General features: G+C 35.7%; 1 protein-coding gene across 6 annotated transcripts; it reads right to left on the reverse strand.

Annotated features, from left to right (window-relative positions):
* Positions 1–1,517: 1,517 nt before the first annotated feature.
* On the reverse strand, positions 1,518–113,319 carry GABRG2 (gamma-aminobutyric acid type A receptor subunit gamma2). 6 transcript variants are annotated; one of them, XM_042992923.1, is made up of 12 exons: positions 113,213–113,319; positions 79,932–80,083; positions 78,316–78,383; positions 75,765–75,985; positions 72,661–72,743; positions 69,070–69,207; positions 51,048–51,078; positions 50,563–50,570; positions 19,113–19,265; positions 5,834–6,039; positions 3,833–3,856; positions 1,518–2,426 (listed from the first exon to the last, which is right to left on the reverse strand). In XM_042992923.1, exons 1-12 carry the CDS (start codon positions 113,317–113,319, stop codon positions 2,151–2,153), a joined length of 1,467 nt encoding a protein of 488 aa, XP_042848857.1. In that variant the 3' UTR covers positions 1,518–2,150. The 6 variants fall into 6 exon arrangements, with proteins under 6 accessions (XP_042848857.1, XP_042848873.1, XP_042848865.1 ...); XM_042992939.1 differs by lacking the exons at positions 50,563–50,570; positions 51,048–51,078 and having other exon boundaries at positions 79,932–80,074; XM_042992931.1 differs by lacking the exons at positions 50,563–50,570; positions 51,048–51,078 and having other exon boundaries at positions 19,113–19,262.
* Positions 113,320–144,179: the final 30,860 nt, after the last annotated feature.

Consider the following 144,179-nt stretch of genomic DNA (forward strand, 5'->3'; position numbering starts at 1 on the left):
GCAATTCCCTTTGTGAAAAGGTTTTGAAATACACAGATGGGGAGCAGCTAATAATTAAGATTATATATAACATATATTCATACTGCCAGTACTATGCATACATTGGAAAGCTAGCTTTTTTTTTTTTTTGCGTGTCCCCATTACAGAATACATTTCAAGTTGACAATAATGTGTTTCTCACCATTGAAAATTTGCCGACAACTCTCCTAAAGAGTCAACATTAAATTGTTAACAATTCAAAACATGAAAATAATTAATTCTATTTACATGTCTTTGAGGTTATATATGAGAGTACTGATATATTAAAGATTTGTAAAATTGGCAGCTAAATGTGTTTCAAGATTCATCCAGATGACTCAATGAGGACTTCACATAGCTTTATAACAAAGCCACTCTTTCTTTTCTACTATTTTTAGATTATCTATCAAGTTATACTGGCTATGATTGAATTCTGACTTTAAGAAATGGTTGCTATAAAGAAGAACTGACAAAGGGTGTTATTTTAGAAAAAAGGGGATTCAGGATGAGTACTTAAAGGTGGAGCTCAACTCATCATGTTTGAAGTCTGGGACAACCACTTCATGTGATTATCATTTAGTTGAAAGAAGCCACAGTCATAGGTTTAACCTCCATGTAAGTCATTCATTTCTTGTTTTATTTTTAGAAGTTAATTTTCAGTGCATTTTTTTTTTTTTTACAGACCATAGAAAACAACATTCTGAACACTAGTCAGGTATGAATCCTGCTCTTGCCTGTCCTATGTCTTCAAGTGGAATTGTGGATGGGTCAAAGCTAACTCATCCCCAAACCTGGAAAAAAATATACAAACTCTAATTATGCCCTAGTAGACTCATTTTTTTTTTTTTTGCATAAACATATGACTTAAGTATTATTTGAAAAGGAGTATGAACTTTGGCTATTATTGTTCATTATCAAAAATTTATTTTAGGCAAAGTTCTTTGGATCCTTTTGTTCATTTTCACAAGATCAAGTATCACTTGACCATGCCTATGTTCAAACAATGAGTCACTGGTTCCAGGCCAGCTCAGAGAGATTCACAGAAGCATATGAAGCCAATTTACTTCAAACCCTATCTGTTGAGCACCAACTATGTGCCAGGCACTATATAAGGTGCTGAGGACCCAAAGAGGAAATGACAAGGATTCTGCCCACAAGGCACTCACAATCACTAGAAGCAGATCTTGAGATGGAGAATAAGTTCTGTTATAATCTATCAACCTAAAAGGAAGAAAAAATAGCGGCAAGCACATACAATTACTTTATACTCTATGAAATTGGGCATATTTAGAAGTGGCAAATGTCAGTTATTCAGTCTATATTTTACTTAAAGTGTTCTAATATGTCCTACAAGGAAAAGAAAAAAAAAAAAGCTGTTTGAATCTTCATGCGTGAGGGAGAAGGTAGAGAAAATTCCTCCCTCCAATTCCAAACCCAAACCCTTATCATTACATTCATGGTTCTTTTATTGCCCAAAGACACAGAATAAAAGACAATGCTTTGTGATGTTAACTTCATTCCATTTATTTTGGCTCTAAAGAGATGCATGCATTAAACTTGAAGCATTCTACGTTATTGAAATATTTACATCATTGTACATGTGATGTGGAGGAAAATTTCTTCCTATCTTGGGATAGAGGTGTAATAGATTTCTAGTCTAGGCTCTTATATTTAAAGTGACTTGTGATTTTTCTCAAATGAGGGAGATATTCTACTGGGATCAAATTTACCACAACCTGCCCCCAAATGAACATAGGGTACAGTTTTGGACATTTTGCATCTAATTGTATTTTGAATTGATTAAGGACACCACCACTGTAAACAGTCATGGCTTTCACTATTTCAGTTGTTGTAGCTGAAAGGTATCTTGTTGATTTCAGTGTTCTTGCTCTAATTTCACTCTGCCTTGCAGGTTTGAAACACAGCAAACATTAGAGTTCAAATTACACTTACCACAGGAGAGTTGGGCGCAAACAATATGACATTAATACAATTTAGCAGGTTAGAACATAGAAACAAATTCAAATTATCATAAACCACACAGGGGATTATTTAAGTGGACTTTAGAAAGGACATCTCCTCTCCATGAGATTTAGTGAATAAGACCCACATCAATAAAACCCATACCTCTTTCACAGGTAAAGGTAGGAAACCCAATAAACCAGATTGAACAAGCAGAAGGCAGTGGGGAAGAAGATCCGTGCATATGAGTCCATTTTGGCGATACGGATATGTATCCTCCCATGTCTCCAAGCTCCTGTTCGGCAATCTTCAAAACAGCAGAAAAAACTGGCACAGTCCTTGCCATCGAGACACTCATACCCATATTCTTCATCTCTCTCTTGAAGGTGAGTGGCATTGTTCATTTGAATGGTTGCTGATCTTGGGCGGATATCAATGGTAGGAGCCTGAGACAAGGGTAGGGAAGAAGAATTAGATATACTTGATAAATCCTAGATTAAGTCTCCACAATGTCACCAATGTGAATGATGAATCTGAAAATGAGTACTCAGGAAATTGCTATGACATCGTGATCTACAATGGTAAAATTGAACTTAGAAGGATAGCACATTTGCAGATTTCAAATTTTGAGCTTAAGCAGTGCAGCTGAAAATAATACCATCAAGCTAATAGCTATAGCAAGAAGATTGAACACCAAAAGAACTCAAAGTTTAAAGATTTAAATCAAACAACTACATGGAATCTTAGTCTAGTAAATATTAGATGTGAGATTGGTTACATGAAGGCATTTAATGGTGTTGCATGTGAGTAGAACAGAGAAATAAAATGCATTAATTTTGAACTCAAATTTTGTGTCATGCTTACCTATAGGCAAATGGTAAACCCCATTACACTGAGCAAAGTATAATGTACTAAATGCTATTAAAAGAAAATGTTAAAATATATACAAATGGAGGAGTTTCCTAAGTATAGGCCACAAATGGTATGGCTTATGTTTTAAAGACATATAGTGCTTTGTCTAACATTTACCATCTAGAAGCTTTAGAACATCAGCAATGTTTACCTATATGTGAGTCAACATTCAGAAAAAAAAAATGCTACCACCTTTTTAGCATTTGAGAAGAAACTAATATCAATAAACTGAATGATAATTTGATCTTTGCTATCATATTAATTATGAAATAACTATAAATCTCAATGATTAATTTAATTTGGAGGAGTTTGTTTTGGATATTATAAACACAAATCCCAGTGTCTCTGAGAAAATTATCAGAATTCAACTGGGAAAAGAAATATCATTGCAGTATTGCATGATAGAGCCAAAAGGCCCCTGGATTATTCTAGAGGAAAGGGATGGATATTTTAACTTAAAGTATTTCACAGAGTATTATTTTTATAAAACTGACAGGTAGGGTTCAGACCAATGGAGATTATTAAATTTACTTAACAAAAAACAAATCTTATTTTGAATTCAGATTTACAGAGTTACATTTTAAGAACATATATAGTATATATGTTAGGTGCTGTCAATGAAATTGGATCCTATTTTTATCTGGGAAGAGAGGATAAGTTTTGGTTTTGATGTTTAAAGAGGCCCTCTTTTCTAAGGACATCTCATAGAGTTTGCAGCTTTTGAGCTTCATATAGGGTCAACACTTCTGTGAATTAGTGTAGGGTTGATGACTCAACTCTGGAAATCTATAAAGCTTTCTTCATCTCAAAGCTCTTATCTTTAGTAGAATGCTTAAAGGTCTACTCACTAAAAAACAAAAGAAGTCGAAACACCATGTAAGCGTTAATAATTAAATTCAGCAGTTGCATGCAGTGAATTTTCATTCCAAAAACATTATACCTTGAAGGAAAACATCCGAAGAAGCTTTAGGTTTGTAGACAGAAAAGAGAATTGCATTTTTTTTTAATTAAAAGAAGGAAAAAAGAAAAGAAAAAGACAAAATAAGACAAATTAAAAATACATTTTAAAAACATAGTAAGTAAAATGAACTGAAATTATAAACACAGAAGGACAATTCTGAACTTGGAATAAAGTATATGCCTAACGTTGGAAAATGGAATTTGGGGATTTTAATAAATTAATCCACAATTACTTAACTATAAAAGCCAGTGTTGTCCACTCGTGAGGAAGCTTTCCATAGCCTGGCTTCCCTGCATAGAAGTATTGTGATTTTTATTTTCTAATTATTGTCAAAGAAGCCTTAATAGGTAAGTCTTAATAGAATGAACCAAAGAGCATATTAAATGGAAAAATAAGGTTTCAGCTTTTCCTTCACAGCTTGGTCTCTTTCCTGTTTTGATAAATCACTTGATTGTCTTAAAATAGGGAAGTCCATGAAATTCTCAGATAATTTAATTTTTTTTCAGTTTCTTTAATCTCCTCTGCAATCATATAGCTGTTAGGGCATAAAGGCTTTTTCCGAAGGACTCTTGTTTAAAAGCACACCCTCACATCCTTATTAATGCTGGAAGGTAATAATGCTGAATGGTATAGAACTTTATTCTTGGGAAAAATAATGGAAAGTGAAGAATAGGGAGAAATAATAATTTTAAAAATACAACAACAAAAATAAAATAAGGTTAGAAAAAATGCAAAGACAAGCAAAACAGAAAGGGAAGGAAAGGACTGCATAAAGCATAGTGAATAGTTGGGAAATTAAGGATAAGCATTTCTGTTTTAATTACCAAGAATAATGATGATTTTTTTCTTTACCTGTTGCAAATTGTTACATTCAAGTAAATATATGCCATTTGTAGAATCTCACCAGGTTTCCTGGAGATCCATCAGGATACAACCTAGAATCAGCTATATTTCCTCATTATAATTTAGTTCCCCCTAAGTTGGTGGGCCAGATAACTAGCCACTATCAAGGCCCTCATGGCCCTTACAGCAGACAAGGAAGGGCTATAAACTGAGGAGGCTAGGGTGACTTCCTTTGCCCCTGACTTAGAAGGGAATGGACCTTAACTTCCACAGGGCTTCCTATGAGCCAGCCGGCCACATTCAGGTGCATAAATGGGTATACTTGCTCTCTTCAACATCCATATTAAAAGATAATTGCTTTAGGCTTGTTTATCTGTGCCTTTTTATTTAAAGTTTGATGGCAAGGTGAAGTCATCCTACCTTTTTCCAAATCATTGAAATCAATCCTTGTCGGTTAGTGTATAAATCATCAACATCAACCATCATCATCATCAACTATTAAAGGTAAGGACTTCCATTTGTAAGGTACCATGTAATGCTTTTTACCTTCATTGTCACAGTAGCCCTTTGAGGTAATTATTTTAAAAAAATACATATTTTGTATATGAGTAAACAAAGACACTCAGAGGCTAAGTAACTTGCCCAAACAATAGAGTATCATTTCATTTAAAAACAAAATGATATACATTTTGGTTTGAAACCAATAGTAGTACTCTGGTGGTAACATGCACAGAGACAATTACTTGCAAAAATGTGATCTTTGAAGTTTCAAGAACATTATGGCTTCCTAGTGGAAAGCCTTGAATGAAAATGTTATTTTAAAATAACAATAACTTAAGAATGTTATTGTAAGGAGCAGAAAGGTGACAATCAATAGAAAATAAATGCAGGTGTCAGAATATTTATAATTCCCATGAAATGAAGAGTGGGAGTCTTCCTTCATGAATCAGGTCTCTCCCAAATAACTAATGACCAAAATGAATTCTTATGTCCTAGCCAAACTCATACATTCTGTTTTCATTTTGGAACCCAAATCACTGAGGTTTAGTCTGCAGACAGACTAAGACCCAACAAAAACAAAACCAGGTGGGCTTCTACATAAAAATCTCCATGATCCCAATGGGAAATGATACATACAGGGTTTTTCTTCTTTTTGTCTTTATCCTTGCTTGGTTTCCGGTTGCTGACAAAATAATGCAGGGTGCCATACTCCACCAAAGCAGAGAAGACAAAGATGAAGCAAACAGATACAAAGAGATCCATTGCTGTGACATAGGAGACCTTGGGGAGTGACTTCCGGGCAATAGTGCTGAGGGTGGTCATTGTCAGGACAGTGGTGATACCTGAAGAAAGGTACAGTAAAACAGACCATGTGACCTTATCAGCAAGTTGGGTAACTGAGTCACTACTGAAACAAAATTTATTTTGTGACTGCTGAAAAGCAACCTCAATAAGGGAAAGGAGGCACAGGTGTAATCCATTCGCTCTGCCCACAAATATTTATTGCCTGCCTACCATGTATCAGTTACTATGACAAGCACTGAGTATATGCTGAAAAATAAGATGAACATGTTCCCTGAGCTTATGTACCTTACATTTTAGTGACAAAGAACACTATAAATCAAGTGAGCAAAGAAAAGTATAATTACAAATTATGGTTCATGCCATGGATAACAGCATAGGTGTTGAAAACCTAGTTCGATGGAATGCTAAGGAAAGGCATCTTTGAAGAGGTGATAGTTAAGGAGCTTAAAAAGTTAGAAGACACCAACTTTTAGCTAATTGCAGAGTAAAAGGAAGATATTGAGGAAGGGACACTATGTCTTTTTTTAAAAAAAAATAGAATACCTAGCATCTGGGGAGAGGTAGGGGTGTCAAGGTGATACTGGGATAACAGAAGTTGTATCATGCATAGCATGCAAAGGAGTTTTCATTTCACTTAAAATACAAGGGATCCATTAAATGCTGTTAAATAGAGGAGATGTGCTAAGTGACACATTCTGATTAATGAGTTTTTTAAAGGCTATGATATAGAAAGAAGATGGTGGAGTAGAAGAATCATGAGTTCACCAACCTCACAGATATACCAAAGTGTAACAACTACCTATATTGCAACTCACTCTGAAAATGACCTGAAGATTGGCAGAACAGATCTTCTCTAACAGCTAAAGTAATAAAAAGAAGGCTACATCAAGAAGGGTAGAGGAACAGAGATATGTTGAGGAACTTAACTGCTGCAGCTACCAACAAGTAGGAGGGATATCAGAAGCATGGAGGAGCAATGGGATCAAGCCCCATACTGGGCCCCCCAGCCCTGGGCTCCTACACTTGAGATGAGTCACTATGTCTGGTTTTAAAAATCAGCAGGGCTTGGGGCAGCTGGGTGGCTCAGTCAGTTAAGTGTCTGACTCTTGATTTTGGCTCAGGTCATGATCTCACAATTGTGAGATAAGAGACCCATGTTGGGCTCCATGCTGAGCATATAGCCTACTTGGGATTTCTCTCTCTCTCTCTCTGCTCCTGCCCCACTTGTGAACACTCTCTCTCAAAATAAAAATAAATAAACATTTTTAAAAAAAAATCAGCATGGCTTAACTCCAGGAGAGCCAGAAGGTTATAGGACACCAAGTCTTGACTTTTAAAGAGCCAGCACTGAAGAAGCAGTAAGAAAAGTGCCAACTTTTCAAACACAGAAGAACCAGTTTGAAAAGGATATTTATGACTGATTTTCAAATAGTTCCAGAGGGTCAGAAATCTGCAGAAGCTTTCTCCAAGAAAAGAGGTAATGACAGGTGCCATTTTTCTTGGCATGCTTCAGCCTAGATGTCTGGATGCTTGCAAGGACCATTTCTGAAATTCTCTTCTTTGTGAGCAGCACTTGCACCACCCCCTCATTTCTCAATAGGTCCATCCCACATAATCCACCCTCCTCAGCAGGCACCCCTCCAAAGTGACTGCTGTCCTAACATAACCGGCCAGGTAGCCTAAGTTGGGACCAGTGACCCCTCAAAGAGTCTATTGCCCCTATAAATAGGCCTCTCTGCTAGCTGTGTGAGGGGCAGACCCCACCCACCAATGTGCCCACAGCAGTACAGCCACAACAGGAAGATGCACAGACAGGGGATATCTCTGGGGCACCTGGCTCTGGAAACAAAGGTATATTATGCTGTGGGGCACCACGGGATGCCTTCACCATAAAGCCACTAATTTCAAGATCAGATATAGCTGACCTACCTGATACATAAAAACAAACACAGAGAATTACACAAAATGAGGGGACAGAGGAGTATGTTCCAAACAAACAAACAAAAAAGACAAAACCACAGAAAAAGAGCTAAACAAAATGGAGATAAGCAAAATCCCTGGAAAAGAGTTCAAAGTAATGGTCACATGACTTGAGAGGTGGGTGAGTGAACACAATGAGAACAACAACAAAAAAATAGAAAACATAATGGACTAGTCAGAGCATATAATATCTGGAATTAAAAATGCACTAGAAGGAATCAACAGAAGATTTGAGGGTGCAGAAGAACGGATGAGTGAGTTGGGAGACAGGGTAATGGAAAGCACCCAAGCTGAACAGCAAAAAGAAAAAGGAATTTGAAAAAATGAGAATAGGTTAAGGGATCTCTGAGACAACACAAGCATACTAACATTTGCATTATAGAGTTCCCAGAGGAGAAGAGAGAACGAAGGGAATAGAAACTTATTTGAAGAAATGACAGCTAAAAACGTCCCTCATCTGGGAAAGAAAAATGACATCCAGGTCCAGGAAGTCCCAAGCAAATCCAAGGAGGTCCACACCATGACACATAATTAAAATGGCAGAATTTAAGATAAGAAAACAGCAAGAGCAGGGCAAACAGTTACCTAACAGGCAAAACCCTCTAAAGGCATCAGCTAATTTTTTCAGCTGAGACTTTGCAGGCCAGAAGGGAGTAGCATGATACTCAAAGTGCTGAAAGGAAAAACAAACCTATAAACAACAATACTCCACCAGAAAAGGCTATTATGTAGAAGGAAAGAGAGTTTCCTAGACAAATGAAAGTTACAGGATTTCATCACCACTAAACTGGCCTTACAGGAAATGTAAAAGGAACTTCTTAAGTGGAAAATAAAAGGCTATACCTAGAGGAAAATTATGAAAGAAAGAAAAATCTCAATGGCAAAAGCAAATATACATTAAAGTTAGCAAATTAATCATTGAGCTAGTATGAAGGTTAAAATGCAAAATTAGTATAATCAGCTCTATCTACAAAAATTAGTCAAGGAATACATAAAATAAAAAGATGTTAAATATGACATACATAAACATGGAGAGTAAAAATGTAGTGTTTCAGAATGTATTTGGACTTAAGCAGCCACCAACTTAATACAGACTACTATATACTTAGGATGTTATATATGGACCTCATGGTAATCACAAACTAAAAACTTAAAATAGATGCACCCTCAAAAAATAAAGAGAAAATAATTGAAACATAACACTAAAGAAGGTCATCAAACTATGAGGGAAGACAACAAAAGAAGATAGAAGTATAGGGGCACCTGGGTGGCTCAGTTGGTAAGCATCTGACTTCAGCACAGGTCATGATCTCACAGTTCATGGGTTCAAGCACTATGTCTAGCTCTGTACTGACAGCTCAGAGCCTGGAGCCTTTTTCGGATTCTGTGTCTCCCTCTCTCTCTCTTCCCTGCTCATGCTCTGTCTCTCTCAAAAATAAACATTTAAAAATATTATTACTTAAAATTTTTTTAATGTTTATTTTTGAGAGAGAGAGTGGGTGATGGCAGAGAGAAAGACACACACACAAAACAAAGCAGGCTCCAGGCTCCCGGGTATCAGCACAGAGCCCAACATGGAGCCCAAACTCACAAGCCATGAGATCATGACCTGAGCCAAAGTAAGATGCTTAACCAACAGAGCCACACAGGCGTCCCTAAAACAAAATTAAAACAAAACAAAACTATAAAACAATGAGAAGACAATAATTAAAAATGGCAATAAATACATACCTACTGATAATTACTTTAAATGTAAATGAACTAAATGCTTCAATCAAAAGACAGAGTGACTGAATGTATTAAAACAAAAAACAAAAAACAAGACCCATCTTTATGCTGCCTAAAAGAGACTCACTTCAGACCTAAAGACACATACAGACTGAAAGTGAAGGGATAGAAAAAGATATTTCATGAAAAGGAAAGTAGGAAAAACTGGGATGGCAATACTTTTTTTTCAGACAAAATAGACTTTAAGGCAAAGGCTGTAACAAGACAAAGAAGGGCATTACATATAATAAGACCAATGCAACAAGAGGGCATAACACTTGTAAATATCTACACACACCCAACATAGGAGCACCTAAACATATAAATATTAACAGACATAAAGGGGAGAAATTGTCAGTAATACAATAATAATAGGGGACTTTAAAAGCCCATTTACATCAATGGATAGATCATTCAGATGGAAATCATTAGAGGAACAGTGGCTTTAAATGACATATTAGACCAAATGGACTTAATAGATATACACAGAAAAATCCATCCCAAAACAGCAGAATACACATCCTTTTCAAGTGCACATGGAACATTCTCTAGGGATAGAACACACATTGTACCACAAAACAAGTCTTAATAAATTTAAGAAGCACAATTATATGAAAGTAGAGATTGGGACACCTGGGTGGCTCAGTTGGTTAAGCATCCAACTTGGGCTCAGGTCATAATCTCACAGTTTGTGAATTTGAGCCCTGCATGAAACTCTCAGCTGTCAGCACAAAGCCTGCTTGGGTCCTCTGTCCCGCTCTCTCTCCCTCTCTCTGTCCCTCCCCTGCTAGTTCTCTCTTTCTCAAAAATAAACAAACTTAAAAAAATACTTTATAAAAAATAAAGTAGAAATCAGTTATAAGAAAAGAACTGGAAGAAACACAAAGCCTACTGCTAAAGAACAAATGAGTCAAGAAAGAAATCAAAGAGGAAATAAAAAAATACCTAGAGACAAATGAAAATAGAAATAATATGGTTCAGAATCTTTGGGAAACAGCAAAAGCAGTTCTGTGAGGGAAGTTTATAGCAATACAGGCCTACATCAAGAAACAAGAAAAATCTCAAGTAAAAATCTCAAATCTAGCTTTACACCTCAAGGAATTAGAAACAGAAGAAGGAAGCCTAAGGTTAGTAGAAGGGAGGAAATGATAAAGATCAGAGTAGAAATAAATGAAATAGCGACTAAAAAGGAAAAGAAACTAAAACTTGTTCTTTTAAAAGATAAAATTGAGAAATCTTTAGTTAAGACTAATCAAGAAAAAAAGAGAAAGGACTCAAACTCAGAACTGAAAGAGAAGTTATAACTGATAAGACAGAGATATAAAAAATAACAGACTATTTTGAAAAATGTGTGCCAAAAAAATGGATAGCTTAGAAGAAATGGATAAATTCCCAGAAATTTACAATCATCTAAGACTGACTCAGGACGAAATTTTTAAAAAAATGAGCAGGCTAATGGGGCACCTGGGTGGCTCAGTTGATTAAGCATCCTACTTTGGCTCACATCATGATCTCACAGTTCGTGAGTTTGAGCCCTGTGTCAGGCTCTGTGCTGACAGCTCAGAGCCTGGAGCCTGCTTCAGATTCTGTGTCTCCCTCTCTCTCTGCCCCTCCCCAGCTCACACTCTCTCTCCCTCTCTCAAAAATAAACATTAATTTTTTTTTTTTAATTTGAAAAATGAACAGGCTAATTACTAGTAATGAAATTGATTTGGTATTCAAAAAAACTCGAACAAACAAAAGTCTGAGACTAGATGGCTTCACAGATGAATTCTACCAAACACCTGAAGATGACTTCATGCCTATTCCTCTCAAACTATTCAAAAAATGGAAGAGAAGAGAATGCTCCAAATTCATTTTATAAGGCCAGCATTACCCTCATAACAAAACCAGAAAAGACACTACAAAAGAGAGAGAGAAAGAAAATTGCAGACCAATATTCCTGATAAATATAGATGCAAAAATTCTCAACAAAATGTTAGCAAACTGAGTTTAACAATACATTAAAAGGATCATTCAATACTATTAAGTGATATTTATTCCAGGGATGTGAAGATGGTTCAGTATGTGCAAATCAATCAATGTGATGCACTACATTAACAAAATGAAAGATAAAAATCATTTTAAAAAATCATATCATCTCAATAGATGCAGAAAGGCATTTGACAAAATTCAACATCCATTCATGATAAAAACTCTCAACCAAATGTGTATAGAAGGAATGTACCTCAACATAATAAAGGCCATATATGAAAAACCCACAGCCAACACCATAATGGTGAAAAGCTGAAGAATAAGACAAGGATGTCCACTCTTACCATGTTTTTTTAACATAGTATCAGAAGTCCTAGCTATAGCAATCAGATAAGAAAAAGAAAGAAATGGGGGCGCCTGGGTGGCTTAGTTGGTTAAGCATCTGACTTCAGCTCAGGTCATGATCTCACAGTCCGTGAGTTTGAGCCCCGTGTTGGGCTCTGTGCTGACAGCCTAGAGCCTGCAGTCTGCTTCAGATTCTGTGCCTTCCTCTCTCTCTGACCCTCCCCTGCTCACGCTCTCCTTCTCTCTCTCAAAAATAAACATTAAAAAAAAAAATGATTAAAAAAATTTTTAAAAAAGAAAAAGAAATAAATGGTATCTGAATTGGTAAGGAATAGGTAAAACTGTTACCTATTTGCAGATGGTATGATACTACATACAAAAAACCCTAAAGACTCCACCACAAATCCTTTTAATTGCATCAAAAATAATAAAATACTTAGGAATAAATTTAACCAAGGAAGTGAAAGACCTGACTCTGAAAATGATTATAAATTGAAGACAGCACAAATAAGTGGATAGAACATGCTCATGATATTGAAGATCTAATATTGTTAAAATGTCCCTATTACCCAAAGCAATCTACAGATTCAGTGCAATTTCTGTCAAAGTAACAAAAGCATTTTTCCCAATCCTACAATTTGTGTGGAGCCATACAACATCTTTCATAGCCAAAGCAATCTTGATGAAAGGCAAAGTTGGAGGTATCACAATCCCAGATTTGAAACAATACCATGAAGCTGTAGTAGTCAAGAGTATGGTACTGGCAAAAACAGACACATAGACAAATGGATCAGAAGAAAAGAGCCCAGAAATGAATCCATGCATATATGGCCAATTAATCTACAGGAAAAGAGGCAAGAATATGCAATGAGAAAAAGAAAATCTCTTTGATAAATGGTGTTGGGAAAACTGGACAGCTATGTGAAAAATAATGCAACTGGATCACTTTCCCGCATCATCTACGAAAATAGACTCAAAATGGATGAAAGATCTAATGTAAGACCTGAACCCATAAAACTCCTAAAAGAAAACATAGCTGGTAAACTCATGGACCTCAGCCTTTGCAATATTTTTTTTCTGAATATGTCTCTCCAGGCAGGGAAAACAAAAGAAACAATAAACAATTGGGACTATATCTAACTAAAAACCTTTGGCATAGCAAAGGAAACCATCAAGAAAACAAAAAGGCAACCTACAGAATGGAAGAAGATATTTGCAAATGGTATCTCTGATAAGGGGTTAATATCCAAAATATATTAAGAACTCCTACAACTCAACACTAAAAAAGTAAAGAATCCAATTAAAATGATCAGATGATGTGAATAGGCATTTTTCCAAAGATGACTCACAGAAATGGCCGAGATACTCATGAAAATATGCTCAGCATCACTAGTTATTAGGGGAATGGAAATCAAAATTACAGTAAGATATTACCTCACACCTGTCAGAATGGCTAGTATCAAAAAGACAAGAAATAACAGTCTTGGCAGGGATGTGGAGGAAAAGGAACCATTGCACACTGTTGTTAAAGATGTAAATTGGTGTAGCCACTCTGGAAAACAGTATGGAAGTTCTTCAAAAAACTAAAAATAGAAGTACTACATTATCCAGTAATTGCACTTCTGGGCATTTACCTGAAAAAAATGAAAACCCTAATTCAAAAAGATATGTGCACCCTTATGGTTATTGCGGTGGCATTTAGAATAGCCAAGACATGGAAGAAACCCAAGTATCCACTGATAGATGGATGGATAAAGATAACATGGTATGTACACACCATGGACTATTCCTCAGCTACAAGAAAAATAAAATCTTTCCTTTTGTGACAACATGTATGACCCTAGAGGGTATTATGCTTAGTGAAATAAATCAGGCAAAGACAAATGCCATATGATTTCACTTATATGTGAAATCTAAAGACAAATGTACAAATGAGCAAACAACAACAAGAATAAAAACAGACTCATGAGAACAAACTGGTGTTTGTCAGAGGGGAGGTGGGGAGGGATATAGGCAAAATAGGTGAAGGGGATTAAGAAGTACAAACTTCCACTTATAGAATAAATAAGTCACGAGAACCATGTGGCTCTCTTGGGCCATTATGTCTTAGTTAAAATCAAGTTTCCTCTGATTTTCTGTTATGAAATTCTCAAGAGGGGAAAGATCTGTGCTGGCTGAAATCACTTCACAGAAAAGAGTAGCCTTTCACAGAGAGGGAGGAACGATCAGGGAACTGCAGTTATAAATCCTATCCTCTTTCCTATATTATTATTATGGAATAACCCATCTCCCTTCCTAGTCTGTATACTCTGAGACAACAGAAAAGACCTCTATCTTAATGTCCTTTGTAATTTTATGGACAAGTGTAGTTCTTGGACTCAATATCTTTTGAGTTCATAAATGAAGCAATCAATGAATAGTGTATACATGAAAGGACAGAGACAGTTACCCTACATTTGAAAATAGGATTTCATATTGATGACTTGGAGGAGAGAGTTTTAACTGCACATAAAAGCAGCTAACATTTATGGATCTCCTTCTTTGGCCAGGTACTGTGTCAGGCACTTGATGTATTATCCTCACAATGAGGATTATCACTGTTATCCCTTTTTTTTTGCAGGTGAAAAAAAAGCACCGAAAAAATAAGAAATTTGTCCAAGGTAGTAAGTGACAGAGATGAGATGAGATGCAAGCCTGTGGAATCTGATTTAAAGCGCAATGCTCTGGGGCACCTGGGTGGCTCAGTAGGTTAAGCATCTGAGTTCGGCTCAGATCATGATCTCGTGGTCCATGGGTTTGAGTCCTGTGTCAGGCTTTGTGCTGACAGCTCAAAGTCTGGAGTCTGCTTTGAATTCTGTGTCTCACTCTTCTCTCTGCCCCTCCCCACTCATGCTCGCTCAGTCTCGCTCTCAAAAAAAAAAAAAAAAAAAAAGTAAAAAAAAAAATAAATAAAATGCTATGTTCCGACCCACATTGTTATATTCTTTCGTTCTCTACAAATATGTATCTAATATGCAGCATGAAGCCCCAGACACTTGGAAGCTAGTGTATATTCCTAATCTGGGATGATGTGGACTGTGGGTCTTCCATATTGCCATGGTAGAACTTCAGCAATGGCCAAATTTCTCCTCTACAAACTGGGATGGTGTGGAGAGGGGCAGACCCCACACTATTCTCATGAAGATTAAGTAATGTTCATTAACTGTCAATTCCTAGTAAGATATCAGTAAATGTAAGATATTTATTTTAGAGAAGAATAGTCTGCTTCTCAAACTGAAAAAGCTTCACTTTAGTTGTCTATGCATTAATTCATGTAGAAGTTCTTGACTACTTAATTACAGTTGATATTTGGGGGAGGAGAATTTAAAAACTAAATTGGGACCTGACCTTCCCTTCACATTCAGGCCTCAAGCCACACTTGACCTATGGAGGAGTGAAAATGTCAGTATTTATAGTAGATACCATAGATAAATTCACTTCAGAAAATCTGACAGATCTGACATGTAAGTTAAACACTTATCAAGCAAGTTGAGAAAATGTTATTTAGGCTACTTGGAAGTTCATCACAGCCATTTAAAAGAAGAACCTTAAGGAAACTGTTCCATGATATTTTCAAGTTTCTGCTGGGAGCCTCAGGAAAGAGAACAATGAGTGGCAGACAAGTGTAGTTTTAACTCATTCACCAACCAACAAGATAGCTGGGGGTGGTTTTTAAGCACAGTTTTGCCAAGCAAAGAATTAGACTTCTCTTACCTGGGATGGATGAAAAATATCCACAAGTTTTATCAATTCCTCCAGTCTTGGCATCAAGTAAGCTCTCAGACATGTTACCTCACATTACTTAGGTGAAAAATAGGTACTTAAGTAGCTCAGGTTACTTAGGTGAAAAATACCAACTGGTATTTTTACCATTTCATCCATCGTCATTAAATCATGATTAAGGTTTACCAGCTACCGCCTGCATACCAAACTACATTCAAGTGTACAAGCTCCAAAATAACTGCTCCCCCCATGCCCTTGTGGTCTGAGCTCAGAAAGCAGCCAGAATCTGAGCCACACAGGTATATTTATCTCACTTACTAAACAACTTGCCTATCACTATTCTGCAGCAAGAAACTTATGATCCACAGGGGTTTAGAGTCATCTGGTTTAACTCTAGGTTATAAACACCGGAAAAGGTAATATGATCACACATTTGAATCACCTGCAAAATTGCTTTTTAATCCTGACACCCAGGCCATGATTTCAAAAATGAAATCGACATGTCCTGTGATTGGACTGAGGCAGCTGTACTTTTAATGGCACTCTGGTGATTTAAATGCACAGTTAAATTTAAGAAGTTCTACATCAGGAGAAGACAGCAAAGTTAATGCAGAGAAACTGTGTCAGTTCAGCTGGCCCACCTTTCCCCACTACAGCCTTCAACAAGGCCTCACACACAGAGCAAATATAAGTCCCATTATCCAAGGTGCAGATAGATGTACTATCTGCTGGTCCCGTGACTTTGTTAATGTCATTTAACATTGCAGCCCTCTGCTTACCCCTAAAATATGTGATAATAATTTTTATTGTCATTTCAACTTCTATATGCACTTGTAAAGAGCAGAAAGGGCACAGGTGCTATATTAAACATGCAGGACTTGTAGTCAAAGATTAACAAATAGGAACACCTACCTGCTATTTGTTCAGGGGCCTCTCCCTCATTCCTTAGCTCACTCACCTAGATCCCTTCTCCTACCATGGTGCTTTGCCAATGAGCATTCACTTAATGGGTGGTCGAAATGAATGACCAAATGGTCTTAAGAGGGGTTTTGACCAGTGGAAGTCTGAATTTCAAGAGAAGAGATTGATTTAAAAGCTTTTCCTTAAAATATCTTTGATAGGGGTAGATTGAAATGCATTAATGCATTTGTTCCATCCATTCTTAAGAGCATACATTACTTGAATAATCACTGAGGTACCAGCTATGCACCAGGCACTATACTGGGAATGAAAAAAACATTTACATTCTGTTGTGAGAGACAGACATGTGAGCATGTAATGCAATGCATTCTAATCACAGTGACATAATGGTCCTAAAGTAATAGTCTCAACATATTTTGGATTTGTTTCAGCTTAAAGTATCAGACAAGATCTCATAACTTTTGAATAGGACTTGTAATAAAGTACTCCATATAACAGAAAAATCAAAATAAAATTATTTTGAAACAGATGGGAAAATAAATTAGGTTTAGAAGAGGATAAACATGCAAATGATGTCTTCTTCCCATAATATCTTTTGCCCTCAGTTTTAATAACCTGGTACAGGTCATTTTGTCTGAAAATGACTATCTAGTTGACCCTTGAACTACATGGGTCCACTCTATTCAGATTTTTTTCAATAAAAACAGCACAGTACTGTATTTTCTTTTCCTTACGATTTTCTTAGCATTTGCTTTTCTCTACCTTACTTTACTATAAGATCATACAGTACATAGATCATGTAGCATACAATGTGTGTGTTAGTGGTAAGACTTCCAGTCAACAATAGGCTATTAGTACTTAAGTTTTGGGAGAGTTAGAAGTTATCCATTGATTTTTGCACAGGTGGAGTCAAAGCCCTTAATCCTCACATTATTCAAGGGTCACCTGTAGTTGCTAACATTTCTAAGGCCTTACTATATTTCATATGTGTTACATAGAATACTTTATGTAACCTAATAAAACCCTACAAGTTAGGTACAGAAAATGATATATGTTCTCCATTTGAAGAAACTGTGATTTATACAAATTAAAGAGCATTTTCAAGGTTATATTATACATGTGGGTTGAAATCCAGATTTATTGGATTTTAAAACCCAAGCTCCTGACTATTGCAATTGTATTGACTCTCTAGCCAAAGACTGAGCAAGAGATGTGGTTCTCGTTTTCACAGAGCTGATGAAAGAGGATTGTGATTTTATAATTCATCTTTCGACAGCTCTATTCTTAGTTATCTAAGGGATTTTATGTAGTATGAAAATATCATTCATGGACCTAGACTGTAATGTCCCTGTGAGTCTGTGGCTTTGTAATAATCTATGTGAACCTTCTTCCTCACATGAGGAAAGATGTATGAAAATCCAAGGTAATATCACATATACAATACATCAAGCAACCTCAAATAATCTTAAAAGTATGTGTGTGTGTGTGTGTGTGTGTGTGTGTGTGTGTGTGTGGTGGGGGGTGAATGGTGGTGTTCCAAAAATGTTACAGGTATTTTTTCAAAAATGGCATTTTAAATGTGTTCTTCTACACAGAGCCAATGGCTGTGTATATGTCTTCAAATGTCATAATAATTGTGGATGTTGGAATTAATAGACATCAGTTATGCACTGGTAAATGTGTGACAATTTACTGGGGAAAAAAAGGCAGTCCTGATTTTTAGTGTTTGCCTATTTCCATGATGTTAATACTCTCACCTTGGCTGACTTCAGTCTACCAATGTGACATCTCTCAATACAACGTTTGGAAAGAATAAACACAATGAGCTCTTATGAGCTTGTGTGAGCAGCTCCAAAATATAGCTGCCCAGAGACCAAAACAAAAATCTGTTGAAATTAGAAGTTTGATTTTTTTCCTAGTTAATTGAAATTTATTAAGAAAATTTACCAAAGAAAGCAAATGAAGGTAATTAAGGAAAACTAGAACTAGAAAACTTTTAAACACTTTTTTTAATGCTAGTTTTCTTGAAAATGAAATAGTAGGGGCACCTAGGTATCTCAGTTGGGTGTCTGATACTTGATTTCACTCGGATCATGATATCAGGGTCATGAGATTGGGCCCTGTGTCAGGCTCTGCACTGAGTGAGGAGTCTGCTTAAGATTCCTTCTCTCCATCTCCTGCTCGCTGTCTCTCTCTATCTCTCTGCCTCTCTCTCAACATGACATAACATGACATAACACAGCATAACATAACAGCATTTCTATGTAATTGCTGACTGAGGTAAAAGCAAATCAACTTAGGGGAATGAAGATTATTGATATTGGGTACTTGAAACACTAAAACACAAAGGAATGTGTCTCACCTAAAGAAGTCCTGGCTGGAACAGCGTCCTTATTGATCCAGAAAGATACCCAGGATAGGACAACGATGAGTGTGCAGGGGATGTAGGTCTGGATGGTGAAGTATCCCATTCTTCTGCTCAGGTCAAAGTAGACAGACATGACCACATAATCTCCTGGAACAGAACAAAGATAGCACCATGCAAACCCTTATCAAAACTGAAAAGCATTTGGAATAGGAAGCCCAGCAATAAACCCATGCTGATATGGTCAATTAGTCAATGACAAAGGAGGCAAAAATGTACAATGAGTCTCCAATGAATAGTTTTGGAAAAATTGGAGCTACATGCAAACGAATGACACTGGATGAATACCTTACACTATATGCAAAAATAAATTCAAAATGGGTTAAAAACTTGAATGTAAGACCTGAAACCACAAAAATCCTAGAAGAAAACATAAGCAGTAAGCTCTTCAACATCAGTCTTAAACATATTTTTGGACCAGTCTCAGGCAAGCACAACAAAAGCTAAAATAAACAAGATTACTTCAAACTGAAAAGCTTTTCAGTGGTGAAAGAAAGCATCAGCAAAATGAAAAGACAACCTACTGAATGGAAGAAGATATTTTCAAGTGATATATTTGATAAGAGGTTAATATCCAAAATATATAAAGCATTTACATAACTTAATATAAAAAATCCAATGAAAAAAATGGGTGGTACTTAAGACATTTTTTCCAAAGAAGACCTATAAATGCCAAGAGGCACAAGAAAAGATGTTCAACATCACTAATCATCAGGGAAATGCAAATCAAAACCTCAGTGATATATCACTTCATACCTGTCAGATTTGCTATTATCAAAAAGACAAGAAAAAAATAGCAAGTTATTGGAAAGGATGTGGAGAAAAGTCAACCACCCTTGTGTGCTGTTGCTGAGAAAATAATTTGGTGCAGCCAATATGGGAAGCAGTATGGAGGTTCCTCAAAAAATCAATAATAGAAATACCATACAATCTAACAATTCTACTTTTGGCTGTTTACCAAAAGAAAACAAAAACACCAATTTGAGGAGAAATATTCATTTCTATATTCATTGCCGCATTATTTACAATAGCGAAGATATAGAAGCAACCTAAGTGTCCATCCATAGATAAACTGATGAAGATGTAATATATGTACAATGGAATATTACTACACCATAAAAAATTAAATCTTGCCATTTGTAGTAGCATGGATGAACCTAGAGGGTATGATGCTAAGTAAAATAGAAAAAGACAAATTTCACTTATACGTGCAAACTAAAAACAGAACAGAAACAGATTCATAGATATAGGAAACAAACTGATTACCAGAGTGGGGAGGGGTTGGGTGTAGGTGAAATAGGTAAAGGTGATTAAGAGTTACAAACTTCTAGTTATAAAACATAAGCCGTAAGGATATAGCCAATAATATTGTAGTAATTTTATATGGTAACAGATGTTAACTAGATGTATCATGGAGATCGTTTTGTAATGTATAAAAATACCGAATCACCATGAGGTATACCTAAAGCCAGTAGGTTATTTTATGTCGATTATACTTCAGTAAAAAACTGCAAAGCATTTGAAAATAAGCATATATTGAATTCTCATGTTCACACATTTGAGAGTTCTGTACAAGGGGTATGTTGAAAACTATCTTTTGCCCATTTGGGTTAAAAAAAAAAACAGATTAAACTGACTTCTGATCCTTTCATAAGTAATGCGACCACTAGATGAAAGGAAACCTTTCGAGCATATTGATAATATTTCTTTCTTTGAGGTGTTTTTTGATGGTGCCTTGGATGCCTACTTAAATATATACAATATAAAACTTTTTGCTTCCTGGGTAGGGAAGGAAACAGTGCCTATAATGAACCCTAAGATTTGTAACAATGTCCTCTTATTCTCAGGACCTTTCTCTATGCAAGCCACAGAACAATATGCTGATGACTGACACCAGTAAGTACCTATTTTACCCGGTTTATAACCAAATTTCTATGCTGAGACATTTTTCTCATGTTTCATTGAATCTTATGGCTTTCCTTCATAACACTGCAATTCTTAGTTTCTCATTCATATGTGTGGCTATTTTTATAAATATCTGTCCTATTAGAATTTATTGCACGAGTTCACAGTGTCTCTTTTAGCATACCGTTGCACTATCAGTACCTAGCATCCTAATTGACTCCAAATAGGTATTCAGTAACATTTGTTGAATGAATGATCAAAAGAAAGAATCATGTCTTGCATTTTGTATGATTCCAAGTGAAATTTTAGGGAATTACATTTTTTAACTGGATAATATGCTATGGAGACACATTTCAGTTACTATACATTTATATTTTCTTTACACTCTTAGAGAATATTAGTTTCAAAGACTATGTCTGCTCTTGCAATGGGAGATGAACCTGAGACCACTTCTCAAATCTTGTTTCTTTTCTTTACTAAATTATAATTTGTCATAGAATACATAAAGAAAAAAATACAAATCCTGTGTTTTGGTTTAATTATTTGGCTTTGTGCCTATGTTTCTCTACTTATTTAGGAGATTTAGATTCGATTTGAAAATCAAGTACTTTAGAAGCCTCAGGCAGAGATGACTGACTTAGCAGAATGAGTTATGACTCCTCAGTCCAGGTCTTCCTTCCCACTTGCAAGTGTCATTCCACACCCTTCCAAGCTGATGAGACAGGAAACCCCCTTGGTTACTCCTCCAAGGAGTAATGACTTTCCTCTAATCCTGCAGTTTCCTAAGTGGCGTTATGAAACCTCCTAACACTGCCTTTTGGTGGATTAATGTACTGTCATTTGTCCAAGTCAGGCTTGGTTAAGTCAGTGACAGTGACCCAGACACTAACTGGGAAATTCAGCTTCCATTTGACCACAAGTTCCCTCTCAGAGATCAATGAGTAGCCATTACTTAGCAACTATTCCTGAAGACATAAAGGTAGGAATTTCTCACTGATAGTAAGTAGGTCTTGATTAGTTTATGCTTCTCTCTTGTCGATTTATCTGAACTTAAGCTCTGTAAAGTCATGGCATTTCATAAATTAGTTTGGTCTCTGCTTTTCTTCTAATTTAGAATATAACAGACACGGGCTATGATCGTGGAGTAAAAACATTTCATTTGAGATTATCCCTAGGAATGTCTGTCTTTTTCTTTCCTGTTTCTTTGATCAGAATACCAAAGGCAAATTCAAGTTCTCATATGCTAGATAGGAAAAACAAGGCAAGGTTTTCTTTTTAAATAATTAATATTCAGTGGCACTTTTTCTCCCTATTTTCAGAGTCCTTGAGAGTTTTCTGCACATTTTAAACACGTGTTTAAGTGAGACTTTACAAATTAAAATATTTTAAATAAATCTACACAATATTAGTAACTTCGTTTTACTTCGTATCATGTAAGTGAATGAGAATCTATACTTTGGCATTAATGATCTGATTCTCCTAAAGGTGAACTTTAATTTTGTCTGAAGTTAACAAGATAATTATCTAATTCAATTCTCCACTTCCTTTCAGGTCAGAATCTAAACTTCCATAGCTTATTTATCTATCAATTTCTATTTTAAGGTAATAGCTTCTGAGCATCTTTCATCTTTGCCAGAAAATCCAAAGCTTTTCCACCACTAGATTATGAATTCAAACTTGGGAACAGGCCATTTAAAAGCAAAGCAGCTTCACAGTGACAGCCTGATGCCTGTCTTATCTCTAAGGCCACATCCCTTTTTGTATTTTTAAAAACTCTGGGCCAAGAAGCCTATAAAATCAAATCCTCTGAAAGTGCCACATCAGTGATTCCTAAGCCCAAAAGGTTTAAATGCCAACCAAGTCAAAAGTGGTTATTTCACCCACTTCAAATATATTTCATCTATTTATTTATTCTAACATATGATATTTAAGGTCATAGCATTTTATAAATTAGTTTAGTCCCTGTTTGTGTCCTAATTTAGCATATAATAGACACAAGCTATAACTGAAAAGAGAGGAAAGAATTTGAATGACACCCACTAAGGTCCATTCTTTATTGTTTTATAAGCTTCTTATGTCTGGTTTTATGAAGAGACCATCAATGTCAATTAATAATGAATTTCATTTTTTAAGCTATGTTGTTAATCATATTAAACCTTTAAAATTCAGCGTTTATTACGGTGTTTAGTATTTTATTTCATATATAAAACTATTTCCTAAAAACTTAAAGATTCCACAGTAGAAAAGTCTTCCACCCCAATGAACATCTGAAATAATGAAAACAAGTATTTTCTGGTTACCTACCATATAGTAACAAGGACCTACTGTGTACAGACACTGGGGCTGAATGATTTGCGTATATTATCTCAACATCATCAATACTTTGTCAGGACGGTGAGTAAAACAAATACTTCACTTTGTTCCTCACTCATGACTCTTATTCCACTTAAATATCATTGAATAGAGTATATATTATTCTACTAGATTGACTTGAAGGCATTATTAGTACTATGCTTTTCTTTACATTTTTTTTTCATAGTCTCTTCTTTATTTAAATCAACAAACATTTTTGAATCACTGCTATGCATAGAGCATTCTATTAGGGAATATGGAGATTAAGACCAATGGAATCTCACAAGTTATTCTAAATTAAATAGATTAAATGGGGAAAAGATAATTTTCTTTTGACTATAATTAAGATAGAGACATGTATTGAGACAATGCATTAGATCTAATTTTATCACCCCTTATTAAATACTTGAATCTGTGGTATCCTTCTCTGAGGTTGCTTTTGGCCATAGGAAAGCAGGAGAGTTGATTGGCCACATTTTCCTTTGGGGAGTTTGTTTTTAAATTAGATCTGTAAATCACCTCACAAAAATAAATTTAAAATGGACTGAAGATCCAAGCGTGATCCTACACAAGGAAAACTACAAGAGATATAAATCCTACACAAGGCAAAACTATAAGAGAATATCTTTATAATCTTACTGTAAAAAGGCATAAAACATAAAAAGCATAATGGAAAAAAATTTACATCTTTAGCATGTAAAAGAACTCATGGGGCACCTGGGTGGCTCAGTTGGTTAAGCATCTGACTTTGACTCAGGTCCTGATCTCACAGTTGGTGGGTTCAAGCTGTGCATGGGGCTCTGTGCTGACAGCCCAGAGTCAGATTCTGTGTCTCCCTCTCCATCTGCCCCTTCCCCGCTCATGCTCTGTCTCTCTCTCTCTGTGTCAAAACTAAAACAAAACATTAAAATTTTTTTTTAAAAGGTACAACTCCCATATTATAAAGAATGGTTTAGGGGTGCTTGGCTGACTCAGTTGGTAGAGCAATGTGACTCTCAATCTTGGGGATGTGAGTTAGTCCCAGGTTGGGGAGAGAGTTTACTTACCTAGATAGACAGACAGACGGATGACAACTTAAAAAAATTTTTTTAAAGAATGCTTTAGGCAATTTTAAAAGGCAAAATACCACAACCGAATAATCTATCTCCAAAATAAGAAGTCAAAGGCTAATATCACTGATACATAAACAATTCCCATTAATCATTGAGAAAAGAAACCCAAATTTTTAACTAGGTTAAACAAAATGAATGGCAAATGAATGGATAAATGAAGAGTCTCAACTTTGGTAGTGATCAGTGAAAGGCCAAGTGAAAGTATTTCATTTTCAGCCTATTACATTGGGGGACAAATAATTTACAGTACAGACAACATGTAAACAAAGAGCTGCACACTCTAGGTGGGGGTATACTTCACTTTTTGAAAGGTAATATGGAAATAGCTTTTTCAAAAACATATTTAACTTCAAGATATCTAGAATAAATACTTTTTCCCCAAAAAATGCTTTGTAAATATTGCCTTTCAAGTGGCATGAAGTTTTTCTCCAGGTTTGTTGTGTGCTCAAAAGAATGAGTAGCACACCTTGGGCAGAATCACAGTCCCTGAGCTTATGGAGTCTAGAGTATTATGGGGAAGTAATGACTTCAAAATTTAAATGGTAAATGGCTGCTAACTTCTATACAAGCTGTTCCCATGTGTTTCTGTGTCCATCACCTGCCCACCATTCCCAATGATGCTCAGAGTCCTATTAACTTTTCTGGAATTACATTCAACATTCTTTCAGTAACTAGATCCTGTGAAGTCAGGGTAAGGGAAACACGACTAAACTGTAATCCTTGCCATCAAAGACTCCTCAGGCTAAGAAAGACCTAGGGATATGGCATCACTACTCGATGGCAAAGGGTCTATCAAAACATATACATGATAACATGCCATGTTTTTTTTTAAGTTTATTTATTTATTTTGCAAGAGTGCACCTTCCTGTGGGGGAGGGTCAGAGAGAGAAAGAGAGAGATAATCCCAAGCAGGCTCTGTGCTGTCAGTGTGGAGCCCCACATGGGACTCCATCCCATCATCCGTGAGATCATGACCTGAGCCCAAATCAAGAGTTGGATGCCCAACTGATTGAGCTAGTCAGGTGCTCAGTACCGTAATTAAGTTTCTGGCAAGAAACATTTCTGAAATTTCTGCATAAATATTCCAATCTTTGAGAGCCTTAAAGAGATCCATGTTCCTCCTCACAGTCCAGACCCCTTAGTCTGGCATGAGAGGCTGTCTATAATCTGAATTTAACCTAAACCTCACTGTTTCCTTCATGTTCTTTAAGCCCTAGACAAAGTAAATTAAATCTTTTTCATTTTACACTTCTATGATCTTTCTGTCAGGAAGATCTGACCTCCTCTGTCTCTCTCAGATTCCTAGCTCATCTCCTTGCTCCTTTTCCTCATTCCAATTTCCCAATGTCCCAACACCACCACACTACCATACACACGTGCTCTGTACTATGACTAGACTTGTGCTAAGATGGTAGTTACCTTAAGTAAAATATAGAATTAAACAAAATTCAAAAATCTATTCCTCCAGTTCATCAAGGGCATTTCAAATGCTCAGTAACTATACACAGTTTGTAAGTACTATATTGCGGTAGTACAGATTTTAGAAAAGCTACTTCATCTTGGAAAACTCAGTTGGACAGTGCTAGTTTAGACCAATCTTTCTAAAATGCATTTCTGCTCATGCCATTCCCTTCATGTTTCTCAGTATACAATCCATACTGCTTAACATATGCTTCTGGTCCATTTTACCTTGATCCATACTGAACGATCCCAGCTGTATCTCACACCATTTATCATCTCTCCATTTAATGCCCACCCAACCTGATTTACTTTCTACTCTGCCAAGGGGTATTGCTCATTCTTATGTCTTCATTTCCCTGTTACCTCCAATTTCTGGAATACCCCCTGCTCCTTTGATCATGTCACACACATATACATTCCTCTAAACCCTTCAATAAGGATCCAATGATATCGGTACACACTAAAATCCTTTAACTTGCCCTTTAAGACTTTGTATGGTCTTTCCCCTGACTCTAGCCTCTAACCTCATCTTAAATAGTATTCCCTGCACTCCAACTGGGGTTCTTGTGATTCCTTAAATGGCCCTGCTACTTCTTGCCTTCGGATCTTTTCATATGCTGATTGTCTTGGCTAAAATTCTAATATCCCTATTTTATTTAATTAACTCCATTCTGCCTTCAGATGTCCATTAATTTATCCCATCATCAAAGAAATCAATAGATCTAATGTCTTCAGTAAAACCTCACAGTAGGTATGACTATTAGAGAACTGATCACAATTCAAAGTCTATGATTGGTGTGAATGTTGGATTACAATCTATAATTAGTTCACGAGTTCCACGAGGGAAATAGCCATACCTATCCATCTATTTTAGTCACAGCATCTAGTACAGTGCCTGGTACACAGAATGAGTTCAACAATTATTTGTTAAATGAATAAATGTTTTAGCTTAGAAAGTCATGCAGAAAATCTTGGGTGAGCTCTATATCAAAAACATTTAAGAACAAGGCAGAGATCACCATGAGCTTTAAAAATATTAAGCTTCACTTTAGAAATTATTGCTTCTGGAAATATTTTTAGTGGACACCTTGCTGAACTTAATCCCTGGAGATGTGAATATAAGGTCACAGTGAGCTGTTAGCAATCTTAACCACTTGCCAAGAAGAAAAAAGGGATAGGAAATCAGTTATATCAGAGTGACTGCATTACGCTTATTAAAAAATCAATTGGTGATTTGAGTTTCTCAGCCAGATTCAATTAATGAGAGAAGAAAACAAAGGGGCTTGGCTGCTGAAACAGATCAATCAGTCTTCTCCATTAAGTCTAATAGTGTGTTTTCATTTCAAAACGTCGCCATTTTTATTCCATCTATTATTTCTTTAAACTCATATATGGAAAAATAATAACAATTTGAAAAATTAAAATGGAAAATTAAAGTATAATTTATAATTTTTAAATTTTTTTCTAGGCTAAATCTATCTTTTAAAGTCTCCCTCTGACTTCTCCACTGAGCAAAGAGAGGATAGGATTCTGAAGACATCTGCTTCAAGTTATATTCCCTAGAATCAGAGGTGGAGTCAAGAATTCCTGCTGGGTTGAGTTACTTGTGGGTTTAAGCTTTCAGAAGAAGGGGAGTGAGAGAAGGAAGCAAGAACTGGCAGTGGGAAAAACTGCTAAGCATTGATTTGCTTCACCCTAAGGAGGAAAGCTTCTAGGAGATTCTGGAACCAAGTACACCACAGAGTTAGTGCCACCTGGAGGCAAGAGCAGCAGCCACGTGTACTCTGCAGGCTAAAGTGTAATGGTCTTAATCTCCTTGTTGAGATGGTTCTGTCTTGGTCAAAGGCAATTCTGGAGAGAAGGAACAGTGGTGAGCTGTCAGCAGTCACCCCTTACAACACCTGGAGGATGGATACACCAGCTCAGAGAAGATGGGAAGGAGGGTACATCAAAAACATCTGCTCTAAGGACTGTGATGTCAGACTGGCTTGGTTCAAAAGTCCTAGTCCTGTCACTAACTGGTTGTGCGATTTGGGGAAAGTGCCTTAACTCTCTGAGTCTCAAGTTCCTTACGTGTTAAGTAGGGATACTAAGAAAACTCACCTCATAGGGTTATTTTGAACCTGAAATGAGTGAATGTATGTAAAGTGTCTGGTATAATTCATGGCACATAATAAAGAGCCCATTAATGTAATTTATTAGTACAAACTAGCATAATCTATGTAATATTATTAACACCATTCTGGCACATACAAGCATGGAGGAAATAGTACTCCAAAAGAGAACTGGTGAGAAAGGGTCTGAGAATTTATCTATCTCAACCTATTCTATCCTCTTAAAGATAGAGGGGCAGTTGAGATCCATCAAAGAAGTTTGGTGTTTTATCTAAGAACCCAGAGCTATCTTGTGGCAGACTCCAAACTTCTGCCTCCCAAAGCAACACTATTTTTATAGTAAACAGCTTGTTCATTTAAAAAAAAAAAAAGCTTCATTTTTGAGAGAGAGACAGAGTGTGAGCAGGGGTGGGGCAGAGATCAAGGGAGACATGGAATCTGAAGGAGGCTCCAGGCTGTGAGCTGTCAGCACAGAGCCTGACACGGAGCTCAAACTCACAAGCTGTGAGATCATGACCTGAGCCGAAGTCAGATACTTAACTGACTGAGTCACCCAGGTGCCCCACAGCCTGTTTATTTTGAGCCAATGGCTAGGATCATGGAAAAAAAGCAAAATGCAAACACACAAATAGAAAGTCAAGCAATTATTGAATATAGTTAATACAGAAAGCTGGTTTGGATAACTGGGGGCTCAAACCACAAAGAGAAAAATTCTTTTCGTTTGCTCTTGAACCTTTTATGATAGGCAAATTACTTTTAGGAGAATGGAAACTTAACCATACTAGAGATTTCCTCCTGGAGAATAGCTTCACATAGAAGGAAGCTTAATATTTGTAAAGATTCCAGAGATGAGTGGTTTTCTCTAGATTCGTGCAGTGAACCTAAGTGTTTGCTAATAACTCAGTTCTCTGTATTTCTGTCCTAGAAAATTCTCTTTACTAGTGTAAATCACTTCTCTTTCTCACCCTCTGAAGAAGCCACCACAATTTCTTAGCTCAGTGTGACCTTTTGTAATACAATTCATTGTTTTGGGTCCATTGTCAAATTCCAACAATGTAGCAAATAAATTCACCTCGGGATTTATATAAATAAAACAACTCTGGCTCAGAAGTCTAAAGCTGAAGATACAAATGAATGTGTTTGCCACTTTGATCCATCCAAAAAGAATGCAATTTCTCAGCATAATTGAATCTAACTCCTACAAACTTCTGACTAGATACTAAAACATGTTTTATGTAAATTCAGAGTAGGTTGTAGTAGCAGGAAATATACTGAATCCAGTTCCAGAATTCAAGTTACTCCTAATGACATTAACAAGGTTCAGAGACAAGGGCAAGTTGTTTACATTCTCCCAGTAAAATAGAGATAATCATACCTATTGCTAAGGCTGTTGTGAAAACCACATTTGCTAATTGTAGAAAAAGTGCTTTGTAAAATTCAGAGACGATGATACAGTTGTTTTGCAAAATAATCTCTATGGCATTGGTAAGTGAGCTTCCTCCTGAGGTGATATCTATATATTTTTTATCCTTTGTTAAAAGGCTACCTGCAACCATCAGGAATAATAGTAAAGCGTTCAGTCTTGTTCTTGTTTGTATGAACATCAGTGTGTCCATGAAAATCATTAATACCATCATTTGAGCATAGTTCACAGATTTGTGTCATAAAAATCATCTGTTCAATGATTCACTGTTCAATATGTAACTGAAGTATGGACTAGTTATATATCAATAGCTTGGTAGTCAAAGGTGACAAAATATCCTTTTATGTATGTACTGTGACACCACCAGATCTCCTAATTTCTCTCTTTGAGAAGTCCCATTGTAGGGGAGATTTTAAAATTTGAATTCATATTCCACTCAGCTCTCATGGCTCTAAGTTGCTGACTGGAAATATTGTCAATGGCTCAGGAGAGAGATACCCATAAGAAGCACACACCATAGCATAGTTAAATCTGTCAACTTGAACAAGAAAATTAAACTGGCTTAATAGAGGTATCACTGGATATTTGAGAAATCCTAAGAAAAGCAGCAGTTGTTTACTTCCAGCCAACCACAGGTAAGTGCTCGATGAGGAAGGACTTCATGCTCCTTGTAATTAGAGGTTATAACTGATTTGTCACAGTTGTGATCCCAGGGCCACAGCAAATGGGTCAATATGTTATATTTTTCCATCCTGACATGTACATGATGAGACTGCACTTCACAGAGGAAAAGTACAGAAATTCTACTTGTGACCTGCAGAAAGAAACAAGATTTCCCAATATGAAAGGCATGGTCCACAGGTCTGTTCATGAAGAATGGAGTCTTTAGCCATGGGCAGCCAGTTTCCTCTATTTTCCCTCACCTATTAAACAGGAATTTCCACACTTTTGGAAAATACTGGAAAGTAAAGATTCCACTCTTTCTTCTGCTTCATTCGTTCTGTTGTCTGATAGGCAAAATTGAGACACATGCCCACTTAGGTGTTTCCTTACTGGATAGATCTAATAATTTCTTGCATCTGTTCTCCATTTGGTAAGGTCTCCTGAGTCAAGCCAAGGACTAATTTTTAGAGGCTAATCTAGAAGTTTGTCCTACTCAGTCCCTACTTTAGGTACTGAATTGTTCTCAGCCAGCTATTCTAAGCGAGTAATTGGTCTTGTACACCAACTTCTCCTCTGAGTTGGGTGATGCCAAAAGTTAGATATGCATGATAAATTAGTAAGAATCCCGACTGTGATTACAAATGTATCTTCCAAATCAATGCTACCAGCAATAAAGATGATATTAGAATTCTATCTGTTGGATTTATAGATGTATGCCACAAATGGTTTCAAAATCAGGAGGCAAAGAGCAAAAGGTTGTTAATGACTTTAATTCAAACCCAGAAAACTGTTCTGGAGAAATAACCATGTCAGTAGAAATATTGTAATTTCTTGTTTTTATTTATTTGATGGGCCCGGCATAATTTTGTGTTTGAAGCCAGACCTGATTAATCTAACCCAGGCACTGACATTTTCTTAAAGAAAAGACTCCACAGCAGTTGAGAAACCTAATGTTATCAGAACACCAAGCTTTCTAAAACAGCTTTGAAAGCAGCTGGAAAAAGAACATCCAAATTCAGGCAACTGCAGGCAATAGTTGCAAAAGGTCAAATCACAAAATGTTCCCCAAGATGTCAAATCACTCCTGGGGATACTCTGCAAAACTGTAAGCTTAAAAACTTGACCTCACTTGCTCTTTGTTCAATGCCCAAGCAGTCAATTTTAAAGCTTCCCACCCCCATCCTCCACTGGAATTCTCTCACCCTGGAAGTTTTACATTTTGTGATATTCAAGATAACTTTTAGGATGTCTGGTAAAAATCATTACTAATATAGTTTTTAAAACTCTGTAAATCATATAAAACTACATAGAGTTCTAAAACACTCAACTTCTCTGAGAAAGGAAGCTTTATTTTGGTAGGGAAAGCATTAGACTCAAAGTCAGCAGACCTATGCTCTAATTCCTGCCTGTTTATGATCTTGTTGTGTGATCTTGGGTAAATCCATTTTCCTTTCTGTTTTTTTTTTTTTTTTGTCTTTTTTATAAGATAAAACTAAATCAGTTAGATAATGAATCTTGTGGAGACCCTACATAAAATGTTAATTATTCTTTTAATATTAAATTTATTATTAGGGATGTTTAAAGCTACATATTGAAACATATATTCAAATTTCACCAACAGGAGTTCTAAAATCTATGAAAAATGAAGAAATATTTGACAAAAAGTAAAATAAAAACTGGCTATTTCTTAGTTTGGCATTAATTTGCTCGACAACCTTAAGCAGGTTTCTTAACTTGTCTGGTCTCAGCTTCAGCACATGGAAAAATAGGGATAATAGTCATCCGTACCTACTAGAATTCTAGTGAAGGTTAAGGGGAATGATTGCTGTAGAGTGTTTGGAACAGGGACTGAGGCATCCTAGGTCTTAATAAATGTTACTGACCTTTATTACTGTTTTTTTTTTTTTCCTTTTACTAATGTTTTCACTGAACTGAGAGGGTCTTATGACCTTGAAAAACTAGTTTAGATCAGAGCTGTTGGTTTTGATTTGTATCTACAGTAAACATTCAATTTTCTCCACCATCAGGAAGTCAAATCTTAGTCTCATTCCTTCCTTCTCTGATTTTAAATGTAAGAATTGTATAGCTGTACATCTGACAGAACCTCTTTTCTTGCACTGTAATGGCCTTGGAGTCAAAGACAAGAGAGCAGAACAACCTATCATCTTCCTTCCCCTGAAAAGACTCCATTGCAGACATAACAACTTAAGAAGCCACAGTGTAGCCAGGATATAAGAATGCCCCTAGTAGGGGTCAGCAGGCCTTGTACTCAATACCTGACACTATCTACTCAAGACTCCACCCCAGGGCTGATGAGATGACATGCGTCTTCTACTCAACCATGAGACAGAGTCATCTCCTTTTATCCACCAAAAAGCCCTTGTTGTGACTTGATTAATAAAAGAAAGTAATATAAAGAGTTGAGAAAAGCATGCAACCACATCCATTTTCTGATTATACTGATTCACATCTCAAGGCTTTTTGCTTCGTATGTCAGAGAATGAATTCTAGCATCGACCTGTTTGCCACATGGAATGTTGTGTCTCTTTCACTTTATGAAGGATAGTCTAGATTAGGGGGTTGATGCTCAGCATTCTCTGTCCACAGGGAAGATAAAGAATTGTGTTTTTGAACAAAATGGGCTTCTGGGAGCAAATGTTCTAGGAGAGAAATTATGTGAACCAATGTATGTAGGTATCTACCTCATATTTGGCTTCTGCTATTGCAGGATTGATATAAGAGATTATTAAAGGCCCTCCAAGTCTTTTCTTTTTTTTTTTTTTTTTTGAGTTGGCACTTGTTTTATTTTCACAGATGGTATTCCATGTCTAATTAGCATCAAGAACAATGGTGTAATGCTCTGCTCACCAAAAACTGAAAGTGTCTTTGGCCTCATTATATAGAGGGTTTTCACTACTTTCATTGCCGAATTAGAATTTGGATTTGATCCTAGGGTGTCAAAGCTGAAAGAGAATTTAGAGATCAGGCCAGTTCCTTCATTTTCCAGATGAGAAAGTAAACCTCTGAGGAATACCAGAGCTTGCCAAAGGTCACACCACAGAACTTTCACCAGAAGCTAGGTCTCTCAATTTACCTCCGAGAGCTTTCTTATTTTCATTAATACTGTCATTTGAATAACTAAATTGTGAGTTGTAAAATTGAAGTATGGTTTTATGCATTAAACATTTAATTAGATGTTCTCTCTCCTTTCCCATGCTTGAGTTCCTAAATAAACTTCAGAGTTAACCAATTCTTTCTGTGGAGTAACCATTTTTATGGTTTGCAAATAAGAAGGAAAAAATATTAATTGTAGAGAGCTGTTATTTGCCAAGAAATATTGTTCTCTCAGCATTGAGGCAAGAACTTCTTGTCAGCTGATCCCAAGAGATCTCTCAAGGAGGATTTGATGTTGACATTCATAAAATTGTAGCCTATTTGGAATTTGGTATTTAAATAATGGCAAATTGAAGTCCCTTGCTTCCCTTCTATAACCTTCTTGGAAGGAAGAAAAAAATGCCACTCTTTGTTTTCAATCAGTTTCTAAAGGATGTGTGATTTGTAGAATTTATTAACACTAATCTATAGCTCCTTTGGCCCAACCAATTCTTTGACAACATATTAGATTTGATGGCATGAAGAAGTAATTGGAACAATTCACAAAACCTAGTTTTCAAGCTATAGGATATTAAAGAATTGAAAATAGCTGCTTTAAATTAAATATTACTATATTTAATCTTCATATTGGTAGGGAAGATACTCCTGGCCATGTTTTAAGACTTCCGCTCTGCAAAAAGAGAAGATCTCTCTCTCTTTTATTGTTTGCCATGTATGTTTTGGTGAACAATCTGCAATCTGCCACAATGTCAAATTCACCAAGCTTACATGCAGCTCATCTTGTTTTCAAGCTATAAGATTTTAATTTCATTAGTAACTAAGGGTACACTACAATGTGTATCTCAAATAAACTGAATTATGGAAGACAGACTCTTATAGTAGTCATACAATGAAGAGAGAGGGAATAGGAACCAGCCTGCTGGAATAAGACATCTGTATTACACATCAATATCAATGGCAAATATTTCTCCGATTCTTCTTAAGAGATAAATACCAGGCAAGTTAGAAGCGGAAAAGTTTTGTTAAACAAACAAAAACAACAACACCTATAGGCACAGAAAAAACTTAGACCCTCAAAAAACAGATAAAAATTGGCCAAGTAAAACAAATAAGAAAAACTGGTTAAACTTCTCAGGCATACTAAATTTTATCAAATATATTATACTAAGGCATTTTAGCAAAATAAAGTATTAAACTATACTTAGTAGACATATACATCTATTTTCATAACTATTTCATTACAGATTGATTGACTTTAATGTACTTGAATAAAGAATTATCTGAGATCAGTGCTGACTAAACATAAAGTAAGGAAGGCAGACATCCCCAGCCATTCTTTGCATGAACATGAATTCTACCATTTAATGCAGACTCAAGGCCAAAAATTATTGGGGTAGGTTTTACTTCCAATATAGATTCTTTTCATGTAAGATCATAAAAATACAACACAAGGCAATGTGCCCAATTTAGAAATTACGTGAGGCAGCCACTATTAACACAGTTCCTAATAAGGGACAAGAAAAGCTAAATCTGATATACCAGCGCTTATCATGGGAGCAGAATAATCAAGTACAAGGAACTAGAACAGTCTGAAAATAGGAAACATCATGCCCTAACAGTCATTCAATCAAGGTTGATTTGATTGTTTTGATGACTAAAATAATCCACGTGAGAAATCCAAAATGAGTGTGAAGAATTCAGTGTCCTGTACACACATACACACACAGTGCTCAAAGCTTAGTTAGAGCCATCTCTACAAAAGCTGAAGAAAACATTGCTTGAAATGAAACAGGGGCAGATGTGTTTTCAAAAAACAATGGTTACTTTTAAAGGAACTGTTGACATTTAACTTTCAAATCTGAAATTAAAAATGAAGTAGAACCCGGTGCAGGATATGTCTGAAGTGAATTAGAGCCTTGATTTCCCAGTGGCATAACTGAGACAGTGTTTGAATTTAAAAACTGTTCCATATTTTATGAGCACCCTAAAATTTTGATATAGAATAGCAATCCTAAAATGACTTTGGCCAAAATGAACTACCAAAGACCTGCACTGAGAGAGACCCCAGTTGCCAGGAGTGGATATGCAGATGGCAGGGGGGCTCACTAACTGCCCAAAGACCCCTACTGCCCTTTGACCTCACTATGCAATGAACCTAGAACACTTTTAGTAGGGAAGTCTTTTATAAAAGGCTTTTAATTATTGGGCAATACTGAGACAAAGTGAAAACTTTTTGAGGACTACATTTTTACCATATTTTAGGCATTTTAGGGCTATTCTTTTACTTATTTTTGGCTGTTACCAAATTGAAATCTCTGAAAGAAAAGAACAGCTTACCACAGGGTTCAAAGGGTATCCTTCTTCTATAGCTCATCTTTGGAGAAAGACATAAAAAATGTGGTGACATAAACATTCCCTGCAACCCCTCATGGCTCCTCTATAGAGTTTGACCATTGTTCTTGTTAAGAAAAGACACTGATAAAGAATAGAATACAGACAGATTCTCTTTGTTCCTAGTTCTAGAGTAATTCCTTTAAACAACTATTGCTTTAGAGTTAAGTGAAAGATGTACTAATAGAAAAAGAGAATGCATGTAGCTTAGACTTTAGAATTAGAAGACATCTCAAGGATCATCTAATCCAGCTGTAAGTGAAGCCCAGGGTTAAAATGATACATCCAGGACCACACAATTAGTTAGCATCAGATCTAAAATATGGAATTCCAGGAGGCTGATTCTCAATTTCCATGCTGAATTTCCATTAAAAGTGTTGCACATATTTTTTTGCTGCATGCACTGACAAAATAACACAATAACCAAAATGACAGAAATATGCAATTCTAGATATCAACTTGTTCAATAGCTGCATCTTAGAAATGAAGAGAGGGAAGCCCTCACTCCTTAACCTTCCTCCCAGAGAACTGGAAGCTATCAGTGATCCTCTGTCATAGGTTACTATGTGTAATGTGGCGTAAGAGGGAGAGGAGAGAAGAGAAAGGAACTTGGCATTGGAGAAAATTGATTATCTGCCTGCTGGGAGCTGAGCTTGGAGCAACAGCATTTTGCAAGTACTTACGTTTCCTCATTACATGTCACAGGAAGGGAAACCGGTGCAGTTTCTAGCATTGTTCCTTGAAGAGCTGTGACATGCCATTATGTAAAACAAACCCAGACAAGGGGAAGGATGCCAACAGTCTCTCCACACTTAGTCAACTGTCCTCCAGGGAGGGACTGACTGTCTCTCTGCCTGCAGAAGTAAAATAATGCCACTTGCAGAATGTAGGTTGAATGACCAAGATGAAAATCTGAGCTGAAATCAATCCACCTCCTCACCTGTATCTCAGCCAGGGAAGAGAACTCGGGATAGCTAAGCAGGAGAGAGAACATGGCTTGGCATGTAGCCATGTTCTCTAATCCCCAGGAAAGGAAGAGCATTCAGAAGGTTGGACCAGTAGTTACAAGAAAACATGGTTTTCCCTTTTTTTGGTTAATTCTGAGGATCTAAGAAAAAACATGATAAAGGCTGAAATTGTATATTATGTTTTCCATTTCTCTGGTCTTTTCCTCCTGATGCTCTCTGTCCTGTGTGGCCAAAGATCTCCTTTCTGCCCCCTGCCCTACTTCATACAGGACCTTGTCTTACCTGCTTGCCTTGAGCAACCTCTACATTCTAGTCAAGTTTATGCAATGAAAACAGTGTGGGCTTTGAGATCAACTCTGGATATACACCTTAACTCTAGTTCTTAATAGATATACAACTTAAGATAAGTTGCTTAACTCCATGGAACACGTTTCTTCACATCTACACTCAACTCTTTTCTGTGTCACATGCCCTCCCTTTTGACTTATCTAGTAGAAAGGAAGACAATATGATAGACCAGGGGTCTAAATGATTATCTTTCCTAGCAGCATTGCATTTTATAGGGGATTCCTGTAGACACAATGCTTTAACTCAGTTGACAAGATTTTCAAAATTGGGATCTCTGGGATTCATGAGTCCAGCCTCATATCCAGAGCCACTGAAACTAAACTGAGAAGGCTGACAGCCTAAACCACCATAAAGTCAAAACTTAGTACTGCTCACATCTGGAGATATGAGCTTCCAGTGATGGTTGGATTACATGATGAATAAGAATAGTCCCAATTCTAGTATCTTATACAAATCTTAGATTTAGTTGTAAATCCTAAACAGATTACATAGATGATTAGAGAGAAAATACAGACTAAAACATTCTAATACGAACCTAGAATAATCTTAATTTTTTTGAGCACAGTTTTAATTTTGAAGGAAAATCCATTTACTCCAAATATCTAAGGTGTATGCAATAGTGAAGATTTTCCTGTGAAGAAAAATGACATTTATGTTCAAAACACACTCTTTGTCAGTGTGTGGAGATTTGATAACTTTGCTAAAAACAATCCTTAACATGAATCATGGAGCTTCAGGCAATCATGGTCTCTTAAATTTCTATTACTTATGTGTTTGTACTTACTTGTTTTCCTCTCTTATCATCTCTTAATAGTGCGACTGTTGAATTCTAATAATGATAGGTTTGCAGAGGTAATGATGCCTGGGAATTACCTCTGAAATTTTGGAATTGTAAGTTTTAAAAAGTTAAGGAATATTTATTACTATTGGAAATTAAATATATTTATAGTAACCAATGTTTATTGATCATCTGCTATAAGCCACTCCCAGTGGGAGGAACTGAAAATACATGGGTGAATGAGAACTTCTCAGCTCACAAAGTGCCACTCATGTACAATGAGACGTAAACAGGTAATCCATAACACTGTTACAAGTGCCACAAAAGAAGAGAATGAAGGAAGAGAGGTGTAAACATTGTCAGGGGTTGCTTCATCTCAGCTGAATCATGAAGGACAGAAAGAGTTGTCAGGTGAAGAATCCAAGAAAATGCTATGTAGAAGAAAACAGCAAGTGCAAATTCCCTGAGGCATGTGAGAGCCTGAAATATTTGGGAAACTACAAACAGTTCTGTGGGTATCAGGTAGAGCTTCAGGATAGTGAAGAAGGCAGAGAGAGAATGCTTGGAGAAGCAGATATTGAGGCTTACATATATTATGCTAAGGAATTTGGAATTCGACCTGAGAGCAATGCCCAGCATTCCCTAAGCCTTCTGCCACATTATCACGGTGAATAGGGAAACCTCATGATAACGTTTGCCTTCTTCTAAAGTTTCAACTCTATTTAAAGCTTTCAGGTAGAGTCTCACACTTGGTATAAGCTCATTCACCCACAACTGAGGTCAAGAGTGAATCCACATAGTAGTGTAAGACTGTGATTTCCCTAGCCTTTTCCAATTGTCACGGATCAGTTGGGGAGAGGCCAGGATCACATACTGGCATAAACACAATTTTCCAGAATGCCTTTCCTCATCTGTAAGGTTGAAGGAGGAGACACAGATAACTTCTCCCTAGCCATACCCTCAACAACACTCCCAGCAGTAGCCACCTTGAGTGTTCCATATCTAATCAATATGCTCAGATCATTTCCCACTTATTAAAGATTTTTAACTCTTGGCTCACTATCGCACTCTCTGACATCCTTTATGTAAATTCTGAGTTGTCAAAGATCACTGTATGATCTTTATAAAACTCTTTGAGTTCCTTAAATTCCTCTAGTCTGCTGATATAATGACAGTGACCTCAGTGCCACTTTATTCACCCACTTGTGTGGCACTGCAACACCACTTTATTTTTTTTTTAATTTTTTTAATGTTTATTTTTGAGAGAAAGAGAGAGAGCAGGGAAGGGACAGAGAGGGAGACACAGAATCTGAAGCAGGCTCCAGGCTCTGAGCTGTCAGCACAGAACCCGATGTGGGGTTCAAACCCATGAACTGTGAGATCATGACCTCAGCCGAAGTCAGATGCTCAACTGACTGAGTCACTCAGGCACCTCTGCAACACCACTTTTTAAAAATTAACTGCAACTATTCCATAATCTCTACTTTTTGAATCCTACTATGTGACTAAAATCTCTTGTTTCTAGTTAACTTTCTCTGGTACTCTGGTCTCCAAAATCTTTTGACCCAACAGGGACCTTCAATCCATAGTTTCTATAAGCTTTTTATTCTCCCTTGTCTCCTCAGTATCCTCTCCTCCCTTACTCTTTGTAAATTCTTTGATCATTACACCATCCCCTTATACTCACTCAACTTTGTTGCCATTCATCACATGCATCTGTGAAAACCACCACCTTGGTTAAAGTAAAATTCCTTGCACTAGATGCCTATTTCTAGTCTTGCTGATCTTCTTGATGTTCCTGAGACAGCCCAAGAATCCTTTTGCCTTAGGAACTTCGCAGTAATTAACAAGTAGTATCTAGAAATCTGAGAATCTTAACTCCAAAATGGTGTATAGGACCCCAATAAACCTTATATATCAGACCTTAAAGTATAACTACTATGTTACAATGAGGCCTCCTTAGTGCCCATGTTACCCACAACCTTGGTTGGAAATGGTTTGGTCAGTAGAACCCAAATGCCTATTATTTTACTCTCCTAACAAAATTTAAAATTATTCATAAAAACAAAAATTAATGCTAGACAGGATACATGAGGAAATAGTGAGATAATATTGAATATCCAGAGAATTTAAAAGGACTCTAGCACCAAACATAGTTGGCCCAAAGATTCAACTGGAAACAAATAAATATAAATTCTAGGAATTAAAACATATGTATCTAGGCCATAAATTTTTCTAGTTGTTTCTCTACCAGAAAGTGAAAATCTTAGGATATAGAATATTTATCCCAAGGCCTTTTGTTTTCAGACTTAATTATTTGAACTACTGAACACATAGGAGGTACACTTGGAAAGATACCATGATGCGATCTGAGAAACCCTGTCTGGCATTCAGTTTTTCAATATGCTTAGGTGCAAACATGTCCCTCTATTCCAAAAGGAACTGAGAACAGTGTACCTTATTTAAAGGCATTTTAAAGGCACTTAAAAAATGCTCTTTCTGGATGACTTATGAGATCCCTTGAGCTATTTTGTATGGCAGTATTTCAGTTCTGTTTCATGGCTTTTGGAAATATTTAAGGCAAGCTAGGAATGAAGGGCTGGATCTCTAGCATTATGTGCCAAGTAGAAAATTAAGAAAGGGAGTCAATTTTTATGATTTTTATGTATAGATTTTCAAGTTAGACCAAGTTGAAAGTATGCTTCATCTCCACTCCCAATGTTTTCCACCCTGTGAAAGAACTTCATTAGAATAACACTACTATCCACTCTATAGAATTTAAATCCATCCCAGGGAAGATGGAATTGTTTAGGTGAGTGGTGAGCTTTAGAAGAAGCTGGACAGTCATTGCTCAGTGCCTTCCTGTTCCTCCTTCTTGGCAGTGAGTGCCTAAAGGACAACCTGTTTCACTCGTTATCCAGGTATGGGTAATCTTAGTTCTTCTGGATGGGTAATTCTAGTTCTGGGGTTTAGTATTGTCAAGCTCACGCTCACATAGGTATATGTGAGATTTTTCAAAATCAAATTCTCTCCCTCTCTCTCTGACCTTCCACTGCATGCACTCTCTTTCTCAAAATAAATAAATAAACTTTAAACAAACAAACAAACAAGATCAGCTTTGCCAGTAATGAAGAAAACACTTTGGTCGCTTTCCATTTACTTGTTTACTTTTTCAATTGTTTTAGAACAGGAGAGGCAAAAATGTCATGTTACTAATTGGATTCCTTAAACACTCAACATTCACAATTGTTTGAATAAGCTTGGTCCTTCATACATCTGAGCTCTTATCCTTGGTTAAATGCTTCTCCTCACTCCTCAGCCTAACAAAATCTCACATTAAAACCCCATTCAAGCATGCAATCTTCTAGGGAGCCTGTTCTGGTTTATTTTGCATCTCTAAGCCTATACTGAGCATTGCTTTAACTCTAATTTACTGTCCTAATCTCGACTTGTTGCTTACTGCCCTGGTTTGATATGTGAACATAAGGGATTGACTTTCCTCATAGATTTTGTGCTGATTTATAATTTAAAGATGGTGCCCCTCTAGTGGGAGTTATTTTAAATGTTTTACACACAAATGAAAGTGTTAACACAATGATTATTTAAGTACATTCTTTGGAGTCAGAAGGGCCTGTTTTCAAGTCTTGGCTTTGCCACATACTAAGTGACACGAGGCAAGCTTCTTAACTTCTCCAAATCTCAGTTTGTCATCTGCAGAATACTAATAATTCAGTTCCTCATAATTACTTTTTCTCAAATATCTAATGATTATCATGTTTAATATGTTCTAAAGTGCTTTAATTAATATTAAATGTTAATATTGGTGATTTCTTGGCTGTATGTATCAGAATCTACTTATCTTACAGGTATTGCAAAATAACATAGATTTTAAAAGGTGTCTTAGGGGCGCCTGGGTGGCTCAGTCGGTTAAGCGTCTGACTTCGGCTCAGGTCATGATCTCCCGGTCTGTGAGTTCAAGCCCTGCATCGGGCTGTGTGCTGATAGCTCTGAGCCTGGAGCCTGTTTCAGATTCTGTGTCTCCCTCTCTCTGACCCTCCCCCATTCATGCTCTGTCTCTCTGTCTCAAAAATAAATGTTAAAAAAAATTTTTTAAAAATAAAAGGTGTCTTAATTTTAGAGATACTAAGATATAAAATGAATATGCACTGTAGAATCAGAGAGTAAGTTAATTTTTCAGAAAGATTTATTGAGAATATATGGCAGATTCTATGTGAGGGTATAAAACACAGACCGAGAGACAATGTTCCTACCTTAATGAACACCAACAAAAATTATAAGGGAAATGTATGAAAAATAATAAAGTTAGGGATTAAAAGCATCAAAAACTGAAGACAAATTTTTATTCAAAGGTAATTTTGACTTAACTACAATTGACTAAAAAATCAAAAATAAACTTTTAAAGGATGTTAGTAATGGTAAGACCAAGAAAAAAATAATCGTACAGATGTCCATTTTAAACTGTAAAAAAAGAACCTATATCACACCAAACCTCCTGATGAGACAAAAGTATAAATATATTTTTAAAAATAAAATGGATAAAGTTTTTTGACAAGAAATGAAAGCACATAGTTTCAAGGCATCAGGTAACAAAGGAGGCATCCAGGACCTCTCTCAAAATTCTAGAAAAAAGAAAACTACAGTCACTTATATTTGTTGATTCAGCACTTTCATGTTGCTAGGACAGTAAAAAAATGGAGTTTCAGGACAGACCAGAAAGGGGAATCTGGAAAACAACCTAGGCTTTCAGTTGAGTTTCTAATTATTATTTCTAATATAGAGAAATAATAGTGATTTTTCTGTTGGCATTGATTTAGTGATTTTACTGAGTTTTTATTCCGGAGAGAATCTTTCAATATTTCACCTCTGAATGTTTGCCTTAGTTTTTTTTTTTTTTTCTTTTCTTTTTTAAATGCTGTTTATTGTATTGGGGACATTCCTTTTTATTCTTAGTTTACTAGTAATTTTTATTATTAACGTTAAGTCTTCTAAATGAATGTTTTTGCATCCAGAGATAGAATCATATATATATCCTTTTTTATTTTAGGACTGTGATAAACTTAGCATGTAATTATTGATTTTATAATATTAAGCCAGTTCTGCATTCTAAGAATAAACTTGACTTGGTCATGAAATAATATTCTTCTTAAATAACACTGGAGTAGATGTGTCAACACCTTCATTACAATTTTACCTCCAAGTTCATGAGCAACATTGGTCTGAGTTTATTTGTATGTGTTCTTTTTTCTTGCTCTTTTTGTTTTTGCTTTTGTTTTTCTTATTATTCTTGTCCTTCCTTCTTGTTCTCCTCCTCTTCTCCCTTCTTTTCTTTCTCCTTCTTGGGCTTTTTCTATTTGTCTTATAATGCGCTTTTTATGATGTGTAATGAAAAACGTGCAGGACTTATACATGCATGCATGCACATGCACACACACAGACATCCACACAAAAGGTATGATTAAGTAACAGATTAAGAAGATCTAAATAAAAGGAGACATATACTTTGTTCATAGAAGGTTGATACTATAAAGATGCCAGCTGTCCATAAAAGATTTATAGAATCAATACAGCATCAATTATAATTTCAGGTATTTTTAAAGTTGATAATATTGCTTTAAAATTTATAGAAAAACATAATGATATTTTTTCTATATGGTAACCAAAAAAATCAATCTGAGGAATTATTAGATAATTAGATTAGGTAACAAGATGTTTACAAACTAGAGTCATTCAGACAATGTGACACTGGCACAAAGGTAGAAAATCATACTACATTTACTCTAAGAAACATATATATGGTCACTTAACCCATTATACAATTGCCACTAACCTGCATCTGGAAAAGACAGTCTTTTAAAAAAAAATGCTGATAACATCATTGAATATACATTTGGTTAAGTATGTTGCTTGATTGCTACATGACACCTTACACAAAAACAATTCCAGATGGATCATGGATGTAAATATGAAAGGTCTAACAATAAAATGTAAATTCTAGAACATAGAAAAATTTCTTCTTGACATTGGGATAGGCAGAGAGATCTTCAACATGACACAAAAGGCAGTTAACCATAAGAATAAAATTGTGTTACATTAAAGTTAAGAACTACTATTGATGAGAAAGCATCACGGAGAAATTAAATGGCAAGTCAGAGAATGGGAGAAGACACATATCTATCTGTCAAAAGCCTTGTATCCATATATTCAAGAATTCCCACAAACAAGTAAGAAAAACAAAGACAAAAAAGTTGGATAGTCTTGAGCAGGCACTTTGCAAGGAGAAATAAGCAAATGACCAATAAGCGTATTTCAGAAGCCATTATGGAAATCAAAGTTGAATCTACAAAGTGATGCCACCATTCATCCATCAGATTGGCTAAAAATTAAAATTAAAACTTAAAACAGTAACTTTTCATGGAAATCCCAAGACTTGGCTAGAATGTAGAGTATCTAAAACTTATACCGAAAGTGTAAAGTGATAGAATCACTTGGGAAACTAGCAGTTTCTACAAAAGCTGAACATCTGCTTTCTTTATGGCCCAGAAATTTCACTCTTGGTTATATATCCAAAAGTAATGCATAAATGCACCAAAAGATATGCATATCAATGCTTATAGCAATGTTATTTATAGTAGTCAAAAGTAAAACAATCAAAATGTTCATCATGCATAAAATAAGTTGTGGTATATTAATGAAATTGCATATTACATATCAATGAAATGATTTATTGCTGCTCAGAACATGGAAGAATGTATTGAATCTAAGATACTAGATGAAAAAGTTTGCATACCATATTATACCATTCATGTAAACATCAAACTGATAAAACGTCATGTAAATTTCAAAACCTGATAAAAAACATAGCTCAGAAAATAAAAAACCAGAATAGGGATTGAGGTAGTGGTAGGTAGGTATTACCAAGAAGGTGTATTAGGAAGGCTTCTGTGGTGTTAGTATTATTCTATATTTTTATTTGGGTGGTGAAAACATGAGTGTGTTTGTTTTGTAAAAATTCATCAAGCTGAAAACATTGTTTTTGCACTTTACTCTATGTGCTTTATTCTTTAATAATTACATTGGCCCAGAGATAGACACAAGGATCAATCGAACAGAATAAAGGAGCCCAGAAATAAATCTACACATATATGGTCAATTAATCTGCAACAAAGGAGGGAAGAATATACAATGTGGAAAGGATCCTCTTCAGTAAGTGGTGCAAGGACAACTGGACAGGTAGATGCAAAAGATTGAAACTGGATCCTTCTTATACCATACATAAAAATAAACTCAAAATGGAATAAAAACCTAAATATAAGATCTGAAACCATAAAATTCCTAAAGATAACATAGACCATAATCTCTTGGACATTAACCTTAGACAAGGGAAACAAAAGGTAAAATAAACTATTGGGACTATATCAAACTAAAAAGATTTTTCATAGCAAAGGAGCCATCAACAAAACTAAAACTTACTGAATGGAAGAAGCTATTTCCAAATGATATATCCAATAAGGGGTTAATATGGAAAATATATATTTTTTAAACTCATAGAACTCAACACCAAGGAAACCCCACAAATAATCCTATTAAAAATGGGCAGGCAATATAAGCACTTTTCCAAAGATACACAGATAGTCAAGAAACACATGAAAGGATGTTCAACATCACTAATTTTCAGGAAAGTATAAATCAAAATCACTATGAGATAACACCTCACACCAGTCAGAATGGCTAGTATCAAAAAGATAAGAAATAACAAGTGTTGGGGAGGATGTAGAGAAAAGCGAACCTCGTGCACTATTGGTGGGCATATAAATTGGTGCAGCCACTATGAAAAACAGTATGAAGTTTCTGCAGAAAACTAAAAATAGAATTACCATATGACCCAGTAATTCCACTACTGGTATTTACCTGAAGAAAACAAAAACACTCATTTGTAAAGATACATACACCCCTAAGTTTATTGCAGCATTATTTACAATAGCCAAGATATGGAAGCAACCTAAGAGTCCATCAACAGATGAATTGATAAAGATGTGGTACACACACACACACACACACACACACACACACACACACGAGTACAGACACACAGGCATGGTGGAATATTACTCATCCATAAGAAGAATAAAATCTTGCCATTCACAAAAACATGGATGGACCTAGAAGGCATTATACTAAGTGAAACAAGTCAAACAAATACCATAATATTTTGCTATATATGCAATATAAAAAACAAAACAGGGGCATCTGGGTGGCTCAGTTGGTTAAGTGTCCAACTCTTGACTCTGGCTTAGGTCATGATCTTACAGTTCATGAGATCAAGCCCCGCATTGGGTTCTGTGCTGACAGCACGAAGCATATTTGGGATTCCCTCTCTCCCTCTCTCTCTACCCCTCCTCTCTCTCTCTCTCTTTCAATAAATAAATGTTTAAAAGTGAACAAAAAACAGAAATAGACTCATAAATACAGAGAACAAACTGGTGATTGTGGGAGGATGGGCAAAACAGGTGAAGGGGATTAAGAGGCATAAACTTCTAGTTATAGAATAAATAAGCCACAGGGATGAAAAGTACAGCATAGGGTGTATAGTTAATAATATTGTAATAATTTAACATGGTGATGGATGGTAACTACACTTCATATGGTGAGTATTTCATAATGTATATAATTGTCAAATCACTGTGTTGTACACCTAAAACTAATATTTTATGTCAACTATACTTCAATAAAAAGCATTCATAAAAAAGCAGAATATTGTTGCAGGTGTAAAAGCCATAGTAAGCAAAGTTTTAGGTGGTATATGTTGTCTAGAAATATCTATTTAATTGTTATTTGGCTTATATGATTTATATTTTAAGAGATAATAAAATGTCAGTCATTAACAGGTCATTTCCATCTCATGGAATTTCACAGACCCCATAATAAAATTTCAGGATTTTTTCTCAGTTTCATTGGTGGGGCCTGTAATGCCACTACTGGAAATGAGGCTTAAAATATAAGATCATGAACTGCAGATGGGAAAGCAAAGAATAAACTCATAAAATATTTTAAGTCTGTACATTTATGGTGCAGGTATCATCAAGTGATGTGGTTCCTGTAGTGAATAAAACACTAGATACAACAATAAAAGCATGGTGTTTTAACCCTAGCTCTGTCACAATTTAACCCAGTGTTCATTAGGCCTCAACTTCTCCATTTCCAATGAACAGATTGGGCTTGAAGTCTAAGAATTCAATATATGTACATAAAGTGATTAAGAATGTTAAGACAAAGACACAAATGAGCAACTTTTGAAATTGGACCCTTCAGAATTTCTTTTACAAGATTCCTGTCTTCTATTTCTTAGCTTATACATTTATATTTTATCATTCATGCTATTGCTTTCAACAGAGTTTACAAATAACCAGTTGGATAAACAGTTTTATTCCTCTTTAGCCCACACTCACCTCCACTCCACCTTTCATGTTGTCACTGACACTCACAGAGGTTACTCATAAATTGCTCAACAGTTTCACTTCCTTGGGGTAGAAACTTGCACTTGAGCTGTGTATGATAATGCTCATAAGTGTATCCTGATTTCTTATCTGTAGATATTTTCCTAAGAAAATAATCCAATTCTAGAATGGATTGAAGATAGTGTTCTGTTAAATAAAATACAAAACACCAAACTATATTTTGCCCTGTATATTATCCATTTAATCCAACTAAACTTTGAAGTAAATACTGTTTTTTCCATTTTACAAAGAAATGGCCATTTAAAATAGACCACATGAGTGACTCACTAAACTGACCAGTTGTGGGTTTGTGGTTTAAACCTCAACTTTTCCTACTATTGAACCCATATTTTCCCAATGCTTGTTTAAAGAACCAGGGCCAGCTGGAAGTTAATAATTCTAAGTTAAATCAGTGTCTTCCTAGATGCCTGCCTTTTGAAATATTAGAATCTTTACAGTATTATTTGACCATTGAGACTCCCACATCACCACATAGCTCTTAGTCACTTTGGTCGGATGTTGTAGTAAGAAAGAAGCCATACCTTTTGTTACATTCCTATCATACTACAAAGAGAACAAGAGTTTCCCTGTATCTTTGCCATGTCTGGATTAATTTTCTGAAGAAGGTCAATGTACTCTCCTTTCCTAGGAGCTATTCCAAGACCTCTACTTAGAAAGCACTGGTGGTAATCATAGGCAATAAAAAATGTACAACTAAATATGCCAGGGGACTAAAAGGCATATAAAATACAATAGGAGGGACTTCAAATGATAGCAAATAGAAGACAGGAATACAGGATGCATTACACAATATAATATGGGAAGAAACTTATTAGGGATGGACTGAATCACTTATGCAATAGGAAATAAAAAGGCCAGCTTATCCTTAGCATCTGAGGCAGCACTTCTAAAACTTTATTATGCCTAAGAATCACCTTGGGATCCTGTTTACAATGCTGAGTCTAGGGCTGCACATCTTGGGATTCTAATTCTACAGATATGAGGAGGGGTCTAGAAGTCTGTATTTTGAGTAAGTAGCAGGAGCAATGCTGGAGTACCCATAATGTCTTCTGAGAATAAACACTCTAAAAATATCAAAGGAGTAAAGGAAAAATTAACAAGGTGATTCTACTTTGTTTTATTTCAGAGCCCTCACATTGCTATAAAAGAGGAAAGAACCAATTGTCTTTTTAAGTCATTTTAATGCCCTGCATGGGTGAGAAACACAATCATTTGGATCAACTGCAGAGATTGAAGTAAAGACATAAAATCCTTTCCCCCACTCGTCTTGGGGATAAATGTGTTCTGAAGCCATTTTCTAAAAAGATTTTACAAAATGAACACTATGCATATGACATGGATTATGGAACAATTCAGAAGAGTCTGGAGCAGTAGCCATAATCAAGCATATTTGTGTTACGATAATATTCATACTAAATGGGACATAATCTATAACAAGCCTCATGTCTTTATAAGTAAGTTCTTTCAACCAAATTAGTTGAGATCAAGTTGTATTACTTTTATGATGAAATAAAAACTACAACTGTCAAATTAACACTTTTACTTGAAATTAATTACTGTGAATAAGACACTGAGGCCTTTAACAGCTATACTTTATTAAACACTTAATATTTGCCTGGCATTGTATTTAGTGTATTACATATGATCTTGTTGTTGTTTTCACTATATTCCTATGAAAAACATCTTTGTGGTCTTATTGTAAAGGTGAGGAAACTGAGGCCCAGAGGGTTAAAGTGACTGGTTCAAAGACAGGCTAGTGAGTGGCAAAGCCAGGATAGGAGCATGGCTGAGACTCTAACGATAGTCTTCTTTATACTGTGCTATACTGCTTTGCTCAAAAATTCTCTTGTTCACCACTAAGTTAAAAAAGAAAAATGTGCTTCAGTGGCCATATAACTACAACTTTGAAATCTTTTTTTTTGTTAATTCCTAAAATGTTTTACTAAGTGTCTGTAGAATGCTTATGCAGTTTACAAATATTCTTTCTGGACCAGGGTAGAAAACCATTCACCCCCTTTGAAGTTAGACATGGCCATGTGATTGCTACTGTAGTATAATCTAATCTCTTTGGATTGAGACAGCACTCATAATCTGCTCTTAACTGTTTTATATTATTGGCTTCACTTTCATTCCTAGTTTATACAGTGACCGAAGTAAACATTAATAATGTGTAAATTTTGCTACTGACAATACCACTCTTTCCTACCTTGGACCATTTCCACCAATAATGCATTTTTTAAAGAATACAAGAAAATATGTTCTGTTTAAGCTCTGATACCAAATATTTTTTTTTTAACCTCTAGGTTTTACATTAAATGAGAAGTGGTAAATTTGATACTGATATATTTTTAACTGATTTTTCTTTTTACCTATTTATTTTTCTTGGTACTAGGATTTTATTCAAATATTCTCAAGGTTTAAGAAAATGAGTATCATTATAATTTACTTACTATCTCCTCCCACCCTCTTTGACTCAAGTACCTTACTTTCTTACCTTTGGGTATTTACTCTTCTTTCTCAGCCACTAAATTTGGGAAGTACTCATCCCACTCCATATCCTATGGAGAGGATTATTGGGACAATCCTATCCTCATGGCTAGAACAATTGGTTCAGGAATGTGAAACTGACCAAATTTAAAGTTAATAGGGGGCGACTGGGTGGCTCAGTTGGTTAGGCGTTCAACTGTGGTTCAGGTCATGATCTCATAATCCATGAGTTTGAGTCCCATGTTAGGCTCTGTGCTAACAGCTCGGAGCCTGGAGCCTGCTTTGTATTCTGTGTCTCCCTCTCTCTCTGCCCCTTCCCTGCTCATGCTCTGTCTCTCTGTCAAAATAATAAATAAACATTAAAAAAAAATAAAGTTAATAGTAGATAAATACCAGGAATTCCAAGGAGAGATTTTGTCTTTGACAATGTTGGGGAGATATGAAGTCTGTTGCACTGTAGCCATTTACTACCAAAAGGTGAGGAGTCAGATGTTTCCTCTAGCTGTCTTCCTTCAGTTGTACAATAGACATTTATGGAACATTCTCTTTGTCAGGTCCTGTGCTAGTTGCTAAGGAGATAACAATGAAGATGGACTTCCGTAACAATACTTTCAGTCTTATAAAGGAGAAGCCCTCTCCTCAAATACAAAGAGCTTGTGGTAGGCTGTCTTTAGGTGCATTTTAACCTAAAAATTTACAAAAAGTATACTTTATCCACCACTTAAAAAAATATACCCAAGACTCTTTCTTTGGAGAAGATTCTACCAATTGTTTATCAGTGTTACCTTCCCCACATAAATAGGTCCTAAAATTATAGACCATAAATCGAGATTCATCTACTTTAAAAATTTGAAGTATAACATTTGTTTTAATATCTATTATTTTGATAATCACTCACAATTAACCCACACCCAAATATATGACTTCATGTAATGTCTAGTGTGTCATTAAAATAGTTTGCCATTCATAAACATATTTGGGCAAAAATAGAACTCTGGATAAATAGTAAATTCAGCAGAATTACATAGACATGTAATAGAGTCAACCATGAGCCTCAAATGTTCAAATTACCAAGGGCATCAGTCAATACTTTTAGTTGAGGGAATGGAAAAAATAGCTATGTAGACTAGTTTGAGTTGAATTAAACAAGGAGAGTAAAGAGTTTCTCTCCTCTACAGTTTTATAATTATTTCAATGAATAACTAGGTTTTAAGCTTGACAGAGAGATTGATACCTCATGTAACTTTGAACCTAGTATCATGTTTTAAATAAACATTTTCTTTACCAAATGTGCTCTGGAATTACCAAATGAATAATGGACAAAATAACTAACTGAACTTATATAACACTATACAAATGGTCCTGTGGAGGTATGTAGTGCTTTGCAATTACAAAGCCAATTTCATATACTTTAATCTCATTTAATTATTAGAGATATTCTCTATGGTTGACTAAATACGATATTTTGGTTTTATTTATAGGCATGGAAACTGTGGCTAAAATAGGCTAGAAACTTGCCAAAGTCCATGCAGCTTACAGAGATGGCCCCAGAGCTCAGGTTACCTGACTCCTCTTCCAGAATTTACCCAAGAGGCTAGAAAGATTGATTATTCAAGTGAAACCTACAGGCTGGAGTGCTGACTGTAATTTCCCACTATCACCACTATACAGAGAATTCTAGTAGATATAATGTCATGTTTAGACACGAAATTGCAATGCTAGAGCTATAGGTCTCAAAGAGAACTTGGTACTCTTTTTTTTTTTTTTCTCCTGATACCCTTCTTGCTATGACCTATTACAAAATGGATTCCTGAGGGACTGAGCATGGATTGAAAGGTTGGATGAAACATTAAATGACTATCAAATCTGGAACTACAGACAGATCAGATTTTTCTGGACACAAGGCTCATGCCTGGTACTTACATGGGCCAAATTGAATGAAAGGGAAATCAACTAGAAAACGTTCAGAATTTTACTCATCATTAAGCCAGCATAGGTATAGAAATGCCATACTGGCTGGTATGTTAGCAAATGCTCCCCAAATTGGTTCTCAGAGTGCTGGACTGGCAGTTGGTTTCTGCAGACACCTCTCCCACCAGCTTCTGTCTGGGAGGCATTGAGCATCATAGGTACAGGGGCAAGCATCCCAACTGCCAGAATGAGGGGTGGATGGAAGTAGGCAACTCACTAAATGAAGCCCCTAGAGCAGTCACAATTAAGAACTACAATGTCTCTTAAACAAGATAATGAGCATACTTGTACTTTCAAATTATGTTGCAAATGTATACTAATGTATTTTAAGAACTTGAGATGTTTTTAGAACAATAGTTTCTTCATTCAGGGGGAAAAAAGAGTGAGGATGGCATGCTATTGAAGCATGTATGCATTAACATGCTCTGGTTTAGTGAAAAGTATGGGTTTTTGTGTGTGATACTTCATCAGTCTTGTCACATAGAGATTCATGTAAAAGTTATTTAAAATTCAGTTAGATGCAGGTCATTGTCAATCCATTGGACTGTGGGCTGCTCAAGGGCAAGGACTATGGTTAATTTATTGTCTTGAACCCTATTAATGGTGCTTAGAACATAGGAGGTCCTGCACAAATAAGCAATAAACGGAACTTAGGTGACCTCAAAGAGGTCAGAGCTTTCAGCCACTCTTGGTAGAGTTCAGCAGCATTGCATAGATATACAGAGGGAGGCTTTGTGGTCTCAATGGAGTCTGAATCCCAGCTCTTCTGCTCACTAGCTGTATGACCTTGGGTAAGGTACTTATCCTTTCTGAGCATCGATTTTTCCATCTGTAAAGGGGCTGTACTGGGGCGCCTGGGTGGCTCAGTCGGTTAAGCATCCAACTTCGGCTCAGGTCATGAACTCACTTTTGTGAGTTTGAGCCCTCCATCAGCTGTGCTGACAGCTCAGAACCTGGAGCCTGCTTCGGTTTCTGTGTCTCCCTCTCTCTCGGCCTCTCCTCTGCTCACGCTCCATCTCTCTCTCTCTCTCAAAAATAAATAAAGATTAAAAAAAATTTTAAGTGGCTGTACTAATTTACCCACTGCATGGGGTAATTGAGAGAATTAAATAACACTGGTAGTAGGGATCAATCATTCCAATAGCAAAAAAAAATCTTTTTTAGATTTTTTAAACATTTCCTAAAAAGGTACAGTTTCCGTAAAGGATTGAAAATCCTGGGCCAGTTAAAACAAAACAGTGGAGAAACCATCTTTCTATGCAGTATGTTTTGAGCGGGTTTACCCACTAATTTTCATGAATCCCTCATCTACACTGACTTTCTGACTATTCTTAGAGTTGGTGAAATTCACCAGTACATAGCATTTAAGAAATAAAAAAGCTGACCCATTCAGGGACATGGCAGGTGACCTTGACCATTTTTTCTTTTAATTATTTAACACAGTGTGAGGGAATACTACAGAGAAATGAAGCACAATGTTGAACCTGCCTTTGGCAAAATCTACTACCATCTCTAGCAAGTGTTCTGGCCATGCTGGTCTCAATTTCCAGTGATTTCTCAAGTAAATTTTAACTACAGAATTATTTTCCCTCTTCCTCTTCATCCCCTGTCCCTCACCAAAAACATCCTCCTAAGGAAGTCTACTAAGTAGAATGTTTAAGAACCTGGGATATGTGACCTGTTCAATCTGATTTCAAATCCTCTATTTCTCTTACTGCTTGGGAGGGCTTGGACAAGTTACCTAATTTCCTTGAGTTACAGTTCTCTTATCTCTGAAAGGAGGGTAGTTGATCATATCTACTTGGAGGTTTTTATGGGGATTAAGAAAGAAGTTTTATAGAAATTACCAGGGGCAGTTTGTTGTACATAGTATGTTTTCAATAAATAAATCATGTTATTAATTGTCCCACTGAATAACTGTGATGTCTTAAATTAAGCAGCATTTATTCCTAAAGAAATGTTCAGTGAGGATACTCGTTCTTAAGAAGAAATAAGCATCTCTTTTTCTTAGTCCCAGACAGAATGGAGACTGGCACTAATGCTGACTCTTGTCCTTATTCTTGCACCCACACTTGCAATCATGAGAACACATTGAATATTTTGAAAGGAAAAGATAATTTTCTTAAAATATGTTTCTAAATCCCTACATGAATTTTAATTGCAAAATGTTTCCGATCCTATATTCTCCATATAAGAGTCTAACTTTTGGGGCTCCTGGGTGGCTTAGTCAGTTGTATCTAACTCTTGATTTTGGCTCAGGTCATGATCCTAGGATGGTGACATCAAGCCCTGCATCTGGATCTGCACTGGGCATGGAGACTGCTTAAGCTTCTCATTCTCATTCTCATTCTCTCTCTCTCTCTCTCTCTCTCTCTCTCTCTCTCTCTCTCTATCTCTCTCTCTCTCTCTCCCCTGCCCCTCCCCACTCTTTCTTAAAAAAAAAATTAAATAAACAAACAAACAAATAAATAAAAGTTTAACTTTTGATCTCAAGAAAAGTGAAAGCATTGAGTTTAGCCTGCTTGGCTCTCTCACAAACCCACAATGACTTAAAGATTGTCAAACGAGCAGGCTTTTATTGACTTTAGGTGAAAATGCATTAATCCAAATTCCATTTTCCTGTGCCTTCCACTGAGTATAACTTTCATTTTCCTTTCATTTGTACATTTAGCCTTGATCTTTTAATATCAGGTTCCCCCAGAGAGTAGCAAAAACAAAAACAAAAACAAAACAAAACAACCTGTTGCTTTAATAATACCCTTAATTTTGACCAGCTTGTCATCCTCATCAAGTCCTGATGACAAAATCTGATCCCAGGGACCCAGGACTGAAAGGCAAGAATTGAGTCACACTCCCAGCCTTACCCCATCTGGGGCTGAGATCAATGATTCAATGATTCAGGTTTGTTTTGTTTTGTTTTGTTTTGTTTTTCATTTCTCAGCTTCCTTACTGGCACAAAGATATATACATCTTTAGGCCTTAGCTTTATGACATGACTCTGGAACTTCAGATCTAGAGGAAGCCTTATAGGTAATTGTTAAAGTGATGACAATGATGCTTTGGATATGTGCTGCACTCCCAACATGTTATAAAGCATTTTCACATCCATTATCTCATTTGATTCTCCCCACACCTCTATGAGAAAGGACTCCCGCTAATGCCATGCACATCTTACTGACAGAAACTAAAACACAAAGGGATAAAAGGATTTGATCAAGGTAATGCAGCAAGTTAGACGCAGACTGTGAGTGGAACCTGGGTTTTAAAACTCTTATTCTAGTTTTTCTGTCACCACTCCGTAAGATTCTAACTAATAATGTAGACTTATGCTATCAGCACTGCTAAGCCACATATGACTTATTTCTCAGACAGCACTGAATGCAACATCTTCTGCCAACATAGAAATAGAAATAGGTCATCTTCTTAACTCAGTCATTCTTTCCCTTTTGGTTTTTATTTTTCTTCATTTTATTTTACCACAATATCTGATACATGGGAAAGGACCTGCCCATAAACATTTGAGTTATAGAACTTAACAGAGAGGCTTGAGAGAGTCTGTTGGAATGAAATCTGGAAGCCAATTATTAGATGCTTCATTTCCTATGAAACTAGTTGGGAGACCTTAGGCTGGCCATGTCACTTCCATGGACTTTCTTTTTAATATGAGAAATAAGGACACTTTGAGTAGGCAATTCTGGAGTCTCTTTGACTTACATGTTTTTGTCTTTATTACATAACTGCAGCATTGAATATTACTGGTACTGTGGAATGGAAAATAATGAATTTCTCTGACACATTTAGCGTGCGTGTGTTTGTGTGTGAGTGTGTGTGTGTGTGTGTGTGTGTGTGTGTGTGTGTGTGTTAGAGACCCCAATCTGGTCATGGCCAATCAAATCAACAAGTCCACTTAACATCCATTTCCTAAATCTTTCCAAAGTCACTTTATGGGACAGCTATTAAAAGAGCACTCCCACACACACATCTGCCCTTTTTGGACAAAATTCAGCCTTCTTTCTTTTTTTAGTCTAAATTTAAGGTTACAAAAGCAAGCAGAAGTGAATCATTGCATCAATAACTATCTTCTATGACCTTTCAATAAATTATAAATCACTTTTCTTTTCTCAGTCATTAAATATGCCTGAAATCATCATGCAGAAATATGTGAATTTCAAAGGTTAGGGAAAGGAATGAGAAAGAGGGGAAAATACAATTATATTATGATCATGTTGTCCTCTATTTCCGAAGCTATTCACAATTTTCTAGGCATATTCAGATACTCATACCAACTCTTGTAGGGCAATTATAATTCTTCCATTTTACAGATAAACAAAGTGAGGTCTGACAGGTTAAATGACTTGATCGGATATATAAACCTATTAATAAAGTCAGCTAGGACTTAAGGCGAGCTCATATCACCCTTAGCCAAGTATTCTTTCCTTTCAACTTTTACTTAAAGTCATGTTTTACTAATATAGTATACATGTCATTTTGTATAGAGTTTTGAGTCATAGAAAATACTTCTAGTAATAGAAAGCATTTTAACTAGCCTTGTTCAAGATGCTCCTGTTACTTCCTCATTCTTATCTTTGTAAAGAAAAACTGACTCTAATTTGATATATCCAATTATCAACATTCTAAACGTTGCCATCAACTTGAATAGTGGAACATATTAGGTTGTTATGGTATGCCGGGGCATGAGGTACCTTGAAAGCATGTGCCCTTTATTGTATACTACACACACACACACACACACACACCTGTTGATGTGAATAGCTTTTTTCCTTAATAAAAAGGAAATTGCTATTTTCTACAAATGAGACCCCCCCCAAAAATGCTATGGCTCAGTCTCAGAGCACAAGTTCAAACCCTGTCTCTGCCACTTCCTAGCTACGTGATCATAGAAATGAAAATAAGGTCAGCCTTCTAAAGCTGTTGCAGGTATATATTTAATAAACCTTGTAAAATCCTTAGCACTGAGCCTGGCATACAGGAAATGCCCAATAAAACCTGGCTTGAACATTCTCATCATCATCCTCATCACCACTACCACCCCCTCATTATCAACACTACTCATCTGTGCATAGATTAATAGGAGCAGATCTTTAGGACCAAAATATCTCCTATTACTCACTTATTTGGCGTCAGCCAGTGAAATGAAAATTCCATTTTATATTAGCTTCATTTTAGATAAATGGCCAGGGAACAGTGACTTGGGGACACAGATTCTTGTTGATTAGTTGTAATTGTACTGATAACTAGCCACACAAAAATGTTTTAATTATTGTTATCCTATACTTCATGTGCTTCACCTATAGAACAGAGGGACAGAATTAATTTTAAGAATGTTTGTAAAGGAAAGTGTTAAAATTATAGCTTTATTGTTAAGATTAAATATAATGATTCCAATTTTACTTGAAACTACTGTATTTATACTTTTTTCTTATACAAGACTACTACAGATTTTTTATCATGACAAAATAACAGCAATCAAGACAGCCTGACCTTTTCATTATTTTGTGACCATTCTTTATTAAATCATGTTCAATTACTTCCTCCTAGTGACAAGAGGATGATGCTAGTTTATTGTTTCTTAGAAGTTACACTGCCTAATATCTGTAAAATTTGATTTAGTATGGGACCAATATTTACGGACTTGTTTTTCAATGTAATTAATAAAGCTGTCCCAGAAGTATAGCAGGGAAAATCCTGCCCATGTTTATAAAATGTGACAGTTCATATCACCCTACAATCATTTCCATGTTAATATTGTACCTTTTCATCTGCTCTTTCTGAAGCCAATTTTACATAAATAGGAAATCATGGCTGGGTCATTGACAAAATAAGCAAGCTTGACCAAAACAGTCTCTTTTAAAGAGAATAATTCTCAGAATCAGAGACATTTTAAAAACTGGTTTCTATTTTCTTTGAGAGTTCATCATTCCTCCCCCTTGCTAGTGGGTTTTTTCCCTGCCATATCATCTCAAGCTACACCTGCTCACCTGGCCAGGGGATGGGCCATGTACAGCAGAAAGGATTATAATAATGGTAAATTTTGGTTATGACTTGGCAGTCCAAATATTTGTTATCTCTTTCTACCAAGTCTTTCCCTACAAAGGCCTTGCCCAGTGACCCTTTGTGTAAGAGAAGCATGCATTCTACCCCATGGGCAACAGGCTTGACTATGTGACTTGCTTTGGCAAAGGAATATGAGCCAAATCACTTATGTTTATCAAAGCAGGAAGTTTAAGAATCATTTTATTCTTCTATTGCCCCCTCAGCCAATAGAATAGTATGCCAAAGAACGGAATATATTTTTTTTCAGCTTTAAATCACTGATATTTGAGGGCTATTGCTACCATAGCATAATCTAGCTTAAACTGACCAATATAGTCCAATTCTGCCATACACAGATGCACAGATGAAAGCTGGACAGGAAGCTGTCTGTTTAGTGACCTACTCTATGATTTGGACAAGGTCTTTGTCCTCTTTGGATACTTTTCTACAAGATTGGTTATACATAATCATCTCACCTGGAAAATGAACATCACATTATAGAAATACTGTGAAAAGTTAATGAGGTGATTTATATAGAGAGAGCTTACAAATGCTAGTACATCATATTATTTTAGAAGTAGTAGATCAATACTATTTTAAGGGATCACCAATTCTCAGCACAATATCCATTAGCCAAATTTATACAATTAAGCTCTTAAAAATAATACATTATGGTCATACTATGCACACTTGAGGGCAAGTGTTCTTTTTGTTGTAGGATACCAAGTGTCTCTTCTTTCTCCTCTCTGAAAGCCATGCCAAAGCCACTGTCTTACCTTTGCCCTCTCCTAATTTCTCATTCAGAATAAAGGTAGTTCACATCCACCCTCTCTCCCCACACCCACTGTGGGCCTATTTTTCCCATGCCAAATTCATTTTTTCAGACCTAAACTAACTTACCAACCATCTCGATGGCAACACTCTGGGCCTCTTGCCCCTATGGTTACCACTGAAGTTCTCTATACATGACAGATAAAATAGATCTGTTAATTTCTAAGTTTCATGGAATAAGAAAACATTAGGAAGTTTATACTAGGGACTTGTGGGGACATAAATGCCCACCAGAAGATTGCTTTATAACAAAACTGCCAAATATCAGGAAATATAACACAGCATCTTAGAGGTGAAAGAAGCTTCAAATTCAATATAGTCTGGGTTTTTTTTTTTGTTTGTTTTTTTGAGACAGAGAAATTGAGGGCCAAAACAAAATATGACTGTTCAAGGTCATTCAACAATATGATAGTACAACCACAAAGACAACTCTTACATAGGAATCAGGTTTTTTTTTTTTTTTTTTTTTTTTTTTTTTTTTGCTCTATATCCAGCTGTCTCATTTCATCCGGGATAATAAAGAACAGAGCTTTATTGCAGAACAATAATTGTATCAATCTTCAAGAAAGTACAACAGGAAAAAGTGTCAATTGGCTATGCAAGGCTGCTACTCAGTAATGTTCAGGAAAATCGCAACCAAGCTTTTATCTGCTTAGATGTGAGCTGAAAAAGACAAATACAGACAAGACTAGATGCACAGATGTCCATCTATGTAACTGCACCACTTTATGTTTATTTATATACAAATATATTTAAGTTTATTTATTTATTTTTGAGAGAGAAAGAGAGAGAGAGTGTGTGTGTTCAGAGTGCACAAACAGGCTCTACACTGTCAGAGAAGAGTCCAATGTGGAGCTTTATCCTACGAGCCACAAGATCACGACCTGAGCTGAATTCAAGAGTCAGACACTTAACCAACTGAGCCACCCAGGATTTTATTTAAAATCCATCTGCCAGGAAAGTGGATTATAGAGATAAACTAAATAAACTTAAAATTTATTTGCACTGCATATACTATATATTTATGACAAATCCAGCTGTAGAATATAAAAAAGCAAGTGAAATGTAGATTGGATAGGTTCTGGCACTTCCCTGCAAATCACTGTCTATTCTCAAGTAAACATTGGCTGAATAATAGTTTCCATGTTCATTTCTTTTTGCCTATTAAAAGTAAAAACAACAGCAACAAACAAACAAACAAACAAAAACTTCATTTCCAGGCATACATAAGTGCTCATTTGAGGATTATCTTTCATTTTCCCCAGTTTTCCACAGAGTTACAGATGCACTTAGTTTTCAAAATAAGGAAACAGTAACAGAAAAAAGACCCAAAGCCCCAAAAATACAACAGGGACTTTGGTAAACTGGTAATGATGCACCTCACCTTTTCAGAAATGTCACAATCCAACTCTACTCAATCATGTTCAGATGAAAATGAACAAAAATGTTCAGATGTTTAAGATGTAAATATGTGTAAGATTTTCACATGAAAATTTTCAATTGTTCAATACTGACTAAAATTAAATGAAACTCATCCACGTCTAATGATTCATGCTCTAAGCTGGAGTTGGACAAGTGGCTACCAAGTTACAACCAATGACTCTACCTCTTTGGAGTAATTTCCCTGTAAGTAAAATTACAATTGGGCTTGATCTTCAAGATTTAGCCCTAAAATTTTACCTTTCTCTATCCATCTCTTTCCACTCTCAGTACTGATACTGCGAGCAATCACTAGCTAAGAAAGTATAATCATTAGGTGGTTATAATTGATGTCCATGATTGCACTGTCTGGTTAACAAGGAGCTATTACACAGCTCATGAATTACACATTGTCTTATATGTTATGTAGCTCTTCACCACTTACCAATGAAATTCCAGGTGCTTAGTGCTTTAAGTCATGTGAGCCTAAACATACTAGAAATCATGTTTGGAAACTATTCCAGTAAACTCAGCGTTCTTGACTGAAGCTTTATCTTCTAAACAAAGCCACTTATTTATTGTACTTCAATGTTCTTATAGAGCTGATAGAGAAGCATTTAAGGGCAAATCAATTCAATTGGTGTTGGGGATGGAAGAACAACTGTAATTTTAAGAAAATGCTATTTTTAGTATTCTTTTTGTCATTATTCTGATAGATAATTCATAGCAAGGAAAAGCTAATTTTGGGGAAGATAAATTGGAAGACAAATACGAAAAATCAAACATTTATGATGTGACTCACCTGTTAATGAGAAGCACTGTCAATTTCTTAAACAGTGGAGATATCGATATATAAAAAAAATAATTTAGTCATGTTTAAGATATTTGTCAATTATCTTTTCCTTTCACTTTCTGACCTACTTCTGCCCTTCGGGAATAGACTGTTCTTGCTTTTCTGAATGAGATAGATTACATGAGAGGTAGGTGAACATGGTAAACAAATTCTGGTCAGCCACTGCTTATATGTCCAGCAAATTCTTTTCTGAGCTGTTTAGCACTGCAATGTGTCATGACCTTCTTAATAAACTCTTTTTGGGAAAAAAAAAGTGAAATATTAAAAAAAATTTCCTCATTGCTGTTTGCTTCCCTTTTCAGTCTCTGATATGCTTAAATTTGCATATCTATAATGCTTGAATAGCATTATTTTCCGAAAGTGCAAAAATAAGAAGAGGAAATTAGTCAATTGCATCCAACAGAGTGAAAGGAATCATTAATGAGTTTGTGTGGAGAGCATGATGTCTGTAGACTCAGTATATCTCCCATTTTTATATTTTAATACTTATTTAATATTTTACATTTATTTGGGGGAGCAGCTCGACAGGAGGGCTCTAGTAGTCATATCAGTCACATGGATGAATGTGTCTTTTAAATATGGCAAAGTAGGATTTTCGATTGAATTAGGAAACACCAAAGACTTGGATAAAAATTAATGTCTTGACCTGGTTAGTTCTCACAGACTGTCACAATAAAGTATTAATCCCCAAAATTACTGTAAATAGTAGTCATACAAACCCTTTATTAGGTTTCCTTTCTTATAAGAACAAATAGCAAATACACTGGATCTGACAGTTTCTTAATTAAAACCATATTTAGATAGTGACCAATTGGTCCACTAAGCAAGTGAATAGTATTAGCTCATAGGCAGTAAACACACTTCTGAAAAATGAAAGGCTATCATTGCTAAATTGTTTCTCACTTGTTATTGCTATATACAAATATAATTCCTATTCTTATAAGTTAACATTTTTTTGATGCATATATATAGGGCTATTGTATGACTTCATTGCATTGCTTGTGTAATATTATCTATTTTCAAGCTTAAGAATTAACTTTTTCTTTTAATTAATTCATCTCTTTGCCTAATATATTTATGAGAGGCAATGGGATAAAAATTTGGTATCTGGATAAATAACTCTGCTTTATTGAATATCCTTGAATAAATTATTTAGCTCCTCTAAACTTAAGTTGTTTCATGTGTCAAATAGCAAAAAAATGTATTTCTTAGAGGCTTGTTGTGAGAAATAATATGATAGCACACCATGTCGCACAGATGCTAGAAACCATAAAACCCATTGTTCCTTCCTAGCACACAACTGAGCTACATTTCCCAGACTCATTTCATCATCACGGGAACATACAATATTCTTGCCAGTGGAATGTAAGCATAAATAAAGTGTATCACCTTGAAGCCAAACAATTTTCCTTAGATTTCATATGACTTCCTATGCAACCTCTCTCTATCTCTCAAGCCCTGTCTCCCCACTAGGCAAGGTCAGAGCAACCTTGGAATTTAAAATTCGGATGTGGAACTTTTTAAAATGTAATATATAAATACTGCAGGGTTACAACTGAAAGAAAGAAAAACATAAAATTTTGGGTTAACATATATACCATCATATGTCACTAAAAACAAATACATGCATGGGACTGTTATTCCCCTTAAATTAAAAATCTAAACGAGTTTGTTTCTGCATTTGACTTGCTTTGAAAACCTATTGAAAACTTGATGGAGAACATTCTAGGAAAACTTAATTTATAAACAAAAAGGCATTCCTACATTAGGAGATCTATAGTGTAACTGTGGTGACGTCAGAGGTTTTGGATAGGTCTAAGAACAAGGATTTCAAAGAAGCATCTAGTAAAATGCATTCATCTTATTATAAGCAAGGAACTTTCATCCCAGAGATGGCTATTCCTGGCCCAGCTCTCTTTACGTTATTCTTATGTTTTCTTCTATTGAAACCAAACTTAATTTTTTTTCTAAGTCAAAGCTTAAAAATAAAATAAAACTCAATTACTATGAAGTTTTCCATGGATTTATTTTAAGACATTACATTTCTTCAACTAGTTTGAAAGTATATTTTTGACTAAAATGAACTCACAGCTTACTGTGACCCAAAGTCACAGGAGACTGTGAGATGAATGCACAGTTGTTTCTCTCCTACCAACTAGGTTTCTGAATTTTTTTGCTTATTTCAACCTCTTCAGAAAAAAAAATACTGTTAACTTGTATCTTTTTTCCCCCTTTTCTTTCCCTTAAAATAGTTCACCTCCATTATGAGTAAAGTTTTCAAAAGTGTCTCCCTGGTTTGCCAAAGACATCTAAATTAAAACACATCGTGGAAGGTGGGAGCTTTTCTTTTTTTTTTTCTACTTGGATAATTATTTGACCAATACATATAGGCTGATACAGGTAGAGAAGGTTGGATTTGAGCTTGGTATTAAATAAGGAATATAGGACACAAAGACATGAAGTACGTACTACCTATACAGAACACCTCAGGGGGTTAAGGGTATGGGGGAAGAATAGTGGTCAAGCTTTGAAAGTATAGGGTAAATTTTAAATATTTTAGAAATGAAGCAATGAACATGGACTCTATCCACAGAGCTGGTATTTCTAAAATTGTAGTCTGACCGGTACTGTTGGAAAGTAAGGTAAATTTAGTGATACAGGGACTTTTTATTTTAATATTTATGTATTTCTTATAATAGAAATTAGGAAACTACAATAAGCACATGGAATCCTAACCAAAATGGTGAATTAAAGACAAAAAAGTAAATAATATCTAATGTTCATGGGTTCACCAAAAAATTTATGAGGATTTTCATGAAACACTGAAGTTTGCATCCTAAAGAAAATATGGAAGCTTTCATGGTATTCTAACATGGGAAGAATGTGATACATTCTTTGTGATTCAGAATGATGGCACTTGGATCACAGATTCTCCTAAGAAACTTATTTGCCCACTTTTGTAGCCCACACATCAGGATAAGAACATGAAGGAAAAAAGTTCTGCCTGATACTAAAAATCATGTAGATAATTTGGTGAACTGGCAATGGCAACATGACCAGAAAGAACAAAGTCTTCTACTTCAGAGTAAACAATGAGTAATGAGAATATACATAATAGAATTCTGCACTGCTTATTAAATTGAGAGAAATTTTGCAGGTTTATCAATATAATTGTCATAAACAATCAATTCTACAATTGCTACTCATCAACAACTCTAGGCAAGCCACTATACTAATAACATCATGGGTACAAAGATGATTAAAAGAAGTGAATTTTGTGAAATTTGTGATTTATTGGAATGAGGGGGCAGAAAGGGGTAAATAAAAAGTGCCTAAGCCCTATGATCCAGCAATTGCACTATTAGGTATTTACTCAAAGGATTAAAAAAAACAGACTCAAAGGGGGTACATGAACCCCAATGTTTATAGCAGCATTATGAACAATAGCCAAACTATGGAGAGAGCCCAAATGTCCATTGACTGATGGATGAATAAAGAAGATGTTGTGTGTGTGTATATATATATATATATATATATATATATACACACACACACACACACACACACACACACACACACACACACAATGGGATATTACTCAGCCATCCAAAATAATGAAATCTTGCCATTTGCACTGATGGAGATGGAGCTAGAGTGTATTATGCTAAGCGAGAAAAGCCACTCAGAGAAAGACAAATACCATATGATTTCACCCAGATGTGGAATTTAAGAAACAAAACAGATGAACACATGGGAAGGGGAGGGGGAAAAGAAGAGAGGGAAACAAACCATGAGACAGAGGGGGTGGGGGAGGGGCCAGATGACTGAGGGGTATCAAGAAGGGCACTTGTGGTGAGCACTGGGTGTTGTATGTAAGTGATGAATCACTGAATTCTAACTCCTGAAACCAATATTGCCACTGTATGTTAACTAACTAGAATTTAAATCTAAATAAATAAATAAATAAATAAATAAATAAATAAATAAATAAATAAAATTAGTAGGGAAAAAAGTGCCTTAAGCAACACAAAGCAGAAATTATGTCTTCATAAAGTGGGTGAAAATGCTCTGAGGGAGAGTTAATGAAATGATGACGATGATGATAATTATTAATAAGAATGTCTTCTATTACAGAGTCTTTTCTGTGTGTCAGAGAAAGTTTTAAGCATTTTTAATTGAGTGTATTACTTAATCCTCAGAACAACCCTGAAATATTGGTGATACTGAGCTTAAATATATTAAATAATTTATACAAGTTAACATTCAAACTTGAGCTGCCTGACTCCAAGAGTACACATTTAAAAATTGCTCCAAGTTGTTTTGATGAAAGGTAGTAAAGACCTCGTTGAGGAGATGCTATGCTTTTAAGCCTTAAAGTCATAAAGAAGGTAGAAAGGATTTGCGAAGCCATTCAGAGAAGAAAAATTAAGATTCAGTGTGTGTATAGGATTGGCTATTTATATTCAGAAAAATATAGTTGGATTAGTTCTGTCACAAGGTGGGAAATTATAGAAAACAATGTTGGAAAGTTTCTGAGAACAAAAGCTTGTGCTTAATTGACCTACTAAATTCTTGAAACATGGTGAAAGTTGTGTTTTCAGAAGATCCATTAGACCACAGTGGGAATAAAATAGCATAATAATTAAGAGCACAAGTCTAGGAGCAAATCACTTGAACTCATAGCCCAGGTTTTGTAACTGATCCCTGCAGTAAATGAGCCTCTAGAAGTCTGTTTCCTCATCCACAGTGATACCTTGGGTGTGATGTGTAGGAAATAGGACCATGGCTATGAGAATTCAACTAGGTTGTTTGGATTAAAAGTTTGCTACAGTACATGTAGTTAGTGCTCAGTAAGCGCTAGCTTTTATGATTAATGTGTAAAAGATAGACTGTGGAAGAGAGAGACTGACAGCAGGGACATAACTTAATAGGCTACCAACACAGTCCAGATGGGAACAGACAAATCCTGAACTAGGACAGGGGCATTGGCAACAGAAAAGAGGACAGTTACACAAGATGCTTTAGAGGCATAAGTGCCTTTGTGATTCATTAGAGGTGGGAGGTAGAGACATGACTCTAACTGTTCACGCCTGGCTCACTGAGACAATGATGGTGCTATTCCCAGATGCAGAGCAATTATAAAGACATCATGGTTTGGAGGAAAAATCATGGATGCAGAATCTGTTTTGATATATTGACTGTGAACTAAAGATGTTCTTCAAGTCATATCCATCTACCACCAAGGCAATATTATTCTCAAGTATGATACAGATGTGACTGGTGGGAAATTAAGAAGGTTCAGGTGGTGTGAGCAAAGGTTGTCACTGATGACATTGAATTACATGGTGAGAAGATTCTTTCCTGAGAAATGGTCCTTCTACTCTTCTGTTTACATCAATGAAATGTTTTACTTTGGTGCCAGCTGCAATTTCCCATTTCTCAAATATCTTTCCTTCCCTCATTTTCAATATACTCAGTCTGCAGAACACTAATACATGCACTTAAAATTTAAGAACATTTGTTTGCTTTTCATTGTATTTTTGCATCAACTTCTATTGTGTCAAATGCTTCTGCTTTTTCATTATGGCCCTAATATGAACTTTCTTTTTAAAAATTCATTTTACTAAAAACAATAATGAATCAATTTAAAGAAAAAAATACTAAGGAATCAGCAGTATAGTCACCACCTGAATATAATAAAGTCATGAGAGGGCTTGAATGAATGAAGGTTAGAAAGCCTTGCAGTAAGCTAGGTCAGATATTAGGCGATATTCTCACCCAGTTTTGACCAAGGCTTCTTAAACTCATATACATTTATGGTAAGTCTAGGAGAAAATCACATTGTAATAATGTATTTAAAAGGAGTATAAATTTAAAAGGAGTATAAATTTGATCTGATAATTTCCCAAGAAAGCTGTTTTTATAACTTCCTTGTAGATATTAACTAGTTGTAAAGCTCTGCTTTGAAGGTAAGAATGGCATCAGAAATCAAACAAAAGGTCATGCAGAAACTTCAAGTCATTACAAAATCAACTGTCATGAGAATCAGGCTGCCTCTCAGCATTGGTGTTAAGTTTCCATTCAGTCCTTTCTCTTCACAAATACAACTAAGATGGCACTGCACACAAAATACAAACCAACAAGAGCAGGGAGTGAACAACAAGACCAACAGGGAGGCTAACCACTGTATTAAAATTCACAAATGATGCAATCAATTAAATCATGCTACTCAGTAACTAATCTGATATCAATGCAGTCTTGCTTTGATTTCCCTAGTAAGATTAATAGCTTTGTGACACCTTGGTAATATTTCTTGCCATGCTTTAAGTAAGTAGGTCATTTTCTTCTGGAAATATCTCATAATAGACAGTAAATACTCTAGATCATTCTCAAGATGAAATATTGGGGAGGGAATGATTTAGGCCCTATGATATAAAGCCAACATTTCCCTTACCACCATTTGGTTTTAATGCCCCTCTGGGCTCAAATGACTAAAAAGACTGGCTAGTCATCAGTTTTGGGGTTCTGTTTTAGGGTGCTGGAGCAATTACAGAAATATGAATATACAACACAATTTAATGCCCAATTTCTCATTCTGGAAGCATGCAGACTTAGAAATTATTTTTACACATGTTCTTCCTTTCACAGATGGAAAGCCAGTTCTAAGGCAATCCTAAATCTTTTTTAGGGACCAAATAAAAGACTGTTCTAGTACTTGATGTTCAGGATTTGCAGTGAATAAGGGAACAGAAGGCCACTTTTCAAAAATATACTCAAGCATTTCTTTGACCTTCTTTTATATTCTTTTTGCAAATTAAGAGAGTTGGAGAAATCTGCAAACACTGTGGATAATAGTGTTAAGACCAGATAGTACTTTGATTTGGAGAATGATGGTTACGAAGTATAATCTTAAATTTCTATTTTTGCATAGGTCCTTAACTTGCTTCTCTATGTATAGCAGACCAAGACCTTATTCCAAATTAGTCAACACAAAAGTATATTCTATGAATTTCAGGAAAAAAACTCAGGTTTGTGCAAATAAATCAACAGAAAACAGTTCAACTCACAGGAATATATATCAAAATACATGTCTTAATAGACATTAATCTGAGAACCCATCATTTATATTTGAAACTGGGACATATCTAACTCACTTAATTTTAAAAGGAGTAGCTGGAATAATTTGCTTGGAGTATGTACTCAACATTGCAGAGGGTTTATACTGGCCACCCAGGAGACAGATATGGTCTCTGAAATAGGTTTAAATTATACCACATGGGTTTTCAAATAAATTCAATTAATGCCATTAAAATCCATGATACTTGTTGTAAAAATAAAGATTTTGAGTTTCTCTTAAGAAATCTGAGCTCCTGACCATGTTAGGTCCCACACGCACTTGTATTAGTAAAAGCTACTATTTATTGAATGCTCGCTAAGTTCCAGGTATCATTCTAAGCACTCTTCTTTTTTGTTTTTTTGTTTTTTGTTTTTTGTTTTTTCCTTTATACACACAGTATGCCTGTGAAACAGGTTTTTTGTCCACATTAGTTATCTGGCAGATTTAATCCCTGAGAAATTCAGTAATTTTCTCAATATCTATAGCTAGTAACTGATGCAGTTGGGGTTTGAAACGAGGCCTGTCCCTTATCCATGATAGAGCCAGTTCAAAATATTAAATTAGTGAATGCGGAATCCGTCCATATCCATTATGATCACATTTCTGTATTTGCAGAAAGTTAATTTTCCCTGTGTGATTACTTTAAATGCTGCTATTTTAATATACCATAAAACTTATTTCCTAAAAGAAACATTACACCTACACCTAATAAATATTGTCTGCTTTTAAAATAATTGCTAGTCATTTTTGCTTAAAGAAATTAAGCAAATAAGTTACTAATCCAATTTTAATCCATTTTGTTTCAAACTGATAGAATCCATTTATATTTATCTATTATGCTAGAATACCAATTATAATTTTCTCTGGTAAATTAAAACACTTCATTTAATGTTCCGCATATCATTTGTAGACAGGTATTGAAAAGTCTGTGAATTAATTATACCAGAATATTAACTCTGGAAGGGGTCACTCAAAATTCCTTTCAAGAGCATCTTACCAGAAGTTGTCTTCACTACTTCAGTGGTATTTCTCAGTCCAACAAATGAAAATTGATAAAGCCTCCACGATCTTGTGTCACCTACTTCAACAGAACTACGCTTCCATTGGTAGACAATTTCTTCACGTGGATAGCCATCTGCCATAAGATGGAAAAGCACATATTTAAAATTATTTATAAATGAATGTATGTAGCAACCACCTTCCATGAACAAGACACTGAGGTAAGTATGAGAGAAATGGTGTTTTAAGTTAGAAAAGGATCTTGAACTAAAGAGCATCACAATAGAGGAAATAAATACATTGACATCTTATCCCAACAAGAAGTTAAAAAGTCATAAGGTCAAGATTACCCTTGAAAATAACTTAATTTGCATAGAAGATATGCTATACATGGTTTTGTATATACTATACGCATGCTTTACATTGTCTGAGGTAAGATATAAAAAGTATCCAATATATGATAAATAGCACATATGCAAGATATTATTTTATGATGATGAGGAGTAAACAAGGCAAGGTTTTGAGAGTCATGCAGAAACAGAAAATAATGGAAGAAGAGACTCAAATGCCTCTCCAGGGTATGCCCTTAGAGTGGAAGATGACTGAGAAAAATAACTTCAACTATTTACATTATTCTCTCTCTCTCAATTTGTTGGGACTTCATTTTAATACACGCAGAAATCTACAATTAACAGTAGTAAGTAGTGGGACGCCTGGGTGGCTCAGTCCATTAAGCATCCAACTCTTGATTTTGGTTCAGGTCATGATCACCCGGTTCATGAGTTTGAGCCCCACATTGGGTTCTGTACTGACAGTGTGAAGCCAGGTTGGCATTCTCTCTCTTTCCCACTCTCTCTGCCCCTCCCCCCCCAACTAAATAAACTTAAAAAAAAAGTAGTAAGTAGAAATGCCAAGGGTAAGATACCAATGAGCACTATGTAGATTCTGAGGAAGTTAATTATGTTCAGCCAAGAGAACAGAAAGCCTTCATGAGAGAGGTATTGCACTGATTATGTAGAGATTATCAGTACCATTTGCTAGCCATAATACCCTAGACAAATTTCTTTGTTCTTTTTCCCTCAAGTATTTGTTTATGGAGATGATGGCAGTACGTATTTCATGAAACTGATGCCCAATGTATAATTGTTGAGTGGATAAACATTATGAAGTGAATTATAGAATAAACTCTGTAGGGGTGCCTGGCTGGTTCAGTCACTAGATCATGCAACTCTTGATCTCAGGGTTGGAAGTTAAAGCCCCATGTTGTGTGTAGAGATCACATAAAAATAAAATCTAAAAGAAAAGCATAAACTCAAGTAAAAACAGATAGATAGATAGATAGATAGATAGATAGATAGATAGATAGATAGATAGATGATAGATAAATGATACATAGATGATAAATAAAACTAGACATCATCTCAACTATTTATGAACTAATAATCTATATAAGTCTTAATTATGGAGGCTGATTGACTACCTGGAATAGGATCCCTAACGTGTTCCCTTTTTCTTTTCTTTTGGTCCAACTAGGCGTGTGTTGTGTGCTTATTAACTAAGATGAAAGAAAAAAGAAAGCATGATCCCCAGACTGGTATGGAGAAGGGGTAGGGGACAGGATGTGTTGAACCAAGAAAAAGAATAGTAATGTTAGGGAACTCCCTATGGAGAACATGTTGATGATTTAACTTTTTTGATAGCAGTAAGAAACATTAAGTTGTGTTTGGGTTCAGAAGACAAGTGTCAATCAGTGACCTAAAGACACAGAAATCACCAGCTCTAGATTTTATCTGACTCAGAAGAGTAGTCCCAGTTGAAAAAATAATAGAAAAGAAGTCTCATCTCCTAAAGCTTGGGGAGGATTTTACTTAAAAATATTCCATTCTTGGATAAAGTAAAACATATGAAATAAGATTTATAATGGGAAATTTTCTTTTTTTAATTTTTTAATGTTTTATTTTATTTTTGAGAGAAAGAGAAGCAGAGCATGAGTTGCGGAGGGGCAGAGAGACAGGGAGAATCTGAAACAGACTCCAGGCTCTGAGCTGTCAGCACAGAGCCAGATGTGGGACTCAAACTCATGAACCCATGAGATCATGACTTGAGCCAAAGTCAGACACCTAACTGAGCCACCCAGGTGCCCCAATTTAATGGGAACTTTTCTAAATAGATATGATACATAGTGATATTTTTCCTCTAGTTCCTTCTGGAATTTATGTAATGATGAACAGATGATTGCTGCTTTCATCATTGTTTTTTTTTTTCTTTTTGAAAGAACAGCTATTATTATTTAGTTGGTTTGTATGGGTCTCTGTCACTCCCTGCCTGGGAAATTCTACTTATAGAAATATAAACTTAAAATTCATAATAAGTTTTTCATTCTGCCTAGTATGCATAGTTGTCAGACCAAAAATAAGAAAGAGGTGAGCAACCTAACGTGGACCTGAACAATTAGTGAGGCAAACATCTGGGGGACACTGAAGCTTGGGTTTGGTTCAGACAGGAAATTATCTATGAAGCTTAATTTGTATTAGAATCATCACAGATCATTTTGCTATATAGTCTATTGCCTGATAATAATAATAATTAATAAAAATAATAGAGCTTTTTACTGAATCCTATTGTGTGTGAGGTAGCATATCAAGCATTTTACATATATTACATCAACAAAACAATATTGTGGGAGGGCACATCTCAAAGTCTCTGCTGGGCACCTGAGATTGTGGATTCACTGCAAGATTTAATAATTTGCTCAAGTCTATAGTGATGGAGTTGGGATTTGGACTAGACCCAAAAGACACCAAAAATTAGTCTTTTACTCACTGGTAGATAACTAGTTCTAGATATTATTCAAACTCCAGATGAAGTGGGTAATTTTCAATTTTGCTATCTTTAACGCATATACTGAAATTGAAATAAGCAGATGACACTGTTAAATCTATGTACCTCCTGCTGGGTAAGGGAGAAAATAAATAGCAAAGATGCTGCTACTCTCTTCTTCTGAGCCAATAGGTGGGAGCCAGGAAGAAGGATGTAAAACCTACCATTATACCTTTCCATTGAGTTCAGGCCTGGCTTTACAATCCTTCTTGAGAAAAGTCTCTGGGTGGGGTGTGTGGGTGGCTCAGTAGGTTAGGCCTTGGACTTCAGCTCAGGTAATGATGTGGGGCCTGTGGGTTTGAGCCCCACATTGGGTTCTGCGCTGACACCTCAGAGCCTGGAGCCTGCTTTGGATTCTGTGTTTCCCTCTTTCTCTACCCCTCCCCTATATGTGCGCTCTCTCTCTCTCAAAAATAAACACAAATTAAAAAAAAAGAAAAGAAAAATATCTCCAGGCAACCACTACGAATTTATTAGAAATTTATGCCCCAGTGAAAGCTACTTGTAAATTCTAATAAAATAGATCCTTTTTTGCAGGAATCACTCTAATAGGGTTAAGCTGGTATTATGATGAAAGTAACTGTCAAAGTCTTCAAAGTCAACAACATTGCTTGTTTCTGCATTCTCTAGGAGTATCCCAATTAGTTGGCATTGCAATTAGGAAACTGTTGGTGAGAGAGGATATAGAATACAGAATGAGATTACTTACAGCTGGAAAACTCCAAGGGGCAGGAATGTTCGTCCATTGGAAAATTGTGCAACTGCAATTGGCACTCTGCATCAATTGTCAACCTAAACAGAAGGATATGAAACACAAATAGAAAGAGTTTAGACACAGTTTTAAGAATGTACATGAATACAATTTTTAATGACTATTCTTAATCTTTGTTCCTGGAGAATATATCTCATATTCCTATTGATAATTCAAGGTGATTCTCCCTGAAGAAACCCACCAAGTCCAGGAGAAAATGACTTAAGACTTAATGTAGTCCATTCCTTTTCACAGAACAAACAATAGGATCTCATTGGCTTCAATTCCATTTTTTCCAAAATTTATGACCACGTAATTTTTTTGGCAAATTAATTGCACACATGAGATTGCTTGGTGAATATATTTAACTTAACAGAACAAATTGTTTTAGGAACTTAAGCTCATTTACTGTTTGCATGTAAATGAATGCTGATAATTCTCAGATCTTATCTGCTAATTAAAGCAGAACCTTCTGTTTGTAAGTACTTGGTAGCTGTTAGATTTAAATTACTATATGTGAGTTTTAACATACTTATATTTCACAATGGAGTATTATGCATTCTTATAATGGAACACTATGAAGCCATTAGACAGGATGTTACAGAGTAGAAGAATACTTAATAGCAAACAAGAAATGTTAAATACACATATACAGACATGTTTGAAAAATGTTTGCCAGTGAACCTCAATTAGTTTGCATCTGGGGTGTTTATTAAAGTTACAGATTTTCTGGATCTCGATATAGGCTAGGACTCTAGGATGGAGAAGTTTAATGGAGTCCCAGATATTTTGACCATCTTTGGACAAGTAGGAATATACTCTAAAATTGTAATGGCAGTAGGTTGATTATTTTTAAGATTTCTTATTTGTTAGCTATATTTCTTACAAAGTACATAGAATAATCTTGAAATAATAAAAGTATTATTTTATAAATATTAATTTATTTTAAAAGATTTTATAACTCAGCATAATTATTAATTGGGGAGATTTCATTTTTCTATGGTATAATAGAGCAACTACTGATCTTAAAATATACGTAATAATTATTCAGCCTTTAATCATCTATGTGACACTGGGTATGATAAATTTTTCTCTCATTTAATAAATGTTATTATCGCTTTAATGTACTTTAACTTGTTCAGTCACAAAACTAGCAGCACAGTTGAGATTTGAACCCAAGATTATTTGTCTCTAAACATGAAGGTTTTAATCATTGTCATTCAAAAATTATATGCTCTTCCAAAGAAAAGGTTAGTTTTATTTGTAAGTGAAATTATAATTAATTTGATATTTTATTATTTTCAAGTTCAACTGGAATTATTAAAATTGAAAACACCTTTAGAAAGATTGCAGATACAAAAATAGATACACACATATATAATCTGTGCACAAATATTCATAACGTATAGATTGGCTACAAGAATAAAATCATCTCTATAGATTCACAACTCATTCAAACTTTGAATCTTCCAAGTGGGATTTTTGAAGTGACTTCCATAATTAAATATTGGATAGAGATTCTACAAGTTATTACAAGTTGAAAAATGACTATAGTTATGAGGACAATAAAGGGACTTGAGATAGTGTGAGTGACTCAATTTTGCAAAAGCCAGACTGAGCTCTGATTTATCAAACTTTGATTTCCACTAGATTCTAATTTCAATCATTACCTTATCTCTCATTTAATGAAACCCATGATGAATACAAACTATATGCAATGAATTTCTTTTGTAATTGTGGCCATTTTTCCTAGTTACTGATCTTGGGTGGGGGAATGTGTCATGAGGGTGGTGGTGCCTTATTTCCAATAATCTCCATCAATTCCTACCTAATTCCTCTAAATAAAAATGTAACCAAGTAAAAACATTAAACTTACTAATAAAGCTTTGAGATATACCTTCTAGCACCAAGACCCCTGCAACCAGATAGCTGCCCTTAAGTCATATACATAGAAATTCTGGTGAGCTGCCCTAATTCATATTGATAGTCAAATAGAGCTAAGAACCAAAGTCAGATCTGTCTGGTTCTTAAGTTTATTTACTTACCTATTATGATGTTTAATAATATACTTTCACCCATTTGAAACCTCAACATAAAAACATTTTAAATGCATGTAAGTATAAGGGGTGCCTGAATGGTTCAGTAGCTTGAGTGTCCAAATTCAGCTCAGGTCATGATCTTGCAGTTTGTGAGTTTGAGCCCCACATTGGTCTCATTGCTGTCAGGGCAGAGTCGGCTTCAGATCCTCTGTTCCCCCTCTCTGCCCCTGCCCCGTTTGCACTCTCTCAAAAACAAACATTTTTAAAATAATAAATAAATAAGTAAATCAGTAAGTAAATAAATAACTAAATAGATAGATAGATAGATAGGTAGATAGATAGATAGATAGATAAAATAAAGTGCTAAGATAATGGCATACAGGAATTTAAGTAGAAAATCTCCCAAAAGTTATTTCATATTTAAGTTCTGAAAATAAAAGATACCTCCTTCAACTTATCCCTAAAGAAGTCTATTCCCAAAATAGCCAATAAATTAAGTCAAATAGCCTATCAGTGTAGTGGGGAGTGGGTGCTGGCAGATAGAACTCATTGTAGTTACTTGCTATTGTGCAGAAAAGAAAAGGAGGTACAGGAGATCTCCACACCAAAATTTCTCCTTTAGCAATGGTTTCCTTGGAAACAGAGACATTTCCAAGCATAACAACTGGTGATTCCAATGGTAACTGTGTTTCAGTCTCCTTATTTTAAAGTAGCAGGACACACATGCAAAAGCCAAGGCAGGCACAAAGATCAGGTAACCTTATGAAGTCAAGGGACATTTCATGTCCGTGTGAGAAAACAGAGTTCTTACATTAGTCAAAGAAATAAGTTCTACCTATGACTTTGCAAAGCATATTGAAAACAGAAAGAAATACAAATTTTGTACTACCACATACTGTTTTGATCAAACATGCACACCCTGATGTAGGTTTGAAATTTCTTTCATTCCTCTTGTTTCAAGAGAGTGTTGGTGATCTTTGTTTTATTCCCAGAGATTACTCTTTTTCTTTTTCAAAAGAATACCTTAAAGTGTAGAGCACTCGACCATCATTCCAAATTCTCAGCATCCTATTAGGGGTGGTTATCCAGTGTGCATCAGCTTTCTTGGAGTTTCTGAAGAAAGTGTCTGGAATCCAGATTTTCCCTACCATGTTGCTATTCAATCGGAGGACTTTAATGGTGCTGTTAAATTTCAGACGTCTGTCATACCACGTTTGAGCAAAAAATATGTCAATTGTATATTCCTGTTTTTTTTTAAAAAAAAAAAAAAGGTGAAATAGAACATTTTAAACACAGAATTGTAATGTAGAACATTTGTTTGTATTTATCATTTGTATTCTCATTACCAACATAAAGCAAACGTACTCTGGTTTTAATTAATTTAAAGAAGGCAAAAGCTTTGCTAAGGAGATACATCCATCTTTTATAGACAAATTGATAAAAAAATAGACCTGTTTAGATGAATTCTAGCAAAAGATCATAGTTGTAATATAGTCATTTGCATTCAGTGTCTGTACAGCAGTTTCTCACGTTACTTTGGGCCAGCTAATTCTTTGTTGTGGGGGCTGTGTTGTGTATGTTCGAATGCTTAGTAGTAGCATTCTTAGCCTCTACCCACTAGATGCCAGTAACACCACCACCACCACCCCCAACGCAACCCCCTGCATATTGTGATAGCTAAAAATATCTTCAGACATTGCCACATGTATCTTGAGGAAAACAATCACCTACGTTCAGAATCACTGCTAAAGAGTGAACAAAGTCCATGATACTCAAAACAGTCCTCAACTGGAGCTCTGGAGAACGGCTCAGTTGCCTCAAAATAAAATTGGGATCTTTAAGAACCTGCCTTGTTAGGTAGTGTGAAGATGGAAAAGGAGAATTCACGTAAAATGGTTTTGGTCTGGCAGATAGCAAAAACCAAATGCAAGGTAACTTTTAAAATATTTTTACTATTATAGTTGTCCTTTTCACTAATAACGAGGAAACTAACCAATTAAAAAATAATTTTTACTAATGTGCTAACTCCATCACAAAGCACATTCACAAAGTGCTGTGATGAGACATGATTCTATAATGACTATGCTCAAGTATACATCACTAAATTGGCAATGATTGACTGTACTTAAAGAGAAGTAAGTTTGATGTGAATTCAGACCATTAGACCTGGAATCTGAACACCCAAGTTCTGGTTTGTCATATTTAGATATTATTTAACATTATTTTATAACAATTTCACTGATGCCTATAAATGAGAAAAAACTCAGTGTTCTTAGAATATGAGAGCTGAGTGTTGGGAATCATCCACATTTCCTGTCTAATACCATCAACCAACCACCACTTTATAATGAAGAACACACATCAAACAGGAAGGTTACCCAAAAATACATAGCCTGTCAGGATCAGACTAAAATCTTCTTCCTTTGCCTCACTTGCATCGCTCTGTGCGATTTCTTTGCACCTCCTGCTGAGGTGTCTCACTGTAGCTGACTACATTTCCACTGGCGTAAGCCACATAACACTTTGTTCCATATTTGTTGTCTGTAAGTAGTAAGGAAGGAACCTATCTTATGAAATTCTTTATCAACTAATTACTGACGAACCAGTAGATAAAGTAATTAAATAATTCTAAACTACATTTTGGCAAGAAGCAAAAATAAATAAATAAATAAATAAATAAATAAATAAATAAATAAATCCCACAAAAATAAAATATTTTTTTTTCACTGAACCAGCATTTCATAAAATGCGATCCTGGGATAACAATTACAATTCTGGGGACTAGTACTCCTGAAGTTAAAAGTTTTATGTTTAAATAAACTACCCATATAGCTTCTTAGATATTTACATTTTGCATTAGAATGCTAAATATGCTGAAAATTTTATTTATAAGGAAGAAAACTGTTGGTATTTCATTGTTAAACAAACGAACTTACTTGCTTGGAGTATGCAGGTGATATACTTTACCATCACTGTACATGAGAACACTTAAATTTTCTCATCTCTCTGACTCAATAGAGTGTCCTTATTGCTAGCTTGATAAACACCATTTCAAAATTATAGTATCACTAATATTATGTTATGTTAGGTTAGGTATTATGTTATAGCATGTTCTACTCTATTCTATTCTAGACTCCAATCTAGTTTCTTATGTCAGATTTGGGCAGAAAGAATCTAATAATAATAAAGCTACTTTTATCATTATATCTAATGCACTATTTTCTCTGACAAATAATTCCAGTATGTAGCAAACTCTGTCCTCTCTACCCCATCATTTTCCAAAAACTAGTGGAAAACTGTATTTTATTTTGTATTAACGAGTACTTACCAAGTAAGCAATGATTGTTGAATTTTAAAAGTATAACATATTTACAAAAATTAATTTGTACACATATGATCACATTTAAGTCTCATAACAAATTATAAAAAATAATTATCTTCATATTACAATAAAAAAATCTGAATGACTATCTCTCCCTTATGGATTTTTTGTTAGCATATTCTTTGCTATGTTTATGATACCACATCTCCTCTCTAATATGTTAATAAAATTGACAAACCATTAGAAACTTACCATATTAATAGCATTCACTGGACCGATGCTGTTCACATACATGTCTGTGTGAATTAACGTTGGTTTCACTTTAAAGAGAATGATAAAGATATGTGAATTAAACATTTTAATGTTTTAGTCTGTGTTATTCTAGAAAAAGATTTATTTTGCCACATTAGAAGTGATTTATTCACAACTAATTTAGTGTCGGTGACTAATTTATTACATTTAAATAACTGTTTACTTTCAAAAAATCTCCTTTTAAGCACGTAAATGCAGTAACTAAACATATTAGAGTTTTGAAACTGATTAACTTTTAAAATTACATTAAGATGAACAAATAAGAAAACACTGCTTAGATTTTCTTTAGCCTTCTCTACATATCCTGAATTTTACCATTTTTCTTCAAGCCCCAGAATCTTTTGGGCATCATAATCTGACTTGACCCATGTAGAAAAAATAACTACTTAGTGATCTAGAAAAACTAAGCATTAGAAACACGAAGTAGACATTTAGTGCAACAAATATTGTAAGTTTCTTTTAAAATATTTCCCTCTGTTGATTCCTTTCATGACCACTTAATTCTCATACGCTTCAGCCAACACAAAATCAGTCTTCCTAAATGACTTATTCAATCGTGTGACTCATCAAATAATATGAGGAAACCATATGGAAACTCAATACACACCTATTTGTCAAAGATGAATGATATTAAAACTCATGAAGTATTTCATCCATGACCAAATGGATGTGCTCCATTTTCATTTAACAGTTAATGAACAAGGATTCATAATATCATCCTGTACTTCAAGTCAACAAGTACATTTTCTCTCATCTTTATCCACTTTCCCTGAAAGTGCCATGCCCTAATTTTCTGTGTTGGATTGAATTCTTCAGTAGTCCCTGCATCTATGCCCCTGCATTTACTCCAGTGAGGCTACTTCTCTGCCTCTGAACTTGAGGCTTGACCACCTGACTTGTGTTGGTTAATACTACACAGATAAGTGAGTACACAAGTTCTAATCCCAAGCATTAAGCCTTATGAGCTTCTACTTTCTGTCTCATTCTTTGTGTTTTTTTTCATGATAAAGATACTCCTGGCTAGTCTGCTGCTCCCAGGAGTAGAATGAGAATACAGCTTTCTTAAATGAGCAGCCCTAACCTGGCTTAGCTTAGATTAGACCACCCCTGGCAAAATGTTAAATAAATGCTTATTATTATATGCTACTGAGAGTTGTGATATTTTATTTCACAGAAGTACGTAACTAATATATCCTTTCTTCTACTATTATTTTGATATTACTTCATAACATTTTGATATTATATATACATACAACATATAACATTTTGATATTACTTCATAAATCAATTGTCACATTTCTTCTACAGCCTTTGTCTAAGATATCTAGGAAATTTTGAATTTCTAGTTCTCAGGCCTCACTTGAAGATCATCTTTCTTCATTTTGCATTTATCAATGCCCTCCCACCTCCAAGCCTGAATGCTATTTATACATTCTGTATCCATCTTTACAACATATAATGATCATTTAAGTATTTCTGATTATTAAAGTATGCTAATTTTTTCTTCCAATGTGTTTGCCTCTGCCTGTGCCATATCACAAAATATTTTAATATACCTCCTATATCAGGCCGAAGTTTATTGTCATATCCTTCCAGGAGGTTATTTAAGATGACAGTGACATCCCCCTCAGGAACTTTTGGAGTCAAGACCCATGTTTTGTTAGAAGCATAATCTTCATAGTCATCATCAGATTTTTGGCTGGTGAGGCTAAGAAAACAAAAATATTGGTCAGGAAACATATAGACTACATCCAAGAGGACTTTTACTCACAGACCACTGGGGAGAAAGGAGAAATGAAACAGAATTACAGGAAGGTATTACAATGGATGAAAATGACATTTTTCACTGAGGGTTAGTCTAGCTAATTAAACTGCATAAATGTAAATTAAAATGTATTAAAGTGTACTCTCCAGTTTTCCAGAATGCTCTGTCTTCCCATCTGTAAGTATATTTTTGCCTTTTCCATAGTTGATGTTCTTCCTGTCTACCTGCCCAACCTCATGAAGGACTTATTAAGAAGAAACAATTTTTGTGAATGCTTAAACTATTTTAAGTAATGCTTAAACGATCATAACGTAGTTCAAAAATTCAGATGTAATGTCTACTTCTTCCTCCTCTACAAAGTTAACTTGCTCCAACCTATTAATGAAAGTAAGAGACTGATAATTAGATTCACTCCCACAAACCACCAGACAAGCCTCTCCCCTCTCAATTGAACTACTAAGGAGAACTCAGTCTTGCTGCTTTTTCTTCCCCCAGGGTGTGTGTATGTGTATTTTTTCCTCTCACTTGCACTGAAAGCAAGGGCGGTTCATTTATCTTTGATTGTTTAGAACCTGGCACTATGGAGGTTGGTTGTAGACTTTAAACCAGTCTTTATTACAGCGAAAGTTCCTGATCTGAAAACTCATACTAATGGTTAATGTACTATAATTGTATAATTGAAATTACCTACTTTGAGTGATCAAAAAGCCACATAATATCCTGTGATTCAGATTTCAATGCCTGAACCTGGCAGAAACCCCCCGCAAGTAGACCAGAAGTTAAGGCTGACTTTGGAAAGATATTGGAATTCCTAGACCTTGCTTCTCCTCTTGCCCCAAGGTCCAACTCCCCTCTCCCTGCCGCCCACACAAGAGAATTACATTTTTCAGATCTAGGGCCAATGTAAACCTTGCAACAACTGCCATTTTCATTTTTAGCAGCATTCAGTGAATGTTAGTTATTTCTATGGTTTATGGTAAAATTTTTAAAATTACAAACTTAAAATGTAAAGTGTCCCATCCCTATCTTCATTTTACTTTTGTAAATATATGGTAAAGAATGGATCTGATCAGAAATCAAACCACTGCCACATTACCCTGAATATACATACATACATATGTACATACACACACAAACCATATTTATCATCTTTCTTCAATTACACTCATTCATCAATTTACATATATAAAATATATGTATGTATATGTGTGTATGTATAGGTAAATAGATGACTACATATGGCAGACGAAAGCTGATTGCATGATTAACCAGGTTTTAGAATGTGGTTGGGAGATGAAGTTTTAAGAGTAATCACTGGCATGGATCAACTTAGTAAGCAAGTAATCTCCTCTTTCATTCCTTTAAAGCTTTATAAATAGGAAACGTTATAAAAACTGAGCCACACATCTGCATAAAACCTAACATAGCCAGCCTTACATCTTGCACTTCAATTGCCATAATGACTTTAAACAACATTTAAATTTCATAAAGCACCCATATAGGGGATGATGGGCTAGACAAAGCTTCGAGAAGCTCTCAAAGAGAAAGGCCTTGGTGCTGGCGGAGGCAAGTTCTCTGCTAGGAAAATCCTTCTTGGACCTCAATTCATCATTTCTCTAGAGCACTGCTGAACACTGCCTAATAGAGCTCTAATCCTATGACCTAAATCCTACTAGTTTAAGAAGAAATAACAGCTCTCTGATAAAGAAATTTTCAAATCCCTTCAACAACTTTAAGAAAAGACTGTGCTTAGCCCATTGGACATCATCACTATGGAATTGTACCACCATTTAATTCATCCATACAAAAATGTCTTTAAAAAAAAATTTCTCCCTCTTCCTTTCCCCTGCCTTCTGTGTGTCTCTTTCTGTCTCTGTCAGACAAATGCACCCTATTCAAGTTTCTTCAAGGGAAGGGAAGAAATGTTAAATCATTTCGCTTGCTCACTTATAGCAACTCCTCATATTAACAACTAAATGACACAAGCATGATGGTGCTGTGTTACTGGTGTTACCATCATCTGACAGACAAGTAGGAAAAATGCATTAAGTAAAAATACAAAGGATACTTGCTTAGAAAGAATACCACTTTGTAGAATTGCACCAATAATTTATTTAGAGTCATCATCTGTTAGATACCAAAACAGTAAATAAATCGATTATTTCATATAAAAGTATTAGTGACAGATTTTATCATACTTGAGGATGCCTACTGAGCCAGAGAGAGGTTAAAAAAAAAAAGAGTTGAGAAGTTAAGAGTATACATTTTGAAGTTAGGAAGTACTAGTTCTGCTTTCTAGATTTAGCATGTCTTTCCTCTATCACTTACTATTTAATGGCCTGGGGCATGTTATTTAACCTTGCTAAACTTCACAAAGTTATCATCTTTAAAATAGAGTTAATGCTAGTATTCTAGCATTTTTTTGACATTTTTATGTCAGATTAAGATAATGGTTATTAAGTGTTTCACACGGTACCAGACACACAGCCCTGAAAATAGGTCCATTGTAATTATTGTTATAAAGTGACCACTGTTAGATTTATACCCACAGGTCCAACCATGTAACTAAAACCTGAATCTATAGAAGCTGCTTCCAGGCTTTTATGTAACACATGCTGAGAAGAACTAAAAACAGATGTTTTCCAGGAAGAAAAATAATGAACCCCTACATTATAATAAATGAAGTTTTTATTCTCTAGAGTTTTCCCAGCTGAGGTCTAAATTAATGGGACTGATACATAATCTGGGATTGTTTCCAGATTTGTCTTAAAAAAAGAAAAAAAGCACCTCTTTCATTCAACATCGGTTGTTTCTTCAGAATTCTGAGGAGTCAAGACTTCATTTATAGGTAGGCTGTCTAGAAATAAATGAAGTCTCATCATTAGAAAAAGCATTCTGCGGAACTGTTAACTCCATAAGAAGGCCTGGGTGGAAATAGATTGATAATGATTCAAGAAAATGCACTTGACCGTTGAGTGCGCTGAGCACAAACATAAAGGTGAACTTCTAGCCTACAGCATCTATCCAAATGCAATAGTCTTTAGAAGCGATTACTTGTTCTTGTACACTTTAGTTTAAAAAATAATCTTATAAAGAGAGAGAACCAATATTTAAATTAGTCTTAAATGAACTTACCATCCTGAAAAACATTTTTTGTAATCTGAGTAAAATTTGTCAAAGACAATACCCGAAAAGGTTGTAAATTTTTCATCCTTGAAAGCTTTTTATTTTTTGAATGTTTATTTATTTTTGAGAGAGAGAGAGAGGGAGAGAGAGAACGTGCAAGCAGAAGAGGGGCACAGAGAGAGGCAGATATAGAATCCGAAACAGGCTCCTGGCTCTGAGCTGTCAGCACAGAGCCCAACAGTGGGGCTCAAACTCCTAAACCCTGGAGGTCATGACCAGAACAGAAGTCAGATGCCTAACCTGACCCAGGTGCTCCTCATCCTTAAAAGCTTTCTAAAAAAACGTGAGAAAGCCATCTGACCACGAACCTTGGACCAGCAGCACGAATATCTCCTAAAGATATTAATACAAATGCAGAACCTTGGGCCCCACTGAGATTCCTGAATCAAAATCTTTAATACATTTACAAGCGATTCATCTGCACATTAAAATTTGAGCAATTCAGTCTGTGTTTAAACCAGTGATGTGTACTCCTGGGCGGAGCATGGCGGGAAGGCTCTTAAAAATACAGATTCCCAGTTCCCCCTTTAGATCTGAGTCTCCATGTTGTAAATTAGGTTATTATATTTTTATTTTCATGTTTACAGTTTTATGCATTATTTGCATTTATGCATGATTACAAACATGTTTTGAGTTCATGTTTATAATCAGAAAAAAAAATTTGATTTTAGTTAGAAAAATAAAAGTGGCTTAGAAAAAAACAAAAAAAAAAAAAGAGGGCAACTGGGTGACTCAGTCGGTTAAGCTTCTGACTTCAGCTCAAGTCATGATCTCATGGCTTGTGAGTTCAAGCCCTGGGTTGAGCTCTGTACTGACAGCTCAGAGCCTAGAGCCTGCTTCGGATTCTGTCTCCCTCTCTCTCTGTGCCTGCCCCACTTATGCTGTCTCTCTCTCTCTCTCTGTCAAAAATAAACATTAAAAATTTTTTTCAAGAAAAACATAAAACAAATACTTGACTGATGTTCAGTGAAAGTTCAATTATATAGAAGATGCTAAATATTCAAATTTTGGTACATATTCTAGATGTTTGACATAAAGATTAATCATGCAGTTTATGGAATTTTAAATTTTAATCTATGTATTTCACATTTCCAGAAATTCAATAAGGATCTAAGTTTTGTGAGAGGAAAAATCTCGTCATTGTATCCTCCCAGGGTAATATAACAGCAAACGCTTGGGTGAGATATAAAAACATCTGTCATTTCATTCAGGTATCTTAAAACCCACTGGTATTTGGCATCATAAAGGCAGAATCTATATTTTTTCTTTCTCTGACATATGTAGGTAAGTAGAATAAAAAATATACAAAAACTCATTCATTTTTATGCTTGAGCTCTTTTTAAATAATTCGTGTTTCATTCGTTCCTAACATCAGCTTCAATATTTTGTTGGTACAAATCTCGGTTTATTTTTATTTTATAGGTACAATCAGTTAAATACAGGGTATTTTATATGTCAAAATAAATCTCCCAAGACATATATGTCAACAAAATAAAACCTTTTGAATCTTTTCTATTAAAAGTTCCTATGCATTGTATTCTCTGCTCTGTTAACATTACCTCTTGTGAATCTCCACTGCTTATATAACATAAATCTCTGCTCTCAAAGAGATCCCATTCGACCTCACATTCTCATCAGGCCATAGAATCCAGTGAGAATCCTCACACTCCAAAAGCATCAGGAACAGAAGAATGTGCTATTCCTTACATCATCATGTTACCCAAGTTTGATGAGTTCTAGAAACTTGGCCAATCTCCAGTACATTTACACATATACTCCTTCCTCCTACAATCTTTTCTTCTCTTCACCTCCTAAACCAGTATTTGGTATGGCTTATCCCTTCTTACTTTTCAACAGAAATAACCTTTACATAGAAGTCATCCCTTATTGTTTTATCTAACACTGTCACCCACCCCAACCTTCATACGCTATAGCCAGTCCCATGATTGCTTCATAGCATTTGTTACAATGTCTGTGCTCTGATTTGCTTATTGTCTGTTTCCATTACTAGACTATAAATTCCATGAGTGCATGCTTAATTAAGATTTGTGGAAAAGAAATATTCTTGCTAACCAGTTTTTCTGAGGTAAATAATAATACCAACAATAGCTACTTTTCAATATTCACCATGTCCTAGGAATAACTTTAAAAACTTCACATACATTCTCCCACTTAATCCTTAAAACAGTGTTATTCCTTTAATTATCCCCATTTTGCCAATGAAGAAACACAATGTTTCCACTAGTCACTTCAGTTTCCCAAAACCAAAATATTTAACCATTATGCTGCAAGGCTTTGAAAAAGAAACTGGGTCCAAAGAATCTGCTACTGTACATTCATGAAAAAATAAGATCACCCAAAATAAATAGTTGTTCAAACTCATTTTCCTTTAGGACAATAAATTCGTTTATGCCTGAGCTCAATAACAGTATGGCAACTTCAGCACAAAGTTAATAATATTCAAATTTCATAAGCTTGTTATTCCAGATACCAACAATTTGATCTCCGCATACCAAGGACTAAAAGCAGAGATGCCTGGGTGGTACCTGGGTGGCTCAGTTGGTTAAACTTCTGACTTTGGCTCAGGTCATGATCTCACAGCTTGTGAGTTCAAGCCCCACATTGGGCTCTGTGCTGACAGCTCAGAGCCTGAAGCCTGTTTAAAATTCTGTGTCTTGGAGGATCCTGGGAAGATGGTGGTGTAGGAGGATGCTGGGCTCACCGCGCATCCTGCTGATCACTTAGGTTCCACCTACACCTGCCTAAATAACCCAGAAAACCGCCAGAAGACTAGCAGAATGGATTCTCTGGAGCCAAGCGCAGATGAGAGGCCCACAGAAGAGGGTAGGAAGGGTGGAGAGGTGGTACTCGCTCCACGGACTGGTGGGAGGGATCCGGGGCAGGGGCGGCCCGCCGGCCAAGCAGAGCCCCCGAGTCTGGCTTGAAAAAGCAGAGGGGCCAGACAGAGTGTGTTCTGACAGCAAGTGGGACTTGACATCTGGAAGGTTATAAGCTAACAGCTCTGCTCGGAGAACGGGAGGGCTGGAGGACAACGGGAGGGAGAGTTGTTGAGCCCCAGATGACAGAGCTCAGCTTGGCGGAGAACAAAGGCACTTGCCAGCGCCATCTCCCTTGCCCATCCCCCAGCCAAAATCCCAAAGGGAACCAGTTCCTGCCAGGGAACTTGCTTGCAGCACGCAAACACCCAATGCTGTGCTTCTGTGGATCCATCCCTCCAGCGGGTCTGACTCCCTCCCCGTGCCACAGGGCCCCTCCTGAAGCAGATCACAGAAGGAAAAGTGAGCTGAGCCTGCCCCTCCCGCCCCTGTGCACCTTGCCGATCCACCCCAGTTAATACGCCAGATCTCCAGCACCACAAGCCTGGCAGTGTGCAAGTAGCCCGGATGGGCCATGCCACCCCACAGTGAATCCCGCCCCTAGAAGAGGGGAAGAGAAGGCACACACCAGTCTGACTGTGACCCCAGCAGTGGGCTGGGGGCAGACATCAGGTCTCACTGCAGCCCCGCCCACCAACGCAAGTTATTCAAGACAGCACAGGGGAAGTGCCCTGCAGTCCCGCACCACTCCAGAGACTATCCAAAATGACGAAACAGAAGAATTCCCCTCAGAAAAACGTCCAGGAAATAACAACAGCTAACGAACTGATCAAAAATGATTTAAACCATATAAAAGAAAGTGAATTTAGAATAATAGTCATAAAATTAATCAATGGGCTTGAAAACAGTATAAAGGAGAGCAGAGAATCTCTTGCTACAGAGATCAAGGGACTAAGGAACAGCCAGCAGGAGCTAAAAAATGCTATCAATGAGCTGCAAAATAAAATGGAGACAACTACGGCTCGGATTGAAGAGGCAGAGAAGCGAATAGGTGAACTAGAAGATAAAATTATGGAAAAAGAAGAAGCTGAGAAAAAGAGAGAGAAAAAAAATCCAGGAGTATGAGGGGAAAATTAGAGAACTAAGTGATGCACTAAAGAGAAATAATCTACGCATAATTGGTATTCCAGAGGAGGAAGAGAGAGGGAAAGTTGCTGAAGGTGTACTTGAAGAAATAATAGCTGAGAACTTCGCTGATCTGGGGAAGGAAAAAGGCATTGAAATCCAAGAGGCACAGAGAACTCCCTTCAGACGTAACTTGAATTGATCTTCTGCACGACATATCACAGTGAAACTGGCAAAATACAAGAATAAAGAGAAAATTCTGAAAGCAGCTAGAGATAAACGTGCTCTAACATATAAAGGGAGACCTATAAGAATCGTGACCAATCTCTCTACTGAAACTTGGCAGGCCAGAAAGGAATGGCAGGAGATCTTCAATGTGATGAACACAAAAAATATGCAGCCGAGAATACTTTATCCTGCAAGTCTGTCATTTAGAATAGAAGGAGAGATAAAGGTCTTCCCAAACAAAGAAAACCTGAAGGAACTCGTCACCACTAAACCAGCCCTACAAGAGATCCTAAGGGGGATCCTGTGAGACAAAGTACCAGAGACATCGCTACAAGCATGAAACCTATGGACATCACAATGACTCTAAACCCATATCTTTCTATAATAACACTGAATGTAAATGGACTAAATGCGCCAACCAAAAGACATAGGGTATCAGAATGGATAAAAAAACAAGACCCATCTATTTGCTGTCTACAAGAGACTTATTTTAGACCTGAGGACACCTTCAGATTGAGAGTGAGGGGATAGAGAACTATTTATCATGCCACTGGAAGTCAAAAGAAAGCTGGAGTAGCCATACTTATATCAGACAAACTAGACTTTAAATTACAGGCTGTAACAAGAGATGAAAAAGGGCATTATATAATAATCACAGGGTCTATCCATCAGGAAGAGCAAACAATTATAAATGTCTATGCGCCGAATACAGGAGCCCCCAAATATATAAAACAATTACTCACAAACATAAGCAACCTTATTGATAAGAATGTGGTAATTGCAGGGGACTTTAACACTCCACTTACAGAAATGGATAGATCATCTAGACACACGGTCAATAAAGAAACAAGGGCCTGAATGATACATTGGATCAGATGGACTTGACAGATATATTTAGAACTCTGCATCCCAAAGCAACAGAATAGACTTTCTTCTCGAGTGCACATGGAACATTCTCCAAGATAGATCACACTGGGTCACAAAACAGCCCTTGATAAGTATACAAGAATTGAGATCATATCATGCATGCTTTCAGACCACAATGCTATGAGGCTTGAAATCAACCACAGGAAAAAGTCTGGAAAACCTCCAAAAGCATGGAGGTTAAAGAACACCCTACTAAAGAATGAATGGGTCAACCAGGCAATTAGAGAAGAAATTTAAAAATATATGGAAACAAACGAAAATGAAAATACAACAATCCAAACACTTTGGGATGCAGCGAAGGCAGTCCTGAGAGGATAATACATTGCAATCCAGGCCGATCTCAAGAAACAAGAAAAATCCCAAATACAAAACCTAACAGCACACCTAAAGGAAATAGAAGCAGAACAGCAAAGGCAGCCTAAACCCAGCAGAAGAAGAGAAATAATAAAGATCAGAGCAGAAATAAACAATATAGAATCTAAAAAAACGTTAGAGCAGATCAACGAAACCAAGAGTTGGTTTTTTGAAAAAATAAACAAAATTGATAAACCTCTAGCCAGGCTTCTCAAAAAGAAAAGGGAGATGACCCAAATAGATAACATCATGAATGAAAATGGAATTATTACAACCAATCCCTCAGAGATACAAGCAATTATCAAGGAATACTATGAAAAATTATATCCCAACAAACTGGACAACCTGGAAGAAATGGACAAATTCCTAAACACCCACACGCTTCCAAATTTCAATCAGGAGGAAATAGAAAGCTTGAACAGACCCATAATCAGCGAAGAAATTGAATCAGTCATCAAAAATCTCCCAACAAATAAGAGCCCAGGACCAGATGGCTTCCCAGGGGAGTTCTACCAGACGTTTAAAGCAGAGATAATACCTATCCTCCTCAAGCTATTCCAAAAAATAGAAAGGGAAAAAAAACTTCCAGGCTCATTCTATGAAGCCAGTATTACTTTGATTCTTAAACCAGACAGAGACCCAGTAAAAAAAAGAGAACTACAGGCCAATATCCCTGATGAATATGGATGCAAAAATTCTCAATAAGATACTAGCAAATCGAATTCAACAGCATATAAAAAGAATTATGCACCATGATCAAGTGGGATTCATTCCTGGGATGTAGGGCTGGTTCAACATTCGCAAATCAACCAATGTGATACATCACATTAATAAAAGAAAAGATAAGAACAATATGATCCTGTCAATCGATGCAGAAAAGGCCTTTGACAAAGTTCATCAACATTTCTTAATAAAAACCCTCGAGAAAGTCAGGATAGAAGGAACATACTTAAAGATCATAAAAGCCATTTATGAAAAGCCCACAGCTAACATCATCCTCAACGGGGAAAAACTGAGAGCTTTTTCCCTGAGATCAGGAACACGACAGGGATGCCCACTCTCACCGCTGTTGTTTAACATAGTGCTGGAAGTTCTAACATCAGCAATCAGACAACAAAAGGAAATCAAAGGCATCAAAATTGGCAAAGATGAAGTCAAGCTTTCACTTTTTGCAGATGACATGATATTATACATGGAAAATCCGATAGACTCCACCAGAAGTCTGCTAGAACTGATACATGAATTCAGCAAAGTCGCAGGATACAAAATCAATGTACAGAAATCAGTTGCATTCTTATACACTAATAATGAAGCAACAGAAAGACAAACAAAGAAACTGATTCCATTCACAATTGCACCAAGAAGCATAAAATACCTAGGGAAAAATCTAACCAAAGATGTAAAAGATCTGTATGCTGAAAACTATAGAAAGCTTATGAAAGAAATTGAAGAAGATATAAAAAATGGAAAAATATTCCGTGCTCATGGATTGGAAGAATAAATATTGTTAAAATGTCAATACTACCCAAAGCTATCTACACATTCAATGCAATCCCAATCAAAATTGTACCACATTCTTCTCGAAACCAGAACAAGCAATCCTAAAATTCATATGGAACCACAAAAGGCCCTGAATAGCCAAAGTAATTTTGAAGAAGAAGACCAAAGCAGGAGGCATCACAATCCCAGACTTTAGCCTCTACTACAAAGCTGTAATCATCAAGACAGCATGGTATTGGCACAAAAACAGACACATAGACCAAGGGAATAGAATAGAAACCCCAGAACTAGACCCACAAACGTATGGCCAACTAATCTTTGACAAAGCAGGAAAGAACATCCAATGGAAAAAAGACAGTCTCTTTAACAAATGGTGCCAGGAGAACTGGACAGCAACATGCAGAAGATTTAAACTAGACCACTTTCTCACACCATTCACAAAAATAAACTCAAAATGGATAAAGGACCTGAATGTGAGACAGGAAACCATCAAAACCCTAGAGGAGAAAGCAGGAAAAGACCTCTCTGACCTCAGCCGTAGCAATTTCTTACTTGACACATCCCCAAAGGCAGGGGAATTAAAAGCAAAAATGAACTACTGGGACCTTATGAAGATAAAAAGCTTCTGCACAGCAAAGGAAACAACCAACAAAACTAAAAGGCAACCAACGGAATAGGAAAAGACATTTGCAAATGACATATCGGACAAAGGGCTAGTATCCAAAATCTATAAAGAGCTCACCAAACTCCACACCCGAAAAACAAATAACCCAGTGAAGAAATGGGCAGAAAACATGAATAGACACTTCTCTAAAGAAGACATCTGGATGGCCAACAGGCACATGAAAAGATGCTCAACGTCGCTCCTTATCAGGGAAATACAAATCAAAACCACACTCAGATATCACCTCACGCCAGTCAGAGTGGCCAAAATGAACATATCAGGAGACTATTGATGCTGGCGAGGATGTGGAGAAACGGGAACCCTCTGGCACTGTTGGTGGGAATGCAAATTGGTGCAGCCACTCTGGAAAACAGTGCGGAGGTTCCTCAAAAAATTAAAAATAGACCTACCCTATGACCCAGCAGTAGCACTGCTAGGAATTTACCCAAGGGATACAGGAGTACTGATGCATAGGGGCACTTGTACCCCAATGTTTATAGCAGCACTCTCAACAATAGCCAAATTATGGAAAGAGCCTAAATGTCCATCAACTGATGAATGGATAAAAAAAATTGTGGTTTATATACAAAATGGAATACTATGTGGCAATGAGAAAGAATGAAATATGGCCCTTTGTAGCAACATGGATGGAACTAGAGAGTGTGATGCTAAGTGAAATAACCCATACAGAGAAAGACAGATACCATATGGTTTCACTCTTATGTGGATCCTGAGAAACTTAACAGAAACCCATGGGGGAGGGGAAGGAAAAAAAAAAGAGGTTAGAGTGGAAGAGAGCCAAAGCATAAGAGACTCTTAAAAACTGAGAACTAACTGAGAGTTGATGGGGGGGTGGGAGGGAGGGGAGAGTGGGTGAGGGGTTTTGAGGAGGACACCTGTGTGTTATGGAAACCAATTTGACAATAAACTGCATATATTGAAAAAATAAATAAATAAATAAAATTCTGTGTCTCCCTCTCTTTGTCCCCCTCCCCTGATTGTGTTCCCCACCCCCTCAAAAATAAATGAACATTAAAAGAAAAAAAAACAGAGCTTGTAATTTAACTTCATGGATGTGGTCAAGCATCTCAAACTCTTTATCAGTTTGGTGAGCCGTGCACACTCCAGGAGCAAGACATACATATCAACCAGTTCATTTTAAACGATGTCCTCCAGCCACTGCAAAAAGTGTCAGAGCAGGTATGGAAGGTGAAATATATGTCTCAAAGGACATGGGGACTCATAATGTGATCATGGGAGGAAGGGACTCCACTCTGTATTGTCCAAGAGGACTGGGAACTCACAGGATGTTGTGGTGTTCTGTAAACAAGAGCATTGGGGCACCAGTTACTCTTTCACCTAGGGCCTTTAGTGGCCTATGCGATTCTGTACCTCCCAGTAAGGACATGTAAGGAACCTGTGCATAACCTGTTGGGAATGCTCTCTGCCTGTGTGTGTAGCCAAGTGCGGATATACAAAAAGGGGAGTGTTACAGCAAGGAAGCAAATCCCTAAGTATCAATTCTGGTAATGATTTTTCCTATTTGTGATGATTTCCTTAGCTCTTACCAGGTTCAATGTTTTAAAATTAGGTTAACAGCTGTGGGTAAATATGCTTATTTGACTGAGTCCATTATCACACACATATATTCCAGTGTGTAAATGCAAATTGTTTTTTTTTTATTAGCAACTACCAACGATCCATATCAAATAACTGTCTGTGAGGTTTTATTAGGTAAGATAAATTTCAAGGCAAGTCTCAGAACATTCAAACTAAATTGGGGAGCACTGGAATATATAATCATAAAGCCTAATGTAGGATAAGCTTCATGGTGCCCTGGTTAGCTTCACAACTATGTATTTAAAAACTCTGATTCTTTGTATCTCACCCTTCTATCCTCCACGGTGTCAGCTTCAACGCAAAGGTAGCTTGACTTTGCAGTCAGGAGAAGCTAACTCCAACTCCTAACTTCTATGCCTCTTTATTTACATCTATGAAAACGTAGAGAAACTCTTCCAGAAATTCTCTCAAAAAGAAGGAAGTCCTCAGAAAGTCTAATTTTGTGCATCACTAGCCAAATACATAGGAATTCACACATATGAAACTATGATCCAAGGCCAAGGGTGGGATTATATTAATTATTTTAGTCTAACTATCCTACCACTAGTATCCAAGATGGAATTAGCTTCACAAAAAAGCATGAGGACTTCACAGACACCCAAGGGAAATTGGGACAATTAATAAAGTGAGGAGTGGAAATGTGGAAAAGGCAACCACAACATTGATTGGGGTCCAGGGGTGTACACAGAAAAAAGAAAAGAAAAGAAAAGAAAATCAATGTTAGGTCTAGAATTATCCCTGAATTCCATTTTCTCTGGGTTAGCCACTTCACCGTCCTTGTTGGTTTGTTTTAACTGTTCTTGAATAAAAGGGGGAGACTGTGGAGCAACTAGGACTCATTCACTACTGGTGGAAAAACATTTTGGCATTGTCTGCTAGTGATAATCACCCCCAAAAAGTCCATCCCTAGATTTATTTCAAAAAGAAACACATGCACATATCCACTCAAAGACTTGTGCAGAAATATCCGTAGTTGCATTATTAGTAATAGATATAAACATAAAACAAAACATGACCCAAACAGATAAGAACATAATTCAGTAGAATGGATTAATAAAATACAGTATATTCACATAATATTATACAATAATACAAATTGGTGAACTATTACTAAATTCAGCAAAATGAAATCTGAAAAATCAAAATTTGAGCAAAAGATACTACACATACACTCATATACACACACCCACATGCTGTTTCTGCATATAAAATGTAATAAAAGGCAGGGACTTCTGGGTGGCTCAGTTGGTTAAATGTCTGACTCTTGATTTTGGCTCAGATCATGATCTCATGGTCGTGGGATTAAGCCCCATGTCTGCTTGAGATTCTCTAGCCTCCTCTCTCTCTCTCCCCCCTCCCCTACTAGTGCTCTCTCTCTCTCAAAATAAATAAACCTTTAAAAATTTTAATAAAAGGCAAAATTCAAATATCGAGCTCAAAGTCAAAACAATGGTTTCTTTGGGGGAAGGGAAAGAAGAAGAAAATGAGGAAGGAGGTGAGGCTGTTTCCTAGGGTGCTAACAATATTTTATTGCCAGTTGTGGTTGGTGATTATATGGATTTTGTGATGATTCATTGAGCCATCTTTAGTCCTTTTGTACTCTGCATACATTTTTGCTTCACAACAACAATAACAACAACAACAAAGCATTTAAAAATTAGGTTTAGGTGTGAGCGTTAAAAGTAGAACATTAGGTTCCTAACAGCAAGAAATGTTTCCGTCTCCAACAGTGTCATTTTCAGAAAATTTGCCAAGTGCCTGCCACTTGACAAAACACACAATGAATAGTTTCCAAAATACTGAATGAATCAAGGAGAATGTGGGTTATTTTTAAAAATTGAATGTTGGCAAAATTCACATGGTAAAATTTACTCTATTTAAAAATGTACACATGTAACAATTATAGCTAATATTAAAATGAGCTGCTCATATAATATGCCATCATATAATTGCCATCACCTTTTTTGTTAAATGCTATAATTCTTTGCATGTGAAAACTCAGGTAACATACACTCAAGATGTCTTTGAGAGTTAAAAAGGAAACAAGGCCATGGCTAACTCTAGAAACCAGACACCAACTGTCTATAGCTGTTGGATAGAATAGAAATAAAGTGTTGATGGTAAATTGTGCTCAGAAAGAAATATCAATGAATACTAGAATTCTTATGGTGTAAACATTGATATTTATATAGATAATAATGATTATTAAACTGGCACATTCCTAATTTATCCCTTTATTTATAAAGTATTTTTATGTGATTTTTTTTTACCAAGTGATAAAAAATAATAATATTCTCAAATTCTTGTTTGGGTAAACTTTGCCACAGAGTAAAAGCTATGGCTTCAAAACCTGAATGATCTTGGGAAAGTGAAACAACTCTTCTTGCTATCTATATAGTAATATGGAACTTTAAAAGGCAGTACCCTAAAGTGGGGCCATAACATGTTGATCTCATGCAACAGTTTTTTTTCTATGAGGTAGCAGAACTTAGCCATTGCACTTGCATTATTGTCGGACTGTGACAACGCAGTGACAAACTCGGCCAATATAATTTAGGGGGGCTGCTCTCCTTCATTCTAGAAATACACAGTTTTCTATTTTTAGAAATAGTGTTTCAGGGTACACTGGAAATTCAGGATAGCATTATCCTCAAAATTTATGTCCTATTAAGATCATCCCATATCAGTATTTCCGAGAACTTAGGACAACTGTCCTTGGTAAACAAGGCAGCTTTAAGTGTCACATAGGAATAACATTAAGACACTGAAACACCTAATTTGAAATTTTTCCCTTTTTAATTTTCTTTTAGCATATTCAGTTATATTAAGGACACTGTCTTGGTTTATTTGTAATTTGTCTTTAGCCACATTTGCCAATTTACTAATCTGCTTTCTAAGGAGAACATCAAGCTTAGCACTTCTAGTAGAAAGTAATATATACATTTAAAATGTCCTAACACCACCCTGGTTTCATTGTATTTACTTGGCAGTTGTCTTGCATTATGAAAAGTAAAAATGATTTTTAAGATTTTCTTTTATTATTTAATGTATTAAATAAAATAATATGCTTTAAAAAGATACCAGTTTTATGAAAGATATCAAGGAAATAAATGATCAGATGTCACTGAGATGTGGCAAAAACCATGAAGGTAGCCAAATTTGGGAAATAATGCCTTATAGATTTAGATTTCTTGGTCCTTCACTTAATTAGCATGTATTTGAGATTCTTTTGTGCAGAGCACAACTGCAGATGGAAAGAAATAGAAAGTTCAATGCTGATATCAAAACACCTGTCATCTATTTGAGGAAACAAATACCTGAAAAGTCAGAAACAGGCAACACTTAACTAACAACACAAGGCAATAATAAAAACACTGTCATATGGTAGACCATGACTAATCTCTGTCTGCAGTACCTCCAACTTGATGTTAAGGTTATTTCTATGAACGTGCTTTTGCATTTGCTGCAAAACCTTAATTTCTGTAGTAAGAAGGATAGTTTTCTCTGGAACATAAAACATTTTGAAGAACTGATACAACTTTTGCTCTTCCAGCAAAATAAAAGTCACACATATAAAAACTGTTCCCATATTTGCAAGGAGGCCACACATGTGGTTAGGAGGACCTCTTGTGTACTTTCTCCCAAAGGTTAAACTGTCCCAGATTTAGGTTAGTTTAAGGGTCACTGAAAACTAGTGTAAGAAAATGAAGGATGGGGGAACTTGGTTGGCTTAGTCAGTAGAGCATGTGACTCTTGATTTCAGGGTTATGAGTTCAAGCCCCATATTGGGTGTACAGATTATTTAAAAAATAAAATCTTAAAAGAAAAGAAAATAAAGAAAGGAAAAGAAAGGAAAATGAAGGCTGATTCTATTATATGCAATATCTACATATATTCAGATGTTTATTCAAATGTATTCAAAATATATTGAAAATTCCTATCTTTGGACACTGTTCTGTGAGAGCAGAAAGTAAAATATTCCAATTTTGTTTTAATATTCAGATGTTTGGAAATATGGAGCTCATTTATTCAGGTGGCTGATTGAATTTTCACTTTTATGTGGAATTTTACTAACATGAGTACATACATCTGAGTGAGCATAATTATAGGAAATTTTTTTTCTCTCCTTTGTTTCTTTATTTTCTAAAATTGTACTGTATCTTTAAGTTGAAGTCAATACAATTTCCAACACCCTCTCTGTGGCCATGGTTACTTCTAGATCACTCTTAATGTTTTATTATTTGGCTCTTGCTGCCTAAAACATTTTCTTAAAATCAAGGTTTTATTAGTCACTTTAAAAAATTAATCAAATCTGTGGAACCTGGGTGTCTCAGTCAGTTAAGTGTCTGCTTCAGCTCAGGTCATGATCCAGTGGTTCATGGGATCCAGCCCCACGTCAGGCTCTGCGCTAACAGCTCAGAGCCTGAAGCCTGCTTCATGGATTCTGTTCCCTCTCTCTCTGTCCCTCCTTTGCTCATTCTCTCCCTCTCTCTCTCTCTCTGTCTCTCTCTCTCAAAAATAATTAAAACGTTAAAAAAATTAATCAAGTCTTATCTTTCAGTTTTCTTCCTCCTCAATTTCCCTATCCCTGTTATATAAGTAATCCATTTTTATCTCATTATAATGTAAATTTACATAACTAGGAATTATAAATACTCCAGATCATAGAAATTTTTATTCAATCATTAATTCACTTTGTATTAATCATTATGAAAGTATTGTAGATGTTAACAAAAAAACTGTACTGAAAATGAGAATAAGTGCTCTGTAGATGTATTTTACAGAGTCCATACTTACTTTCGTTCTTAGAATTCCAAAACAATGTAAAAAAAAAAAGAAATCCCAATAGAATTTGAAATCACCCTAACTTTGCCCCAGTTTAAGCACATTTTAAATTGTCATGCTGGTTCATAGGCAAATTAAAAATTTTAACAGAGAAAGCCCAGTTTTCATCATTTATGTACTAACAAACTTAGATCTTGTATCAGGAAATAAGGTTAAAAGCTTTAAGTGATAATGAATTCATATCATGTACAGAGTGCCTTAATGGAATAACAATGTCAATTTGTGTCTTTTCTAGATAGTGTATTATTACTTTTTTCAAGAGACTGATAACCTAATGCACAAACTACAAAAAGAGACTCCCACAGAATCCATACTTCCATGTGTTCCCTAACGGTATTCTTTCCATTCTTTCCAGTATCCTCAGGTACACAATCACCAGTGATGTCAAAGTAGATCAAATTGCTGGTTACCATTTCGGTGATATCACTATCAATGAAAAAGTCCTGATTAATTCAGTCAAGAGTACAATCTCGAGTCAATATAAAAGAAACTTCCATCTCATCTGGAAAAACTTAATATGATCATGTTGTGTAAGCATTCCAGAAAAAAATAATCTAGTAATCCATTTTTAAAGTTATTATTCCGTAAGATATTTAATTCTGTCATACAAATAGTAGATTGCTGAGTAATAGTATGTATGTTTAACCTTATACAAAATTGCCCAATTATTCCCACTAGCAATGTATAAGAGTTTCAGGTGCTCCACATCCTTACCAACCCTTAGTCTTGCCAGTATTTTTTTTATTCTACCCATTCTGATAAGTGTATACTGGTATCGTAATGTACATTTACATTTAATGGCTATGACAGTTGAACCTCTTTTTGTGTGTGTTTACTGACATCTTGATAACTTAGATGAATCTCAAAAGCACTATATGGAGTCAACTAGATGATGCCACTTATATAATATTCTTCAAAAGAAAACAACTACACTAATGAATAAAAGACCAGTTTTTGTCAAGATTTAAGGGAGGGAGAATGGTTTGACTACAAAGGGTGGTAGGAGGGAGTTATTTTGGGAAGGGGAGTAATAGAACAATTCAGTATCCTGCTACTGAATTACAAGAATTTATGTTTGTATTAAAATTCATAAAACTCCCTACCAAAAAAGGTCAGTTATGCTTGATGTTAACCTAAAAATGAAACAAAGAGCTATTATGCTGTAAACTTAAATCACTGAACATTTTAAAATATTCTTTGATATGAGATATTTGTGAAATTTCCAGATACTAAAGTATGAGGTAATTGAGTCTAAACATTTAAAAATCTTCTGGGGAAAAAGGAATTTTATTAATGAAATGGTAATGTGATTTCCTTTTAAATTGGTACAATGATATTTGGATTTCTTTCAGCTTTTTAGATGGAATATTACTTTTCATGGCTTTGTTGTTCACAGATTACGTTCAGCAACATATTTTATGGATAAGAAATAAGTATACTTTTGTTAATGCTCTTGGAGAATCCCTTAAAATCTAAAATTCAGTCATCCAAATAACTGCTCTTAAGTCATATTGATTAATTTGGAAATAAGAGACTATCGTTGCTACTTCTTAGATACAGAATATTCATCTTTATAAAATATATTTGTTTAAACACATTATTTAAATATAGTGCAATCATTTCATAACAATGCCACAAAATAATTACTACACTTCAAATAATTGACATAATAGCAGAATTAATAACTAACTCTTGATCCCACTAAGATTCTGTAACAAACTGTAGAACGCTACTATATATAACTCTAAGGAAGGTTAAAGTAAAAAATTTCATTAATTGCAGGCAATTGAGAATTGGTAGGTAAATTGCAACTCTTACCATTCCCCAAATCATAGAGGCACACTTCTTCCTTAAGAAAAAAAATTGATGGTGTTATTATATGAGGCATTTCCCCTGACACAAACCCCTTATCTGGAATATAATTCAACTTTTTCACTAAAGCTACAACTCCATGTAATAGGAAGTAGATTTCTGCCTCCTAAATCCTATGTCCTGACTTTTTCATTCTTAGTTACTATCCTCCAGCTATCTGGGCCTTTTTTTAGTTCCTAAATCACACCAAGTTCTTACTCCATTCAGGACCCTTGCACATGCAGTTACCTATGATAAGAACCGTCTTCACTTCAATCTTTTCATGGATAATTTTTGTAATACTCATATAAACTCAATTTCTTATCCATTAGTCAGAATGGCCTTTCCTGACCATTCTACCTAAAGTAATTCTTTTCTTTTCTCCATCATATCAAATTTTTATTTCTTCAACACTCACCTCTCTTTGAAGTTTGTTTGTGTACTGTTTTTCCCTAAAATGTAAGGTCTAAAAGAATTAAGAAGGTACCTATTTTTCTCATGGTTTTATCTCCATCCCCTAGTATAGTGCCAAACAAGTATTGGGAATGCAACAAATATTTATTTATGGCAGGAAAGCAGGAGACAAGAAGGAGGAAATTGGTCTGCTTTGCATTTGTTAAATTCACGTTTAACATACCAATTTAAAGCTCAACAAGAGTCTAATGACATCCCATGTTAGCCTATTTCAAGGAGAAAGTGGACAGAATCACATGGACCTATGGGTTGAAAAAAATGATTGAGCATGAAATGTTTACCTGGTTACACAATTTCCTTAAATCAGAGGCAGTAAGTGAAACAAATAAATATAAAATAGAATATTTTTTATAAGTAAATTTATAAAAGTATAATTATAATATATAATAAATAGTATAGTGTTTTGCTTTTAAAAGCACATCTTTATTCTAGAAAATAACTTCCACAAGAGCAAGGACTGGTTTGTCTCATTCAATGCTTTTCAGCATCCGGCATAGTGCCAGGAACAAAGTGGCTATGGATTAAACAAAAAGTGATTCACAAAATAAACAGGAATTAAGAAGGGCACTATTCAGATCACCTAAATCAGAGTATGTAACCACTAATTCCAAACTTCTGCTTTATGTGCATTTTTCTGATAAATTTCATTTATACCTAAACATCGACTAAGATTCTGCTTAGGAGATTACTTGGAATCTGAGGTCCAAATAATAAAATTAATGAGAAAATATCTCTCTCCCTATTATGATTCTCTACAGAGTCTACTTTCATACTTATTCATCAGAGAAATTGAGCTGTATATGGGAATGGTAGCATATCTACAAAAAGGAGCTCTTATCATGGACCTCAGAAACTCTGTAAATGGCCTGTTCACCACAAGGGTATTTGAAAAGTTACATGTTTCAAGGAGTACTTAATGGCCAACAGGGCCATTATGTTGTCCATTGAGTTCATTTTATTTGTTGTTTATTGTATTATATAAATATTTGGGGGAGGTGACATGTGGCGTGACTAAGAAGTTTTCTTTTTCCATTTAGGTAAGGTATCACTACCGGATATTTTTCATCCTTTTAACTATAAGAATTAGTTCAGTTAAGTATCTTTTACTATGATCTCTCCTTTTTAACCATGAAATAGAAGAGATTTATATTAAAAATATTCTTCAATCCTAAAACATCTCAATGATGGAAATTCTGAATTATAGAATTTCAAAATCTTCAAAAGAAAAATTGAGAGGGAAGAGCTCTGAAAGTAGTATGTGTAAAGGAGATAGAAAAATTAAACTAGCATTTGAAAGAAAACAGTAAAATATAGTGGGAGAGTCAAGTTGTATCTGATGAAAAATCAGAAGCTGACACTCGAGAGGTTGTCAGGGATCAGATCATGAAAGACCATATTGAGTATTCACATGCCCAGTTTGCCTGGGAAAGTTCCAGTTGGCACCTGTGATCCTGACAGAATTATTAATAATTATACCCTTTCACTATAAAAATGTCTCCATTTTGTATAACAAATATATGGTATATTGCCTGCAAGTCTACGTAAGACAACTGGATCTTATGGTATTAGGGGAGTTACTGCAAATATTTAATGTGGCAATATAACAACCATATTTGTATTTCAAGAAGTCATTCTGGGGGGCTCTGGGGGGCTCAATCGCTTAAGCCTCTGACTTCGGCTCAGGTCATGATCTCATTCATGGTTTGTGAGTTTGAGCCCCACGTCAGGCTCTGCGCTGACATCTCAGGGCCTGGAGCCTGATTCGGATTCTCTCTCTCTCTCTCTTTCCCTCTCTCTCTCTCTAACACTCCCCACCCCCTTGTGCTCTGTCTCTCTCTCAAAAATAAATAAAATGTAAAAAATTTTTAAAAAATAAGTTATTCTGAAGTAAAACTATTTTTATTTGCAGATAACAATATTGCATATAAAAAATCATAAGGGACCTATAAGAACTACTGGAATAACTTTTAGAACAAATACCAGAGGATATAAAAGTAATATACAAAATATATTGCTTTTCTATATAATAATAATAAACAGAAAATAATTTAAAAACATAACTTAAAATGAGACAAAATACTTAATAAACTTAAGGAGAATGTGCAGTGTCTACACTGAAATATAAAATTAGTGAGAAGAACTTAAGAAAACCTAAACATAAAGAAAGATAAACCATGCCCATGGATTGTAGGACTTAACATTGTCAAAATATCAATAATTTTTAACTTGATCTATACATTCAGTACCACTTCAAAAGAGACACAGCAGGACATTTTTGTTTTGTTTGGTTTTGTATAAGTTGACAAATTTACTAAAAATATGTGAGGATATAAAAGATGTAAAATAGACAAATCAGATCTTGCAAAAGAAAAATACATAAGGATCTATTTCATATTGAGTGCCTTATTTCAAGATTTATTACAAGGCTACAATGATCAAAGTTATATGGTACTGACTTAAGAATAGTCAAGTAGACCAATGGAATAGAAAACAGATTTCAGAAACAGAACTCAACATACATGTTAATAACATTTTGACAAAGTTCAAAGGAATGTCAATAGGAAAAGGAAAATCTTCCCAGAAAATAGGGCTAAGACCATTGGATAAATGTATAGGGGAAATGAATCTCATCCTCTAACATATTAAATGAAAATAATAAAAAATTGAGATGGATCAAAGAGAAATCTATAATTACAAAGCCTCTAGAAAAAAATATGAAAATATTTTTGCAAACTTGGGGGAGGCAAATATCTTAGATAGGATAGAAAACCACTAACCAGAATAGAAACAATGATGAATTATACTTTAAAATTGAACATTTGTTCATCTAATCAATAAATAATAAGCCCATAGACTGGAAAAATATTTTCACAACTTATATCTGACAAAGGACTTTTATTTATAATTCATAAGGTACTCCTACAAATCAATAATAAAATATATCAAAACAAACAAAAAAACCTGAATAGGTACAACTTTACTCCCACTATAATGGTTAAAACCCCAAAGGCTTTAGTTACCAGCTTCTGACATGTCCCCAGTGATCCTTATCTTCCTGGTATTCACACATTCACACTTTTACCTAAACCTTTCCCACTGTGTATCAGGATTGTTCTCTGTTACTAACACCACATGGCAATAGTATTGGTACATAATTATAAGATTTTATTACAAAATTCTATGGCTTCTATCTTGAGTTCTCTCTTGCACGCATGAGCGTGCATTCTCTCTTTCTCTCTTCTTTCTTCTCACTCCACTTCTCCATCACCATGGAAAGGCCACCAGTCAAGGAAATGGAGCTTCCTATCAATATAGGAGTGAACTTGGGAATGGATTGTCCAGAACCTGCAGATATCTGGAACCCTGTTCAAGAACTTTATTGCAACCTCATGAGAGATCGTGAACCAGAATCATCCAACTAAGTCACCCCTGGATTTCTGATCCTCAGAAACCTTGTAAGATATGCTTTGGATACCTGCTTATATAGAAATAGGTAACTAAAACAAAGGCAGACAATACCTAAAGTTGTAAGGGATTGCAGCAACTTGAACTGTCACACATTAGAAAATTGTTCCAATAATTTCTTATAATATACAAATAAATCAATTCTGTGTCCCATCAATCCCCCCAAGAGAAACGGAAACAGGTCCAAAGAAACACTTGTACAGTAATGTCCTTGCCAGCTTTGTCCAAACTGCTTCAAATTGGATACATCAAGAAAAGACTCAGTAAACATGCTGTAATTCATACCATGGATTCTTAACAATAAAAAGGAACTCATAATATCTGCAACATTATTATGTCTCAAAAACGTTATGTTTAGCATAAGCAGCTAGGTACAACCTGTTGATTTCATCACTATCAAGTTCTAGAACAGGAAAAAAAAAGTCTATGGTGAGAAAAGCCACAAGAGAGACTACCAGAAGAAGGGAGGAAAGGGAGAGTAGACAGGTAGCTAGTTGGAAAGGAGCACAAGAAAATCTACAGGTGTGATGGAAAGTAATATATATTAAAAACCTGTGTGTGTGTGTGTGTGTGTGTGTGTGTGTGTGTGTGTGTGTAGGAGGGATGGTTATACTAGTGGATACATTTGAAAAAAATTCATCTAACTATACACCTAAATTCTGAATATTTTACTACATCCCAATTGTCTTTATTTAAATAATATATTTGATACAAGGAAAGTCTCTTTGCTGGGTGGTAAATTACTAAGATAGCAAAACTGGAATCAGAACGATACTTTGGGTGACAGATATAGTACCCTACACAACAGATAATGTTGAGTTTAATTCTATGATCATACCTATTAGGCACAAAGAAAAACATGAGTTAGTCATGACACTTAATAGCAAAATATCAGCTTGGATTGTCTCCTTCCTCCTTACTCTCCAGGGTTTGCTGGACAACAACGTGAGTTTGCTCTGAAAAATGGGTTGAGTAATTTTGCTCAGAAACTAAAAGACAGTGGTGTCACACTATCTCTGGAAAAAGATGCTCCTTTGCATATCATTAAGGAAGCTATCTTCAAGAAGTTTCATATGTTAGCATATATTTTCTTATTATATTGGCATCTAATTGACATCTGTTAGAAATATTAAGTTTATAATAATGATCTAAAATCAATGATTAGCATAGGCATTCTACAAACTCGGGGACCTCTCCCCTATTTTCTTTTCCTATACAAGTTAAGGTAGGAGACTAAAGAACTAGAGAATTTTTATTAAGAAACTCTCTTCTGCACTCTCCTAAAATTTGGAGTTTAACAGAGGTGGAGAAGACACTTCTGCTTCTAGGAATATCCCCAGGAAATAGACCCTATAGAAGTAACAAAAACAATAACAAAAATGACAACATACAAGGGATGATTAACATGTGTGAAGCCCTTTACACATATCATATCAATTACTACACAAAATAATCTTATGTAAAATTATTATCTTCCTTTTTTTATTTGAAGACACTAAGACTACATGAAGGTGGCTGAGACCCATCAAGTGATGGTAGGGATAGTAATTGGAATTCTGGTTAAGTGTGGCTCCATAGCTTATGTTCTTTAAGGACTACATTACACTACAGGACCTATTTGCTTTTTTGTTTTTACTGGCAGCTGCATATGCTGAATTTAGAGTGAGATACTGTTAGGAAAATAAAAAGGCTTTTCTTTCTTCCTTTTATAAAAAAAGACAAATTTCAGGGAAAAGAAAATGAATTTTTAATTATTTAATTGAAAAAGAATTATTAAAGATCTATTAGAGGCAAAGCCTTTCTCTAAAAGCCTGGGTTATATGAGTAGACAAATCAGCAACCTTGCTTTCATTAATCCTGGCTTCTAGCTAAGGGAGGCAGAAAATGAAAAGTAAAAAATAATAAACCTGTAAGCAACATATAATAAAATTATCTGCTTAATTACTTAAGGCTTGAAGTATAAGGAAGGAGCAAACATAGATGAGGATAAGTGGAATTTTGAGTACAAGGTTGAGGGTTGTTTGCAACATTACATTGAATAATCAGTGTAGGCCTCATTGGGAAAGTAATATTTGAGAAAAGACTTGAAGTAGGTGAACTAGCCAGTGGATACTTGGAAGAAATATTGCAAAGGTAACACAAGTTTTTAGTTAAAAAAAATTTTAATGTTTATTTTTGAGAGAGAGAGAGAGAGAGAGAGAGAGAGAGAGAGAGAGAATAGGTGGGGGAGGGGCAGAAAGAGAGGGAGACACAGAATCTGAAGCAGACTCCAGGCTCTGAGCTGTCAGGACAGAGTCTGACTCAGGGCTCAAACCCATGAACTGTGAGATAGTGACCTGATCTCAAGTCAGACCAGACACTTAATGACTGAACCACCCAGGCGCCCTGGGAACAGAATATTAAATATACTTTCCCTGTTGTCACGACCAATGTCGAGAACAGAGAAAAAATGGCAAGAAGTGTTAGGATCTCATTTAATACAAATCTGTTAGGCACCAAAAAGAGGCAGACCTTGCTAGAGAAGGCTAAAACAGGTCATGGATTCCTTTTCCTTTTCCCAGTTTGGAGCCACATAACAGATGTGTAAGGAATCAATGACAGAGGTGTTCTTACAGAAGAAGGTTATTGGCCTATGAGTAGAAAGAGCTGTGCAATTTCATATCCCCTCCTCCCATGGAGGTACTTGTTCCACTTCTATCTCAAGACAATTAAAAAAGAAGTCACAAAATCCACTCATAGATGTCCACTGTGAGAGAAAACTAAGGAGGGCAATTGCTATCCCTAACAGAAAATTGCATACCTGCTTTAGTGCTCCCTGAAACAGAGTGGATAGAGAACTCTTAGGTAAATTTGGCCTTTATTCTCTATAATCTGAAGAGTCTAAATGACTAGCCTGATTCTTTCCTGAAGAAGTCTAAAGGTAATAGGCTTGTTTGAATGACCCAATAGTGAATAGAGTTAGAAAGATCTTCACTTCCACAATCTGACAGGGAGTTTGCTAAGTCTATCAGTTCATATTTTCTTCCTCCCTCACTCCTTCCCTCCTTCCTTCTTCCCTCTCTCCCTCCCTCCCTCTCCTCTCTGCCCTTCCCATGAATGCCAAAACAAATGAATGCCAAAACAAAACAAAATCATCTTGGAATTGTCTTTAAAAACTGTCTATCTGGTGAGATGATGCCAGCAGGGAATCAGGGTGGATATATTTTGGAGTGGAGCTGAAGGGGTGTCATCCAACATCAGCCATCATATAGTATAATTCATGTCAGGGAATAATGTGATGCTATAGGTCCCCAAAAGTGGGGAGGAGAAAGAGGGTATCTTCATAGAACCCATCCAATCTCCCCATGAAAGAATAATTCAACATTTAGGTATCTGTCACCCAGATAATACTAATTAAGATCTTTCTCCTCCTTTAATTATCTTCTATCTTTCCACTCCAATCTCAAAAAATAGTCAAAAACAGCATAACAAGAGCATAACAAACATAACAGCATAACAAGCATAACAAAAACAGCATAACAAAAAATAGTCAAAAACAAGCATAACAAGCCAAATCCTAGGTCAAGCCTGATCAAAAGAATAGAAGAAAAAACAAAACAAAACTCACTGGGAGGTTGAAAGATCAATTTAGATGAGAGTTTAATACCTAAAAACAAGATTATTCTAAACTCTAAAATAAAGAGAAAACTTATAGGATTTGTCTTAGATATTGTCCAGGTGTGAGGAAAAGAGATTCAACAGATGAGGTTTGAAGAGAAACACAATTTCTAGGCTGTACATAGCAAGTTCAATAAATCTGTTATTGGGAGGTTCAGGCAAATTTTAAGTATCATCTCCTAAGAGAAGACATGAAATTAAAGATCTACAAAAATCCTTAGGAAAAAAATAATGAAAGACGAAATCGAGGCAACTAAACTAAATATTCAAGCAGAAATAATATTACTACTTCAATATCTGGGTATCTATGTTCAATATGTTAATATTTAAGGTTGACATTTTAATCACCTCAATCATACAAGCAACTGCTTAATTAACTTTGGCATATGATAGCTTAATATCAAAGTGCTTAAGCTTTAATTTCCAGAGGAGTATGAACTTACACCTAGAAACTGGGGCTTTATTTTTTTTCTGAGAATTTTTGCATGCACATTCTTTTCTCTGGTCTCATGAGTTTGATAAGGAAAATAATATTTTCTTTGTGAAAGCTGTAGGAAATGAGATATGGAGAAGTTAAGGGACTAGTCTGAGTCTTCTTGAATATTAGTTGTACAGCAGGATTAAAACTCCTCTAATCACATTCTTAGGGCAATAATCCAAACTACACAAGTATAGCCACCCTTTTGCTTTCTAACAGTAAGAAAATACTTGGATTGTTTTGAGATATGAAAAGCCTCTCTAGTTGACTTTACTGGGAGGGTTGTTTGCTATTCATTTCTCCCATATTCTGGAGAATAAATATCCTTTAAAAGAAAATAAAAAACCCTTCTTTAAGTTACACATTAGTGGCTTGGAGTAAAAATAAAATTTAACTCCAAATCATATTAATCCCTATAGTATTGTGATAAGATTGCAAAATATGGTAATAATTCTATATCATTAAAAAATCATTGTATAACTCTATAGATAAAATGCCATGTAAATGCTAAATAAGTAGCACTGACATTACACTCTCCACCCATTAATAAGGAAAACCATATGAATAGCAAATAAAATAATAGTGGGGAAAACAAGAATACTTTTAAGCAAAGATCCTTTGTAATCATTGAAACCCTGCCATGAACACAAGTTTGGTTGTAGAACCAAAGTCTATGTAGTAAGACCAATATGTACTTGTTCCCTTTCAATTACAAGTATGTGTCATTCCAGGGGCACCTGGGTGGCTCAGTTGGTTGAGTGTCTGACTCCGGCTCAGGTCATGATCTCGCTGTTCATGAGTTCGAGCCCCACATCCGGCTCTGCGCTGACAGCTCAGAGCCTGGAGCCTGCTTCAGATTCTGTGTCTCCCTCTCTCTCTGCCCCTCCCCACTTGTGCTCTGTCTCTCTCTGTCTCTCAAAAATAAACAAATGTTAAAAAAAAAAAAACATTTAAAAAAAGTATGTGTCATTCCAGCAAAGTCTACTTGTATTTCAACAATGAAAAGCCCGTTTTGGAATGGCTAGGAAACTGTGGCAGTGACAAGGAGCCAGAGCCCTACTAACATATTTACAACAAAGATAAAGTCTCCAAAGTTAGCATTATTTCCCTTCAATTTGAAAAATTCTTTTTTTTTTAAGTTTGTTTATTTTCAGGGGCACCTGGGTGGCTCAGTCAGTTGGGCGTCCGACTTCAGCTCAGGTCATGATCTCACAGTTCGTGAGTTCAAGCCCCAAGTCGATCTCTGTGCTGACAGCTTAGAGCCTGGAGCCTGCTTAAAATTCTATGTCTCCCTCTCTCTCTGCTCCTCCCCCACTTATGCTCTGTCTCTCTCTCTCCTTCAAAAATAAGTAAAAACATTAAAAAATTTTAAGTCTATATATTTTCAGAGAGACAGAGACAGTGCAAGTGGGGAGGAGCAGAGAGACTGAAAGCGAGAGACAGAGAGAGAGAGAGAGAGAGAGAGAATTCCAAACAGGCTCCATGCTACCAGTACTGAGACCAATGTGGGGCTTGAACTCATGAACTGTGAGATCATGACCTGAGCTGAAATCAGAAGTCGGATGTTTAACCAACTGAGCCACCCAGGCACTCCCAACTTGAAATTTTTTTGACATGGAAGCAAATTTCAAGTGTATAGAACAGAGACCTGTATCATTAAGTATTCTGTAGTTCAAATATTTTGAGGAGATTATTCTAAATGAAGTCTAAGATATCAGACAGACATTTATGTAACTATTTAAATTAAAAGCCAATTCTTAAATTCCTGCCTATAAGTCAAATATTTTGTGTAGATGGTGATGGGCAGCTGGATTTTGAGAAATACTGGGTGATCATATTTTTCTTTTTTCTTTTTTTTTCCAGGTACATGTTTGCCCCAGGGTAGACTGTTTGAAATTTTACACCTACAACTAAGCAATTAACTATGCTGAGTAAATTATTTTTCTTCTAAATAAAGCCAAGTGGAGGATTTAGAAATATAGGAAAGAATAAGGTTGTAGCTAGAGATGAATTCTGTTAACAAACAGGGTTATAGTGAAGAATCACAAGATCCTCTCTACAAGCAGGATCATAGCCTGTTAAAGTTAAAACTATGAAAAAATTGGTTATGGGTCAAAATCTTTAGCAGCTCACCGTAACAGTCACCTGAAGCATTTCTGTTCAGGGAACAGCTAAGAACAGAAAATATTTACAAGTCTTGAACTCAGTTTTCTTCTTTTATAATTCAGTGTGGGGCACCTGAGTGGCTCAGTCAGTTAATCATCCAACTCTTGGTTTCAACTCATGATCTCAAGGTCCGTATAGGTTCAAGCCCCAAGTCAGGCTCTGTGCTGACAGCGTAGAGCCTGCTTGGGATTCTCTCCCTCCTTCTTTCTCTCTCTGTCTGTCCCTCCTCTGTTCATGTTCTATCTCTTTCAAAATAAACTCAAAAAAATAAAAAAATAAATTAATAAATGAAATAAAATTCAGTGCTCAAACTTCAAGGTAAGGGTTATATTTAATATCAAAAAGTTAATCAAATTCATGTCTATTCAATCTATCCTTGAAAAAAATTATGTTATAAAAATCTTACTTTATTCTGATAGATATAAAAATATATTTGCTTTTAACACTTATTCCTATTTATTCTAAAAAGTTTCTATTACATTAAAATTTCTATTTCTTTTTTCTTGTTAGGGTATCTTTACTCTGAGGTGAAATGTAGTTACATTGAAAGAGTTTATAAAATTGTAAAATTTGTTTTAAAACCTGTATGTATGAAAAGTTGTACATGGAGTGTATGTAGTTTGTGAATATAATTACACACACATTCACACATGTATGCATATTTTATTTTTTCAGCCAATGTTTACTCACACATGAGTTGGGTTTACTAAAATTATTTCTAGGTATTCCTTATCCTTTGTGGTTTATATAATATGCCCAATGTTACAAATGAAAAATTCTGTATATGAATTGACTCATTATGCTCAGTTGAGTAATAAAATAGCATTAATCAAAGCACTTGTAAATATTAAATATGGTGATAAATAAACTTCTAGAAATCCGCAAAGTAAATACCACTTTTTTTCAATGTGGGTCTAGGGTACTTATTGAAAGTGAATATTCCTGAGATCCATCCCAGAAATAAAGATTGAGAATCTTTCAGTGTAGGGTTCAGGAATCTCCATTTTGGTAAGTTTTTTAGGTGATTCTTATGACAGCACTATAAACAAGATACAGGACAGTTTACATAACTCTGAGTTTCAGAAACTAATATTTCCCACACAAGAAGAGATATTAAGTGCTAACATCCTCATCCCAATGCTTTATATCCTCTTTGTTTTCCTTTGGTATAAACACAACATAATAAATTTAGTCAATTTAATAAGGGGTAAAAACTTATTCTTTGCACGTATATAAATGAAAAAGTCAATTAAATATTTGTTTCTTAAAGTTCCCTTCAACTTTCTAGGTGGTTCTACTGCCACTATTTACCCCCCAAACGTCTTTTAAATTGGCTCCTAAGATCCTACATTTTCCCAGATGCTTTTTTGTCCTCCTTTAGAATCAGCTTTAGACATCAAAGCTTCTATTTCCATCCGGCCCTATTCAGCCACTCAAATGGCTTTTTTTTTTTATGAGATTGCAGCAAACTAAAACTCTGATCACATTCTCTGCACTAAACTGCAATGACTCCATTCCCTCTCATTACTGAGAAAATATGCAAATCCTCCTATTGGAGAGTTTACATTACACATTATTTACATTATTTAGAGCTATCTAAAAAGCTCATCTACTAAGCAAAGAATTGAAAATTAAAATGTATCACTAAAGTTTTACTTTTTATATAATATTGGAAAAGTCAGAGCTGTGGCAACAAAAAGGCATGTTAAATATGATACTATTATGAAAAATAATAAAATTATATATTTTTCATTAAAATAAGGCTATTGGAGATAAATAAGAATATCTTCATTGATTTAGTTATAAAATTGTTTACTAAGATAGACATGAAGAGAAGGAAAGACATATTTCCCTATGTCCTGTCTAGATTTCAATCCACAGGTTTCATAAATGGTAACAATATGAGAATGATATTCTATCCATAAGCAACTATCAACTCTTTAATTCCTGAGACAAATTAAGAGCTACACAAAACACTGAACAGAAATATATATGCATAATTTTTAAATAGAAAAAATGATTTTCCAGGATTCCACTCAAATGTATTGCATAGAACAATTTCCAGTGAAAGGTAGTATACACTTCTGAGAAAGCTACCTAATCTTATACTCTTAATGAAAACACATTCTATTTTTATAGTAAAGAACAAAGGTATGAAAAGTGCTGAAAGAATTAAGTAGAACCTGTCTCTGCTTAAAAACTCCAAAAAAAAAAAAAAAAGGCTTTCACTCCTTGTTTTCCCTGTGTCTCTTCTTTATCAGAAGTCTTTATCTGCCAATACCTACCCTAGAGAATGGAGGACCAGAGAAGTTAACTAGAAAATTTTGATAAAATAAAATAAAAGTTTAACCCTCATGCCTTTTGTCTTCTTTTGCCACAACTACTACACAAGAGTATCAACTCCCACAAAAACCTTAGGGCAATGACTTGATTTCTTCTATAGCCAGTTTTCTTCTCTTCTTTTTGTGGGATGCTAGGTGGAGGAAGATAAGAGTAATTCTTCCAGAGCTTTACTTCAAAATGACAGTATAGAGGAAAGTAAGAAATGTAAGTAGTGGACTTCTAACTTGACTTTGGCCCTGGCTAGAAATCCTGAGGGTATGTGTACGTGAGGTCCAGGGGCTATTCAGGTGTGTAGATAAATGATGATCTATAGGTGGAAGAATATTCTCCTGATACTTTTGGTGCAATGAAGTTCAGGAAAATTTGGGTGCAAAGCACTTCAGAGCATATAATTGCTCAGTGTTTTTAGGAATTCATCTTCCCCTTACCCATTTTCCATTTAGTGCAGCAAGGCTTTAAGGTATCAATGCATAACTTCACAATTTTGGCTTAACATTTACTTCGTTCAGCTTATTTTTCAACACTGCAGCAAGATCACCTCTTTTCTAGCCATATATCCTCTATAAATTCATCAACTACATTATCCACCCCATGCCCCAGTCCTCCTCCCACCTCCTGGAGGGTGTAGAGAAATCAGAATAGCCCCACCACCACCACCCCCAGAGGTTTTTAGTGCTCTCTGGCTCCCTTGGCCTTCTGTCTGCACTATAGGGATGTCCTGTATAGAATTAGAGATGTCCTATGGGATTAGATAAGCTTCTTTTCCTTTTGGCCCTAACTGGGACTGCTGTCCCTGGTGCTGAACCATGTCTGCCCATCAGGGAATCTGCTGCTAGGTCAATGGGGCTGAATAGAAAATCTGGCTGACTGATCTTAAGAATGTCCAGGTGCAGGAGCAAGCAATACTTTGGTGTACAGGAACAGAACCCCTCCCTGCCACATACACACATCTCCTGGGTGTGATCCAGGATCCCATTTGCAGTTTTCTGCTCTAGACCCCCCACCCAAAATGCCTCCAACATGGCCTCAATTGCCGGCATGTATCAGTTCAGCCCACCTCCATATCAGATTGCAGTATTATCAAAATGCTACTCCCCAAATACAAAGTCTTCATGACGTTAGCTTTTCTACTCTAAAACAAAACAAATAAAATCAAAAAAATTAAGAAATAAATGAAAGTGACCTTCCTCTTTTCTCCCTCTCTTTTCTGCCCCCCTATTTTCACATTCCCCTCATTTATAACCCTATATCCCAGAACAGTGTTTAAAATCTGGGTGGTCTCCCGATTTCCACATCCCTCCCCCTCCCCCACGTCTCCGGAACAAAACAACGCTGAAAACAGCACATCTTACCCGGGGTAGAGCGATAGCAGGAGCAGAATCCACACCGTCATTTTCTGTGAAAATACAGGAGTCGAGTAGTCTGAGCTTCCTGTGCTCCATATATTTGTCGGACTCATCGCTTTTTTTCCTCCTCTGCCTCTAGCCTCTTGGGTGCAAAAGGATCCCTCCCCTTTGTATTATTATTATGCTTATGATCTGATGGTGGCTCCCCCCACCTGCCTCTAGTAGGTCCCTTCACTGAGATGCTGTGTTGCCATCAGCTCTGGGAATTAATATTCAGGGGGCAGAAATAAGATCAACACAAACGCTTGCAGATACCATCAAAGCGTCAGCTCTGGGAGCGGCTTCCAAGACTAGGGGAATAATGTATTTGAGGCAGGGGGAGGGTACAGGGAGAGACGCACACCGAGACAAATAAGGGAGAGAGATGCGCGCACACTCTACACATACTCCTGCCCCTGACACTTACACATACTCCCCCGGTCCATCGTTTTAGGATTATTTGTTTGCTGTTTTGATTTTTTTCTTTTAGTGAGGGCAGGCAGGGCTAAGGCTGTGTGTGTGTGTGTGTGTGTGTGTGTGTGTGTGTGTGTGTGTGCTTAAAAGAAATTTAAAAAAAAATCAAAGAGTCTCTGCGCAATTAACTATCACGCAGATTAACTATGAGGTCAAAGTGGAAGTGATGCACGCTGCTGCAGCACGAATTAACACATGCGTGGTGTCTTCCCAGCGCTTTTAAACTCCTTACTGCACACACAAGCATGCAAAGACTGACTTTCATGGGAACGAGAGATGCTTTAGCAAGCCCCTAAACTATATCACCAGTGACAGAAGGTTTGTCTCATCAGATCTGCCAAGAATCCTTATTAAAATCGTGAAGTCTTAGAAGTCACGGTTACACTGTAGGAGGAGGAGGGGCAGAAGTGGGGGATGGGGGAGGAATGACCGTTTCTCTCTAAATCTCCCTGTAGGGAAACAGATTTGGTGAATTTTCCATTTGAATGAAGGGAGAAAACATTGATAGAATTAAAAGACAAGAAAAAATTCTATGCTCCCCAGGATTCACTCCTCCCTTTTTTGTTCCCCTTCCCCAGTGAAAATGTAAAGACACAAACACTTGAAGGATGAAAATAATTACACTGAGATAGTTGTTTAAGTAAAGAATATAGACCACAAAATAGTGGCTGCTTTTTGAAGAGAGTTGGTCAAAGGGGAAAGGTCAAGAGGACATTTAATAATGTAAGGAGATTTCTATTCACTGTGTGGGAATTGCCTTTTTTGTTGTTGTTGTTCTGCTTGGTGACAATCCTGAAAATTTCTGGGGTGGATGAGTCGTGTTAGCATGCTTCCTTCTTGCTTAGAATGTTACCATGGATACTGATACATGGGAGATATCCCTCTGTGCCATCCTAGTTCATCTGCCACAGAGGAAACCCCATTACTCATCATAAGAAGAAAGTGAAAATTGTTTCAAGTTTCCAGTAGAGTCCAGACCACAGAAAAGATGTTTATGAACAGATACAGGTGAAGAGGACTAATAAGATGCCTTGTTGCCATATAGCAGGGAGTCATTTCAAAACCAGTGGCTTTTCTACAGAAAGTCTTCCAGGTGGGGAACTTGAGTAAGGAGTCCAGGAGGCAGAGGAATAGAATATTCCAACCACAACCCTAAACTCTGCCCAAGGAAAGCAGAGAGAATTGATAGAAGTTGAGGAAATTCATTCTGACAAAGAAGCAAATAGGGTCTAACAGACACCTGGAATCCTAAAGGCCTTAAAAATCTGCCTCATTTTATGACATTTAAACAGAATCCAGTCAAAACAATAGTCACAGGAAGCAGGCAAGTGACTTCTTTCTATTGTTATTAAAATGGAGAAAAATTATAAATCTCTGTCTTTGTAATTTTCTTGTTCCTTGCTATACTGTGAAGAACTTTGGCCCTCTTTGTTTACATTTATTTACAAAAAGATGCTAGGTTGTTAATAGTTGTATCTTTGTTTTGTTTTAATTTTTGATGTTTATTTGTTTTTGAGAGAGAGAGAGAGGGAGAGAGATAGAGCATGAGCAAGGGAGGTATAGAGAGTCAGGGAGACACAGAATCCCAAGCAGGCTCCAGGCTCTAAGCTGTCAACACAGAGACTAAAGTGGGAATCAGGTTCGAGCCCAGGAACTATGAGATCATGACCTGAGCCAAAGTGGGACACTTAACTTACTGAGCCACCCAGGCGCCCCAGCTGTATCTCTGTTTTTAATGAAGATATCCTACTGTATCTTTGTAGGCTAAGGCTAGATGCCTACCAAAACCAAGCCAATAAGATAAATGAAAGAAAAGGGCTGTGTTTCTGAATAACTTAAGGGTTGGAAATGATACACATTGAAGTGTTCACACCCCTTCTGAATGGAGTTGCCACTGCTCTGTTCTAGTTAGAGTTGCCAGAGGAAATGGAAATAAAATTATGAGAAATGTTCCCATTTTTAAAACACAAAGGAAGCCACACCAAACATATGTAGGCCACTAGCTTGCAAATATTGTTTATAGCACATGAAAAATTGATGTGACAATTCTGTCTTCTATATTTCCAATTTTGCATCTTAAGGTTTTTTTCTCCTGAGTTTAGTGACAAGCATATTAACCTGAGAGAATGAATGCTATCATATTCCCAAAGTAGTAATTCATATATTGATCCCTTATCAGTATCATAACAGTCTCTGTAAATTCTAATCTATTTTAATAACGGAACACCTTTCAGCATATTAAAAGAATCTGTGAAATTTTACTTTTTTAAAATTTTTTATAGCATTTGTATACAATTTTACCTGCCCTATTCCTGGCTAGGCTTCAGTTTGCCTCTCAGGACCTTTCCTGTCTGGTGAGTACTCTGAAGAAAATTATTTTAATATATTTTCTAAGATTTGCAATACATATTATATTCACTGGTATTTGGAAGACACCTTATCCACTAATTTATTTTTTAATTACCTTTTAGTTACATTTATTCTTGCCCATTTTTAAGAAAATATGTTTATAACACATATTTAAATAACCATTATTTGGTAATTATGATGCTTATACTTTCATTGTAAATAATATATGTATACCTATGCAAATATGCATTTATATTAAAATTTTAAAATTGTTATAAAACAGAAAAAAAACTACTACCTGATTCTGTCATCTAATGAAGCCATTGTCAATATGTTTGAGATTCTTTTTGCAGTTTAACTTTTTCTGAATAAAGTTTTATTTTTACTAATAACTTGACATTATTATTATTATTATTATTATTATTATTATCAAAAGTGAATTATGAGGTCAAAAGTTGGACCAGTTTGGTTGTTGATAGCAAATCTCTTAACACTTGGGAAATCAAAGTATATTACTGCAGTTCTAGTCCTGGTAATGTAGAAATTGGCTAGCCATCCTGCATGCTAAAAATTATAAGTAGTGGACAAAATATTAAACAAACTGTGTAAAGTACTAGAAAGTTACCAAAGCAAGCAGAAAGTGTTGAACATCTGACCACAGAAAGATGAAACTGAATTGGATGAGATGTACAATTATGTGGCTTTTCCACAGAGGGCGGTTAAAGGATGACCAACTTGTCCCTATTAGCCACCAATTTGCCTGATTTGAGCATGGGAGGTCCCACATGCCAGGAAAACCCTCAACCCCAGAAAGGATGGCTAGAATCAGAAGGCAGCAATCTTATTAGTTTGAGTTTCCAAAGAAGGACATGGGGATGCATGAGCTGCTCAAGCTGAGGGGGAAATCACAGAAAAAAAAATAACAGAGAAGTAAGAGTCAAAATCTGTAAGCAAACTTCCCTTACATGTTTGTTTTGGGGTGAAAGACACCAAAAATCCTGGAAAAAAGTTAAAAACAGAAAGACTTAAAAAGCTAAGCCAGTGTTTCAGCTGCGACTCAGTGCAGGAGAGACTGAGTTTGGAATTTCAATCCACCAAGTTAGAGGATCATAATAAATACATCACACTTTTCTTAAAAACCCTAGAAGGACCATGACCCTTCTCTGCTGTAGGAACAGGATTTGTTCTAAGCCTAAGGACAAAACTGAAACTAACCTGAAAACAATATAGAACTAATCCTGCCCAAGATGAAGGCCATTTGTCAAAAATTTAACTCCTAATAAAACAAAAATCAACATTCTTCAGAGGACTATTAAAAATCAGAATGTTGATAACATAGAAATTGTATTGATACATAGTAAAATTGTTTGATTCATGATAAAAAAATAAAGACATTCTAAGTCTTATACATACAGGATAATAGGACACATATTTTTTAAAAATAGCATTCAATATAAACAAAACCTGAGATGTAATTTGCAAATAAGGGATATTCAGTCAACTAATTTTATCATGATAGTTATGTGGTCAGTGAGTGTACAGGAGGGACTCTCAGCAAAGAAATAGAAACTACTTTAAAAAATAGAAAATTCTAGACCAAAATGTATAATACCTGAAAGGTATGGGTTTTAATAACAGATTGACAATTGCAGAATGGAAGCAATAATCAGTAGAATTAAAAATAGATCAATAAAAATTATCTGACATAAAAATCACAGAAAAAATATTGAAAAAAATTTAAAAGAGCTACTAAAATCTGTGTGACAGTCTCAAGCCTCCTAATAAGCTATCGTAGAAGGAGAAGAAAGTAAAGCAGAAACATATTTAAAGTAGTAATAGCCAAAAGATTTCCCAAAATTGGTAATAAAAAATTTATTATAGATCCAAGAAGCTCAGTGGACTCCAAGCAGAGTAAACATAATGAAAAGTACCCCTGGGAACTTTATAATCACACATATAAAATCTAAAGGTTAAATGAATATTTTGAAAATATTCAGAGAACAGTGAAACACTTTAATTGCTAGAGGTTAACACTGCAATGATGGTTGACTGATCAAAACAGTTTGGGGCAGGAAACAGTGGGTGACATCTTTAAAGTGCTGAAAAAAAAAGTATATATAGAATTCTATATCCAGTAAATGGATCCTTCAAAAGTGAACCCCCCATAAAAAAAAGACATTTTCAAATAAATGAAAGGTGAGAGAATTTGTCACCAGCAGAGCTGCGACAGCATTAATAAAGTAAATTCTTCAAGCTGAGGGAAAGTGATACCATATAGAAACCCAGATCTACACCAGTGAAGAGTGTTGAAAATGGTTAATATGTGAGAAAAAAAAAACACATACCTTATTGTGTTTCATGTAAAAGAGACCTTTTTCTTTCTTTCTTTTTGTTTATTTTTATTTATTTTCAGAGAGAGTACTTGTGCACACTGGGGAGGGGCAGAGAAAGAGAGAGGGAGAAAAAGTCCCAGGCACTGACTGTGAAGCCCAATGCAGGGCTCATACTCACGAATGGTGAGATCATGACCTGAGCTGAAACCAAGAGTTGGTTGCTTAACTGACTGAGCCATCCAGGCACCCCAAGAGACCAGAATTTTAATGCAAAATTATAACAGCTCATTCTGGAGTTAATAACACATATGTGTATAATAGCACAAAGTATCTCAGAGATGGGGTTAAGTAAATTACACTGTTCCAAGTTTCTTCCATTTCATGAAGTGACATAATAGCAACTATAAATAGACTGATAGGTTAAAGATGAATACGGCAACCCTTAAAGCACCCCTGGAAATACTACAAAAGGATATAGCTAAAAATCATTAGAGAAATTAAAACCAAATACTAAAAAATAATTCATGAATGCAAAAGAAGGCAGAAAATTACAGAATGGGGAGGAAATAACAAGATAAGGAGAATACAAATAGCAAAATGCTGGCTGAAAATAGATATAAATACAAGGAGTATTAGAAGATATAAAGTGCTATTTATTATAATGACAAAAAGATGGATTCATAAAGAAGACATAAAAATTAGAAAATTTTACACACCTGATAATAGAGCTAAAAATAAAATGAAGCAATGACTGACAGGAGAAATAGATCTATCCCACAGTCCTAGTTGGCAATATTAAAAGTCTTCTGACTTCACAATTATCCAACAGTATGCTCAATAATTATAGAGTAAATTAACCAATGTGCATAACTATGAAATATTCATTAAACAACCTCAGTAAATTTCAAAATTTTGAAAGCTTATAGTATATATTCTCTTACAACAAAAGAATTCAATTGGAAAACAATAATAGAAAAGTTCCAAAAACTGTGACAATTGAACAATATATGTCTAAATAATTCATAGATCAAAGAGGAAACCACATTTGCTTCAAAACACATGAAACTACAACATATCAAAATTTGTTTTGTGGAGCTAAAGCAGGATATGGAGAAAATTTGTAATTGTATATATATAGAAAAGAAGAAAAATTAAAATTAATTATCTAAGCTTCTGGCTTCAGTAGCTAGCAAAAAGAATCAATTAATGAGTTCTACATATACATATTCATTTGACTTTCAACAAAGATAAGCCATTTTAAAGGGGACGGATTAATATTTTGAACCAATAATGTTGGAAAAATGGGTAAATTTTATCTTATAATTATTATTTTTTAAGTAGGGCTCCACACCCACCATAGGGCTTAAACCTAATGACCTTGAGATTAAGAGTCATGGTCTATTGACTGTGCCAGCCAGGTTGCCTCCAGATGGATAAGTTTTTTTTTTCAAATAATCTTTGTCTTTTATTCTATCATACTTGCAAAAGCTAAACATTATGGTCTTTAGAAAGACTATCTTCATGACTTTGGGGTAGGAAAAATTTCTTAGAGAAGGTATAAAAATTATTAAACATATGACATTGATAAGTTGAACTTCACAAAAATCAAATTTTCTGTTTATCTAAAGATTCCACTAGAAAAAAATAAAAAGAAAGAAAGAAAAAGAAAAGTCAAGTCACATACAGGGAGAAAATATTCCCAATGAAAATATCCAACAAAGAGCTTGTATCCAGTATACATAAAGAAATCCTACATCTTGGGGCACCTGGGTGGCTCAGTTGGTTAAGTGTCCAACTCCTGATTTCAGCTCAGGCCATGATCTCACTGCTCATGAGATACAATCCCATGTGGGGCTCTGTGCTGATGGCACGGAGCAAGCTCAGGATCCTCTCTTTCTTTCTGTCTGCCACTCCCCTGCTTGTGCTGTCTCTCTTAAATTAAATAAATAAACATTTAGAAAAAAAAAAAAAAGAAAGAAATCTGGGGCACCTGGGTGGCTCAATCTGGTAAACAGCTGACATTAGCTGAAGTCATGATCTCATGGGTTGAGTTCAAGTCACCCCCACCCCCCACCTTGAGCTCTGTCCTGCTAGCCCAAAGCCTGGAGCCTGTTTCAGATTCTGTGTTTCCATCTCTTTCCCCTCTCCTGCTTGCTCTCTCATCCAATCTCTCTCTCTCTCTCTCTCTCTCTCTCTTTCTCTCTCAACCTCTCTCTCTCTCAATCTGTCTCAAAAGTAAGATGAAAACGTTAAAAAAAAATTCTACATCTTATGAATGAAAATACAAATAACCTAATAAAAATGGTCAAAATACTTGAATAGGCATTTAATGAAAAAAATTGTATGTGTATCTAATGAGACATGAAAAGTTTCTCATTGTCAGTACTCATTAACCAAATATGAATTGAAACCACAATGATTTTTTTCATATTAACAAAACTGGCAATGCCAAAATTTTAGAAGGTGGAGAGCAACCAAAACTCATTCTTTTTCTGGTGAAAATGTAAAATGGTACAACAATTTTAGCAGTTTCTTACATATGGTAAACTTCTGCTTACCATATGACCAAGTGATTCTACATCAAGATATTTTATCAAATAAAAATAAAAATGTATGTCCCCCCCAAAAGCCCTATACAAGAATTGTGTTGAAGATTTATTAGATGTGGAACAATCTAAATATAATCAACAGAAGAATGAATAATCAGATTCCATGCCATATTTAAAAAATGGAAAAATAAATTTCTTAGCAATAATCTTAAAAGCCACTTACTCACATGCACATGTATATAAACACGTATCTATATCTATCTATCTATCTATCTATCTATCTATCTATCTATCTATCCATACATACATACATACACCCACACACACACACATACACACAGGGACTCCTGGGTGGCTCAATTGGTTGAGTGCCCTACTCTTGATTTCAGCTCAGGTCATGATCTCAGGGTCATGAGACTGAGCCCTGCATCAGGCTCTGCACTAAGGATGGAGCCTGCTTAAGACTCTCTCTCTCCTTCTCCCTTTGCCCTTCCCCTGCTTGTACTCTCTCTCTCCCCTCCCAAAAAAATAAAAATAAATAAATAAAATATATATACACACATACATATATACATTCAGTAACATAGTTGAGTCTCAAAAATATGTTAAGCAAAAAAAGCCAGGACTAAATAAATAAATAAATAAATAAATAAACATTCCAGTTATATGATCTTCAGAGTCAGCAAAATAAGTCTATATGACTAAAATCAGAACAAAGTTTGACTATAATAAGTGCTAATTGAGGCACAGGAGAGATTTCTGGGATAAAGGAAATATTCTATATCTTGATTAGGAAGGTTAGTAGACAGGTTTATCTACTGATAAAATGTATGAAATTCACACTTAAAACCTAAGCATTTCACTATATGTTAATTTCACTTTAATTTTAAAATTTTATGGATAAAATAAGTAGTATCCTTATCAAAAGGCATAATTTTTATCAGGAACTGTGCTGTGTGACATTGGTTGATCTTCCTAAAAAAACCACAAGGCAGGAACTATTACCATTGCAGTGTTCCACAACAGAAGATTAAAGTTTAGGGAAGTTCAATTATTTGCCTTTAATAACACACAGACTGGTTATACAGTCCATGGCAGAGCAAATATTAAACCCAGGCAATCTGATTTAAGAAACTGAACTCTTAAGCACGATTGCATGCAGTTTCTGAGTGACATGATGGCAGTTTAAAAAGCGACAGTTTTTATGGGCTTCTCTAAAACTTGAGAAGCATTATGTTGTAATACAGAAAGCATAGAGTCCAGAGTCAGGAATCTTGGTTCTATCAACTGTGACGTTAGGAAATTCACTCCATTTCTCTAGGACTTATTTTCTCATCAATAAAATACAGGATGATACGTGTGGTATAGATGGATCTTTTCAGTTCTAACATTCAGCAACCTATGGTTCCAATAGCATTTTGAGGGTAGTGGCGTGGAAGGAGTATCTATAGTTCCTCCGAATAGATTTATCTCCCTCAATTACAGCATGACATTCACAGGGTCGATGTCTATGTTCTTGCATTAAAAAAAAAAAAAGTTTGGCTTTATTATCTCAATCTCAGTCTCCTTCTGTCTCCTGGGAAACTCAAAGTACCTCAATGCTCAGGGTACTAGACAAGCCACATTCTGAGGAAGAGTCTATGTCCCCATAGTTGAATTTGGACTGACCTTGAATTTGCTTTGTCCAATAGAATGTACAGATGTGTGAGTTCTGCAGTCTGAGCCTCAAAGGGCATCTCCACTTTTATCTTCATCTCCTTGGAATGCTCTTGCCATCACATAAAAACATCAGTTCTCCATGACAACAGGGCATTTGCTTGCTTGATTTTCAGTGCACTTTATCCAGCACCTAGAAGAGAACCAGGAACATGGTATGTGTTCAATGAGTATCTGCTAAAATCTAAAAGTTGAATCTTATAAAGCATGCTCCAGAAATGAGTCCATTTACATTTGTAATAACAGTGCATAAATGCTAAGAATGCCAAGTTGGCCATTCTTTCAAAATCACAGCGTATAATTTTTTTTTTTTAATATCAAAACTATGGTCTGAAAATTATAAGCATTCTCAACATATACTTACCATGGCACACCATGTAAGCACTTGATCAATGCTGTGAATTACCTTGTAATGATTCTCAGATGTTCTAGGCAATCATGACACAGTAAAGCAGACTTTTCCCAGGCTAATGTCTCTCATTGCTAATTATGGGCCTCCCAGGGATTTTCTTTTAGACTCTGGAGTCACAAGAGTGCCATTGAGTGTGGCAATGTTAGTGGATAGGACTGGTGGGGCAGACAGGCCTGAAGCTGTATACAGTTTGAACTCCCTGTTACTGGCTCTAGAATCAAGTACCCCATACAAGAGGATTTTAAACCACAGGGGAAAATAAGGACAAATAAAAATAACAGCAAATAATTATAATGATAATTTATGGCATTCTTCAAATCAGTTTAATTTCATTCTTTTTGTTGTTGTTCAGCTGAAAGGTCAACCAGCTTTTAAATGATTGATTTCATTTTTTAAAAAATTTTAATTTTCAAATTAAAATTTTTTAATTTAAAAATTAATTAATTTTAATATTAAAACTTTCTAATTTTTAAAATTAATTAATTCTTAAAATTAAAATTAAATCCTTTGGTAGGGGTGCCTGTGTAGCTTAGACAGTTAAGTGTCTGACTCATGATTTTGGCTCAGGTCACAATCTCATGGATTGTGACTTCGAGCCCAACACTCTGCACTGACAGCATGGAGCCTGCTTGGGATTTTCTGTCTTCGTCTCTCTCTGCCTCTCCATGCTTGTGCTCTCTCTCTCTTTCAAAAATAAATAAAGATTTTTAAAAAAAGGAGATTTTTAATTTTTTCTCTTTTTCTTTTTTTAATGTTTATTTATTTTGGGGAGAGAAAGAGAGACAGAACATGAGCAGGGGAGGGGCAAAGAGAGGGAGACACAGAATCTGAAGCAGGCTCCAGGCTCTGAGCTGTCAGCACAGAGCCTGACACGGGCCTCTAACCCACCAACTGTGAGATCGTGACCTGAGCCGAAGTCGGATGCTTTACCTACTGAGCCACCCAGGTGCCCCTAATTTCTTTAATGTTTAGTTACTTTTGAGAGACAGAAACAGAGTACAAGTTGGGGAGGGGCAGAGAGAGGGAGGTACAGAATCTGAAGCAGGCTCCAGGCTCTGAGCTGTCAGCACAGAGCCTGACGTGGGGTTTGAATCCATGAACCATAAGATCATGACCTGAGCTGAAGTCGGCTGCCAGACTGACTGAGCTACCTTAGTGCCCCAAGAAGAAGAAGATTTAAAAAAAAAAAAAAATTTAACTGTGGTAAAAATATAAATATAAATCCCATCATTATTGCAAACATCACAGTTTATTTCACATAGTTTTCATCAGTAGAAAACAAATGTGGAAACTTAAAAAAAGAAATACGATATGGATCTACCAAACTGAAAAAACTTTCAGGGGACTTGGTGGCTCAGTTAAGTGGTTAAATGTGTGACTTCAGCAGCTCGGGTCATGATCTTGCAGTCCCTGATTTTGAAACCCACATCAGCCTCTCTTCTGTCAGTGCAGAGCCTGCTTCGATTCCTTGGTCCCCCTCTCTCTTTACACCTTTCCCAGCAGAGGTGCTCATGTTCTCTCTTTCTCTCTCGCAAAAATAAATAAACATTAAGAAAAAAAAAACCTTTCAGTTTAAACTTTCAGACTATTGTATTGAGGAAACTAATTTCAGCTCCTCAAATTGACACTTAAAACATGGCTTCTTTAAAGTTACAGAAAATATGTGAAAATTTCTACTGCCTTTGTCAAAAAGGGAGAGGTTTAAACATGAAAAATTAATCCATGTTTTAAGTCTTACTAGAAATCTTACTACATGTGTGAATCACAACTGATAAGGATTTATTATATTTGCCTCATCCATATATGGGCTAATAATACTGCTGTGTGGATATATATATATATATATATATATATATATACACACACACACACACACACACACATTATACAATTGATGGGCTATATTGTAAGTTTAATAAATATTGTCTATTATCATTACGTATTTTTCTATTATTTAATAATATTCATCAAAATTTATTAGCACCTAAGTTATCAGGCCTTAGTGTAGGCATCATTTATTTATTTCATTTCTAAAGTTTATTTATTTTTTGAGAGAGGGAGACAGCAAGTGCATGCAGAGGAGGGGCAGAGAGAGGGAGACAGAGGATACAAAGTAGGCTCTTCACTGACAGCAGAGAGCCTGATGTGGGGCTCAAACTCAGGAGATCATGACCTGAGTTGAATTCAGACACTTAATGGACTGAGCCACCCAAGCACCCCCAGTCTAGGCATCATTTAAATGAAATTGCTTGAAACCAATTTTGTGCCCTTGCAGAAATTACAGTTTAACTATCTGAACTGCTACCATCTCACTCTTAGCACACCCTTTCCCCATCCTCCTCTGTTTCCTATGTCCAACTGCAGGCAGAACAAACTCATTATATCTAATACATAGGTTCTATAATATCTTTCTTGCAAAAATTCATTTCAAGTCTCTCTCTGTGCTCATTATTCTTTCTTGCACATGAAATTTCAGGCATATCTCATAGCTTTTCCTGGCACTGTCAGCTGACAAATGACTAGGTATTTACCAGGTACTAACATGTACAATTCAACTTAACGTCAAACTCTAAGCATTTTCCAGTGTATAACATTCCTGCTGCGGTGAAGAGACCTACCTCATGATAAGATATCTGAAAAGAGAAGGGGAGGCAAATTGGCATTTCTGCTTTTCCTTGGTATATCTTCCCTCACTCTGTCCCTAATGCAGAAGCACCCACATAAACACAGCAAACACACACAAACATGTACACACCTTTTAGCTGTTTTTTAACAAGGGGCAAAGGGTAGATATCACTTGATTGGTTTATCAGCATCTGGTGCAAGGGCCTTAGATACATAGTTGCTATCTTCTCATATTGCACCTTTGAGTGTTCCTAAGAGATAGCCACTAAGAGCCACCAGAAGTTTTCTGGTACAGACAACGCATCTGAGTGGTGGTGAGGATTCCCTAAATTTGTGCATTGCCAGGTAGATCTCTGTCTCCGTACTGATCAGAAAGGCTTTATGTGGAATCTCTCAAGACAGCCCACAGCCAACTCCCTTTCCTGGGAGCCATATCTGACTCATGGAAAACACAATTTTGTTGCCAAGCTCTGAAAGTACAGAGTGTTTCCAATGCACCCAGTCTCTTCCTCTGCTACCAGAAAACTCTAGTCATAGTCTCTTGTCTTTAGACTGTTAAAATCTGAGTCATATGCAGATCCCTCCGCCCTCACCCCCATCATTCTCCAAAGAACTCTTATCATTCTCTTTGAGTGGTGCATATATATATATGTATATATATATATACACGTGTATATATATATATATATATACATATATATATATATACACGTGTATATATATATATATATATATACACGTGTATATATATATATATATATATACACACGTATATATATATATATATATTTTTTTTTGATAGAGAGAGTGATTCAGAAAGTTTGTAAGCAGGGGAGGGGCAGAGAGAGAGAGAGAGAGAGAGAGGGACAAAGAGAATCCTAAGCAGTCTCTATGCTGGCAGCACAGAGCCCAATCAGACCTGATCCCACAAACCATGAGATCATGACCTGAGCTGAAATCAAGAGTCAGAGGTTTAACCGACTGAGCCACTGGGCACCCCTTTGAATGGTTCTCTTGAATTCCAAACCTGTGGCCTAAAATGAAGGGAAGAAATCCTAACAGCTAAAAAGTGGAAGCAATCCCAGTATGTGTCAATATGTAAATGGATAAACCAAATGTGGTACTTATATACAATGGAAAACTTTTTAACCTTAAAAAGGAAGGAAATTCTGACATATGTGACAACATGGGTGAGCCCTATGAACACAGTGCTAAGTGAAATAAGCCAGTCACAGAAAGACAAACACTGAATGATTCCACTTATATGAGCTACTTAGGGCAGTCAAAACCATAGAGACAGGAAGTGACATGGTTGCTAAGGGCAACAGTGAGAAGGAAATGGAGAATTATTGTTTAATGGGTATGGAATGTCAGTTTTATAAGAAGTAATGTGTTTTGGAGATGGATGATGGCAATGGTTACTCAAAAATTAGAAGAGAGAATTCCGTTGACATTGATTCCTCAATTCATATTAGTAAAGCAACTACTTCACTTATTTATAAAGTTTATTCTGATTTGCTTGAATCCTTTTCCTAAAAGAAAATTCTTTTGAACTTCATTTTCCAGACACCCAGGTAACCAGTATGCTTTCAAGTTCATTTATTAATTCATGCAGTCATTCATTTAACAAGTACTTTTAATTGTTAGCTAAGGTGTCAACACTGCACCAGGTGTTGGTGATATAGAGGTAGGTACACCATGATTTTTGTTCTCAAGCCCTACACAGATTTGTTAGGAGGGCAGCCTGGTGTTCACTTTCAGGGCACTGTATATACATTTTGGAAAAATGATTTAAGAAGATAAATACTTGTTGGCATTCTAAGGGATTATACATGGCTGATTTGGGGAACTTGATATTGAACAGGCTATCAACTAAAGGCATGTGAATGGCTCAGTTGGTTAAGCGTCTGACTTCAGCTCAGGTCATGATCCCATGGTTCTTGAGTTTGAGGCCCGCACTGGGCTGTCACAGTTCAAGCCTGGAGCCTGCTTCGGATTCTCTGTCTCCATCTTGTAGCAGTGAGTCACACACATAGAGTCGGGACATCAAGGCTTTCCTTTCCAGGAAGCAGCTTTATTTGTGCCAGCGTGGGCTCAGCAGGCTAAGACCCAAAAGGCTGAGCCCCGAGCGCAGTGGGGGTTTGCCGTTTGTACAATTTTTGCTCCTTTGTCTCCCATATATGGCAGCATACAGTCTGAATGGTAGTCTGTATTACAGAGGTGCATGTGCACATAGTCAGGTTGTCTTCCCTTATCTTGAGGTTTTTACCACATCCCTTAGGGAGGGGCTCTACCACACTCTCTCTCTGCCCCTCTCCCACTTGTACTCTCTCTGTCTCTCAAAAATGAATAAACATTTAAAAAAATTTAAAAGCAATTAAACATTTTGAAATGATTATAGTTAATTGATATTCTATTTGTAAAATTAAATACTTTAATACTTTTATTACCTTTCCATATTTCTATTAATCACTATCAAATTATTCAGTAAAAAAGTTATGAAATATAATATGGGGCCTAAAATCGATTTTAGAAAATAGTCAACTAATGTTTCTACTTTTAGGAAAAAGAAAGAAAGAAAGAAAGAAAGAGAGAAAGAGAGAGAGAGAGAGAGAGGGAGGGAGGGAGGGAGGGAGGGAGGGAGGGAGGGAGGGAGGAAGAAAGAAAGAAAGAAAGAAAGAAAGAAAGAAAGAAAGAAAGAAAGAAAGAAAGAAAGAAAAAGAAAGAAAATCAGGCCAAGAGAGTTTTAATGAGTAATCCAAAGTTACTCAGCTAATCAACAGCAGAGTGAGGATAAGAAATAAATACAGTGTTCCTGACTGGGAAATGATCTTCCTCCCAAACCACAACAAAACAACTTTAGTTTACAGTTTAAGACAACAGTATAGATTATCACCATAAAATATTTGTTTCAGTACTTCCTGAATCCTCTGCAATATGAGATTCTTTCCCGTTTATTTTATCCTGTCTTCAAAGGATAATTTACTTTTTATTGAGTCTTGCCATTTAACTCTTCAATATGGTAGAAGGCCAGTTATCATTGATGACACCAGGGATGAAGAAGAAAGGCATGCATACTCCTGAAAGGCAGAGTTTTGGGGTGTTCAGGTAGGTAGTTGCAGTTGGTTGTGAGTTTAGTTCAGTAATACATCTTGGTTTGAACCATAGTATTGGTAACATTCTCAACCTCCTACTTGTCCCTTCAGATAGCCTTATTTCTTTCCTGGAATCTTGATTCTACCCAGGTAATTACCGACTGACAACTGACTATTTTATTTTCACTACTTTTTTAAAAAGTACTTTGTATACTTTAAGTCTACACACATGTAAGCCGTGATTGTAAGTTTTATTTCTCTTTGAGAAAAATTTGTTCATTTAAACTAGGCTAGCATTAAGCTTTTAGTATGAGCAAAGAGATATGAAAAACAAAATGTTCTTTCCTAATGTAAAAATCCATGCTTTCAAACATTTTCATTTTGCTTTAGACTATATTAACCTTGTCATCTCCAGTTGCTGGCAGGGAGGACTCATCTAGTCATTTATCATTTTATTTCAGACTTTGGGCTTCAGTCTTTAAAAGAATGAAAAATTCCTGGACAATTCAAACTCCAGTGCGATATGCAACTACTTAAAGGGGCTGGTTGTTTTGCTTTGTTTTTTTAGGCATACTTAACTAATGCATACAGAATTAACTTTAGAACCACATGTTACTTATTTTATGAATAGCTCTTGAGTAAAATGCCATGCTTCTTCAATTTTTTAAAAAGCTAAAGATTGATTTGTGTTGAGGCATAGGTTAAGTAACAAGAAAATAAAAACAGCACAATTTACATTTGAGGAAAGATAAGATAATGTTAAAAACAAGGAAATATGCGTGTTTCATCAAGACTATATTAAAATATTTAGTGACATGGAAAATGTGGGTGACATTTTGCTAAATAAAGAAGCAGGATTGAAAAGTATGTAATTATATAATTTTAATAAAGTTATAAATTATTGAAAGTTGAGGAGAGAGAGAGAGAGGTAGATGGGGGGATGGTAGATAGATACTTAGAAAGACTATATTGTGGCTGCCAGAATTGACTGACTGGATAGTGGCTGAACTTCACTAGTTCTATATTAATTATTTTTAATACCTATTTTTTTTAACGTTTATTTATTTTTGAGACAGAGAGAGACAGAGCATGAACGGGGGAGGGTCAGAGAGAGAGAGGGAGACACAGAATCTGAAACAGGCTCCGGGCTCTGAGCGGTCAGCACAGAGCCCTATGCGGGGTTTGAACTCACAAACAGCAAGATCATGACCTGAGCCAAAGTCGGCCATCTAAACGACTGAGCCACCCAGGCGCCCCTTAATACCTATTTTTTAAACTTTTGCAGTCAAATGATCTACCCCTGAGCTATACCCCCAGGTCTATTATTTACCCTTTTGAATCTTAGTTTTCACATCTGTAAAATGTGGGTAACACTGTTAACTACTTCACAGATCATTGTGAGTAAAATAATCCCAGTCAAGTACATAACATAATAATGAGCAATTTCATAATATAATAGTGAACATTTACTGCTAATATTTTAACTATATACATTTTTATATACAATTTGCTGTGTGCAAATTTTTACATAAGTGTCTCACTGGTAAACAAAAAACATTTAAATTTTTGAATTTGATATTTGTTTCAGTAAACATTTATCAATCACCTATTATGTATAGGTTTGTGAGAGAGATATGGACATATACATGTGCCATAATGCTATGAAGTCAGAGAATGGTAATCACAGTGGGTGGAAAGCGAAAATAAGAGAGTTCAAACTTAAGAGCCAGGGAGTGAAAGTTCAAAAATGAGAGCGTAAAGACCACATGATTTTTTCTCATGATTTCTATTATTAAACATTACTGTAGGGGTGCCTGGATGGCTCAGTTGGTTAAGCATCCGACATCAGCTCAAGTCATGATCTCACAGCTTGTGAGTTCAAGGCCCATGTCAGGCTCTGTGCTGACAGTTCAGAGCCTGGAGCCTGCTTCATATTCTGGGTCTCCCTCTCTCTCTCTCTGCCCCTCCCTGCTCCTGCTCTGTCTCTCTCTCTTAAAAACAAATAAACATCAAAAAAATTTTATACATACTGTACACCCAAGAGGAAGCAGAGGATGAAGTGAGTTTAATTCTTTATTGCCTTATCTGTCTTCATTTCCTACATGCCCTCACAATTGAGCATTCTACCAGGTCTGACATTATTTTAATAAAATTAATTTCATGGACAATTTTGGTATTTACAGTGTTATTTAAATTATTCTCATTTTTACTTTGCATGCAGCATTGAGAACTTAAAATCCCAACAATTAAGGAAAACAAATTATAAATAATATACTATTGTTTTCAAACAGAACCATACAGTTATTTGTTCAATGAACTCTAGTGACAGGTAATTAAATCTAACCTCTTTTATTATTTTATTTTGTTTTGTTTTCTTTTCTTTTATATTTTTATTAGAGAGAGAGAGTGCAGGTATGAACATGTGCTTAGGGGAAGGGCAGAGGAAGAGAGAGAGGGAAAATCTTAAGCAAGCTCCACACGTGGAGCCTGACACAGAGCTCGATCCCACAACCTTGAGGTCATGACCTAAGCCAAAATCAAGAGTCAGATGCTTCACTCACTGAAACACCCAGGCACCCACACCTCTTCAATTTCCAAAAAAATAATTTGAAGTTGGAGCACCTGAGTGACTCAGTCAGATGAGTCTCCAACTCTTGGTTTTGGTTCAGGTCATGATCTCACGATTCATGGATTCGAGTCCTGTGCCAGGCTCCACATTGGCAGTGCAGAGCCTGCTTGAGATTTTCTCTCTCCCTCTCTTTGTGACCCTCCTCCACTTGTGTTTTTTTTCTCTCTCTCTCTCAAAATAAATAAATAAAACTTAAAAACAATAATTTGAAGTCTGGAAATACTGAGTGACTGCCTAATATAATATAAAGAAAGGGCAAAAGAAGCAGGCAGAAGCCTTCTAATCTTTCTGTGTTTTCCTCCATCAGAAAATACACATTTCGCAGAGGTAGAAAACTGGTCCTATGTGTGTAAGATATATTCCTTTGTTAAATCAACTTTGACAAGAGGACAGGGTCACAAGATGAAGTGGTCACTGTCATGAACCCTCAATACTAGCTGCCTCAGAAAAGGAATTAGTGAATGCTTTGTACCAAGTACATCTTAGCTGGTTCATATGTGTGATCTCCTTTAGTCTCAACAACTCCTTGAAATAGGAAGCAGTGTTTGTAAATTTCACAAGTAGAAAACTGAAACTTAAAGAGATTAAGTTACATTTAAAAAGTAACACAACTAATAAATGTCAGAGCTTCCCTTAGGAACTAGATCTGCTTGATAACAGAGGCCATGTCCCTATCCACTATTCCATGCTATTGGAAGAAATTCTTTCAGATCCTCTGCCGCCCATGCCATGTCCCCCTTCTTCCTTCCCTCCTCCACCCTTTAAAATTATGGCTTGTCCTTGAAGAGAAACTTCAAGTCAAAAGAAAAGACATCCTTGCATTTATCATTTAATTTACACCCATCTACCATGCATTAAATAAAGAACGATTATAAAATTAAACTGAATCATCGAGGTGTTTTTTATGCTCTGTGCACTTTAGTACTCTGTATACCTTGTCAGGAATTCTATAATCGCTCCTTAGAAAGATATTTATTTGCAAAAGCTTTCAGTCAGATATTTTGGTGCTTAATCGACACAACACAGTTTAATATGGTATTAAATTCTAAACCACCAGTGCAGATAAGCATAAGCTTAGTACACTTATAATCTTTCAAGTTTTGATTTTTATTTTGGTTTTGAAAATTATATGTTTCATTATATATGGACTGTGCCCCCTTCAATGAAAAACCTAACCTATATTTGTGTAACTACCTCCGCACTGCCTTAGGTTATTTATCTCTAGCCAAAGACATTAACAAGTGGCAAAGGTTATTGTTGAGTTAAATTCCTAAACAGAAGTAAATGGGACAAGATCACTAGGGAAAGAGGATATTTGTGAAGTGGAATAAGTGAAGTCAAATCCAGTTCTGATGAGAGGTTTACACTCTGACGCCCTTCCTCTATTGTTTGAATCAATACACACAAATATTTTCAAGCCTACCTAATGTTTTTCTTTCTTTCCTTCTTTACTCTTTCTTTCTTCTTTCTTTATACCTTTTGTTCAAGTAATCTCTGCACCCAACATGGGGCTCGAACTCATGACCCTGAGATCAAGAGTCACATGCTCCACTGAGTGAGCGAGCCAGGCATCCCATGTTTTTCTTTCCTATAGTTTATGCAAACAACAGTGGGAAAAACAGGAGCAAAAAATAGAATAAAGAAGTGTTTTCAGTCTCCTAGAGCTATTGGGAATATCTTGGAGGAAATAATATACATAAGTAAAATGTGATATTTGTTGTGTTGGCCTCCATCTCTTACTCATTAGATGCAACTATTAGAAATAGAGTGATAAAGAAACTATTAAATCTCAGTCACAATTTGCAAAATGGTATCACTCATAGGTAGGAGATTGGGGAGATTGTAGTCAATTGAATTTCTAGTTGTGGGGCAGGGGGGATAGTCTGTAAAATAATTAAGAATAATTCACGGACTATGCCGATGTTACTTCTGAGAAATCAGTCTTTATACTTTTTATAATATTCCCCTTTTGCTGATTGTAAAAGGAATCCACATTCCAGGTGCACTACAATTAAACTTTGGATTGCAAATAACTTGTTCTGTGAGTGTTCTGCAAGACGAGCAAACATTTCTAATAAATTTTAACTTGATAAATGAGCAATGTCTTGCAGTATGAGTAGTACATGACCCTGAACATCACATGATCACAACTGATCCAATGGTTCTTCTCATTCTCTCTCTCTCTCTCTCTCTCTCTCTCTCTCTCTCTCTCTCTCTCACTGCAGGATTAAACCCTTCACTCTATTGCCTTATTGCCAGTTACATTAAACACAGTATGTAACAAGAGTTTAATAATATTGTACTGTAGTCAACATCTGTTAGTAATAATCACAGTCATCCTACACAATAACCCTCCTGTCTCTTGTCTCCCTCACACCAGCCACGAAAGTTGCCAAAGGTAAGTGCAGGTTAATTTCCTTATTTTTCCTTTTATTTTGTACTTTCTTTAATATTTTATATTATACTACAGTATTATAATCATATAATATATAATTATATATAATCATATATATGATTATGTATAATCATATAATTATAATTTGGATTACAAATTGTCTCTAGAACAAATTATGCTCACAAACTAAGGTTTTACTATATTTGGAAAATGTATAAACAATAGAGAAGAAAGTAAAAGAAATTCCCCTTTTAATGCTGGCTGTTTGCTTTGGTCATTACATTAATGCTGGTTGTTTGCTTTGGTCTTTAAAACTCCAAGTGTGATGATTAGATAATATTCCATCATGCTTTGTCTGACATGTCTTTTTATTTTTTAATTAGTCCTTTTCTATTGGGCATCAACATAATTTCCAAATATCTGCTGTTCTAAATAATACTTACAAAAACTTCTTATGTGTAAACCTATGATTACCTCTCTACTTGGTTCTCTGGAATCATTTCTTGACATTGAATTATTGAGTCAAAGGGCACAAGTATTCTTAAGTTTATTTATTTATTTTGAGAGAGAGAGAGAAAACACAAATGGAGGAAGGACAGAGAGAGAGGGAGAGAGAGAGAATCCCAAGCAGGCTCTTCACTAGTTAGCACATAGTCCAATGTGGGGCTCGAATTCATGAACTGTGAGATCATGACCTGAGCTGAAGTCGAATGCTTAATGAGCTCAGCCACCCAAGTAAAAGGGCACAAGTATTTTTATAATTCTTGCCTTTTGATCAATATTGCCAAACTTGTGGAATTTGGCGGCAACCAGAATTTAGAAACAGAGTGTCCAGAGTAATAGCTCCTTTCTTTCACTTGTTTGACAATGGAAGGCTAAGTGTTCTTTTTCTTCATGACACACCTCCCCACTTCACTTTGTGTTAACTAAGTTATTTAACATATACTATTGAAAACCTCTGTGCCAAGCAATGTGTTCTAGGTGTCCTGAATATATAGCAATGAATAAAAAGGGAATAGTCTTTTCCTTCTTTGAGCTTATTTTTTAGGTGGGAAGACTGTTGTTAAAAACAAAAACACATACTAATAAATATAAACAAACCAGTTGTGAGAAGTGCTACTGAGAAACTAAATAAGTTGGGTAAGAAGCGATAGCAGAATGGAGAACTTGTTTGTATTGAGATGGGGTCAAGGAAGGCCTCGCTGAGTCCTTAACAAATACTCCCTGTGATGCTTCATTTATTCTAATAAATAAGTACCTTATGACAATTCTCCCTTCACTTTATCCTAATACTTTTGTATCAAAATATATCAGAATAAGTATTTAAATGAGTTAGATTTACTTGAAAAGTCACAAAAAAATGTTTTTATAGCTTAAGTAAGACAAAAATCCAGGATTCAAAAAGATGGGGAGTCAGGAGAATGGAAACCTTCACAATAAAAGTGATATATAAAAGAAATCAAAGCCCAACTATAGACCACAAATGTTTAAAAACTTATTTTACTCAAAATGTATTATTACATATTCTGCCAAGAGTTTATATAACCAGCAAGCATTTCATTCCAACAGAATAATGAGAACATGTTCTAACAGTCAGTTAACAGAAGAAAAATTACAAAAGGCCAATAAATAACTGAAAAAAAAAAGAGATTTAATTATACCAATAGCCAGGGGAATTCATATTAAAACAACTGTGTGGGGACACCTAAGTGGCTCAGTTGGTTAAGTTTTCGACTTCAGCTTAGGTCATGATCTTGCAGTCCACGAATTTGAGCCCTGCATCGGATTCTGGACTGAGAGCTTGGAACCTGGAGCCTGCTTCAGATTCTGCATCTTTGGATTTCTCTGCCCCTCCCCCCATTTGTGCTCTGTGTCTCTCTTTCTTTCTCTCAAAAATAAATAAAAAAATTTTAAAAAAATTTTTAAAGCTATTTAAAAGAATTATGTGATATCCTTATGCCCATCAGATGGGAGCAAATGCTACCCTTCCAAGACTGAAAATAAGAGATGTGTTGGTTGCCTAACCACAACCAATTACCTCTTTATTTCTGAAAATAACCAAATTCATTTAGTTTTTTCATCCGTGTCAACACACTCAAATACTAGAGACTATGCTGGCTCTACTTGCAATTCCAGGGTTAAATCTTGTTGAGTCAATCCATTTCCAGTGATTGGTTTAAGCATGGATTTCTCATACAACTCAGGCCAATAAGATAAGAGGTAAAATTCTGCAGGTTTGCACACTCTTTATAAAATAAATCAAGAAATCCGTTTCTAAGCTTTTGCACAGTGAAGTAAACCATCAACCAAACCAAAAGGCAACCTACTAAATGGGAGATGATATTTGCAAAAGATATATCCAATAAGGTGTTAATACCAAAAATATATAAAGAACTTCTACAACTCAACACCAGATCAACAACTCAACACCAGATCATCAGGGAAATGCAAATCATAACCACAATGGTATCACCTTATATCTATCAAAGTGACTAAAATCAAAAAGATAAGAAATAACAATTATTGATGAGGAGGTGGTGAAAAAGGAATCATTGTGCACCTTTGGTAAGAATGTAAATTGTTAGAGCCACTGCGCAAAACAGTATGGAAGTGCCTCAAAAAATTAAAAATAGAAATACCGTATGGTCCAATAATTCCACTACTGGGTCTTTGCCCAAAAATAATGAAAACACTAATTCAAATAGGTATGTGTAACCCTGTGTTTATTGCAGCATTATTTACAATAGCCAAGCTATGGAAACAACCCAAGTGTCCATCAATTTATGAATGGATAGAGATGTGATGTACACACACACACACACACACACACTCCACCGGAATGTTATGCAGTCATAAAAAAGGGTAAGATCTTGCCATTTGTAACAACATGGATGGATCTAGAGGATATTACACTAAATGAATTAAGTCTGAGACAGACAAATACCAAATGATTTCAGTCATGTATAATCTAAAATATAAATGAAGTAACAAAAAAGCAGAATCAGACCTATAAATACAGAGAATAAACTGTTGATTTCCAGAAGGAAGCAAGATGGGGGCATGGACAACATGGGTGAAGAGGATCAAGAGATACAGGCTTCTAGCTATGAAATGAATAAGTCATGGAAATATAAAACACAACATAGGGAACATAGTCATAGTCAATATCATAACAACATTTTATGGTGACTGACAGCAGCTACACTTTTGGGGTCATAGCATAATGGAAAGAGATGTTGAATCACTATGCTGTACACCTGATATTACTGTAACACTCTGTGTCAATTATACTCAAAGAAAAGGAAAATTAAACATGTCCATTTCTGTATCTGAATGGTGTTAGATCTAGAACAGACACCCAGAAGAGCTACAGCCTCTTTCAATATCTTGGAGAGCTATAAAAGGATAGGAGAACAGAAGGGGAATGAGATCTGAAGAGTATCCTTTCATCTTCTGAACTTAGAGTTAAGCAAGATAATGAATCTTATTATTATTTAAATACACTAAATTGACACTTTCTATTCATTGCAGCCCAAAGTACCCTGGCCAGATCTCAAATACTAATAGTGATAACACAAATTATTTTAACACTTTGGATAATCATCAGCAAATAACTAAATAAACTAAATTTTTCACCTCATTTTGTCCCAGTTAGCAATACTAGAAATCTTAAGAATATGTCCAGTTTAAATAAAGTATATACATTGCAACCTACTTGTAAAAGCCAAAAATAAATAAATAAAAAGAGAGAGAAAGGAAAAGAAAAAGAAACCTTGGAAATAGAAAGGCCCTTACAAAGCTGTAGGACTAAATATATTTGGTGCATTTTAGAATGGCATGGAGTTCTGTGGAGCACTATACAACATTTAAAATGGATAAAGTCGATCTATAAAATGTAGGTTGAAAAATATTGATATCACACCAATTTTGTTTATTCATTTATTTACTTATTTACTTATTTGCATAATCTCTACATCCAGTGTGGGGCTAGAGTCACTACCTAGAACTCACGACCTCAAGATCAAGAGTCACGTGGTCTTCTGACTGAGCCAGCCAGGTACCCCTGCCACAACAATTTTATTTTTTATTTATTATGAATTTAATTAGTTATTGTCTGACCCTGTTTTCCAAAAGAGTTCTGTATTGGAAGAGTTTTAAAATCATATTCTTAGGCATAACGAGAAAATTGTAATGGAATTTTGAACAGTTTTCAATCTGAAAGGGATCTCAAAGATCATCTGTTATAATCTTCCCATTATATGAAAGGGGAAACTGCGTTCTGAAAGGGTTATGTTATTTGACCCTGTTCTCATAAGTAGAAAAGAATCCCAGCATCCTGAATTTCCTATCTATATATGGATAAATTTGTCCCTGATGGTGAGATCAATAAACGGCGAGTGGTGTCAAACTGATTTTCCACGGGAGGGTAGATAACCATTATTTCAGGGGCTCAGAAAAGTCTTCTATATTAAGACATGCCCCTGATTTATTAGGGACAGCATGCCTTAACACTTAAGATATCAGGTGCCAGACTCAGAAACATTTCAACTGGAAATCTGCATTTGTCATATCAGGCGTTTACTCTTTTAGTTTACTTAACCTGAGATATGGCTTCCCTGTTCTACATAATAGGAATAATTATCAGAGTAGTCCGTAAGAACGGTTTCCGAGGCTTAGGAAACACAAATATGAAAATATTGGATTTCCCAATCTACAGTTTTGGTAATGTCAAAGTTCACTTGTCTTTTTAAGAGGTACACATTACAAATTTTGTACACATTACAAAATTTGCTTCCAATTCTTAGTCTACAGAGCAGTTTCAGCACAAGATAAGGAATGAAGATAGATCACTTCTCTCTATTTTTTGACAACTTTGCTGATAATTTCATCCCATACTCCTGTATACAAACAATCCATGTGGAAGTTGTAAGAGTCATTATCAAATATACTTTCCAACTGAAGTTTACCCAGTAGCTGACATTACTATCAAACTTCATTTACTGGGGACTTCACAGCACAAGCTTGAACTGATAATTAATAAAATATGGATGTATTTAATAAAATAATTATAATTTAATTAAATATATTTAATAATACATCCAATTTAATATGAATTAATTAAAATCAATTAATAAAAGATCATTTTGAATGATAGTTTTACAGTTCTACAAAACTATAAGTTCATCCAATCAGTAGAACAGAAATTATGGAACCAGGAATCCAGCACTTTATTTCTTGTATCTGTTTAATTTTTTAAAATCTATATAGCCTCTGAATGCCATTTTATTTTGTCTTACATAGTAGTAACAGGCAGGATTCCACCTTGCTTTATTGGAGACCAAAGAGCTATAATATCCCTCTTCCTATGCCCGGGGAAGTGGGGCACAAGCAGTGGACTCCAGAGTAGTCAGCACATACTTTTACATTTGATCCAAAATGAATGGCTGAGTTAGAAATTAATCAAGGTAGTATAAGTAGTTAGTATCAAGTATTAATACTATTCCTAAAATATTCCCTGTTACCCTATCTCCTTGATGTTCTCCAAGAAGACTTTGACTAGAAAGAACATTGTCACAGTATAGAAGGCAACAATGTTAAATCTAAAATCAGCTCTTAAGGTTCATTTAATCCAACCTCCCCACCCCCTGTGACTTTACACAGGTTATCTCAATTTGCTGCATCTTACATATTTCTAATCATTATATAGAAATAAAAATAATCCTATATATACACAACCTTGGTAAAATTGTGGAAGAAATTGGTATGTGTGAAACAACTTTTCAAATTCTGAAAACCCAATAGCCACTAACAACAGCATGACAGGTTATTTTTTCCCAATTTCACACTCAAATAAAACATAGTTCCATATGGAGTGTTAACTTTTTATTCCATTCCATTCAGTACATTCACCTGACTTCTCTCACCTCTTAGTCTTATCCTTTTATGAGGACTAAGAATCTAAAAACAGCCAAGTAGGATGTGGGTCGTATGATATTTGTAGAGAAACTTGAGTGAGACACACTTCTATATTTAAAGTGAAAATTCTTTGGCCTGATTAAAAGAAGGCGAACCTAGCCAGAGACCTCTCATTTTATTTTTATTTTTTTAAACTCCAAAGTCCAGATTAATGTTTTAGGGTTTAGATCAGGGCAGGAAGTGGGTAGGTAGAATAGGATGATGAGGAAATATTAAAGGTAAAGGAAGTCTTTAGTAGTATCTTAAGAGATCAATAGATAAATCTATGCTCTTATAAACTACTTTTCTACTATTTTTATAGAGTGTAAGTATGCCCAAAGTTTCACTTCAGTTTGTTTCTCTGCACATTCTTCCACCCCATAATAAACCCTAATATTCTACTGGGATATCCTATATTCTCTAATTACTATACCCTTTTAGGAAAAGGTAAAGAATAGAACAACCTACAACAGCATTTCTCAAAGTCTATTACCCAAATCAGTAATCCCATGGAATGATACTCCAAAGGGGAAAAGAAATCAGAATCAAATACATTTAAGGAAAAATGTGTACATGATTTCCTGCTTAGGAGAATCACATGGCTTAGGTTTTGCATCCTCTAAAATAATCTGTACTAAAGAAACTTATCACCTTTGTTTGATAATGTATTTCCCAAAATTGTTTGCCCATGAAAGCCTATTGTGCAGAACTTGTTAGGTGGAATCAGCTTTATGATGGTTAAATAAGTGAGCACTGCTTAAATCTCCAGCCTTAGGTTACACATGAGATGTAGACTTTGACCTGTAATACAGGAGGGAGAAACCTATGTGAGTTGACTGTACCACTTTCTACTACCCACACCTCTCCTTTGAGGCCTGATAGCTTTGACTTCCCTGTGACAGACAACAATTCACCATGTAGTAATAGTGATAGGTCATCAGTCAGGTCCAGTGAATTCATCAAACACACTTCACAGCTCTTGAATGGAAAAATGGTGTCTCAAATGGATGTAAGTGTTGACCTGTTTCGGTGCCTTCCATGTGTGGGGTGTGTGCATGCACACAAACACAAACACAAATGTGCACATCTACTCCAAAATAACTACAGATTTAAATTTGGTTAAGAACCTGCTTCTTTGAGAATCATAATGATATAAATTCTAGTTCTTATCAGTTTTTTTTAATATTCTTTATGCCAGAAAGATCTAGGGATAGGCAAAGCTTGAGTCAACTTAACTACACCACAGATGAAAAATAGGTAATGAGAGTAGCTAATGCCGGGGATCCCAAGTAATACTCTTGGTTTGTTTGTTTGTTTCTCTTTTTAAAATTTTGTTCTGAGGTTTAATTTTTATTTAATCAAAAATACCTATTTTAAACACAAATGTTGCCGCCCAGTTTTCTATCACTTTTCATGCAATAATTTTTAAATTCAATATTCAGTAGATACAAATTGAATATATGTGCAATATATGTAAGGGGTAAATAATAAAGATAATGGCAATCCCTTGTGGGCACAGAACTCAGTTTCATTAAAAGATTATTAACGATACCCTAAAGTTCTCTATATGCCCAATTCCTTTTCCATCTCTTTCCCTACATCCTTAGAACAGACACTATATTGAATTTCTTTACTGTTTCTTTGTTCTTTTTTAACTGTTCATGTTTATACCCCTAAACCTTTTGTTTCATTTGAAATATATCTTAATGGAGTTACACTGTTATTTTCCACTTTTTAAACTCAATTTACATTTTATGATTTATTCAATATTGTTCTATCTATCTATCTATCTTGTTCTAGAGTGGTCTATTGAAATACTATATCACAAATACTTTAACTATTCTAACATTGGTAATTATTTAGATTATTCACTGTTCAATTACAAAATAATTCTTTCATAAACATTCTTGAATATTTTTTCTGGTGCACATAAACAAGGATTGAGAATACATAGGGCATATACTTAGGAATGGAAAATAGTGGACATGTAGTTTATGTAAACTCAGTGTTATCAGGTAACACTAAATTATTTTTCAAAGTCATTATAGAAACTTTTTCCCCCACCAGCAATATATCTCTATTACAGGAGAATACTTGTAAAGTTTACTTACATCTTTCTACCTATAGATAAGTTTATAAATGAATGATAATTCAAGTATGGCTGGCATACCTTGTAGTTAATAATTAATATGTCTTCCTTCCTCCCTTCCCTCTCCGTTTCTCCCAATAAATGTGTTTAGTGGTTTACAAAGAAACAGACATTATGCTAGGTCCTAATCTAAATATATGCTTATTTAAAAATAGTTTTATATTCTAGAACAATTTTAAAGCAATGTTTAAAAATATCTGTACATATTTTTAAAATATCTGTACATCTATTTTTTTTAAATCTTCTGTATAGGCAGGGAGTGGTAAAGGGAAGCTGTGTACTTTATTAAAAACTATACTGATCCTCCAATCATAATTTCTCAGTTGCTTAACAAAAGACCTATAGGTCTTATGTAAATCGCTTCTCTGCTTAGCAACTCTATTTCCCTCATATACAGAAAGAGAGGATTGACTTTTCTCCCATCTGCCTGGTTGATTAACGTTTTTCCTAACACAATAGGGAAAAAAAGAGACTCACCATCATCTCATGAATTGACATACCTTTTCCACTAAGCAGATCACTTTCCTTTATTAGAACCATGTTCAACAAGACTAACAATGGCAACAGAGGCTCTTTGAAATGGTAAGGAATAGCAGTGGAAAAAGTAATCACTTTTACTTTGAAGTTATGCTATCACAGGAGACAATTATCCTTTGCAAGCAAATATTCTTACTGTAAAACAGTATCTATAATAAAAAAAAATAGCAATAGAAGGATGCATCTCCTTTTGAGGAGCTCAAAGACTCTTCCCCTGAAGCAGTAATACAGAAATGAAGAGCAAATCTCAATTTGAATTAAGCAAACCCAAGGCTTGACAGGTATGAAATTTAGGCTTTAAAATGCAGGTGAGTTATACATTTTATCAACTGCAATGTTACTTTGACTAGAAAGGCCTCACTGACCACGCTATCTAAATTTCATTCCATTTGTAGCATATTTCATAATTTTCATAGAACTTATCACTATTAGAAATTATCCTTTTTTTATGTTTATTTATTCTTGAGAGAGACAGAGCAGGAGAATAGCAGAAGGGAGACACAGGACTGTCTCACTGAGACAGAGCTGTGTCACTGAGCTGTCAGCACAGAGCCTGACATGGGGCTCAAACTCTCGAGCCATGAGATTATGACCTGAGCCGAAGTCAGACACTTAACTGAGCCACACAGGCACTCCACTATTAAAAATTATCGTAATTATTTTTCTTACTATCCTTATTGTCAGTCTTCTTTACTAGAATGTGATTTCCCTAAGAGAGGTATTTTGTCTGTCTTGTACATTTCTAATGGCCAGGAGATCTGCATTCAGTAAATATTTGTTAAATGAGTTAACAAATGAGTGAATGAAATAATGAAAATGAACATTGATGTGGAAATGTTGTGTTGGGGTTTGGAGTCAATGGCCAAGAAAGAATTCTTGAGACATCTTCAGGGCAAAAAGGTGGCTTTTATTAAAGCATGGGGATAGAATCCGTGTGCAGAAAGAGCTACAATGAGATTGTGACAGGTGACTGATTATATACCTCCAGGTTGGTAGGGAATTAGGGATAGCGGGTTTGTAAGGAATTTTGAAAGTAAGGTTTCCAAGATCTTGCAGGGGCTAGCTGTTGTTAGCAAAGGTCGTTTACTACTTTCTAGTAAACCCTCAGTCATGAGACCCTTTGAATATAGATCAGTGGGCTATAAGCTTGGAGTAGGATTGTCAACATTTACCTTGGGGGCAAGAGGTAGAGATAAAGGACATTTCAAAGGAATTTTTATATGTTAAAGTAGATTTACAGGATGGGGGGGGGGGTGTGTGGTCAGCTAAGATTGCCTTTTGCCCTTAGCTGCATCACTGAAGCAGCTTGAGCTCCCAGAGGAATGTCACTCTGCCTGTATCAAGTACTTGTCAATGGGCTGTAAGTAGCAAAGAAATTTGTTTCTTTTGCCTTTGTTTTCCACATCAAACATCACATCCAAGTGGAGGTAGATTAGAAGTGGTCTTGCTCTCTGTGACTTAATTGTCTAGCCAAAAAAACCATTTGAACTAAATTTGCATAACAGTGAAGTTAGCTCAGAAGCAAAATGGCAAGGTTTTGAGATTCCTAGCCTTGAATCCAGAGGGATGTGGGGTAAACACTGCTTTTTTAGACTAGTTCATTGCTTTGGACTAGCTTGGAACTGTGATGAATCACATAACCATCTTGGGTCACAGTTTCATTTGCTTCACAATGGGGATAAAACATTACCAGATATTGGAAGATTTAAAATAGAT

Source organism: Panthera tigris, chromosome A1, assembly GCF_018350195.1.
Source record: "Panthera tigris isolate Pti1 chromosome A1, P.tigris_Pti1_mat1.1, whole genome shotgun sequence".
Taxonomy (NCBI): Eukaryota; Metazoa; Chordata; class Mammalia; order Carnivora; family Felidae; genus Panthera; species Panthera tigris.

Coding starts and splice junctions, on each gene's coding strand:
- GABRG2 (XM_042992923.1), bottom strand. CDS start 113,319: ATGAGTCCGACAAATATATGGAGCACAGGAAGCTCAGACTACTCGACT. Junction 80,084..113,212: donor CTGCTATCGCTCTACCCCGG/GTAAGATGTGCT, acceptor TTGTTTTCTTAG/CCTCACCAGCCAAAAATCTG. Junction 72,744..75,764: donor CGAGTGCTCTACACTTTAAG/GTATTCTTTTGA, acceptor CCTTCTGTTTAG/GTTGACAATTGATGCAGAGT.